This window comes from Lutra lutra, chromosome 7 (genome assembly GCF_902655055.1).
Source record: "Lutra lutra chromosome 7, mLutLut1.2, whole genome shotgun sequence".
In the NCBI taxonomy this organism is placed as follows: Eukaryota; Metazoa; Chordata; class Mammalia; order Carnivora; family Mustelidae; genus Lutra; species Lutra lutra.
The window spans coordinates 88,448,056-88,592,234 of record NC_062284.1 but is presented as its reverse complement, the minus strand read 5'-3'; the positions used below and the strand labels follow the sequence as shown (position 1 = coordinate 88,592,234).

General features: G+C 37.6%; 1 protein-coding gene and 1 long non-coding RNA gene across 2 annotated transcripts; one reads left to right on the top strand and one right to left on the bottom strand.

Moving 5' to 3' along the window:
• Positions 1-32,561: 32,561 nt before the first annotated feature.
• On the bottom strand, positions 32,562-109,623 carry LOC125104605 (uncharacterized). The gene is made up of 3 exons (XR_007128663.1): positions 109,473-109,623; positions 77,050-77,643; positions 32,562-32,658 (listed from the first exon to the last, which is right to left on the bottom strand). It is a non-coding gene; the product is annotated as an uncharacterized LOC125104605 (long non-coding RNA).
• Positions 109,624-109,741: 118 nt separating this feature from the next.
• Positions 109,742-140,260, top strand: FBXO33 (F-box protein 33). Its single transcript, XM_047737174.1, is given in 6 exon segments — positions 109,742-110,567; positions 135,336-135,449; positions 135,964-136,223; positions 136,226-136,648; positions 138,222-138,419; positions 138,422-140,260. Coding segments are annotated over 6 exon segments (1,674 nt in total). The 5' UTR covers positions 109,742-109,959; the 3' UTR covers positions 138,493-140,260.
• The last annotated feature ends 3,919 nt before the right edge of the window (positions 140,261-144,179 follow it).

Sequence of the window (144,179 nt, the reverse complement as noted above, 5' to 3'; positions counted from 1 at the left end):
AACAATTTTATTCAATAAAAATTCATAAAGCATCTACTATGTGCAAAAGGCATCATGCCAGTTGTGTAGAAAATACAATGATACAATCTTATTCGTTAATAAGAATATAGATTAATGAGATAACACAAAATTTGACATAACTATAATACCAGTGTAAGTGCCATATGAGGAAAAAACTGCTGTGGATATTTAATTATGTGCAAAACTCAGGGGAGAACCTCTAGAGCAGAGTCAGAAGCATATGGACTTGGAAGTCATTCAGGATGGTTTGGATTCTGGTTGACTTCTTGTAAGTGGGGCAACTGTTGGCAAAATATTTAACTGCTCTGGGTCTCAGATTTCTTATCTGTAAAATGGGAATAATATTCATATTTGGCTAATGTTCCTAAAACAGAGTAAGTGCTCAAAAAATGACATCTTCCCTCCTCAGCTTCCTACTGCTCTAAAAAGAGTCACAGCCTTCTTAACCCAACAGTTCTGGGTTGACTAGTGCAAAGTATCAAATTTGAAATGATTTGCAACCTCTCCCCACATTTCAAAATGGCATCGCTAAGAGAAGATAAAATAAAATCAGTAGTAATTAAAGCCAGAGCCCTGGGCTATAACATAGCTAGGGTTGAATTACTGAAAAGACTGCAAATCTCCTTTTGTAGATGATGATTTCAGCTTGGGGTAGTAAAATCAAGTGCCATTAATCTAGCATATCAGTCAGTTCTATTCAGTTTCTCATGATGATTAATAATTGAGGCCATATCTCACAGTTACAAATATGCTTCAACCCTGAAATGTTCCCAATAAATTTACCATCTTTCTCAAATGGATGTTTTACTGTCAGAACATAGTTTCTTATTCCTGCTATATTGGTATTGAGCAATACAGGCTTAAACAAGTCCAGTAAAAGCACCAAAATAGATGTTTTATAAGGCTTCAGCATGCCATCATTAGGAAAGTCCATTTTTAATAAGAAGCCTTCCTGCTTCCAGCTTCCAGCTCCTCTGGACCCCTTTACTGATACAAACTTCTCCAAGAGGAGGAAAACCAGGCATCCCCCAGACTACTAACATTACAAACACAAGTTGACATCAAATTCAATTACAAACTTAACTACCTTTTCAAGTCTGTTGTTTTTATCAATCCTCTGGCCTTAAGATCTACAGTAACCCTAAACCAGGCTGGATCCTGAGTGAGCATCAAAGAACTATTGGGATCCACTGTACCTTGGGGTGTGTGGGGGGGAGACAGGAAAACTGGATTCTAGATCTTAATTTGCTCTCAACTGCCTGATTACCCATTGCCAAAGTACCAACTCAGTTTGATTCTACATTCATTTATCAAACTCCTGTATATGCCAGGATTCTTCTAAGTATTGAGTACAAAAAAAAAAAAAAAAACAAATAAGATCAGGTATGAATTTAAATTGTTTTAAAACTGAATGTTTGCAAAACTAATAGAGAAGTTATGTTACAGACTTTCTTTTTAAAGTAAAATAAAATAAGACTTGACATCAAGGTGAAGAGTAGCTTCAGAGAGATGATCAAGGAAAAAGCCCTGAGAAAGGAGGCTTTTGCTCCCTGCCCTTGTCCAGACCGATGGGCCAGGTCACCCACTTGAGCTCATCACCATCTTTTATTATCTGGGCAGCGCTCTCCTATGCCCTTCTCCAAACAGAATATAACAATGTGGTCCCTGCCCTCCAGGCTAACAATTCAAACTCGAGAGACAGCTTGTTCTGACACACTTCTAAATAAGTTTCAAATGTACAAGAGAGAAGCCAGATCAAATCTAAGGAAACAGCATCGGTACATAGCAAATCTATGATAACTAACTGACCTAACTTATGACCTATAGAAATCATTTTTCTTCCAAAGATAACTAATGTACTTGTGGTAAGTCAATTTATTCCAAACTGATATATGGCTCAAACATAATGTGATTTTAAATAACTAAAAAATATTTCTAGTCTCTAAGAGAATTTACATTTTTAGATGGGACTTGCACACCATCTTAAAAATACTTTCATATAATGGTAGGAATGGTTCAACCTTATAATTTCACAATACTCAATGAGGTAGAATCAGTCTAAAGTGTTGCAGAAAAACAGGAAAGAACTTAAGTTGCTTGAGGACTTTATTTAAAGGCAGATAATACTACAGATTACACCCAGTGCTTATTACACACATATATTGAATTAAGTAACAAACTTGAACCAGGGAGAGACTCCTATGTTTGACTTCTAGTTTCCTAGTCTTCAATGTAAAACTTAATGCTTGTCGGTGTCTATTCATTTTCCAACCTGAAGTTAGATTTTAAGAAAAGCATTAATCCAAAATATAGAATCATACTTGTGTTATTGTATCATCATTACAAGTTGCTCAAAGGTGCTTCATGATCCACAAGCCCCATCCACAACTACGCACTGGGGGAAAAAAATTCTCTGGCTCTGAAAGCCTCCCATGGAAGTCACCTTTTCCATCCCACTTTCTTCTACCAATTTTAAAAAACAAAGCCAAACCTTTCTAGAAGTTTGGCAGCGTAAGTACCAAGAGTATGGACTCTATACCTAGAAGATGGAGGGGTAGCCCCAACTCTAACATTCCCTAGCTATGAGACCTGGGACAACAGATGGGACTAGCTAAAGGATTCTCTGTGCCTTAGTTTTCTCACCCTCCAAATAAGAATAATAATAGCATACAGCTACATTGTCATAATATATACATTGTTACATGTATATCACTTAAATCAGTGTTTAGTATAATCATAAATGCTCAGTAAATTTATGGGAAACATGAATATTGTGGTAGGGAGTGATTTGGAGGAATATTCACATATGTCAGCTGTCCCCTATCTCAACAAACACACATTACTTGATAATGACTTCACCTCCAGTTTAGGACTGCTACAAAATATTAAGACCATGAATTACTGTTTAGGAAGTTATTTGTATTAATAAGAATGTATTATAGACAACAAAGTACACATATATGGATATGTGATCATTTTGTTTCTGAATTCTATCTAAAAGGTTACCAGAGAGCATATTAGCTAAAATTGTGAAGCAGTTAGGAGGCAGAGAAAGTAGCCAAAAATAAATCATCTGTAATTCCATGAAGTACTGGGGCTCAGAGAATAAAGACGGGATGCCACAGGACTGATGAGGAACCTACCCACTCTGATTATAAAGTCTAATAGCTGAGATCCATATTCTCAACTTATGACTATTGATTTCCACGTCATAAAGTTACCTTTTTTATACATAAATAAAAGCTGTAAACAAGTCATGCCAAAAGGTACCAAGTGTACATTTCACTTTCTACCTTGGTTTTCGTGAGGGGAACCCCCATTATCCACTTACTTCACACCCCAACCAGGCTAACTCTGAAATCCCATCATATCCTCCATCATTTGAATGTCTACGCCTAAAGATGAAAAGCAAGTAGAACAGTAAAACTGGTAATTCAACTCCACTAGGCTGCTGTTAAACAGTAGGGACAGTCAGTGAGTTACCACTAAGAGAGAGTTTATAAGCCTTTGGAGAAAGAAGAGAAGAGGAGAGGAGAGGGGAGGGGAGGGAGATGCTGAGGGGAAAGGGGATGGGAGAAGAGGGAAGCAGGGTAGGGGTGAGGAGAGGAGAGAAGGGGGAGGGAGAGGAGAAAGAGGAGAGAGGGGAGGAAAGGGAAGGGGAGAGGAGTGGAGAAAAGGAAAAAACTAAAGCTTTGAAATTCAAATCTAATACAAATTCTAAAACAATTGTCAAAGGTAAAGACTTACTGTGACACAAAACAAACTGAGAGTTGCTGGGGGGTGGGGGGTAGGGATAGGGTGATTGGGTATGGACATTGGGAAGGGTACGTACTATGGTAAGTGCTGTGAAATGTGTAAGCCTGATGATTCACAGACCTGTACCCCTGGGGCAAATAATACATTATTGTTAATAAAATTTTTTTTAATTTCTAAAAAAAAGAATTACTGTGACAATTAGTAAATACATTACTTCAATATTATTTCTGAGTATGGAGACTACAAATCTTTCCCCTCCTTTTTTTTCCAGAACCAATACAAAGCCTTATACTCAACCAGCCATTGAGAAATTTGCTATATTCTGGTGATATACACATGTGAATAATTTATGTACACCTTACACTTACATTGGCACTGAGTACTTCAAATGCATCAACTCTAATTTTCACAACAACTCTGAGAAATGTAGGCAGCATTATTCTCTTTTTACGAGGAAACTATTTATGAGAGGCTAAATTTCTGGACCAAGGTAACACAGACTAAAAGTGGCAAGGCCAAACTTCAAACCAAGGTCAATACTGGAGATGCAACGTGTTCAAAACATACTATCCTGGAACAGGGCACAAAAAATAATGTATCTCTAAGCACCTAAGTTCCTACCAGAGAATAAAGTACCCAATTTCTAAATTCTTCTCCAGAACACTTGCTGAGTTAAATAAATAACTCATGAACCAGCTACCGAAAACCATATTCCAATTCACCCATGATGAAAATTCTTTATTCCAGAAGTTCTGAATATATGCCTTATAATTAATTTGACTATGGTACCAGTTTGAACTAAGAACATTAGAACTAAGAACAGTGTTCCAACAGCCCACCTCCTTCATTTTTTTTAATTATGTTTTGTGAGACACCATATAGTAGTACATCATTAGTTTTTGATGTAGTGTTCCATGATTCAACACCCAGTGCTCCAGGCAATACGTGCCCTCCTTCATACTCATCACTGGGCTAACACATTCTCCCATCTTTCTCCCTTCTAAAACCCCCAGTTTGTTTCCCAGAGTCCATAGTCTCTCATGATTCATCTCCCCTTCTGTTTCCCCCCGCTTCATTTTTTCCCTTCCTTCTCCTAATGTCCTCCATGCTATTTTTTTATCTTGATTATTTATTGAAAATATGATTAATGACAGTAGTGACACACAGCCTTGAAAGGAAGGAGATGGCATTCCATCATTTATTTTCAATAATCAAGATAAATTCTAAGACATAAGTTGTTCTTTATCATTTACTCTAACAGTTCCTATCTAATCATATACACATTTATATATGAGGCTTATCCTCATATTTTTAGATTGTCATTAAATTTCTTGAATTATTAATCAGTTATAGTAGATTCTATACATGAGTCACATTTTCATTACTGTTCTAGGATTATAAAAATCTTAATTTCTCAAAACATGCTCAATATATGCTTTCATTTCAGTTCTAGAAAACAGTAATATGATGCATTTTTATGAAAACAGGCAACATATATACAAACCATAAATGCTACCAAAATTACTTCCTGGTAAGATTTTTTTTTTAGGATTCTATTTATTTATTTGAGACAGAGAGAGAGAGAGAGATAACACCAGCAGGGGGAGAGCAGCCGAGGAAGAGGAAGGGTGAAAAGCACACTCCCCACTGAGTGGGGAGCCACCCAATGTGGGGCTCACTCCCAGGACGCTGGGATCATGACCCCAGCAGAAGGCAGACACCTAACCCTGAGCCATCCAGGCACCCCTCCTGATAAGATTTTTGTAAGAGAAATAAAAAGGAATATTCTCTGAGTATCTTATTTCAGTGCTTCCTATTGAATTGTAGAATTTTATCAATGGAAAGCACATTAGGAATAGTTTATCCAAGTTTCTTATTTTATAGATTAAGAAAAAATGGTCAACATGCTCAAGAATATAATGGTAAAGCTTCAGCTTTCTGAATAACAGATGACAATAAGATTAGATTCTGGAAAAAAAAAACTTTTTTTAAAAAATCTCTTAAAAAAGAGATTTTAATTGTACTATCACTATTTCTTGCTGCATTTCTACTTGAGTACAGGAAAGAACAAATGACATGAATGGTCTTTTAAAATAAAATCAGGACAAGTTTATCTTCAAGTTAGATAATACGTCATTCTGAATCAGAGATAATTATAGAAGTTATTGTTTTATCACTTATAACATTGAATTAATAAACCTAGGCATATAAAATGTAATTATCTTCTTTATAAACTATACATGGAAGATTTACAGTCATAACCTTAATAAATATAAAATTCAAAACAGAAGTTTAGCATATGTGAACTTATTTAACCTATTAGAGCTCTCGAATAAAATGAAAAGTGTCATTAACTAGGAACAAAACCCAAAAATGATGAGATTAAGGTAATGGAAAAGCAACAGTGACATCTGCTGTCTGTTTTTATAGTTTTCCTTTCACTTCAAATCTTCAATTTTCTTCTATATTTATCAGTGATATCTATAACATAAGAAATGCTTTGATGACCAAGTACGTTGTCTACTCTAGTGATTTGTTTCCAGAGAATCTGAAGAAAACTATTTTGAATATATGATCTATATCACAGATCTTTTAATACACACACTTTTCAATAATCTGATGAGAGTTTTCACCAAAATTTAGAATGTATAATGGTATCTACGAACTACTGACAGATTAACAGTATTATTGCTGCTGTTCTTTATGTTCCACCAGTAATGTTTTTCTAAAACACAAAATACCTTTAATTTCTATGACACCATACAAAGCACAGTGCCATTACCATGACATAACAGCATTTAGATTACTTCATGGGAGAACAGAAATGCACAATTTAGACCTGGAAATCCTTAGGTTGCTTTCACCAGCACCAGTAGCAGTCTTTCAAACAGGACAGGTAGGCAACAGTGTACGCATCCCTCTGAGATATGCAACTTCTCAGGCTCCCACCTCATGACTGCTAAAAACCCACAATCACAGTCTCTTGCTTGATTAATGATTTGTCATAAGTTCTTACCTGCTCTACAATATTCATTTTCACTCTACAAGATTAAGACATTGGGCCATTAATGACCAGCCACTCCCTGGAGGGAGGAAGCTCATCAGATAGATTTTCTACTTGACAGCCAACTAGTGAGCATTTTATGGAAAAGAAAAGAAAATGGTTTTGTCTTTGAGATGCTGGCCCAAGAAGGCAGGCAGGTTGTACAGAAAACTGAGTACTTGATCAAGGTCAGAAGGAAAGAAAACACAGAAAAGAGAAAATAACGCCACAGACAGAACTTTACAATTTGCCTAGTTCCCACAATGCCCATAAAACAATCTTTACATGGATATTGAGTTGAGTAGTGACTGAGCTATGAAATAGGAAGGAAAGAACCAAGAAGATTCTTTAACTCTCAAACCAGTGATGCAAGACCAGAAAATGACAGACAAAAATACATGTCCCAAGTATATTTATCTTATTTGGGTAGAGAGAAGCTGATTTTTCTTATTTGCTATTAGAAGGAAAAGGTACTACTCAGTCTAAGGTGTGACAAATGACATCCTTCCACTGACAGCACTCACCACAAAACATAATCTGTGGAAGCTGATCTCAAAGTTTCACATAAGTGAAAACAAAGGTTATTGGTTTGATAAAAGAAAATCCATTTTTAAGATGACAGTATAAAAAATCCTCTAATGGCAAGAAGCAGTTTTCATTCTAAAGAAAAGTGAAATTCAAGAGCTCATATGGGAAAAAGAGATCATTTGCTCTGTTTATTCTTGCCTGAACAGACACATTTTAAATTGATCATCAGTGAAGAATAGGATAAACATTTGGGAGCAAATGTGCCTCTGCTTTTAGTCCTGACATTTGAAGAAAATTGATAAAGAAACTTCATATAAAAATAAATCTTCTCAGATACCCAGTTAAATGCAGTGTAGTTCTGGAATCTAAGGTCATTATGAATGTTCCAAGCCAATGAAGTAATTTTTCAATGAAATTACAAAATTTGATCATTTAACCTCCAAAAACGGCATCAACAAACAGATGATCAAAATTGTCACTGGAAGGGTACACTGGATATATAGAGATGAGTAAGTCATGGATTCCACACCACTGAATTTTCAATACACAAGTAGGACATAAACATATGCAAAAGAAAAAATTATTATTTTCTGAGATATTCTGGTCCTGCATCACTGGTTTAAGAGTTAAGAAATCTTGGTTTTTTGCTCTTCATTGTTTCATTCTTTGTCACAATTTACTCATTATCCATGTAAGAATTGTTTTATGAGCATTTGGGGTCCAGGGTAAATACCAAAGTCAGTTTTCTAAAGGGATATTAAGAAGGCTCCATTCTGTAAGAAAATGGGCTCCATCTTTGAAAATGAGAAGGCATGCAAAATGTGAACAATGGGAGACTAGCATTTTGTGAAGAAAAAGAGGTGAGAGGAAGAGCTCTAAAACAACCGGACATGTTAGGGAAATACAGTTCAGTATGGCTGAGAATGGGCGTGAGGAAAAAAAGGATGAGAGATGGGGCTAAGGGAGAAGCAGGAGTCAGATCCTGGAAGGGTCAGTATGACATGGTTCAATTAAGCTCAACTTCAAACTTATACCTGTTTTGTTTTGTTTTGTTTCGTTTTGTATTGTTTTGTTTCTCAGATATGAGACTGGAGAAACCTTCTCAACCATGTCTACTCATAAGTAAAGGATTGTAGATTTCCTCCACTGATTTGGGAAAAAGAAGACAATAATAAGTAATTAAAAAATGCATCTGGATAAATCAGTCCAAACTATTTATTTATTTATTTAAGATTTTCTTTATTTGGGAGAGAGAGAGAGAGAGAGAGCATAAGCACGGGGAAGGGCAGAAGCAGCAGCAAACTCCCTGCTGTGCAGGGAGCTCAGACGTGGAGCTCTATCATGAGCTGGGCCTAAGGCAGATGCTTAACAGACAGAGCCACCCAGGCACCTCATATTCCAAACAATTTAACAGTAAAATAAATGAGAACATGAAAATGAGAATAGTATCCTCATAAATGATAGAGGCTTTATCATTTTAAATGCCTTCTTTGCATATGTAGTATATCAGAAGTGTACATCGATAAGTTATAACCTTAAGAACAACTGGGAAAATAAACCATTCAGAGACATCAGTTTAAATTAAACATTCTTTCTGGACACACAACTGGAAATTTCCATTCCCTCAGCACTTGTTCACTGGTAAAACAGTCTTAGCCCCTTCCCAAGAGCATTTGTGTCAAGACTTAATGGGTCTGGACAGACATCTGGTTATGACAGTCCTAGCCTTCTCTGTGAAAGCCACCTGGACTGCAGAAAGCTTTTCAGTTCCAAGAGGAAAACCTTATAGGTTTTTTTATCGCAACTGCATCTGTGACAGCAAGTGCCTCCTAAAATGAGGATTTAAGGGATCTTTGCAAGGAAAGCCCACATCTAGAGTCCCTTTAGATGAAGAGGAACAAAGAAGGTAAGATATTATTTCAAGTCAGTGATGGCTATGATTGAACTATCTCTTAGGTACCATGTATCTTGCAAGCTCTATAATACCATTTGGAATATCGAAACTTGGAAGAATAAAGGAAGAGCATAGTAAATATTAAAGAGACAACAGTGAGGAAACCTGGACTCATAGCTAGGTCCTTCAGTATCTGTTCGTATCTTTCACTTAAACAGGTATACATACATGTCATATAAAATAATTAAAAGGAGTGAACAAAAGGAAAATATATTAGAAAAAACTTAAGAGCACATCAAGCCTACATTGCACTCTTGCCTAGACATACAAATATTTCCATTAGGACACAAAACCTCTCCTATACAATAATATACAAGGCTTTAACCAGGAAGCTTCTCAACTTCCTTCATTTGCTATTCCTATTTCGTTCTTTCATAAACAAAGTCATTTATAACAAGCTCCCAGGTGATGCCAATGCTGCTGCTCCATGGACCACACCCGGAGTATCAAGGCTTTCAAGCATAATGAGCATAACTCACTTGCCTTAGGAAAATTTTCCTAATTCCTATATAGAAGAGATCCACCCAGGAGACTCATTAGCCTCTAGCCCTTGACTCCCCTGTGGAGCGCTCATATTGTTTCTCAGGCTTTCTTTGTTAAATATGCATCTTCCATCTTAACTTCCTCATCAAATGCTATGCAATTCTGAGTAGAGCAGGTAAATCTATATTCAGTGCTAAGAGGTAGTGTTTACTTAATGGCATAAATGAGGAATCCACATCAGACAGCTAGCTATAGGTCCAAATCACACTAATGCCTACCTAGCTGAGTGACCACAGGAAAGTATTTTAACCAGCTAACTTCAATGTCCTCATCTGTAGAATACAGACGTCAACAGCAAATACATCAAAGTTTATTCTAAGGATTACATGAAGTAATCCACGTGGCATACCCTCATGACCACTCAACAAATGCTACTTATTAGTATTATCACAATGCCACAGCACTTACAGTGCTTCTAAGGTATCCTCCCATCTCTGCTGATGATAGCATTTGAGATCTGAAATTTACAAGTTGATTTAGTCCCATAGAATACTTTGCTCTCATAACTACCAACCACATACATCCTCTAAGACAATTTTTTTCTTATAATACTGAGTAAAGATCAACACCTCCAATCTTTACATGTGTATTTTAACATAGAGGTTATTTATCATTCTTTTGGGCTACCCACTACCTTAAACTTTCTATTAGTCAGGGCTTTTACTTGGAAACAAGAGCACTGAGTCAAGCTAGTTTTACCAGAAATGGATTTATAGAAGAATATTAGCCAGCTCACAGAATCCCTGAGAGGGACGTAGAACAAGGCTTGGGGGCTCACAAGCAGAGTCAATGAGCCTATGACACAGTGAGAGGAAAGGCATAGGTACACTGTGGGTCAGTCCTAAGAAACTCCATTAACAATCCTACTCAAAGGTTAGTACACTGGGTTCTGAATGCCAGAAATGCCCCACAGCCACTCTTAAAAAAAAAAAAATCACCTTTACAACCATGCTTGTACACAGTTCAAAAGCCCCGAACGTAGCCATATGAGTTGGCTTTATATATAATCTTGTATATGTACTCCACAGTGGCAACAGAGCCTGGAAATCCATCACTTTCCAGACAAGGACTAATTAGAAAAGGGTTGGGCTGGGTGTTGAATAAGCCAACCTATTATAGTATTTACCAAAACCTACTCCCTATATTTTGGGAGTCTTGCAACTTACGATTACTAATAAGTGGCAGAGCCTACTACAGACTATAGGAAAGAAAATTACTTATACTCACCTACTTAGTGGACCTCACAACTGAAACATGAGCCCATGACCTAAGTTCCACCAGTCAGATGCATCTACTCAGTTATGAACCAGGAATGAAAAGAGGAAAATGTGAGGAACTTAGTCTGGCGATGACAAGAGATGGAACATGATAATATCCCTACAGCAGTTCTCATGGAACCAATCCAAGGTCCACTATGACTACTACAGGGTCAGCCTTGCAAAGTACAGCACCCAGTCTCAGCAGCAGCAGCAGCAGCAGCAATGGTGTGCTTATGGGACATGATCTGGAGTATTGTTCCTAGCTCTGAAGCCCTGAAGAGTCTATGCAAGTAAGTGTCCTCAAATTGAATGAATTAATTAAGAAATGAATTAATTAAGAAATGAATTCTTAATTCATTTTCTGCTTAGAGTATAGAGTTGCTTTAACTAAGAACACTAACATATAAATTGCTACTAGTTGCAGTTATAGGCAATAGTCCCTCCGAAAAATGGAACTGGGTATCTGACCTCATTGAAATAAAAACAGTGAAAATCCAGTCAGTATTAAGAGATGGGAATGGAAGCCTGTGGCACAAATGATCAAATTATCACCTTAAAGAAGCACTCACTGAGGACCACATAACCCCTGCCACGGAAGTATATGGCAGGCATGAGGAATTCAAGAACTGTGGGGCATGGAAGTTGCTTCTAATAGTGCTAGAATGCTTAAAGGGGAAGAATGACAAGCTGAAATCACAAATTCTTGGCTAGAGGCATAAAGTGAAATCCCGAGTTTCTCTGACTGCTAAAAGAATGTCTTATCGCTTTCAGCCGCAGGGCTGAGATAACTGGAAATCAAACTCAAACTTTGATCCTGGAGCTTTCTAAAAATTATAATGTCAGTTGAATTCACAGCCCACTGAGATCACTTACGTGAAAGTAAAAGCATTGATCATGATAGAAAAAAACTGAGATCTGGAATGGAAGAAAATGGATGAATTTGGATGTCATAAGTACCCCAAACCCACCAAATCCCATGACAGGCCCTCGCTGACCAAAGCATCATTCTCTTTGTCAGGTGAGAAACAGAAGGAATAAATTATTTATGGTTAATGGAGGTGGCTGTCACAAAAATCAAGTTCTTTAGGTAACCGGGGTAGCAGAGCTGATGGCAGGTTCCATAGTCCATTGCTAGGGATGTCAACAGCGCAGGCTGTAATTCTTAGGAGCAATGACAGCAGTGTCTCCACTGAGGTAGTTCTGCAGCTTGATTTGGAATGTTGTTCCTATCTGCATAGTCCCAAGGCTGGTTCTCTAGCCCAGTGTCCTCTGAATAAATAATTTTCTTCTCAAATCAACCAAATTTGTTTGCTTGCTAATAGCTAAGAACTATTACGCTTAAAAATTTCAATAATGGTTTTTTGTTTTACCCCTGACTCCCCTCCCACCCCAAAATATGATCAGGATATAACACATTTCAACTCTGTTTGACTGTTTTGGAACAACAAGTCCATAACTGGTCTAAATTTTCCTTACAATAAGAACTCATGCTTAGAGTGACAGGCTCCCTGCATGGAAAATTTAATAAGAGATTCATGGCTGTTTGCTACTTAGCGAGAAAATTTATTCCCTTACACCTTTATCCATCCTTGTCTCTTTTATATGCAATGTTATTATTCACAGTTTTCCAGTGAATTATCAAAGAAAAGTCAAACACAAATGGCTCCCTATGTCACAGCAGTCAACTAATTTATCGAATCATAACCTACCAATTCCAACATGAGCAAATGCCTGGTCAATCTAACACCATGACAAACCAAATGCCTGATAAACAGTCACAATCACTTAGAAAATTTACGGCAAAGACTTTCAAAACCTCCAGCAAAGGACATAATTGGTGTGATGGTGAAAACCACAGATCAAATATAGCTCATACACTGTTGATAAGGCTATTCCAGTCCCCAAAATAACACTACAAATCTACATATACATGTTTTTGTTTGGGGCTGTAAAGAATGAGAAATTGTTCTGCTGCATGACATCCATAACAGGTCACTATGATGATGGCTACCCAGTTGGGTTGTTGATATACCTTTCCAGATTTGTTCTACCTCGCCATCTCCTGGGCCTTGGCTATCTTGTTCAAGGAGAATCCTGTCACCCCACCAGTCCCATCTCCTCATCTCCTAACACTACTGCCTTGAAGTTTCCACAGGGCCTTCATCTAAGCTACCACAGCAACAGCCGCAGTGGCTCTTTTCATTGCTTCTAGGTTCAGATGAAGATGGCTGGCTCCTTTTTGTCATTCAAGTGTCAAAGCATTCTCTCTTCTCTCTCTCTCTTGTTCTCTCTTTCCCTTTGCCTTTTATGCTCTTCATAACACATATGAGTACTTGTTCATGTGAGCTCCATGACACCAGGAATTTTATGTCTTGTTCAATACTGTATCCCAGTACCTAGAACAGCACTCACAACACAAGAAGAGCTCTACAAATCTTTGGTGAACAAATAAAGATTGAAATTTTCCCCCTGGGTTTGGTCACAAAGAGGTGATGAGTGACCTCAGCAATTTTAATAGAAATCTGATGAAGAAGCCTAATTGAAGAAGGTGGGAAGTAAGAAAATGGACAGAGTATATGTCTACAGAGAAACATAACTGCATATGGAGGACTGCTACAAGGGTGAGGAGGATATAGAGATTCCCTTTAAAGATGAGCAGATAAGGATTTTTAAATGTTAATGGAAAGGGAAGAATTCAAGATTCAGACACTTTTCTACTGTTGTTCTTATCCAATCATTCATTCATTCTCTTGGCTTAGGAAATTAAGTGAAACTAATAAAATGACCAGCATGCACTCTTCAGGAAAAGCACATGCTGTGGAAAATAGTTTCAATAACCAACATATTTGTGTGACAGCGCCATTTTTTGAGCTCAGTGAAGTGAATAAAGAAGCTCAACTTTTTGTCATTAGCCTTCAATAGAATAGCAGTTTTCCAAATAAATTCAATCTTTTCTAACTCTCAAAGAGCAATTTTATGTTGAAAGGGTTCTATATTCAAGAGAGAGACTTTTAATATTAAGTCTGAGAACCAAGGAGACTGCAATGGCTAACATGATGAATAAAAAAAAATAATTATTATTTCCTCTTCTAAAATACTTACTTTTAGGTAGTAGAAGTAAAAGCAACTAAACATAAAAGCCTTTCAATGTTAACTATTTTCAAATCTTTCATCAACTCCACACAATAAGGTAATTTTTAAAGTAGTCAAATTTTGCCATTTTATTCTTCCAAAGGAAGCTCTACTGATTCAGATAAAATTTCTTAAATAAGATAAAATTTTCACAGTACAACACAATCATCTTAAGTGAGCCCTTTACATGGTCATTTCAGAGAAGACAGATGATATAAGTGATATATCAGTAAAAACACTTAGTTCAATACCTTAAATTTCTGATTCTGTTAATAAAAGTAATACAAATAAGAAGGCAAAGCAAGAACATGCCTGATTCCTATCCCTGCCTAAAATATACCTACATTTTTTTAGTATTTTATTAAAAAAAAATCCAAATGAGATCTAGAAAATAAGAACAAATACACTCAATATATCAGAAATAAAAAAGAAGTCTTAAAAGATAGAAGGAAGATGGCATTGGAAGTATGAAGGAAAGCATAGTCCCAACATAAAAAATACAAGCTGAAATAAGATGAAGAGATGCCACTGATAATCCAAATTCTGAAGTGGCAAGCACTGATGGGGAAGGTGGCCTGGGAAACTATTCAAGTTATTATTAGGAGAACCACATTTAGTGGAGCCAGGTGGATCGGCAACTCTGGGACAGATTCCTCTATGAGGGTCACAAATCTTTCCCTTCCCTGCATTCACACCCCTGCAATGTGATGTTGCAGCTCTTTCCATCAAGAAGTAGAACCCCTTGGGACGCCTGGGTGGCTCAGTGGGTTAAAGCCTCTGCCTTCAGCTCAGGTCGTGATCTCAGGGTCCTAGGATCGAGCCCCACATCGGGCTCTCTGCTTAGCAAGGAGACTGCTTCCCTTCTTCTCTCTCTCTCTGCCTGCCTCTCTGCCAACTTGTGATCTCAGTATGTCAAATAAATAAATAAAATCTTAAAAAAAAAAAAAAAAAAGAAGTACAATCTCTCATTCCTTGAATCTGGGTTGGCCATTTGACTTGCTTTGACCAATGGGTCATTAGCAAATACGATGCAGGCAAGGCTTGAAAGTCTTTTTCTGTTGTTTTACTTAGAACTGAGACAACCATGTGAACAAGCCCCAACTGGCTTGCTAAAGAAGGAGTGATTTCATAGAGGAGAACCAAGGAGTTCAACCTACTGTCGGACATATAAGTGAGACCATCTGAGACTAGCCAGCCTCAAGCCAACCTACAAATTGACAGTAGAACAGAATCACAGAACCATCTATTGGTCACAGATGCATAAACAAGAACAGAAGAGAAAGCAGAGCTAGCCAAGACCAGTTGAGCTACCTAGCAGAACCACAAAATGCTATTAAGTCACTAAGTTTTAGAGGGGTTTTTGATGTTGTTACAGCCATACATGACTGATATAAAGTCCCCTTCCAGTACTGCACCATATAACACACAGCAAAATCATCTGTCTCTAGAGAGGATAGTTAATGTGAATGCATACCTTGCCAAGAAAAGTCAAGGTACCTTGTGGCTGGCAACACCTACAAAAAAACAGGGAATGTTACAACCAGAATACTGGCCACTGGCTCACCCTTCTCCACAATAACTGAAGCAAGCATGGTAAACAGAAGCAGGGTTCACTGGTTATCCACAAGGACTCTTAAATACAAAGATAAACACACAATCAGGAATCATGAAAATATTTAAGGAAAGGGGCACCTGGGTGGCTAGTTGGTTAAGCATGTGCCTTCAGCTCAGATCATGGTCTCAGGGTCCTGGGATCGCACCCTGCATCAGGCTCCCTGCTCAGGAGGGAGTCTGCTGCTCCCTCTCCCTCTGTACCTCCCACCACTCCTGTTCCCTCTCTCTGGCTCTCTTGCTCAAATAAGTCAATGCAATCTTTTAAAAAATATTTAAGGAAAAACAACACAATAAAAGAAAAGCACTAAATAACAGAAGAAATAAGAACACATGAACTCTGGGTGTGGTGCAAAAACAATGAATACTGTTATGCTGAAAATAAAGTAAAAAATTTTAAAAAAAAGAACACATGAACTCAGTAAGGATAAATATTAGATGGAACATAAAGTAAATTTTAAAGAAATTTAATTAATAATTTTAGTGAAAAAAGACACACTATCCATGAAACAAGATCAGGCAATGAAAAAGAACCAGCTAGATCTGTGAAATAAAAAATATTGTCAAAATAAAAACTCAATAAATGGGCTGCAGATAGTAGCTATACTTGTGATGAGCATAGCATAATACAGAGCTGTTAAATCATTGATATCTACACCTGAGACTAATGTAACATTGTGTGTCAACTATTCTTCAACAAAAAACAACAACAAAAAATAATAAATGGGCTGGGAGAAAAATGAATGAACACAGCTAAAAATTAATGATTCCCAAACTGTACCCCCAAAAGAATCAAAAAGATGAAATGTATAAAAAATTTTAAATCAGATACTACTACTATCTAGTGTTAAATTTCCTGATTTTAATTCATTGTAATATGATTATAAATGAGGATATCTTTGCTCTCAGGAAATTTACACTGAAGGGGGTAATAGAGAAACAACTCTGTAATTCATTCTCAAATGCTTTCCAAAAAAATTTATATATATATAAAGAGAGAGAAAATGATAAAGCAAATGTGGCAAGAGGTTAACAGTTTCTAAATCTAATGTACAAGTTCCTTATCCTGTTCTTGCAGTGTTCCTATCAACTTGAAATTATTTCCAAGTAAATGATATAAAAATTGTAAACTACATGGAGAATAAATCCAGAAGATCCGGCCTCATCTATCAAAGCTCCATAAGAAATGACCAGAAAGAACAGAGAAAAGAACCAAAAAAGTAATGGAAGACACACTCTTGTAGCTAAGAAAGACCCTGACCTTAAAACTGAATGACCAAAAAGGATGAATGAAAATGGCCTCATACCTGGACACATTTTTGTATAATTTTAAGCTCCCAAGGATAAAGTCAAAAAGGTAAAAGGTTTGACAGGAAAGATGGAGGTGGGAAGTGGGGGGGGGGGGTGTTATTTACTGAAAAAAGGAATCAGACTAGTATCACATGTCACACCAACTCTAGATTCAAGAAGATACTGGAGGGGCACCTAGGTGGCTTAGTGGGTTAAGCCTCTGCCTTTGGTTCAGGTCATGATCTCAGGATCCTGGGATCAAGCCCAGCATCAGACTCTGCTCAGCAGTGAGCCTGCTTCCCCCCTCTCTCTCTCTGCCTGCCTCTCTGCCTACTTGTGATCTCTGTCAAATAAATAAATAAAACCTTTAAAATATATATATACTGGAAAAATATCTTCGAAGTTCTTGTGAAAATTATTTTGAACCCCCAAAATTTTTTCAATCAAAATATTATTCAAATATGAAGAAAAAAAATAAATTTATTTTCAGAGATAGCATTAAAAAAGTTATCTCCTATAAGCCATCTACAAAAAATATGTGATATATCAAAACATCATATTGTATACTTCAAATATACATAACTTTTATTTGTCCTCTGTAAGGCTGGGTGGGGGTCAATATGTGAATGCCAGAAAAACAAATTAACAAAAAATATCTAAGAAAGGGTAAAAACAAACAAACAAAAAAACAAATAAAACACAAAACAAAAAAACCTACACATATAATGATGAGCAATGAAATTGATAAAAGATTAGCTAAATAAATTTTATTATTAAAATAATAATGATCTGGAACTATTATCTCAGATGATCTCAGAATGGGAGGGAGATACCAGGAGGAGGACGTAGAATGAACCAGAATATTGAGATCCCTGCCTTGTTTATTTTTTTTTAAGAGAGAATCTTTTTTTTTTTTTAAGATTTTTTAAATTTATTTACTTGACAGAGATCACAGGTAGGCAGAGAGGCAAGCAGAGAGAGAGAGAGAGGAGGAAGCAGGCTCCCTGTGGAGCAGAGAGCCAGATGCGGGATTCGATCCCAGGACCCTAAGATCATGACCTGAGCCGAAGGCAGATGCCTAACCAACTGAGCCACCCAGGAGACCCCCTGCCTTGTTTAGAAAGGACTTACTTACTGGTTTATTTTAGATATTGATAAACAAAGAATGTTGAAATATATCCCTTAAAAGTAAAGGTTAATAACCTCTAGAGTCCAAAGGAATAGAACATATAATTTCCTAACCATAGCAAGGGAAAAACAAACACAAATATTCCAATCAAAACAAGAGCAGAAAATTGGGAAGATGAAAAAAATAATAATTTAGAAGTACATAAAACATACATTTCAAAGTAACATTGCAAGAATAATCCAAAACATATCAACAATGATAAGAAATGGCAAATTAAGTACTCTATTACTCTATTAAAAGTAGAAAGCGGGGCGCCTGGGTGGCTCAGCGGATTAAGCCGCTGCCTTCCGCTCAGGTCATGATCTCAGGGTCCTGGGATCGAGCCCCGCATCGGGCTCTCTGCTTGGCGGAGAACCTGCTTCCTCCTCCCTCTCTGCCTGCTTGTGATCTCTCTCTGTCAAATAAATAAATAAAAAGTCTTTAAAAAAAAAAAAAAAGTAGAAAGCTGGGGCACCTGGGTGGCTCAGTGGGTTAAAGCCTCTGCCTTCCGCTCAGGTCATGATCCCAGGGTCCTGGGATTGAGCCCCACATCGGGCTATCTGCTCAGCGGGGAGCCTGCTTCCCCCTCTCTCTTTGCCTGCCTCTCTGCCCAGTTGTGATCTCTGTCTGTCAAATAAATAAATAAAATCTTTAAAAAAAAAAAAAGTAGAAAGCCATATTGTATTATTAAACACAGCTATAGGCTCTCTATCCCAGACACATCCCAAACCAAATGACTCAGAACAAAACTAAGCAGATATTAAATGCTTTTTAAAAAGTAAAGTACACTCTATATGAATTCATCATATGTGGAATTTAAGAAACAAAACAGATGAACATATGGGAGGGGAAATAAAAATGGAGAGAGGAAAACAAACCAGACTTTGCTTTTTTTTTAATTCTTTACTTAAATTGAATTTAGTTAACATATACTGTATTATTAGTTTCAGGAGTAGAATTTAGTGATTCATCAGTTGCATACAACAGCACTCTTTAGATCCAGTGCCCTCCTTAATGCCCATCACCCAATTATCACCTCATCCCACCCCTCTCCCCTCCTGCAACACTCAGTTTGTTTCCTAGAGTTCAGCATCTCTTACGGTTTGCCTTCTGCTTTATTTTCATCTTAATTTTTCCTTCCCATCCTCTGAGCTCATCTATTTTGTTTCTTAAATTCCACATATGAGTGAAATCACATGGCATTTGTCTTTCTCTGACTGACTTATTTCACTTAATACCCTCTAGTTCCATCTATGTCATTGCAAAGTGCAAGACTTCATTCTTTTTAATGGTTGATAAATATTCCATAGTATATATATACCACCTCTTTTTTAATCCATTTATCTGTCGATGGACACCTGGGCTCTCCATATTTTGGCTATTGCGGATATTTCTGTTATAAACATTGGGGTGCATGTGCCCCTTTGCATCACTGTTTGTATACTTTGGATAAATACCTAGTAGTACAATTTCTGGGTCATAATGTAGCTCTATTTTTAACGTTTTGAGACTTAAGGATAGAGGACAAACAGAGGGTTGATGGAGGGAGGTGGGTGGGGGATGGGCTAGATGGGTGATAGGGATTAAGAAAGGCCCTTGCTATCATGAGCATTGGGTATTGTATGTAAGTGATGAACAACTGAATTCTACTCCTGAAATCAATATTGCACTGTATGTTAACTAACTAGAATTTAAATGAAAATTTGAAGAAAAAAAAGTGAAGTACACCTCAATTTATACCTCAATTTGAAAATTAAAAATTTAAAAAATAATTCAAAATAAAAAGAGTAATCAGACATAAAGTTCAAAATATCAAGTGAGTATGGATATATATATATAATATACATATTATATATATATAATCAGGATATTTCATATGATAAAGCACACAGACGAGATATATCAAGAAATAAGGTAGTCTTAAAACATAAAATCTGATAGAAATGCAAAAAATAAGTCTATAATCACAGTAGGAGACTATAACATTCTTCTCTCAATTCACAACAAATAAAGTACACAATAATATTAGAGATATAGAAATTTTTAATTTAACTTTGATTTGAACAAACAAGGCTTGATCAAATTGATATGCAGAAAAGGACTATAGCGTGATCTGCTTACAAAGTCATGCTGACCAGAATTTTAACAATGATCTTAGCATTCATATAATTCTACTCCAGATATATTTCTGGCATTGAAGGCTGTTCCAAATCAATCACTCATATCACTGTTGGACAAATATTATAAAGCTCCACATTGTGAGGTCTTGGTGATAGCACCTCCTGAAAGTTAACAAGCACATAAGGAAAGAGGAAAGGCTTGGGTTTGAAGGAATGTTATAAAACAGCAGCAGATGGTAAAGCCATCTTTTGACACAGAAAACTGGAAAATCAATCCATTTAAAGTAGGATGTATAGCACATGCCCTGTATTTATTACTGAGTTTAAAATGTATAAATATAAAATGGTATGACCTTTTAAAGTCGTGGGCTCATTGAAAACTCTGACATTTGTAAGCACAGCATCTGTTACAAGCCATTCACTCTTCTTCCCCTTACTATTACACACACAAATAACTGTATTATATCTTATATCTTGCTCAGCAAATTTGATTTACCCCAAAGTTGAATGAGTTAAAGTGATAGTAATCTATGTTGCAAAATAATTTCTAAAGGAAAAAGCCTGATTTGATGAGTAAAATCCTTGTAAGGAAAAAAAAATAATAAAAATAAATAAAAATAAAACCTGGAACTAGAACTAGATAGGTCCAAAGTGCTCATCTTTCTTCTTTGGCCACAACAATTCACACAATTCTTCACACAATTATGAAAGTGTCTGAGTCCTACCCAAACATCTCTTATGAGAAAAACAGAGACGATGGTGACTCTAAAAGATTTCACACAAAGTTATCAATTTATTCTACCAAATATTGCCCCCAAGATCATAAAAGAACCTTGTGTGTCTGCATACTAACACTATAAATGTTAAACCATTTGAGTGAGATAAGAGTAGAAAATTTTAGATTGAAAGGGAGACTCTAAAGCATTGACAAGTAATAACATAAACCTACATACACCCTAGGATATGTTTATAGTAATGGATATAGCACAAATTATGCAACATAATTTAAGAGGTTCTGTATTAGTTTCCTAGGACTCCTATACCACAAACTGAGTGGCTTACACAGAAATTTGTCGTCTCAAAGTCTGGAGGTTGGAACTCCAGTTCAAGCTTTCAGTGGGGTTGTTGCTATCTGAAGGCTGTGAGGAACAATTTGGTCTATGCCTGTCTCCTAGTTTTTAGTGATTGCCTGGAAATCTTTGTTGTCCCTTACCTTATAACATATCTCCCCAAAGTCTGCCTTTATAGTCACATGATGCCCCTCCCTGTGTGTCTATCTCTACGTCCAAATTTCCCCCTCCTTTTTTTAAAGATTTTATTTTTTTATTTGAAAGAAAGAGAATGAGAGAGACACTTAGAGAGTGCATGAAATGGGAGAGGGGCAAAGGTAGAAGCAGACTCCCCTATGAGCAGGGAGCCTGATGCGGGACTCATTCCCAGGACTCCAGAATCATGACCTGAGCCAAAGGCAGTTGCTTAACCAACTGAGCTACCCAGGTGCCCTAAATTTCCCCATTTTATAAGGACATCAGGCATATTGGATTAAAGCCTCCCCTAACCACATCATTTTAACTTAATTACCTCTGTAAAGACCTTATCTCCAAATAAGGTCACAGTCAGAGGTACTTGGGGACTCCAATGTATCTTTTTTGGAAATGACATAATTCAACCCATAACAGTTACCTTAAGGTAAGTAGTAAATACACATTTATTAGCAATATCACACAATGGCCTTGGCAGTGAGAAACAGTAGCAATAAATAACTATTCAGAGTTTACTAATTCCAAAAGACCATACCCTATAATCCGAACTCTTCCTTTTCAATGCATCCATAAATGAATTCCAAAACAAACACCCTATTTTCCACTAGTCTCAAATGCAGGTATCCTACTTGTAATAAATCTGGAGGAAAAACCCTACTCTTTCCTTGGCCTCCTCATTACGTACACATGTATACTCGCACATACACATTCTCATGCATACACCCATACACACAGTAAGCCTACGTGGTAGCTTATTATCTGAACACAAATAATTTCTTTTTTAAAAAAATTACGTATCAAAAAATATGATCTTTGTACTATGTAGGCAAATACTTCACTGTAATTTAAGGAACCCAAAGATGAGCCTGTCTTCCCCTAAAATAAAGTGATATACCAAAAATGCAGGTCAGGATAAACTAAACATGAAAACAAATGTATTTCAAAGCATGTTATTTCATAGCACAATAGAAGAAGAGATCATTATTAATAGACAATAGATCCTAATTCTAAATAATAATTTTGCTTTAAAAGGTTATTTCTAAGAATATGATAGAACTATAAAACTACTGGCTCTCCTTTTCTCATAGAAACACTGGCTTAACAATACGTGTACCAGAATACCTCTGTGAGAACTCAAGAGATTAAAAAAAAAGCTACAGCATCCAGGCCACTGGAAAACTAAGAAGAAATTCCAGTGAAAAGAGTAGGAAAATTTGTACCATTTGGCACACCTGCCCATGTCCCTTACCCTATGCAGCATAGCACAGAGCATCTAGGAGGAAACTTCATACCAGAGCTCCTTCCTCAGCATGGAAATATGAAGGACACTCTACATTCAAAATTCTGCCTCATATAAAGACTTCTGTCTTCGTGTCTGTCTTTGACTACTTTGAGTGCTGATAGGACCACACCAGAGTTCGGAAGCTGCTGAAAACATTTGAGCTACAGTTCCGCAGGCACATGCCAGGAAGAGCAAGAGATCAGAAAAAGTTTCAAAGGTCCTAGAACCTCTAACCAGGCTGATTGGTAAAGGTATTCCCCTGTATAAAGCTTGTACACAAGGACTGAGAGAGGTGATTGTTTTTTAAATGTCCAAATCCAATGAGAAACTACCAACAGATAATCATAGCCCAATCAAAGGTACAAAATAATATACCAGAAAACAATCCTAAAGAAATGCAAATCAAGAGCTGCCTGACAAAGAATTTAAAATATCAAAATAGGGGCGCCTGGGTGGCTCAGTGGGTTAAGCCGCTGCCTTCGGCTCAGGTCGTGATCTCAGGGTCCTGAGATCGAGCCCCGCATCGGGCTCTCTGCTCAGCGGGGAGCCTGCTTCCCTTCCTCTCTCTCTGCCTGCCTCTCTGCCTTCTTGTGATCTCTCTCTGTCAAATAAATAAATAAAATCTTAAAAAAAAATAAAATAAAATAAAATAAAATATCAAAATAGATGTTCTATTGACTAAAAAAGAACACAGATAACTAAATGAAATCAAGAAAATAATGCATGAACAAAATAAGAATATAAACAAAGAAACAGAAACCATGAAAAAAAGAACCAAACAGAAATTCTAGAGCTGGAAAATACAGTAACTAAGCTGAAAATTTAATTAGTGGACTTTAACAGCATACTTGATTGGGTGAAAGAATAAGAGAATTTAGACAAGCCATTTAAAATCATCAATTCCAAGAAACAAAAACAAAAAAGAACGGGGAAAAAAGGTGAAAAGAGCCTAACAAAGTTATAAAACACCAACAAGCAGATAAACATATACATTATGAAAATCTCTGAAGGAGAAAAAAAGAAAGAGGCAAATAGCGTATCTGAAAAAATAATGGGCCAAACCTCTCAAATCTGAGGAAAGAAATGGATGTACAAATTTTAAAATTTCAAAAGACTCTAACTAGAATAAATCCAAAAAGAGCCACACAAAGACACATTATAACGAAACTGTCAAAAGTAAAAGACCTTGGGGTGCCTGGGTGGCTCAGTGGGTTAAGCCTCTGCCTTCAGCTCAGGCCATGATCTCAGGGTCCTGGGATCAAGCCCTGCATCGGGCTCTCTGCTTAGCGGGGAGCCTGCTTCCCCCTCTCTCTCTCTGCCTGCCTCTCTGCCTACTTGTGATCTCTCTCTCTATCAAATAAATAAATAAAATCTTAAAAAAAAAAAGTAAAAGATCAAAAGATAATCTTTGAAGCTCCAAGAGAAGGTCCAAAAGAGAATCTTGGAAGCTGCTCACTCTCTCACTCTCTCTGTCAAGTAAATAAATGAAATATTAAAAAAAAAAAAAAAATGAAGGAAAGATGTTAACTAAACTTATGTGGTGATCATTTCACAATATATACAAATATTGGATCACAATACTGTATACCTAAAGCTAATACAATATCATATGGCAAATACATCTCAATTTTTTTTAAGATTTTATTTATTTCTTTGATAGAGAACACTAGCAGTGGGGAGAGGAAGAGAGAGAGGAAGGAGCAGACTTCCCCCTGAGCAGAGAGCCCAATGTGGGGCTCAAACCTAGGACATTGGGATCATAACCTGTGCTCTGGGCAGATGCTTAACTGACTGAGCCACCCAGGTGTCCCCCAAATACATCTCAATTTTAAAGAAATATATTAAGATGTTCCTAGATAAAAAAAAAAAATAGATAAAACCTAGATAAAAAATTTTTTTTTAATTCAAAAAAAGCTGAGGGAATTCATTACCAATAAAACTGCTTGACAAGAAATGCTAAAGGGAGTTATTCACGTTGAAACATAAGGACAATAGACAGTAACACAAAGCCATATGAAAAAATAAGATTCTCCAGTAAAGGTAAATACATGGACTAACACAGTACCCTGGCTTATTTAATTTTGCAGCATAGAATTTAAAGGACAGAAACACTTTTTTAAACCATAAGTCTATGTCAATGAGTATATAATAGACAAAGATGTTGTGACAATAACAAAAAAGGACGTTGGAACAGTAAAGGCTTTTTGTGTGTAACTGGTTGTTATCAGTTTAAAATAGAAGCTATAACTTTAAGATTATTTACACAATTGGAATGGTGACCACAAAGAAATTATCTATAAAATATACATCAAAGGAAATAAGAAAGAAATCAAACCACATCATTACCAAATTCAATGAAACACAGGAACACAGACAGAAAAGAAGAGAAAAAAAAAGTACAAGATATACCCAAAACAGGAACGCTTAGTTCCTTAGTTGACATAGTTAATTGTCTGACTAAGGAACTAAGCGTTCCTATTTTGGGTATATCTTGTACCTCTTTCTCCTCAGGTCATGATCTCAGCGTCCTGAGATCAAGCCTACTTATTCTCTTTCCCTCTCTGTCTCCCCTTCTCTCTCCCTACCCCTTGCCAAAAAAAATAATAATAATAATAAATAAAATAATAAAATAAAAAATATACAGAAAACAATTAACAAAATCAGCAATAATAAATCTTTATCAGTAATTAATGTAAATGTAAATGGATTAAATTCCCATCAAATGACATAAATTGGCTGAATGGGTTTTTTAAAAGATCCAATTATAGGGGCGCCTGGGTGGCTCAATGGGTTAAACCTCTGCCTTCAGCTCAGGTCGTGATCTCAGGGTCCTGGGATAGAGCCCCGCATTGGGCTCTCTGCTCAGTGAGGAGCCTGTTTCCCCCTCTTTCTCTCTACCTGCCTCTCTGCCTACTTGTGATCTATCTCTGTCAAATAAATAAATAAAATCTCTAGAAAAATAAATAAATAAATAAAAATAAAAGATCCAATTATATACTGATTACAAAGGACTCGTTTTATTTTTTTCATTTAATTTATTCATTTTTCATTTATTTCATTTCATTCAATTAGCCAACATATACCAGATCATTAGTTTCAAATGCAGAGTTCAATAACAAATCAGTTGCATACAACACCCAGTTGCATATAACACCCAACACATCATGTGCCCTCCTTAATGAGCATCACCCAGTTTCCCCATCCCCCCACCTACCTCTCCTCCAGCAACTCTCAGGTCGTTCCCTATAATTAAGAGTCTTTCGGGGCACCTGGGTGGCTCAGTGGGTTAAAGCCTTTGTCTTTGGCTCAGGTCATGATCCTGGGGTCCTGGGATCGAGCTCTGCATCAGGCTCTCTGCTCAGCAGGGAGCCTGCTTCCCCGTCTCTCTCTCTGCCTGCCTCTCTGCCTACTTGTGATCTCTGTCTGTCAAATAAATAAATAAAATCTTAAAAAAAAAAAAGAGTCTTTCAAGATTTGTTTCCCTCTCTGATTACTTCCCATTCAGTTCTCCCTCCCTTCCCCTATGATCCTCTTTGCACTGTTTGTTATATTCCACATATGAATGAAACCATATGATAATTGCCTTTCTGATTGGCTTATTTCACTCAGCATAATACCTTCAGTTCCATCCACATCAATGTAAATGGTAAGTATTCATTCTTTCTGATGGTTGAGTAATATTCCATTGTATATAAAAAACCATATCTTCTTTTTATTATTATTTTTTTTAAGATTTATTTATTTATTTGACAGAGAGAGACACAGAGAGAGAGAAAACACAAGCAGGGGGTGTGAGAGAGGGAGAAGGAGGTCTCCTGCCTAGCAAGGAGCCCGATACAGGGCTCAATCCCAGGATCTTGGGATCACGATCTGAGGTGAAGACAGAGGCCTAACGACTGAGCCACACAGGCACCCCTATAAACCAAATCTTCTTTACCCATTCATCTGTTAATGGAGATCTTGGCTCTTTGCATAGTTTGGCTATTGTGGATATTGCTGCTATAAACATCAGGGTGCATGTGTCACTTCAGATCATTACATTTTTAACAAGAGACTCATTTTAGATACAAAGACACACATAAGCTACAAGTGAAAGGATTAACAAAATCCATGCAAATGGCAACCAAAAGAAAGCAGGAGTGCTTATACTAAGATCAGACAAAATAGACTTTCAAATAAAAAACTGTTAACAAGAGACCAAGAATCACATTATATAAACGTTGAACAAGAACATATAATTCTAAACATTTATGCACCAAACGTCAGAGCTCCTAAATGTATACAGCAAAGACAGATTGAAGGGAGAATACACAGCAATGCCCTACTTTCAATAGTGTATAGAATCGCCAGACAGAAAATCAATAAGGAAACATTGAACTTATAGTACATGTTAGAACAGATAAATCTAGGATACATAAAGAACATTCCATCCAGCAGCAACAGAATACAGATTCTTCTCAAGTGAACACAGATCCTTCTCCAAAATAGACCATATTGGGCCACAAAACAAGTCTTACCAATTTCAAGAAGATTGTAATCATACAAGTATCTTTTCCAATCATAATGAAATTAAATTAGAAATCAATAGCACAGGGGCGCCTGGGTGGCTCAGTGGGTTAAAGCCTCTGCCTTTGACTCAGGTCATGGTCCCAGGGTCCTGGGATTGAGCCCCACATCAGGCTCTCTGCTCAGCGGGGAGCCTGCTTCCTCCTCTCTCTCTCTCTCTCCCTGCCTCTCTGCCTACTTGTGATCTCTGTCTGTCAAATAAATAAATAAAATCTTAAAAAAAAATCTGTAAAACAAAAATTTAAAAAAAAAGAAATCAATAGCACAAGGAAAATTGCAAAATCCACATTTATGGAAATTAACACATTCTTAAACAACCAATGGATCAAAGAAGAAATCATGAGGGGAATTAGAAAATACCTTCACACAAATGAAAAAGCAAAACTTACAAGATGCAGTGAAAGCAGTGATAGTTTATAGATATAAATGCATGCATTAAAAAAAGAAATACCTCAAATTGACAAACTAGTTTAAACTCCTCAAGAAACTAGAAAAAGAAGAACAAACTAAAACCAAAAGTAGCAGAAGGAAGAATAAAGTTTAGAGCAGAGATAAGCAAAATAAAAGAAGAGAAAAACAAATGACAAAATCAACAAAAGAGCTGGTTTTTAAAAGCAATTAACCAAACTGACAGACTATTAGCTAGATTAATTAAGAAAAAGAAGAACATTACCACAGATGCCACAGAAACAAAAAGGATTATAAGAGAATACTATGAAGAAACTGAATAACCTAGAACAAATTAATAAATTCTTAGAAATACAACCCACCAAAACCGAATCATGAAGAAACAGAAAATGTGAACAGATAAGCAAGGAGTAAGGAGATCAAACTGGTAATTAAGAAGTCCAAACAAAATATATTATATGTTAATAAAAAAAAATTTTTTTTTAAAGTCCAAACAAAGGAAAGTCAGATCAGATGACCAGATGACCAGATCAGATAACCAGACCAGATGACTTCACTGGAAGATTCTACCAAACATTTAAGAATTAACACCATTTTTATTCAACATGGTACTGGAAGTCCTAACCAGAGCAATTAGGAAAAAAAAAAAAAAAGAAATAAAAGACATCCAAATCAGAAGGAAAGAAGTAAAACTCTCACTTGCATTTGCAGAGGACATGATTATATATATAGAAAACCCTAAAGATTCCACTAAAAAGCTGTTAAAATGAACAAATGAATTCAGTAAAGTTTTGGATACAAAATTAATTTACAAAAAATCTGTTCATTTCTATACACTAGTAATGAATTATCAAAATAAAAAAAATTTAGAAAACAATCCCATTTATGATTGTAGCAAAAAGAATAAAATATCTAGAAATAAATGTAACCAAGGAGATTAAAAAAACCTCTACACTGAAAACTGTAAAACATTTAAGAAAAAAAAACTAAAGAAGACGTAAATAAATGAAAAGGCATTCTGTGCTCATGGACTGAAAAATTAATATTTTAAAATGTCCATACAACCCAAAGCAATCTACAGATTCAATACAATTCCTATCAAAATTCCAATGGCATTTTTCACAGAACTAGAACAAACAATCCTAAAATTTGTGTAGAACCATAAGAAACCCCAAATGGCCAAAGCAGTCTTGAAAAAGAACAATGCAGGGCTCCTGGGTGGCTCAGTGGGTTAAAGCCTCTGCCTTTGGCTCAGGTCATGATCTGAGGGTCCAGGGATCGAGCCCCACATCGGGCTCTCTGCTCAGCGAGGAGCCTGCTTCCTCCTCTCTCTCTCTCTCTGCCTGCCTCTCTGCCTACTTGTGATTACTGTCTGTCAAATTTAAAAAAAAAATTAAAAAAATAAAGAAGGGGGCGCCTGGGTGGCTCAGTGGGTTAATGCCTCTGCCTTCGGCTCAGGTCATGATCTCGGGGTCCTGGGATTGAGCCCCGCATCAGGCTCTTTGCTCCGCAGGGAGCCTGCTTCCTCCTCTCTCTCTGCCTGCCACTCTGCCTACTTGTGATCTCTCTGTCAAATAAATAAAATATTTAAAAAAAATAGAAGAAGAAGAACAACAACAACGCTGGAGGCATTATACTCACTGATTTCAAATAACATTGCAAAGCTATAATAACAAAACTTTATAGTATTGGCACGAAAACAGGCAAATAAATCAATAGAATAGAAAACAGAGCCTAGAAATAAACCCATGCATATATGGTCAACTAATTTATGACAAAAGCCAAGAATACACAATGGGAAATGAAAAGTCTCTTTAATAAATGGTGTTAGGAAAACAGGACAGCCACATGCAAAAGAATAAAATTGGAGCACTGTCTTATACCATACACAAAAATTAATTCAAAACAGATTAAAGACTTCAATCATAAAGTGAAATCATATTTATGATTTATGAAATCATAAGGCTCCAAGAAAGAAACATATGCAGCTGGTAAGTTCCTTGACATTGGTCTTGGCAATGATTTTTTTGGATTTGATACCTAATGGTCCAGTGTTGCTGGAACATGTGGGGATAGGAGTGGTTGGCAAGAAAGAAAACTGTGCAGAAGATAGAGCACTGAGGACCTTATGATCCTACGTCTGGGTTTTAATCCACAATTGAAAGAGAACTGCAGAAGGGTTTTAAGCAGGAGAGTTTTGCCTTTGAGGACAATAATTCTGGTGGCAATAGGAAAGGTGAACTGAGATGGAAGAAGTCAAGAATGGAAACTGTTGCATTGTCTCCAAAATAGATGATGCAAGTCTGAACTTGGGCAGTGGGAAAGGAGTGAATGAGATATTTTCCAGAGATATTTATGAGACAGAAGTTGATGGCTGTGGAAAATGAGACAGAAGGGGAAAAAACTAAGGAAGAATTTCAAGCTTCTCTAAAGGAAAAAGAAAAGAAAAATTGTCTCAAAAGAAAAAAGGTACTAAAGTGAAAGAAAGCTGCTAAAGAAGGAATAGATTCTCTTGTCCCATCCCCCAAAGAACATTTTCTTTTCCCTAAAATCATTGAAACAAATTTCTACACAGACACTTTGAATTTAATTATAAAGCTGAAAAACCTAGAATATTAAAATCTAATCAGGTATACCTTTACAAGTTTTTATTGACTTTTAAATAAGCAGTTAGATAAGACTACTAAGTCTTCCACATGTAGGCTTATATGTGCCTCAAGGAATCATACGGGCTTCATTTTTCTTGAGTAATTAGGAAAGGTTTCTACTTTTAAATGGGAAGAAAAATCTAATTTGATAATATTTTCTTTCCTCGAGTAGCAGTCAAGTACATAATTATTTTTTAAAGTGGTGATAGAAAAGTCAATCACATTATCTTCATGGTAACCATTTCTCAGGCTTACAACACAACCACATTCCAATTGGATGTTCACAACCTCTGAAAGGATGCTGCCCTCCTCAGCATCCAACTTCCTTCTAAAGAAACTTATGCAAAGGACCTGAGTGGCCAAGTGATGGGAAGAACAAATACAGCTATCCAAACTAGAGCAAAGTAATTCGCTTTTATGTAACTGAGGATTTCCTATTGAAGTATTAAGATAATTATCAAATCTCAGCTTAATTGTCCCAGTGAGGAACCAATCTAAAAAAAAAAAAAAAAAGAACAAGCTTTTAGAAATTCAGAAAGCAGTCTCCTGTACATTTTGTAACTTGAAGAGGACTTTGCAATCCAAGTAGCACTTTCTGTAACAGAATAGGAGAATTTTAGAAGGAATAATACAACAACAAACAAAGAAGGCCTGGTTATTACACAGGCAGAAGTAAAGAGAAATAATATTATAATAATATTCTGAACACTGAGTCTGAAATTAATTGGGCAACATGGAGAAACTTTGCAGGCAAGTAGAAACACTGAAATCCTCTCCCTTCACGACTTGGAATAGGACCATTTCAAAGCAGAAAGGTTTAAATTCCCAGATTTAGAGGTGCTTTTTTGATCTAGCTTAGTGAATGAGGACATTGCTTTTCTTAGTTTAGCTTAATGTTTGATGACATCCTTGCTTTCCCCCCCACATCCCTTTTCAGTTTAGCCTTTTGCAGCCCTAAAGAGGACCTAGATTTCCTTAAGGCTTGCAAATTCTAGACACCGTGTGATCCTCAGAACTTTTTTTCACTACCTGGCATCCAGACATCCTTGCCAACAATTCCTCCATCTCCTTTGGGAAACTTTCTCTTTCATGGGATACAGTGGAACTATAATCAAGGTGCCCTACCCTCAACCTTTGATGAAATTCAAAGAAGTCCCTCAAGAGTCCCTCTGAGAGATGAGATTCTTTTTCGACCTATCACCCCTGGTCTGGGGGTTCAGCCTTTCAGACTCCGTATCCTAGTTCTTCAATCTCCCATACATTTACTTTAGTTATAGCACTATGTGTCTGAGCCAGGTTCTCTATACTTTCCATCAATCCCAGGGACTGAGATCCTTCCCAACCAAAAAAAGTTCTTTTGCTTAAGGTAACTAAAATTGGTTTCTTCTACTCACAACTCAAACACAATGACGGGTTCATAACACTGGAAATACTGATTGTCATTTTTAAACTTTCCTGTTGAATCTAAACTAAACCCAGAACATAATTTGGGTTATAGAAGAGACTCTTCATGGTAATAACCTGGAATGCATACAGAGTAGTGTTGCAAGACATTACCACACTTCCAAAGACCTCTATAAAATCCATCTTCCTTAACAGCAAAGGATTCAAGCAGATTGAAGAGGATCAGGAAACCCAATGATACTGGGGGTCCCCAATTAGATGAAACTGTTGTTTATCCTCCCAGCATTAAATTATACCTAAGCCTCTTGACATCAGATAAACTTAAATTATCCTTTAGCTTCCTAGTCAGAGTTTCTACACTTAACTTAATTTCCCTTAGCCTTTTCCTGGAAGCTTTTACTTGTCTTCCCTGAGCATCTCAGGGGATAGTTTTAATAGGTAGGGCAGAGCATCCCTGAGAAACACAGCTGAGTTTTATCAACTGGCAAGAACATATACCCTTTTTCAATTAACTCACATTCCTTATAGATTAATAATAATTCACTCTGAGCAGGTGTACTGTTTTTATTACACAATATTTCCATCACTGTGCAGCTGTGTATCCTTAGATGCCCCAGAGTGGAGCCAGGTTTCTCCCACCAGCAGGCTTCATTATGTCTCACTCTAGGTGAAAGGCAGAAATCAGGAGGGAAAAAAGAGTATAATTGTTAATATCTTTCTTTCACACTAAGAGGAATCAAAATTCTGACTGAAATTTAAAAGAATAAGAAATCACAGTGAAACAAACAAAATAAACCATTTGAAGAACTAAAGTCATTTTAACATTTAAATAATGAGAGGGGAAATGAAGAAGAGATAAAGTAAATAAATTATATCTTTTCATTTGAAATTAAAATCTGTTATCAGTGTTCTATTTCTGCATGAGATAAAGTAAAAGAGATAAAGTAAATAAATTATATCTTTTCATTTGAAATTAAAATTTGTTATCAGTGTTCTATTTCTGCATGACAACTTCTTACAGATTTATCAGCTTAAAACAACACAAATTTATTATCTCACAGTTTTCTGTGGGTCAGGAGTCTGGGCACAGGTTAGCTGAATGCTCTGCTCTGGATCTCATTAGTCTGAAGGCAAGGTGTCAACTCGGGCTACAATCACATCTGAGGCTTGGAGCCCTTTTCCAAACTCTGTTGGCAGAATTCATCATCTTGCAGTTTGACTGAAGTCCCTGATTTCTTGCTACTGTCAGCCAGGGTTCGCTCTCCACAGCTAGGTCCTAGCCAGATGGCTCTCTTCTCTCAACATATGACAGCTTTCTTCTTCAAGTATGGTAGGAGAATCTTTTTTTTAAAGGCCTGGTCCCTTTTTTAATGACTCATCTGAATATGTTACCCAGGATAATCTTTGCATTAACTAAAAGTCAACTGACTAATAACCTAATCATTAGAGTAACAGCCCATATTCACAGGCACCACCAATTCCCAAGGCAAAAGGATTTATATAAGGCATGCAAACAATGGAGAGAATCTTTGGAGCCATGTTAGAATTCTGCCTAGCACAACAGTCACGATCTAAAGTAGGTAAATCAAAATACAGAAGAACAAGCATACTATCCAAGCTTATATTTAGACATTTTACAACTTAAAAAAAAAAAAACAGAGTTAAACATAGGCTGCTTTTGAGAAATGATCTGGGCAGGATGGAAATTATTGCTTTTTATCAAATGCTTTTATGTACTATTTGATTTTTTTTAACCCTATACATACATTATCCCAATAAAAGCAAAGTTCATTAACAGATTATATGGTTTATTTTTGTGTGTCATCTAAAACTATGAACATCCCTAACTTCTTGACATAACTCCCTCCTATTCTTCCTAAATTTCATACTAATTACTTCTTTTCATCTTATTTTATATTACACAAGAAATAATGCTATTGTTGAAAATTAGAAACCAAAGATGGAGCAGTGCAAATATCCCACCTTCACAGGCTCATTTTCCTCTACTCTTCTTAAGTGTTCAAGTTAGTCCGGATTGACTATAAATTTATTTTCTTAATCCTCCTCTTACTCTCCCTGGATGACTTCATCGATTCCTATGGTTTCAAGTATCTTCTCTGTGCTGATGATTCTCAAATATACACTTAGAGCTATGACCTCGCTACCTCCCTCTTGAGTTCCACACACATATTTTTAATTTTCCTAGATGTCTCCAACTACTTAATGCACTAGCATCTCAAATCTATTAAGTCCAAAATTTATTATTTGCTACTGCCAAGCTTCTCCTCATATTTCCTCTATCATTTGATAGTATAACCATTCACTCAGTCTTTCAAACTATATATTTGTCATCTGTCACACCTGCTTATTTCTCACCATTCATGGTCACCAAGTCCTCTTGACTATACATCAGACTTGTTCCACATCTGACACTATCTCACCATCACCACTGCCACCCCTTGGCCAACCCTCATTTTTCTTATTTTCATCTACCAATCTCCCACTTTCTAATCTATCCTCTATGTCCCAGGGGTCATTTTCCTAAAAGACAGATTTGATTATACAACTTGCTGATTGGAAACTTTCTTTCTCCTTAATTTCCTTCAAAATAAAGCCCAACACAACGTTCATCTTCATCTTCATTAGTTCATCATCTCTCCCCTGATGCTCCTCCTTCTCACCACTCTCCCATGCAAACCCAATCTATCTTCTAGTCATACTGAATTTCTTACCATTTGATAAACATGCCATGTTCCTTTATAATTACTTAATTCTACACATGTAATCTTCTCTGTCTAAAATGTTCTAGGCTCATCAACTCTTGTTCCTCTCTTGTCCTCCCCAATCTCACCTTCTTGCACACTGCTTCCTATAGCAAACTTCTCACCATTTTATGAACACACCTGCTCTTTGACAATCTTGTGTATTTTCACTATTTTTCTCTCTATATGGGATGCATTTATCAAAGACCTACTCATTTTTCAAGATCCAGCTCAAATTCTGCCTCCTCTAGCAAAGATTTCCTCATTACACACAGAACAACTTATTCTCTTAACAACATACAATTTTAATATGATTAGTGTGTTTTTTATTATTATCTCATTATCTTCCTGATTCAACCAAGACCATCTTCAGAATAGATAACCTTTATTATTTCTATATCATTAGAACCAAGTACAATTCCTAGCACATAAAAAATTTTATAAAACCAAATTAATTTGTGCACATAGGCCCATTGATTTATAAAAAAAGGAGAGAATATGGTATATACCCATCCGAAAAAGTGAATCTTGCCCTTCCCTCACACATATGCAAAAATTAATTCTAGATGAATTGTAAAGTTAAATGTGATTTATAAGTAAAAGTTCAGGATAATTTGGAATACATCTCTTTTTTAAGATTTTATTTTTAAGTAATTCTCACACCCAATGTGGGGCTTGATCTCACAACCCCGAGATCAAGAGTGACATGCTCTACTGACTGAACAAGACAGGCACCCCTGGAAGACATCTTCATGACCTTGGAGCAAGCAAAGATTTCCTAAACAGGATAAAGAATATATCAATCATAAAAGAAATGATTGTTAAATTAAACCACATAAAAATTAAGACCTTCTGGTCATCAAAAGACATAACTGAGAAAATGAAAAGGCAAGTCACAGAGTGGAAAAGATATTGGTAACAAATCCACCTAACAAGGAACTTGAACCAAGTACAAATCAATTTCTTATAAAAAGAAAACAGACAACCAATAGGAAAAAATATGAGCAAATGATTCATAGAAGATATAACAACCTATATAGATATGGAAATGTATTCAATTTCATTAGTCATCAGAGAAAAGCAAATCAAACTCACAAAAGAGCTATCAACTGGTACATGTTACTTTATAAGGAAAAAAGGTCATTGCAGATGTGATGAAGGTAAGGAGCTTGGGACGGACAGATCATCCTGGATTATTCAGGGGACCCTAAATGCCATAACATATATCCTTAAAAGAGGGAGACTTGACTACACACATAAGAGAAGGATATAAAGACAGAGCAGAGAGAGTTGAAGATTCTGGCCTTGAAGATTGGAGGGATACGGCTGCAAGCCAGAGTATCCTGACAGCCACCAGAAGCTGGAAGACACAAAGAACGTATTCTCTCCTATAATTTCCAGAGGAAATGTCACCCTGCCAACACATTAATTTCAGCCCAGTAATAAAGATTTTGGACTTCAGTCCTCCAGAATTGTAAGAGAATAAACTGATGTTTCAGGCCACCAAGCTTGTGTAATTTATTACAACAGCTGCAAGAAAATAATACAGGTACTAAATATCAACATCATCTCTATTTAGCAAAAGTGTTAAACATTGACAATTGTGTAATAGCTCTGGAAATAATACGCTTTTTTCAAATTTGTCCAGTAAGTGCATCTTCCCAATTTCCCAAATGATTGTGGCATCTTACATAACATAGAGATATTCACAGCAAGTAGCAAGATATGACAAATATGGAATATGATGCTACATGGTATATCACAAGGATCTTAAAAAATGTTTGTTGCAATGTTCCTAGCCCAAAGTACCTTTTGTCTGTTAAGGGTTTGGCTTTAATATTACTTAAAACTTCAAATGCTTTTAAATAAAAGATGTAAACCTTCTAGCTCAAAAACTCAAAGAGTGGGGCAGCTGGCTGACTCAGTGGGTTAGGCCTCTGCCTTCAGCTCAGGTCATGGTCTTGGGATCCTGGGATCAAGCCCTGCATCGGACTCTCTGCTCAGCAGGGAGTCTGCTTCCCCCTCACTCTCTGCCTGTTGCTCTGCCTACTTGTTATCTCTCTGTCAAATAAAACAAACAAACAAACAAAAAACTCAAAGAGTATAAAGGACAGTTATTTTAATTGATTAAGGATTATTTAAAATGCAAGTATATATGGACACACTGAGATTTCAGAAGGTTTTCAAATAAAACTTAAGTGCCTGACAGTAATTCATTAATCTACTTATCTTCATATGAATGCTTCAACTAATTACAGCATATTATATCCTCAATGAATATATTCCAATTCACCCAAAAGATTAATGTTTTATTCAATTCATACTTATTAGGTACAAATATATACAAAGCAATGTGCTCCTTGCTGAGGTTGGGAGGTAGAGGAGTGAGCCACACCTAACAAAAACTTTCCAGTGCTGACTTCTACTGTATAGAAGAAACTATAAGCAATAAAATAAACCCACAGGAAAATAAGAAAAATAACTATAACATTGTTTTTCTAAGTTCTATAAGAGTTTTAGGTAAAAAGGTTACAGTTTAGAAAAAGGAGAAATTTCTATATAGCTAGGATGGGAAGAGGAAGAAGGCAATGAAAATGGTTCACAGAAAAGGTAGCTCTTGAATGATCTATCATGCCAAGATGAACAATTCCAGTGGTGAGAACAGCATACACAAGTACAGAGTTGACAAAGTGCCATGTGTCCAAATTACTGTACAGAGATCACTCTGCCTGGGATATAACTTTGCAGGAACAAAAAAAAGATAGGTGGCTAGATTTTGTCTATTAGCCAGGAAAACCCACAAGAAGTTTTAAACCAAAGAAATAAGGAAGAGAAGACAGGGGAAAATGATTCAGATTCTAGCTCTGCCACTTAAACACTAATCTCAGGCAAAATTACTTGTCCTCCTGGAGCTGTCTTTGTTGCTATAAATGGAGATAACTAAAATAATGACCTTGTAGGATTGCTGCAAAGGTCAAAAATAAGTAAGGAATGTAATATACTGTATAAACTTTAAAACAGGTAAGTAAAACGTATACAATACAAAGTTCATGCTTGCATTGATAATGCAGGCAGAGTTAGTAAGGGCCTGAGTATCAGCTAGGAATCTAAGAACCAGTTGCATATCTCAGAGCCTGCCAAATTATTCAAACTATCCAATTCTAAATTTGCTCAGGTGCTTACTCTGTCTTTTCCATTTCTTCCCACCAAAAAAACACAATAATTGTTCTACCCCGTGCTTTCCCCTCACACCTTCTGTATCCTGACAGCCCCCCGCCAACCCACCCTTCCCCATACGGCCCTGAATAGCACTGAGTGCCTCTTTCTCTTGCAAACTGTAACAAACCATTTTTTCAGTGACAATCTTCTCTCATCTAGTAGCCTCACTACATTTGAATTAAAAAACCCTGGGTATATTTTTATACAGTCATGGAGGTTTTATGAGAAAAATAATCAGGGAAGGGGGTTAGGGAATGCTGGGTAGTCAGGATGGCCAGGAAAGGCCTTTCTGATAAGGAGGTATCTGCTCAGAAGCCTGAACAGGACTGAAGATACCAGCCCAAGCACATTACAGGTAGAAGAAACAAGTACAAAGGAACAGGGGAAAAATAAGGAAGTCAGAATGGTGGAATACTATGAGGAAGGAGGAAATAATACCAAAGAGGTAATGGGGGGAGGAAGCAGATTCTGTAGGGCTTGGGCAACATTAGTACGGATTTTGTCTTTTACTCTAAGAGACGAAAACTAAGGGTCTTCATAGAAGAGTGATATGATGTGATCATGTTTAAAAGCACCACTCTGGCTGCAGTATGGAGAATATATGGGCAAAGGAGGAAGCAGGGTATCTGTTAGGATGCTTTTGCAGTGATCCAGACAAAAAGTGGTAGTGACTTGTACCAAAGACTCCAAGCTGACTCCAGGTAAAAGAACTGGTGGTTGATGCAAAAGATTGAAGGATGGATTTTCACTCTGGATTTTTTTTTTTTTAATGTAAACCACGTGAATATTGTGCCTGTATGAAAAAAATTAATTAAAGTTTGTTTAAATTCCATATGTATTCCATGACACTGGTTTTCCATTACTTCAGCTTCAGCTCTTCAAAGCAAAAACATTGTCATGATTAAGGCATAAGCTATCATAGACATGTAAAAAGTTCTATTAACCAAAAGAAGATCTTGGGCGCCTGTGTGGCTCAGTGGGTTGAAGCCTCTGCCTTCGGCTCAGGTCATGATCCCAGGGTCCTGGGATTGAGCCCCGCATGGAGCTCTCTGCTCAGCAGGGAGCCTGCTTCCTCCTCTCTCTCTGCCTGCCTCTCTGCCTACTTGTGATCTCTGTCTATCAAATAAATAAATAAAATCTTAAAAAAAAAAAAGAATACATAAATGTCTGATAGTATTCCTCCAGGAAACCGTCTTGCCCAGGACTTTTGTTTGTTGGGTGATTTTGGAGTATTGATTCAATTTCTTTGGTTATGGGTCTGTTCAAATTTTCTATTTCTTCCTGTTTCAGATTGGGTAGCTTGTACGTTTCTAGGAATTTGTTCAGTTCTTTCACCTTGCCCAGTTTGTGGGCATATAATTTTTCATAATATTCTCTTATAATTGTATTTGTCTGGTGTTAGTTGTTATTTCTCCTCTCTTCATTTGTGATTTCTTCTATTTTATTCTTTCTCTTTTCTTTTGGTAAGTGGCTAGGGAGCTACTGTTTCAAATAGTTTTTGTTTTCGGGGAGTCTGTAAGGTCAAAACTGTTTCCATAGTAATACTAAGACTCTTTTTTCTGCTTTTCCAGAGGCTACATGATGTGATGGCATAATTGCTCTAATGTTAACATATGATGAGTTTATTATCATTTTTAAATAAGTAAATTGATGAATACTTCTATATTTTCTCAGTTTTAATTTCTAACATGTTAATAATTGGTTGATATGAACAAAAGCAGAGCACAAAAATCAGAACTTTTAGAAGTCTGCTCCACTGAGGGACATTGCTCCCGAGGCTAAGCAGGGGTGGAACCCTCATGGGGACAGTGTGGTCTCAGGTTCCGCGCAGGCACGGAAAGATGGGGGTGGCTGAGTGTGGCAGAACTCCCAGGTATTGGAGGGCAGAAGCCAACTACACAGAGAGAGCTGAGGAGTGAGCTCTCAGCTCAAGGTTACTTTAAATCGTGATCCGCAGCACAGTGAGGCCACTGCTCTTTCAGCTGGGACCCCACAAGTGGCAGATCCAAGGTTACTCATCTTCCTCCTCTGGACGAGAAGCATGGCAGGAATCTGCTGGGTTTGGAGACTCCAAATGGGGCTGTGAGCCAGAGACATAAAAGTTCAGTCACAGGCCGTGTTAGCTCAGAGCATGGCTGGAGACCAGGGAGATGGGATTGATTGACTGCTTTTTTCCAAGGGCGCATTGAGGAGTGGGGGACCCGGTCTTGGCTCCTCCAGGCTGCAGATTGAAGGCCGCCATTTTCATTCCTGTCTTCCAGAGCTCTATGGAAAAGCGTTTAGGGAGCAAAATTTCCCGAGAGCGAACCTGAGCAGATTTCTTAGCCTGGACCCTGGAAAGGGCGGTGCAATTCTGCCTCAGGCAGAGACATTTGAGAATCACAGCAACAGGCCCCTCCCCCAGATGATCAGCAAGAACATCCAGGCAAGACCAAGCTTACTGATCAAGGAGAACAGCTGAACTCCAGAGCTAGGGGAAAGCAATGCATGTAATTCATGGCTTTCTCCCATGATCCTTTAGTCTTGCAAAATTAAATTGAATTAAAAAAAATTTTTTTCTTATTCTAACTCTTTTTAACCTTTCAGCATTCCTCTTTTAACGTTTTAAACTAGTTTATCTTAACAATACCTTTCTAAAAAGTTTTTAAAAAATCTTCGTTACTATAGTCATATTTTATCCTTCATTGCATTTAACCTTATTTTTTGTATACATATAGAGTTTTTTTTTCTAAAAAATTTTCAGATACAATTTCTTCTAACAGATCAAAATATACCCTAAATCTAGTACAGGGCTTTGTTCTAGTCTCCAACCTAAGCATATTCTTCCTTCCTTCCTTCCTTCCTTCCTTCCTTCCTTCCTTTCTTTTCTTTTCTTTTTTTTTCCAAGCAACTTATCAATTCCTTTTTTTTGAACTTTTTTAAAAATTTTTCATCTTTACAGTCATATTCCACCCCTTCATTGTCTTTACCCTTACTTTTGTATATATATAACTTTTTCTCTTTTTAAAATTTTGGGAGGTAGTTGGGGACACCAGGTGGTGGGTATTGTAGAGGGCACGGATTGCATGGAGCACTGGGTGTGGTGCAAAAATAATGAATACTGTTATGCTGAAAAAAATAAAAAATTAAAAAAAAATAAAAAATAAAAAAATAAAAAAAAATTAAAAAAAAAGAGATCAAAATACACCCAAAATCAAGTGGGTGGCTCTGTTCTATTCATGAGTCTCATATATATATATATGTATATATATATTTTTTTATCCCCTTCTCCCCCCGGTTTGGGGTCTCTTCTGATCTGGTTAGCATACATTCTTCTGGGGGTCTTTGCCACCCTTTTAGTATTTTATTTTCTTGTTCATATATTCTTCTTTTTTTTTTAAAGATTTTTAATTTTTTATTTTACAGAGATCAAAAGTAGGCAGAGAGGTAGGCAGAGAGAGAGGGGGAAGCAGGCTCCCTGCTGAGCAGAGAGCCCGATGCAGGGCTCGATCTCAGGACCCCAGGAGCATGACCTGAGCCGAAGGCAGAGGCTTTAACCCACTGAGCCACCCAGGTGCCCCTCGTTCATATATTCTTAACTGGATAAAATGACAAGGTGAAAAAACTTACCACAAAAAAAAAAAAAAAAAAAAGAAGAGGCAGTACCAATGGCTAGGGATCTAATCAATATGGACATTGGTAATATGTCACATCTAGAGTTCAGAATGACAATTCTCAAGGTGCCCATTGGGCTTGAAAAAGGCATGGTGGTTATTAGAGAAACCCTGTCTGGAGAAATCAAATCTCTTTCTGGAGAAATAAAAGAACTAAAATCTAACCAAGTTGAAATTTTTAAAAAACTATTAATGAGGTGCAATTAAAAAATGGAGACTATTACTGCTAGGATAAGTGAGGCAAAAGAGAGAATTAGTGATATAGAAGACCAAATGACAGAGAATAAAGAAGCTGAGCAAAAGAGAGACAAACAAGTACTGGACCATGAGGGAAGAATTCGAGAGATAAGTGATACCATAAGACAAGACAATATAAGAATAATTGGGATCCCAGAAGAAGAAGAAAGTGAGGGGCAGAAGGTATATTGGAGCGAATTATAGTAGAGAATTTTCCTAATATGGAAAAGAGAACAAGCATCAAAATCCAGGAGGCATCTACCCTCTCAAAATCAATAAAAATAGCTCCACACCCCGTCATCTAATAGTAAAACTTAAAAGTCTTAGTGACAAAGAGAAAATCCTGAAAGCGGCTTGGGACAAGAAGTCTGTAACATACAATGGTGGAAATATTAGATTGGAAGCAGACTCATCCACAGAGACCTGGCAGGCCAGAAAGAACTGGCATGATATATTCAGAGCACTAAATGAGAAAAATATGCAGCCAAGAATACTATATCGAAGTAGACTATCACTGAAAATAGAAGGAAAGATAAAAAGCTTCCAGGACAAACAGAAATTTAAAAATTTGTAAATACCAAACCAGCCCTACAGGAAATATTGAAAGGAGTCCTCTAAGCAACGAGAGAGCCTAAAAGTCACAGACTGGAAAGGAACAGAGATAATAGTCACTGTACAGACGATACAATGGCACTAAATTCTTATCTTTCTATAGTTACCCTGAATGTAAATGGGCTAAATGCCCCTAATCAAAAGACACAGGGTATCAGAATGGATTAAAAAAAAAAAAAAAACCATCAATATGTTGTCTACAAGAAACTCATTTTAGACCCAAAGACACCTCCAGATTTAAAGTGGGGAGTGGGGGTGGAAAGCCATTTACCATGCTAATGGACATCAAAAGAAAGCTGGGGTGGCAATCCCTATGTCAGATAAATTAGATTTTAAGCCAAAGACTATAATAAGAGATGAGAAAGGACACTATATCATACTCAAAGGGTCTGTCCAACAAGAAGATCTAACAATTTTAAATATCTATGCCCCTAACATGGGAGCAGCCAACTATATAAGCCAATTAATAACAAAATCAAAGAAACACATAGACAATAATACAATAATAGTAAGGGACTTTAACACCCCCCTCACTGAAATGGACAGATCACCCAAGCAAAAGATCAACAAGGAAATAAAAGCCTTAAAGGACACACTGCACCAGATGGACATCACAGATATATTCAGAGCATTCCATTCCAAAGCAACAGAATACACATTCTTCTCTAGTGCACATGGAACATTCTCCAGAATAGATAACATCCTGGGTCACAAATCAGGTCTCAACTGGTCCCAAAGGTTGGGATCAGTCCCTGCATATTTTCAGACCACTATGCTTTGAAAGTAGAACTCAACCACAAGAGGAAAGTTGGAAAGAACTCAAAAACATGGAGGCTAAAGGGCATCCTACTAAAGACTCAATGGGACAACCAGGAAATTAAGGAACAATTAAAAAAAATTCATTTAAATGAATGATAATGAAAACACAACTGTTCAAAATATGTGGGACACAGCAAAGGCGGTCCTGAGAGGAAAGTATATAGCGATACAAGCCTTTCTCAAGAAACAAGAAAGATTTCAAGTACACAACCTAACTCGACACCTAAAGGAGCTGTAGAAAGAACAATAAAGAAACCCTAAACCCTGTAGGAGAAGAGAAATAATAAAGATCAGAGCAGAAAGCAATGAAATAGAAACCAAAAGAACAATAGAACAAATCAAAAAGAAGAGAAAGGACCCAAATTAATAAAATCATGAATGAAAGAGGAGATAGCACAACCAACACCAAAGAAATACAATTATAAGAACATATTATGAGCAACTGTATACCAGCCAATTTGACAATCTAGAAGAAATGGATGCATTCCTAGAGACATATAAACTACCAAAACGGAACCAGGAAGAAATAGAAAACCTGTACAGACCCATAATCAGTAAGGAGATTGAAGCAGTCGTCAAAAACCTCCCAACAAACAAGAGCCCAGGGCTAGATGACTTCCCAGGGGAATTCTACCAAACATTTAAAGAAAAGAGTTAATACCTATTCTCCTGAAACTGCCCTAAAAAATAGAAATGGAAGGAAAACTTCCAAATTCATCTTATGAGGCCAGCATTACCTTGATCCCCAAACCAGACAAAGACACCATCAAAAAGGAGAGTCACAGACCAATATCCTTGATTAACACAGATGCAAAGATTCTCACCAAAGTACTAGCTAGCCAATAGGATCCAACAGTACAATAGAAGGATTATTCACTATGACCAAGTGGGATTTACACCTGGGCTACAAGGATGGTTCAGCATCTGCAAATCAATCCATGTGATACAACACATTAATCAAAGGAAGAATAAGAACCATATGATACTTTCAATAGATGCTGAAAAAGCATTTGACAAAGTACAGCATCCTTTCTTGATCAAAACTCTTCAAAGTGTAGGGATAGAGGGTACATACCTCAATATCATCAAAGCCATCTGTCAAAAACCCACAGTGAATATTATTGCCAAGGCAGGGGGGAAAACAGAGCTTTTCCCCTAAGGTCAGGAACACGGCAGGGATGTCCGCTATCACCACTGCTATTCAACATAGTAGTAGAAGTCCTAGCGTCAGCAATCAGACATCAAAAAGAAATTAAAGGTATTTGATTTGGCAAAGAAGTCAAACTCTCACTCTTTGCAGATGGTATGGTACTTCATGTGGAAAACCCAAAAGTCTCCACTCCAAAACCCAAAAGTCTCCACTCCTGTATGCTAGAACTCATACAGGAATTAAGCAAAGTCTCAGGATGTAAAAGCAATGCACAGAAATCAGTTGCATTTCTATGCACCAACAAGAAAGAAGAAAGAGAAATTAAGGAGTCAATCCCATTTATAATTGCACCCCAAACCATAAGATACCTAGGAATAAACCTAACCTAGGGGACAAAGAACCTGTACTCAGAAAACAAAGTACTCATGAAAGAAACAGAGGAAGACCAAAGAAATGGAAAAATGTTCTATGCTCATGGATTGGAAGAACAAATATCATGAAAATGTCTATGCTACCTAAAGCAATCTATACATTTAATGCAATCCCTATCAGAATGCCATCAATTTTTTTCAAAGAAATGAAACAAATAATCCTAAAATCTATATGGAACTGGAAATGACCCCAAATAGCCAGAGGAATGTTGAAAAAGAAAGCCAAAGTTGGTGGCATCACAATTCCAGACTTCAAGCTCTATTACAAAGCTGTCATCATCAAGACAGTATGGTACTGGCACAAAAACAGGCACATAGATCAATGGAACAGAATAGAGAGCCCAGAAATAGACCCTTAACTCTATGGTCAACTAATCTTTGACAAAGCAGGTAAAAATGTCTAATGGAAAAAAGACACTCTCTTCAACAATTGGTGTTGGGAAAATTGGACAGCCACATGCAAAAGAATGAAACTAGACCATTTTCTTATACCACACATGAAAATAGAGTCAAATTGGATGAAGGACCTCAATGTGAGAAAGGAATCCATCGGGGCGCCTGGGTGGCTCAGTGGGTTAAGCCGCTGCCTTCGGCTCAGGTCATGATCTCAGGGTCCTGGGATCGAGCCCCACATCGGGCTCTCTGCTCAGTAGGGAGTCTGCTTCCTCCTCTCTCTCTGCCTGCCTCTCTGCCTGCTTGTGATCTCTCTCTGTCAAATAAATAAATAAAATCTTTAAAAAAAAAAAAAAAAAGAAAGGAATCCATCAAAATCCTTGAGAAGAACACAGGCAGCAACCTCTTCGACCTTAGCTGCAGCAACTTCTTCCTAGGAACATCATCAAAGGCAAGGGAAGCAAGGGCAAAAATGAACTATTGGGACTTCATCAAGACCAAAAGCTGTTGCACAGCAAAAGAAGAGTCAACAAAACCAAAAGGCAACTGACAGAATGGGAGAAGATATTTGCAAATGACATAGCAGATAAAGGGCTAGTATCCAAAATCTATGAAGAACTTATCAAACTCAACACCCAAAGAACAAATAATCCAATCAAGAAATGAGCAGAGGACATGAACTGACATTTCTGCAAAGTAGACATCCAGATGGCCAACAGACACATGAAAAAGTGCTCCACATCACTCACTATCAGAGAAATACAAATCAAAACCACAATGAGATATCACGTCACACCAGTCAGATGGCTAAAATTAACAAGTCAGGAAATGACAGATGCTGGTGAGGATGCAGAGAAAGGGGAACTCTCCTACACCGTTGGTGGGAATGCAAGCTGGTGCAACCACTCTGGGAAACAGCATGGAGGTTCCTCAAAAAGTTGAAAATAGAGCTACCCTACAACCCAGCAATCGCACTACTGGGTATTTACCTTAAAGATACAAATGTAGTGATCCAAAGGGGCACGTGCACCTGAATGTTTAATAACAGCAATGTCCACAATAGCCAAACTATGGAAAGAACCTAGATGTCCACCAACAGATGAATGGATAAAGAAGATGTGGTATATACACATGTGTGTGTGTGTGTGTGTGTATGTATGTGTGTATATATATATATATATATATATATATATATGCAATAGAATACTATGCAGTCATCAAAATAAATGAAATCTTGCCACTTGCAATGATGTGGGTGGAAGTAGAGGGTATTATGTTGAGTGAAATTAATCAATCAGAGAAAGACAATTATTAAATGATCTCCCTGATATGAGGAATTTGAGAGGCAGCGTGGAGGTTTTGGGGGGTAGGGAAGGAAAAGAAATAAGATGTGATTGGGACGGAGACAAAGCAGAAGAGACTCTTAATCTCACAAAACAAACTGAGAGTTGCTGGGTGGAGGGGGAGTATGGAGATGATGGTTTGGTTATGGACATTGGAGAGTGTGTATGATATGGTGAGTGCTGTGAGGTGTGTAAGCCTGGCTATTCACAGACACGTACCCCTGGGACAAATAATACAGTATATGTTAATAAAAATAATTTAAAAAGGAGTAAAAGCAACAGTTTAACCAATACAAAAAAAAAATTAAAACCTGGCCATTTGTAGTGATGTGGATGGAGTTAGAGTGTATTATGCTAAGTGAAATAAGTCAGTCAGAGACAGACAAATACCATATGATCTCATTCACACATAGAACTAGGAAACAGAACATATGCACTTATGGGGGGGTGGAAGAAGAGGGAAATGAGCCATAGGAAACTTTAAAAAAAAAGATTTTATTCATTTGAAAGAGAGACAGAGGTTGGGCAAAGGGAGGGGCAGAGGGAGAAAGAGAAGCAGACTCCCTGATGAGCAGGGAACACAATGTGGGTCTCACTCCCTGAGGTCAAGAGCTGAGCTGAAGGCAGATGCTTAACCAACTGAGCCACCCAAGTGCCCCAAGCCATAGGAAATTCTTAGGAAGAGAGAACAAACTGAGGGTGGATGGAGGAGGGGTTGAGGATGGGCTAGATGGGTGATGGGTACTAAAGAGGGCACTTGTGATGAGCACTGGGTGTTGTATGTAAGTGATGAATCATTAAATTCTACTCCAGAAACCAGTATTGCTCTGTATGTTAACTAAGTAAAATTTAAATTACCAACAACAACAAAAACTGCTGTTCTGTCTCTTGTTTATTGGTAGGAGAATTCAGTTTGTCTATTTATCAAGAAGAAAATGCAGTTTTCAGGAGAATGAACAGTAACCATGACAGTTCTTAGAGTTTTCACAAAGAGCCCAGGCCCAATGACTAAAACAAGGAAAGAAGCTTCCAACCTGACACACAGTTCAAGCCCACAGACTGAACCAGCAACAACACAGCATGGATACTCTCAAAAACAGAAGTAATGTTTGTGAAATGAAAATGGCCAACAGTAGTTAGTTAACTGTGACAATGGTCTTAGTTTAAGAATCAATTTAACAATTTCTTTATAACAGTTGAATTCACTAGAGTTAATCACATATTAGCACTGTAAGTTATAAAAATGATAAACTGTGCTTCTGTTCATCTTTTGTGTAAAATATCTATGTGCTAAAATTCCTAAGGATAGCTAAATAAGCCCGTGAGCTGAATCTGAGAAAACAGCTAATGAAGAACATTCATACAATACAGTAAGTGTATGTATGTGTGTGTGTGTATATATGTATGTGGTAAATGGGTATTTATTTGGCATATAAAAATATGCATATATATTCACGAATTTCCTAGTCTCCATGATTTGCCATACTAATTTCCTCTTTTTAACCAAAATCAAAATATGAACATTGTTCTACAACTCAATGAATTCTAACACAAAATAATAGACATTTTAAATGATTTTTGATATCTATATAGTGGTTGCTGTCCACTACCAGTCTCTCCCCCATACATTGCAAGTACCCTCAATAATCCTGATCGATACAATCTGAATGAGCTTTAAACTGGTGAAAAACCAACAGAAATATAGCTGAGTTAACAACAACAAAAAGTAAATCCATTCTAAAACTAGAATGTAAGCATCTCAAGAACATAGATCTTTTTTTTTTAACTGATGAATCTCAGACACTAGTATAGAGACTAACACATAATAGGCATATGATAAATAGTTATAGAATAAGTGAAGGAATGAATGAAGGTAAATAATTGTCTTAGCAACATATATAACCGAAATTTACCAAAGTGAATTATTTTTCCACATTTTCTGATTGAGACAAGAGTGTTCATATTTAACAGTTTGGAAAGCTAGGTGTTATGTGGGTCAAACATAGAGAACTATTTCCTGTAAGTAAGAACCATCTCCCCAAACCTAGATTGATATTACTCTGAAACACTCTGAAAGTATCTAAAGTTATTCCTCTCCCCTCTGGGAGACTGAAAGATTGTTTGTTTATAATACAGTTGCCAAATAAAATATGTTTCTTCTATTTTTCGAAGGTTAGAATAATCACAAATTGGACGAAAGTGTATTTTTTAGGTTAATGACATGCTGTCATTACAGGAACAAGCTGTTTAAATCAAAACAGAATAGTATTATCATTTACAAAAGAGTTTGTTAAAGGCAACATTTAAAGAATAAATTCCTCAAGCCCTAACAACCTAAGATTTTATTTTCAACCTAGTTTTAATCAGTATATTTCTACTTTCTAATTTCTGGGATTTTAAAAACACCCCTTTTCATTCAATGTTCATCTCCTTTTTCTTCCACTGGGGTGTTTTTGTTGCAAGAAACTACAGTCAATCCTGATTAGTCTAAACCAGAAGATACCCTTATTAATAGGATACTAGGATAACTCACAGAATTCAAGACTAATTTGAAAACACATACCAAGACAGGGCAAGAGCAAAGGAACTGGAGATCTCAAACACAGGAGTTCACAGACTGTGTTTAAGTTGCTATTGATCTGATCCAGTTTCTAAGACTTCTTCTCTTTATATGTCTCAATTCCAAATTTTAAATTCTTGAGAGAAAGAATCTGATTGAGCAAGGTCAAATCAGATAAACCATTCTGGATAAGTCAGTCAGATAGGAAGTCAGGATCAGTATATAGATGTAGTCACTAGGTACCCACTGCATGTACTGAAGATCATTCCTGGTAATGAGCAACTCTTCTGAGCTGGATGTTAGTAGTAGACACGTGAGGTGTCAACCACAGGTATCATTATAAAAGTTAACCACATTTGCTCATTTATTTGTTCTAAATTGATGGAACTTTCTAACTTTTGTTGACTTTTTTCATCATTAAGGATCATTAGTGATTTTTTTTCTGGCAAACATTCAAAAGGTTTTATAAATAAGTAAAAGGAATAGCTAAAAAAAAAGTATCTATTTGAGACAACCAAAATATGGCATGTTTCTAGAATCTCACTAAAGGTGAGATCAAACAAAGTTCAGAGAAAATTAATTATCTTTGGTTGAAATAAATGTAATTCAAAATGCTAAGTTCCAACAAAGAAAATGGTAATAAAAATTTTAAAGTATTATTTATATCATTTCCAAAAAAAGGAAAGTCAATGTAATTATGGTTTAACAAAATAAAACATCCCAGAAATTGGAAGACTTAACTGGATAATTTGAAGTAGTTTGATTTAAATATATTTTAGAATCATACTATTCCCCTACACTTAAAATCTAAGTCCACCAAAACAATTTTATGATCACTGAAGTGTTCCTATCTAGCCAGAAAAGATGTACTATGGAAATAAAAAAATAAAATAAAATCATACTGGCTCTCTCACTGTTACCACATACATGAAAAATTTAAATATTGGTGTTAATCCAAACATAATCCCTATCCAATAAATTAGGTTATTGTGAGGCCACACCCAGACTAGATAAACCCCCGAGACCATATAATTTAGCTTTTTATGAGGTAAATATTGTTACTTTAGAAGTTCAGAGATAAAAGCAAAATTACAGATACAGACTACAGAAAATAAGATGCTCTAGATCACTAAGATGTGTGATGAGAAAAAAGGAGGATAAGAATATATGAGCATTAGTAATGGAAATAAACTGGGTGGTACTCTGAGATGAGTTAGGCATGTAGAATGGAAAGACTAAGATAGAGGTTTTTTTTAATTCAGTATTTTACTCATTCTGACATTCTTTCAATTGATCAATTGAACAATTCCTTGACAGAGGCAAACTAATGAGTGATGTCATTGGCTACCAATAACTGATTTATTTTGATTTCATAGCTAAAATCAGAATCCCCAGCACAGGTTGAGTCCCAGGAAAGAGTAACAGTTCAGAACCTCCTTCCCAGAAGTCTTACATGTAGTAACTTATTCATCTTTAACTTTATGGGTTTTAAATGATAAAGGAAGAAAGCACATTATTGAGACCAAACTGAATATTTTTATCTTGAATTTAAGAGTTCTATAAGGATGGAAGATACCAAAGGAGAAAAGCTGATCTTAGAGATTTTCAAATTAACCACCTCAAACTGAATTTTTATGATTGGCATTTATATCCTATCTTTCAAAAGTAAATTTAGAACTTAATCTGGTCTTATTTGGAGCTCAGAAATGTCAATTATATCATCTAAATGTGTGAGTCTGGGCCAAAGTGAAACATTTTAATTTAAAACCTAATCCTTTGTACTAAGTAGGTAGCTCCCAAATGTCTGTCCACAGGCCAGTGAGGCTCTGATGAAATATTAGTCTGTAGTAAAATGAAAAAAAATAAGGGCAATGCAGTAAGTTTTTCATAAAACTAAACTTATTTGATTTTCATTTCTGTCTATAGTGTTTGTTACAATTAATTTTTGGAGAAATGTTATTTACACTAAATAAAATATAATAAATGCATGTTACATAAAATTAAGGTATAACCTTAAGTTGTCCAAAAATTTAAAAATCGGTAAGATCCGGTAAAATCCGTCTAGGTACAGTCAGGAGGCAGAAACCACACCAGCTATTTGAACAGACAGATTTTAAAACAAAGAACAGGCAACTAGAAGTGTAAACAAAGAACTAAAAGATACCACAGAAATAGCAACAGCAGGAAGCAGCTAGCACCACCCTTAGGGTTAGGGGAAGGAGGAAAGTGGTTGTTAAAATCCGGAAATGTAGAGGGGGGACCTTGTGGGGACTCCAACTTCTAAGGAGGGAATGCTGCTTGCCTGGTGCTAACACTGGGGGCTGGAGAGGTTGCCAGTGTTGGAAAGCATGCAAACCCTCTCAGTTATCACTGTAGAAGGGAACTGCAGCTGCCTAGTGAGGTGTCACTGGATTAATGCTCACAGGAACATAAAGAATGGGAAACTAGAAGCCTACAGGTTGGAGCAAGTCCCTTTCTTACTGCAATCTCCTGTTCTCCCTCTAATACCACCTACTGGCAGAGCCTAATAGGGAGCCAGGTAACAGCAGAAATGGAGTTCATAGAGTCCAAGCCTCAGCTTCACAAAGCAGAAGACAGAAGGGCTTAAGAACTTAAGAACTTAATAATTGGCACAATGTTGGTCTTTGTTTATTAAAATTGTACTTATCTATAAAATACAACTTAGTGACATCATTTGTAGAAATTAAGAGAATATCAGTTCTTATCCTATTTTTTTTTAATTTATTTGACAGACAGATTACAAGTAGGCAGAGAGGCAGGCAGAGAGAGACAGGAGGAGGAGGCAGGCTCCCTGCTGAGCAGAGAGCCCGATGCGGGACTCGATCCCAGGACCCTGGGATCATGACCTGAGCCGAAGGCAGAGGCTTTAACCACTGAGCCACCCAGGCGCCCTCTTATCCTATTTTTAATGTGATTTACAAAGATACAGATACTTGGAAGATTTAACCCTCTTCAAAACATTCTCAAATACACAGTTACATTTGGTTTTCACATAACAGATAACCTGAAATATCTCCAGATTTCTCTGTTATGTTGATAATTCCACTTACGTGGATAATTCCTCCACAGAGGAATCAATAATAAATTACTATTCTGAACCTAATTTAACAAAAAGAGACTGACTAAAGAAGGTGAAGTAAAGTGAAGGTGAAGGTGAAGTGACAGAGACCCTGGGAGAAAACAAACATACCACTTCTCACCTTTGTATCCATGCGGTCAGAAAGAAGGATGCTGGTGCACTCTCAGAGTATGGCTGCTCTCCAGGCTCCATACTCACACTTTAAACTTAGAACTTTTTTTTTTTAATATCCTTCAATAATGCCCTCTCATTTGAAGCCCCCACCATTATATTTAACCACTATTCTTATCCCATTCTTTTCACTATCATTACCAACCTCCAAAGCGCTCCCCCATGTTCGTTAAGATCTCTAGCATCTGGCTCAGGATACTTCTTCACACCCAAAGTCCTATCACATTCTACCTGATTTATCACTCATATGGAGGATCCACTAAATAGGAACTGCACAGTTACCTGACCTGGACTGCTATGACAAACTTGGCCTCTACTGCAGCCATTCTCTCTCAGGAAATAGTCAAAATTTTGTCGTCACTCAGAATCACTGCATTTCTCAAAACCTGAACTGTGAAAATAAACAACACCTAATTTCTCTAATCATCTCAAGGCTATTAGTGAGCCCACTGCTCTAACCACTTTCTCGGTCTATCAACCCTTTCCCTTTAATTATGTCTTTCCAAGTACTTACTCTACCAGGCACTATTCTAAGTGCTAGGGGAATATTACCTCATGTAATTCTTACAACACCCTGATGAAGAAGATACTGCTACAATCTCATAGTCAGTTATTTCTACCATTTTATAGCCATGCCTTCAGTTTCCTTTGACATCCCACAACACTTATTTATTTAGCCAGTTGTGGGCATATTTTATCCTCCCTGTTTTTCACACTACTAAAAAATAAATCACATAACCGTAGGAAAAAACTGCATCATCTAATTGCTTGGGTCACATTCCTAAGCTAGGATTCTAATAGTATTCAGTAGCCTTTGCATGCACCTCAAGTTAGATTCCTTTCCCACTTTCAGGGAAGAGTTTCAAAGCTTTAACCCTCTGTTCAAGCTGTATTTTCTATTCTACTACTCCTACTCTATTCTATTCTCACCCTCACTCTCAGCCTAGGCCTTGACTTTCTACTTCACTGAGAATATAGTTATCATTAGGTATTATTTTCCTCTCCCTTACCTCTAAATCTGTCTATATGTGCTATTTCTTATTTCTTGTCCCCAGCCCGAAAGGAAAGAGATCACCTTAATTCTATCCCCCATTTTCTCCTTCAGGATTTAATTTCATCAATCTCTCTTCTGCCTTCAATCTTTCATTGAATATTGAGCATAAACTATGTGCCAGGCACTGTTCTAGAGACATGAGATGCATAAGTGGACACTACAAAGATCCTTGGCCTTGACTAACCTACCTTTTAGCTTCTCTACTGCTTCATTTTTCTTAGATTTTCTTCAAATGATTAAACTCACCTCATCTACCCATCTACCCACCTCCCAAATATTGTGTCTGTTGCTACCTCCCTCTTCTCTTCATCATTAAATTACTGAAAAGAGTATTCTGTGTAAGTAAGGAGACAATACCTTAAGCATGAAATATATATTTAAAAAACCCCTAAGTATAAAGAAATATGCACTGTGATACCACCAAATAAAATGCCCATGGGCCACACAGCTTCACATTGGTCCCTTCACTTTCTGCAGCAACCTGCTTCTCTTGATGTGAGAGTACACCAACATTCAGAGAAAGCACTTCCAGAAATGATGTATGTTCAAGGGATGTGATTCAACACACTCAAACTTAAGAAACCAGGTGACAGCAACCTTTACTACAAAGTGGCTAAAGGCCAGAACAAAGATTAAAAGTCATATGTCTCCAGGGCTCCAGCTCAAATCCAGGTCAAATTCTAAGGGAGAAATTGCAAAAGCGCCAAGTTAAAATAGAATGGGAAGTCAAGTCAAGGAGAATATACCCATAATTTCTCTTAGGCAAAAAGCAGGCCTCTAAAGCTAAACAATAAATAGGAAAACTTGAATACCACGACTGTGTGAAACTATTACAGATGAATTAAATAAATGTGATATGAGCAAGACAAATGGAAAATACTTTGTTCAAAATGTACTTATAATGGAAAAAATGCAATTTCTGTTTTTTTTAGGATTTTATTTATTTATTTGACAGACAGAGATCACAAGTAGGCAGAGAGGCAGACAGAGAGAGAAGAGGAAGCAGGCTCCCTGCTGAGCAGAGAGCCCGATGTGGGGCTTGATCCCAGAACCCTGGGATCATGACTTGAGCCGAAGGCAGAGGCTTTAACCCATTGAGCCACCCAGGCGCCCAAAATGCAGTTTCAAATAAGGATCTTTACCTGTCATTTTGGTCAAGATTAGAGAATAATGATCTTGTATTGGAAAGAATAGAGGTTAAATATTACACACCATACATCATTGGTTGATTGGCATTGTACACTAAGAGACAGAAAGAACAAAAAATAACTTGGGGTGGCTTAAGCAAAAATGGTGACATTTATTAAAATGGTGTGGGGTGTCATACAGAAATAAGTGGCTACAATGGATCCAGGACACAAGAGGTTAGAACTAGGAACTGGAGAGCTATCAGAAACACAGGTATTATTAAGTATTCTCATAACCTCTCCATCAAATCTAAATATATATATATATCTACATGTATCTAAACTTAAATTCTGTGCATATATGTCATGAGTAAAAAGGAATAAAAATAGTATGTACAGTACAATATCACTTTTGTTCAATATTAAACAAAACTGGCTTTTTTTGCCGTCCAAGATTTGGTTTAAATTCAAGTTAGTTAACATTTGGTGTAGTATTGGTTTCAGGAGTAAAAATTCAGTGATTCATCACTTACACATAACACCTATAACATCATAACAAGTGCCGTCCTTAATACCCATCACCCATTTAGGACATCCCTCCATCAACCCTGTTTGCTCTCTATCCTCAAGAGTCTTTTATGGTTTTCTTCCCCTTCTCTCTCTCTCATCTCTTTTTTTTCCTTTCCATTTCTATATGTTCAGATGTTCTGTTTCCTAAATCCCACATATAAGTGAAATCATATGGTATTTGTCTTTCTCTGACTGACTTATTTCACTTAGCATAATACACTCTAGCTCCATCCACATCACTGCAAATGGCTAGGTTTCAATTTTTTGATGGCTTGTGTATATATCTTTTCCCATTGATCATTTGGTGGATGGACACTTGGGCTCTTCCCATAGTTTGGTTATTATTGATAATACTGCTATAAACATCCAGGTGCAGATACCCCTTCAAATCTGATCTTTGTATTCTTTGGGTGAATACCTCATAGTGCAATTGCTGGGTCATAAGATAATTCTATATTTAACTTGTAGAGGAACCTCCAAACTGTTTTCCGGAGTGGTTGCACCCATTTGCATTTCTACCAACAGTGTAAGAGTTCCTCTTTCTCTGCATCCTCACCAGCACCTGTTGTTCTCTGTGTGGTAAGTTTTAGTCATTATGACAGGGGTGAGGTAGTATCTCATTGTGATTCTGACTTGTATTTCCCTGCTAATGAGTGATGTTGAGCATCTTTTCACATGTCTGTAAGCCATTTGGATGTCTTCCTTGGAGAACTGTCTCTTCAGATCTTCTGCCCATTTCTTAACTGGATTATTTGGGTTTGGGGTGTTGAGTTGGATAAGTTCTTGATAGATTCTGGATACTAACCCTTTTCCAGTTGGATCATTTGCAAATATCTTCTCCCATCCCGTAGGGTGCCTTTTAGTGTTGCTGGCTTTTTCCCGTCACTGTGCAGAAGCTTTTATCTTGATAAAGTCCCAGTAGTTCATTTTTGCTTTTGTTTCCCTTGCCTCCAGAGAGAGTCTGGTAAGAAGTTGCTGTGGCCGAGGTCAAAGAGGTTGCTGCCTGTGTTCTCCTCTAGGATTTTGCTATGGTTTGCTGTTTCACCCGTAGGCCTTTCATCCATTTTGAATTTACTTTTGTGTCTGGTGTAAGAAAGTGGTCCAAGTTCCTTCTTCTGCATGTGGCTGTCCAGTGTTCCCAACACCAGTTGTTGTAGAGACTGTCTTTTTTCCATTGGATATTCCTTCCTGCTTTGTCAAAGATTATTTGACCATGGAGCTGTGGGTCCCTTTCTGGGTTCTCTATTCTGTTCCACTGATCTATGTGTCTGGATTTGTGCCAATACCGTACTGTCTTGATGACTGCAGCTTTGTACTCTAGTTTGAAGTCCAGAATTACGGTATCTCCAGCTTTGCTGCTTTTCTTTCTGAAGACTGCTTTGGCTATTTGGGGTCCGTTTTGGTTCCATGCAAATTGTAGGATTGTTGTAGCTCTCTGAAAAATGCTGTTTGGGTATAAATGGTATTTTGATAGGGATTGCATTAAACGTGTAGATTGTGTTGGGTAGTATAGACATTTTAATAATGTTTGTTCTTCCAGTTCACGAGTATGGAGTATGGAATCTTCCCCCCATTTCTTTGTGTCCTCTTTAGTTGCTTTCCTAAGTGTTCTATAGTTTTCAGAGCATAGCTCTTCTACCTGTTTCATTAGGTTTATTCTTAGGTATCTTATGTTCTTTAGTGCAACTGCAAATGGGACTGATTCCTTGATTTCCTTTTCTGCTGCTTTGTTATTGGTGTGTAGAAATGTAACAGATTTCTGCACGCTGATTTTATATCCTGCAACTTTGCTGAATTCGTGTATCAGTTCTAGCAATTTTTTGGTAGCATCTTTCGGGATTTCTACATAGAGTATCACGCTGTTTGGAAGTTGTGAAAGTTTGACTTCTTCCTTGCTGATTCGGATGCCTTTTATTTCTTTTTGTTGTCTGACTGCTGAGGCTAAGACTTCCAGAACTGTGTTAAATAGCGGTGGTGAGAGTGGACATCCCTGTCTTCTTCCTGGCCGTAGAGGAAAAGCTCACAGTTTTTCCCCACCGAGGATGAAATTAGCTGTGGGTCTTTCACATGTGGCCTTTATGATGTTGAGGTATGTTCCATCTACCCCTACTTTGGTGAGGGATTTTTAATCAAGAATGGATGCTGTGTTTTGTCAAATGCTTTTTCTGCATCTATTGGTAGGATCATATGGTTCTTATCCTTTCTTTTATTAACATGGTGTATTATGTATTATGCTGATTGATTTGCAAACATTGAACCATCCCTACAACCCAGGAAAAAATCTCACTTGATCATGGCAAATGATCCTTTAGCATACTGTTGGACTGGATTTGCTGATGTTATTGAGAAGTTTTGCATCCCTGTTCATCAGGGTTATTGGCTTGTAATTCTTGTTTCTCGTGGGGTCTTTGTGTGGCTTTGAAATTGAGGTAATGGGAGCCTCGTAGGAGGAGCTTGGAAGTTTTCCTTCCATTTCTATTTTTTGGAGCAGTTTGAGAAGCATAGGTATTAATTCTTCTTTAAATGTCTGATAGTATTCCTCCGGGAAACCGTCTTGCCCAGGACTTTTGTTTGTTGGGCGATTTTGGAGCATTGATTCAATTTCTTTGGTTATGGGTCTGTTCAAATTTTCTATTTCTTCCTGTTTCAGATTGGGTAGCTTGTACGTTTCTAGGAATTTGTTCAGTTCTTTCACCTTGCCCAGTTTGTGGGCATATAATTTTTCATAATATTCTCTTATAATTTTATTTGTCTGATGTTAGTTGTTATTTCTCCTCTCTTCATTTGTGATTTCTTCTATTTGGGTCCTTTCTCTTTTCTTTTTGGTTAGTTTGGCTAGGGATTTATCAATTTCATTAAATCTTTCAAAGAACCAGGTCTTGGTTTTGTTGATCTGTTCTACTGGATTTTTTTGTTTCTTTATCATTATTTTTCTGCTGTGATGTTCATTATTTCCCTTCTTCTTATGCCTTTAGAGCTTATTTGCTGTTTTCTAGCTTCTTTATGTGTAAAGTTAGGTTGTGTATCTGAGACTTTGCTTGCTTCTTGAGGTAGGTCTGTATTGCAACATACTTCCCTCTGACTGCCTCTGCTGCATCCCAAATGTTTTGGGACTATCATGTTTTCATTTTCATTTGCTTCCATGTATTTTATTTTTTAATTTCCTGGTTAATCCATCTCTCTTTAGTAGGATGTTCTTTAATATCCATGTATGTGAGGTCTCTCCAAATTTTTTTGTGGTTGACTTCAAGTTTTGTAGCATTATGGTCTAAAATTATGCATGGTATGATATCAATCTTTTTGTACTTGTTGATGGCTAATTTGTGACCAGTATGTGTTCTAATCTGGAGACTGTTCCATGTGTGCTGAAAGAGTATGTGTTCCACTGCTTTAGGATGTAATACTCTGAATATATCTGTTAAGTCCATCTGGTACAGTGCGCCATTCAAAGCCATCATTTCCCTATTGATTTTCTGCTTAGATGATCTATCCATTGCTGTAAGTAGGGTGTTAAAATGCCCTACTATTATTGTAATATTATTAATGAGGGGTTTTTTTTATTGGTTGATTTACATATTGGGGTACTCCCAAATTGGGAGCACAAATATTTACAATTGTTAGATCTTCTTGATGGATAGATCCCTTAATGATGATATAATGTCTTCCTTCATGTCTTGTTACAGTCTTAGCTTTTTTTTTTCCCTGAAGTATTTATTTATTTATTTGAGAGAGACACACACACAGAGAGAGGAGTTGGGGTGGGTGAGGTTCCAGAAGGAAAGAGAGAAGCACGCTCCCTGCTGAGTGGGGAGCCTGAAGCAGGGCTCAATCCTGGGACTCCAGGATCATAACCTGAGCGGAAGGCAGACACTTAACAGCAGATACCAACTGAGACACCCAGGTATAGTCTTGTTACAGTCTTTGGTTTAAAATCTAGTTTGTCTAATATAAGTATGGCTATTCCAATTCTCTTTTGGTATCCATCAGCATGATAGATGGTTGTCCAACCCCTCACTTTCAATCTGCAAGTGTGTTTAGGTCTACTATGAATCTCTTGGCGGGGGAAGGGGGGCTAGTTGGCTCAGTCAGTTAAGCATGGCTTAACTGCCTTTGGCTTGTCATGATCACAGAGACCCAGGATTGAGGCCATGTCAGGCTCCCCCTTCCATAGGGAGTCTGCTTCTCCCTCTCTCTCTGCCCCTTCCCACTTGTGTTCTCTCCCTCACTCAAAGAAATAAAATCTTTAAAATAATAAAATAAAATTAGTCTCTTGTAGGCAGCCTATAGCTTTTTTAAATCCATCCTAATACCCTATGTCTTTTTGTTGGCATATTTAGTCCAATTATATTCACAGTGATTAATGATAGATATGAATTTAGTGTCATTGTGTTACCTGTAAAGCTGGGGTCTCTGATGATGTTCTGTGTTCCTTTCTAGTCTTTGTTTCAAAGAGGCCCCTTTAATATTTTTTAGGGCTGGTTAAGTGGTCACAATCTCTTTTAGTTTTTGTTTGTCCTGGAAACTCTTTATCTCTCCTTCCATTCTGAATGACAGACAGCCTTGCGGGATAAAGTATTCTTGCCTGTGTATGTTCCCCATTCAGCACATTGAACATATCATGACACTGTCTCCTGGCCTGCCAACTTTCTGTGGACAAATCTGCCACAAACCTTATCTATCTTCCCTTTTCGGTTAAGGACTTTTGTTTTCCCTTCCTGGTTTCTTTCCCTGTCTGTGTATTTTGTAAATTTGACTGTGATATGTCTGGGTGATGGCTGGCTCTTGTTGAATTTAAAGGGAATTCTCTGTGCTTCTTGGATTCCAATGTCTGTTTCCTTCCCCAGATTAGAGAAGTTCCTTCCCCACATTAGCGAGGCTGTAATTTGCTCAAATAAGTTTCTGCTCCTTTTACTTCTTCTTCTGGGAGTCCTATGATAAAAATGTTATTGTACTTTAAGGAGTTGCTGAGTTCCCTCAATCTACATGTGGGATTGAATACCTTTCTTTATCTCTTTTTTTCAGCTTCATTATTTTCCATAATTTTGACTTCTGTATCACTGACTCCTTCCTATACTTCATCCATCCTGTCATGGAATCCCTTGTTTTGCATCTCAGTTACAGTATTTCTTTTTTTAATTTCAGCCTCACTAGTTTTTAGTTCTTTTATCTCTGTAGTAAGGGATTCTCTAATGTCTTCTATGCTTTTCTCAAGCTCAGCTAGTATTCCTATGACTACTGATTAAATTCTGGTTGAGACATCTTATTTGTGTCTGTATTGATTAAATCCCCGACTGTGACTTCTTCCTGTTCTTTCCTTTGGGGTGAATTCCTCCATCTTGTCATTTTGTCTGGGTCACTATTTTTTTGTGTGTGTGATTAAGAAAGCCTGTTGTATGCCTGCCCCTAAGAGTAATGGTTATATTAAAAAGATTTAAAAAAAAACAAAACAAAACAGGAAGTTAGATCCTTGGTCTGTTTTGGTCTGCTTGTTAAACAAAAGAACAAAAGAAAACAAACAAAAAAGCTAGATCTTATTTCCCTTAGAGCTGAAGCTTTGCAGCACTCTATGATAAGTAGAAGTAGTGCATGCAAGGGGTTTGTGCTGGTCTTCTGGGGGAGGAGCCTCCTGAGTCTCAGGCAGACTTGCTCTAGTGGAGATGCATCTGCAGGGTGCAATGGGGCGGGACTTGGGGGTGAGTGACTCCAGTCTTCCCTGGGAAGGCGCTGTGTTGCTCTCTGAGGCTCCCTGGTCATTGTTCATGGATGGTGGGGGAAATGGCATCACCCCGTTCTGTCCTCCCCAGAGCAAGGAATTTGTGTCCACCACTCTTCAGGAAGCCCTCAAAGAGGAAACAATCACGCCTCTTGTGTCCCAGGCTTCCATCAGATTCCTGGCATTACCCTATGTCCCAACTGTCTGCCTGCCACATGGCACAATACTCCTGTGTTTTATCTCAGGTGTGCAGTTGGGTTTCAAAACCAAATGTTATGGACCCATGCCACAAAGACCTGCACTGATACTCCAGGGGAAGGTCTTGCTGCAGTTTTGCCATTTATCAATTTGTCCCAGAAAAGCAAGCACACAGCCACGCAGGGGTTCAGTCTATGGCAAAGCACAGCAATAAGCTGACACCAAGGCTTGCTGCCCTCAGCTGGTATCTTTGTTCCTATGGTAGGCATGTTGGTGCTGCCAGTTCTTCTGTCCCCAGAGAGGTCATGCCACCACTCCCAAATGCACTCCAAGAAAGGGTACTTTTCTCCCCATGCAACCCAGGGCTTTCTCAGACCATGTTGCCTGCTCCCAAGTCTCTGTCCTCCTTTCCTGCAAAAGCACTACTTAGCTCACCAGGCACAAACCCATGGCTCAGACTTATAAAACTTCATACTTTGCACTCCACTGCTTATAATAACTTGCAGTAGAGGCAGCTCTTCTCTTTCTCCAAGTCAATGGTTTTGGGGAAATTTACTTGTGCAATCCCCGGCCTGCTGCTTCACTCTCTCTCTCACTCCTCTCTCTACAATCAAGGCTCCCTACCCTCCACAGCACCTGTAGTTTTCTCCCCCAAACCAACCCTTCACAACCTCCATCTTCCATGAAGTGGATGTTTTTCTACTTGTAGATGTGCAGTTTTGTTTTCTCAATCCTCAGATTGATTTCTTGGGTGTTCAAAATGATTTGATATTTATCTAGCTGGGTTCAAGGGACGAGTCAAATGCAGGGTTCACCTACTCCTCTGCCATCTTAACTCCTTACCAATCACCCCTTTCAACACATGTACTTCATTTACTAAGTACTTACTGTGTATCCCACAACACTAAGCACTGAGGATAGAGATATGCATAACACTGAACCCCAAAAATTCATAATCTAGTTATCAAAACAATAACAAATTGCTCAGTGCATGCAACAATAGAAGAATATATATAGTAATGAAATGGTCAGAAAGATATAAATAACTATCTTGGAAGGGTGAGAGTAGACAAAAGCTTCACAAGAAAGTGGAACTGATAGTTGTTAGTGTATAGAAAAGCAATTAAGTTCTGTATTTTGATTTTGTATCATGCACTTTATGGAATCTGTTTATTCTAATGGTTTCAGAATGGTATCTTTAGGTTTCCTATATATGTCATCTACAAAAAAAGTAATTTACTAGTCCCTTTTCAATTCGGATTATTTTATTTCTTTTTCTAGTCTTATTGCTCTAGCTACAAATTCCAGTACTATGTTGAATAAAAAGCAGCAAGAATGGGTACCTTTGTCTTGCTCCCAATCTTAGAGGAAAAATTTTCAGTTTTTTACTACTGAGTATAATGTTAGCTTTCAAGCTTGTAATATATGGTCTTTGTTATGCTGAGATATCTCCATGCTACACCCAAGGTGTTGAGTTTATATGGTGAAAGGATGTTGAATTTTATCAAAAGATTTTTCTGCATCTATTGAGATATGAGTTTCATCCTTCATTTTTTTTTTTAAGATTTTTTATTTATTTATTTGACAGAGAGAGATCACAAGCAGGCAGAGAGTCAGGCAGAGAGAGAGAGGGGGAAGCAGGCTCCCTGCTGAGCAGAGAGCCCGATGCGGGGCTCGATCCCAGGACCCTGAGATCATGACCTGAGCCGAAGGCAGAGGCTTAACCCACTGAGCCACCCAGGCGCCCCTCATCCTTCATTTTTAAAGTGGTGTCTAACATTAATTAATTTGTAGATGTGGAACTATCACTGCATCGACAGAGTAAGTCCCACATGATCACAATGTATAATAATTTTAATGTATTGTTTAATTTAGTGATTCAATGAAATGATAATGTTTCATTGAGGATTTTTTCCATCTATACTGATCAGAGAAAATAGTCTATAATATTCTTTTATTGTAGTATCATCATCCAGCTTTGATATCAGTTAATACTGACCTATTAAGACGAATTTTGAAGTGTTCCCCCTCCCCTAGTTTTTGAAAGAGTTTGAGAAGGATGGGTATTAATTCTTTAAATGTTTGGTAGAATTCACCAATAAGCCATCTGGTCCTGAACTTTTGTTTGTTGAGAGGTTTTGGATTACTGCCTCAATTTCCTTTCTGTAATCATTCTATTCAGATTTTCTATTTCTTCATGATTCAGTATTGATAAGTTGTATGTTTCTAGAAATTTATTTATCTGCTTCTTTCAGTTTGTTGGGGTAAAACTGTTGGTAGGGTTCTCTTATGATCCTTTATGTTTCTATGTATCAGTTGTTATGTCTCCTCTTTCATTGCTGATTCTTTTTTTCTTGATGAGTATAGACAAAGGCTTGTCTATTTTATCTTTTCAAAAATCAGCTCTTAGTTACATTGATCTCTTCTATGTTTTCAGTATTTATTTCACATATTTCTACTCTAATATTTACTATTTCCATCCTTCTAGTAACTTTGGGCTTAGTTTATTCCTTGGGTATTAAAGTAGGCTGTTTGAGAGCTCTTTCCTTCATGTTGGCATTTATCACTCTTAAAACTACTTTCAGTACTTCTTAGAACTACTCTCTTAGAAGTACTTTTGTGGCATCCCATGTTTTGGTATGTTGTTTCCTTTTTCATTGTCTTGGGTATTTTTTTTTTAATTTCTCCTTTGATTTCTTTCACCTATTCGTTCTTCAGAATCATACTGTAATATCCAAATACTTATAAATTTTCCAATCCTCTTATTATAATTGATTCCTACTTTCATACTACTGCGGCCAAAAAAGATGCTTGATATTATTTCAATCTTCTTAAATGTATTAAGATTTGTTTGTTGCCTAACGTGATCTATCATGGAGAGTGTTCCTAGTGCACTTGAAAAGAATGTGTATTCTGCTGCTTTGGATAAAATGTTCTGTATATGTCTGTTAGGTCCATCTTTTCTAATATGTCATTTATTTATTTATTTTTAAAGATTTTATTTATTTGACAGAGATCACAAGCAGGCAGAGAGGCAGGCAGAGAGAGAGGGAAGCAGGCTCCCTGCTGAGCAGAGAGCCTGATGCAGCGCTCAATCCCAGGACCCTGAGATCATGACCTGAGTTGAAGGCAGAGGCTTAACCCACTGAGCCACCCAGGCGCCCCTCTAATATGTCATTTAAATCCAAGTTTCCTTACTAATTTTTCTGTCTGGACAATATATCTATTGTTGAAAGTGGGATGTTGAAGTCCCCTTCTATTATTGTATTGCTATTTCTCCTTTCAAATCTGTTAATATTTCCTTCACATATTTAGGTACTCCTATAATGGGTGCATAGTATTTATAGATGTTATACATACTCTTGATGAATTGACTCCTTTATTATAATATTGACTTTTTGCTCCCAGTTTGACCGAGTGGTCTCACATAGAGGAAGCTTGTCAATCAATTCAGCCCAATCTCCTGTCAAACTCTTATGACTGCCCAAGCCATCATCTCTGTTCTTAGCAGCTCCCAGTAGGTGAATGTATGCAAGACCCATCTGTGTCACAAAGGAGAGGACTACAGTCAGCACTTTGATGCAGGCTGATTACAATCTTGACCTTCAGGTAGCAACTATACACGTATATAGCTCAGCCCCTTTCAGGGAGAACCTGGGTAATGGGCATTTTTTTCCTGCCCCCTATATGCCAAGCACAGGTTTACAGCCAGAGAGGGGGTGTTTCTGCACCCACGTAAAAACTGCTTGTTAGCTTTAATACTATGGGATTCATGCATGCAACCCTGTTGCCCATCAGAGCCAGGTGGCTTGGGGACCCATCCCTCAGGCTATAGCCACAAAAGCTGGGGGTCCATACATGTGTACAAGCTTCTTCCAGGGAGATCTTGGCAACCAAGTTTTACTGTTGTAGCAAATTGGATGGAGAAGGCCATGGAAATTTCCAATAGCCTCCCTAATCTTTCGAGGGTATCACAGCCAGCCACTAGATACATACTAAATGAATAAGCCAGACCCTCAGAACACCGGGGTGGCTCATTAAGCATCTGCCTTCCACTCAGATCATGATCCCAAGGTCCTGGGATCAGCCCTGTGTCAGGCTCCCTCCTCAGTGCAGAATCTGCTCCTCCCCCTCCCTCTGCCCCTACCCCCAGCACCATTACTGGTGCATGCTTTCTCTCAAATATATAAAATCTTAAAAAAAAAAAAAAAAAAAAAAAGCCAGGACCTCAAATAATATCATGTATAGCCAGACTCTTTTCAGGGAAAGACTAGAAGACAGGCACTTTTTCCTTGTCCCTCTACTCTGAGCCTAGGGAGGCAGTTGTGTCAAGTGGTCACACACCCACTAAGAACTTTTGTGTGCAATAGTTTTGTGGGTCTTGTAGATCCAAGTCCTGTTGGCTTTCAGATCCAGATGTCTTGACTCTGCTGGTTTCTGCACATTAGATATAAAAGCCACCTCTCTCAATTTGACAGAGTGGTCTCATGTAGATGAATTTCATCAATCAGTTTAGTCCAAGCTCCTGGTCATCATTCAAACCTTTAGGATTATCCAAGCCACCTTTGTTCTTAGTGGCTCCCAGTAAGCAAGGGTATGCAAGATCCATCTATGTCACAAAGAGGATGATTGCAGTCAAGTGTCTCACCTGGGAGTCATAAGTTGGTGTGCTAGATGTATAGTCCAAAATCTTAGTCCCCCAAAGAAAAACTGGAATTTGGAGTTTCCCTCTCAATTTTATGACACTCTACAGGGATATGGTTTATGGTGTGTCTCAACCTTTCCTACCCACTACGTATTTTCTCTTCTGCCCAATGTGGGGAGTTGGCTCAACTAGCTTTTGGATTTCTTTCAGAGGGTACTTCTCCCAGTATAGCTGCACATTCAATGCATCCATGAAAGGATGGACATTCAGCAGCCTCCTACATTGCCATCTTGGTCAAATCTCCAAATACTGGCTATTTCTACTAGACACAGTGGAATGGCTCACTCAGTACATGTTCTAACACGTTCTTCTAGTACTGGGGGTAAAAAGCTTAAAAACTATTGCCCAATCTCTTGCACCTAGAGCCCTAGATTTTATTTAAGTTCCTACAATAAGATGTTAACCTTAGACTCTGGCATCCACTTGCACTGGTGATTTGAAATAGCAGTGGCGTAGTCTGGGACGGCAGGTGTAAAGCAGCTTCCTAAGTTGGTGGCTATTTTTTGTTCATAGCAGAAACCCTGGGGCAGATAGTTGTAGTGGTGTCTTTCTGATATTATAGCATTCCAACTGTGGCAAAGGCAACAATCCCTCTTCACCCAATGTGGGTCTGGGAACCATTCCTGGAAGTTCAAACTACAATCTGTAAGCCACTTAATACTCTGTGATTAATCTCTTTCTGCTTAAACTACTTAGAGTAAATTTTTATTCTCCACAATGAACACCGACCAAAATACTATTGTTATTTCTTCTGGAGAAAATTTCCATCTGGGAAGAAAATGATTTGTAACCAATACAGCAATTCAGAGACAGAATTCATGGTGTATTTGACTTTACATCAGTGAAGTGGGAAACATACTCATTAACAAAGAATGGTGAGTCTGAATTCCTTGACTATAGCTTAGTTTTTTGTTTTTGTGTTTTTTTTAAGATTTTATTTATTTATTTGACAGACAGAGGTCACAGGTAGGCAGAGAGGCAGGCAGAGAGAGAGGAGGAAGCAGGCTCCCCACCGAGCAGGGAGCCTGATTCGGGGCTCAATCCCAGGACCCTGAGATCATGACCTGAGCTGAAGGCAGAGGCTTTAACCCATTGAGCCACCTAGGCGCCCCTATAGCTTAGTTTAATAAAATAACTTGCTACTGTTTTTTTGCTCTATATTTTTTTTTAAATATTTTATTTATTTATTTGACAGAGAGAGAGATGACAAGCAGGCAGAGAGGCAGGCAGAGAGGAAGGGAAGCAGACTCCCTGCTGATCAGAGTGCCTGATGTGGGGCTCGATCCCAGGACCCTGAGATCATCACCTGAGCTGAAGGCAGAGGCCTCAACCCACTGAGCCACCCAGGCGCCCCTCTATATTCTTTCCTATAAGCATGTATCAGGATTGTTCCATATAAGCACCTTCAAGGAGCAGTAACTACTCATCTGCATGAACCAGCAGAACCTGGAAAGGTCAAGCCCTGATTCTGAACTCCCAAAGGAACCATAAGAGAACTCAGAAACCAGGTCTCTTTATTGCTGGGACTTCAACGCTGTTCTGTCAGAATTTAGCTGCCCTTCTTTCTTCACCTCTGTGCCCCTGAAAAGCTCTCAGTATCACATCCTCTACCTTTAACCCTACTTCAGTAGTGAGGAAGATGTGTGACACTTTCTGTAGCTTTGGCTTCATGATCATTTTCCAGGTGAACAAGCTATAGCTATAAAATAGACCCAGTAAATTTTTGTAGCAGATACTTAGGAGACAGCAAATATTTATTGAGTGCCAAAGATATAAAGCATTCCAGGTAGTTGAGATAGATAGATAGAGAGACCTAGTTCTGGTTCTTAATTCACAGGCACTGCCCATTTTGCTTCTGTTTCTGCTTACTTATAATGTCACTGTGAGTGATCAAATTGAAACAAGAGGCAGAGATGCAGACCTTAATCTGAGATGTTTCTACAATGACAAAATAAAACTCAGCTAAAATCTCTTTTACTATAAGGAATTTCTTCCCAATAGTTTATGCAGGCCTAGAAAAGTCTAGAGTTTAACCATTTTATACTCCCTAATATGTAGAAAGACTAACAACCAAATAAATTCTCTACGGAAATTTTCTGCATCTTGACAGGCATTTGGGTAACCCTGGCTTTTGCATCAGTCAAAATATTTCTAATGGTATGCTTAAGATTTGGATATCACTGTGATGTAAATTTACCCCCCCCACACACACACAATTTGAAAATAAATAGTAAATTCCAGTTAATTACATGCATGCTGAAATGTCTAGGAATGAAGTATACTTATAGTCACCTCTTAACTTTGATATGCATCAAAAAATAAGATGGATGGGTAGAAGGCAAATGTAACACCATGTTAAGAATGATAGAATCCAGGTAAACAGATTCTTTCAAATATTATGTTGAAAATTTTCATGGAAGTTTGGTAGGGGGGAGGGAATGGTCCCCTACACCAAACCAATCACAATTTGTAAACTGGTACCAATCCCTGGACTACACTGAGTTGCACAGTTAAACCTATGGGGAAAAAAACCAGCAGAAAATAATACAAATATGACAGATCATGGAAAGACTGGATTTATTTTCTAGGCACATGGAAGATGGAGGGAGAAACTCATTTAATAACACCCTGCTAAGGAAAAACCTGCAACCACTAGCTGAAAACCCTGATGGAAGTTTTTACAAAAATATCTGCAGGGTGGTTTTTTGGTTTTGTTTTTTGTTTTGTTTTGTTTTCAGTATTTTTATTATACTTAAAGACAGAAAGACTGTTTGGCTTTCTATTTCAGGGTAATAAACTGCCACTACTGCCTTCAAAGGAGGGGGACCCCACAGAGTGAAGGGCCCTTTACTGTAGAGCACCTTGGTAGGTTTGGAGTAGCAGTAAGATAGGGAGAGAAAAGGTGAGAGAGGGAAGAGAAAAGGGACAGAGAAATATGAAGGATGAACATGTGAAAAGATGAAGGAGTCAGAGAAAAGAATTTGAAGTTCCAAAGCCAAGAAGGATAAAAGAGGAACCCACTAGATAAAGGCTGAAACAAATGAATCCAGTAAAACCCCATGGTGGTAGGTGGCCAAAGGACATTTTGAGACCTGAGAAGATGTCTGACTCATTTGAGGTTGTTTGCATTGCTGCTATATAAAGTCTGCTTGCTATCCTTTCTTCCAAATCTTCACTAAAGGCTCTTATACTCATGAATGTTTAATGTGAATAGGCTTTTAGGCAGGGAGCTCAGTTTTGTTTCTGGGTCAATGAAGTGCAGAAATCTTGAGGAGGGCTTCAGATTCCCACAAGCCTTGGAATGAGAAGTGTCTAAATCAATTTTACAGAAATCTCTAGGGCTCAGGATGAATGGGAAGAGGGGAGGGAAGACACTGCCTTATTAAGAAAAGCTGGCCTGCAGAGAAAAAAATTTCAAACTCACTTTTTCTCATCCATTTTTAACCCAGAATACCGTCATTACCAGGTTTGGAAATTCAGGAATAATTTTCAACTTTTGGTGATCAGCTTTTTTTATGGGGTAACACTGCCACCTACTGGTGACTAAAAAAAATCTTTTATAATAGTTATACACTTGCAAACAGAACTGGAGAACTTTTGTCTTCATTTACTGACAAATTCTTCCTTTGTGCTGGAACCCAAACTTGTATCAGTTCTTTGTCCTCAAAGATCTTATATCACCTACTGGAAACTTAATAAAAATACCTTCTTACCTTTCAGGATTCAGGCATCATGTCATCAGGAAATATTTCTTGACAGCAGGTTCCCATCCTTCTGAGGCAGAAATGGACTACTCCTTCCCTTGGGCTCTACTCCATCCTGTACACATTTCTTTCATAACACATACTATATACTACTGTACTTATTTTATTACAATTGTCTATCTTGCAGATCAGACCATAAGCTCCTTAAAATTCAGATACTGTATCCTTTCCACGTATATATTCCCAGCACCTGAAACAGAACCCGAACCTTATAGCTAATAAATATATGATAAATGAATAAATTAATGACAATCAAAAAGCACAGGCAAGACAAGCAGCACACTATAAAACTTTTATTAATTCAAAACAATTTTAAATAAATATTTTAACTCCGGATGTGCACATTCTGTACTTCTTTGTGTATGTGGTATCTTTTACCTTGTCCCAAAAAACCCTACATTTTACAGAATCCATATACATGAAATCAGTAGAATAAAGAATATAAAGTTAACAGATAATTTTCCCACCAGTCTATAATCCATAAACTCTTGATTATCATAGGATACTTTAAAACAAGATACCAGTGGGCTCTGTCATCAGCTCTTAAGAAAACCAAGTAAGGGGGCGCCTGGGTGGCTCAGTGGGTTAAGCCTCTGCCTTCGGCTCATGTCGTGATCCCAGGGTCCTGGGATCGAGCCCCACATCGGGCTCTCTGCTTGGCGGGGAGCCCGCTTCCCCCCTCTCTCTGCCTGCTCTCTGCCTACTTGTGATCTCTCTGTCAAATAAATAAATACAATCTTTAAAAAAAAAAGAAAGAAAACCAAGTAAGAAGAAACATTCAGAGTAAATAAATTTTATCTGATAAGGAGTCAGCACTGCTAAGGTATAAAGGAATCTGAAACGTATTCTACCTGAATTGTCTATATTAATTACATAGCCCAGGATCACAGAGTTGAGTTTGAGATCTAGTAGGATTCGCCTATCAATTCTAAGGAACTCCAGAGCACCCAGGTCTCTCTCTGGAAATTAATTTCCCTATGAGGAAAGATTTCTGGACCTCAACTAAGCCTCTTTCCTAAGGAGGAAGCACCACTTCCTATGAGCCAACATTTCAGGTCCGCTTTAACTGTATCCTACATAACATTACTTCACACCAAGGGATTCTCTTTATAGCAAAGGATATAAGCAAAGACCATGGGATCCACTGGTCCTTTCACATACTGCAGCATTCAGAAGCTGCCAGACTAAGAGCAATGGAAGAGCATTCTCAAGGTATGACTGAAGCACCCTTTTGGAAATACCATGTGGATACTATCTACTATCCTCCATGATAACAGTTACACTCTAAATCAATGACCATTATATGATGCTGCATCTGTAATAAGTAAAATACATACGGCCAGGAAACAAAGGGGGAAAGTAGGAATGGCCTCACTTGCCATCATTCCAGTGACCCATTTAGCAATTTGTAGTTCCCTTCCCAGCAATGTTAGGTTCTAAGAACCTATAGGTCCTGTTCTTACCAAGGGACATAGCCCATTAAGCTTTAAGTTACAACAGCCACCTGATCATTTCAAGCACCTTGGGCCAAAAGACCAGAGAGAAAGGAAAAAAGTCACCAATCTGGGAGGAGCACCTGACTTTCACCATCAGAAAGGCATAGGACTTCTGTATTTTTATCAGCCAGGGAAATATATTTTTATCACCCAGATGAGAAACGTGTTTGTCATATGAAGAATATATATGAAAGGTGTCTCTTTATACTCTTTTGCCTAATTTTGACAACAGACAAATAAAACAGCCACAAGTGAGCATGGTGACTAGGCTTCAGAACCTCTCAGATATGATGGACTCAGTGCCCTCAGGCAATCTGCCTAGATGAGCAGAGCCAAAGGTAAGAGGAAATCTAGAATAGCAAAAGGATATAATGAATTATTAGCTGTGGCCCCAAGACCAGTGGTCTCAACAAACACTAGAGTTAAGGAGTTAAGTCCTACTTACCTACCACTCCTATTTCCAGAAAAAGACCAACCATTAATTCTAGAGGAGCTATCCCCAGATGGGATAAACTTAAAATATGAAGCAAAAAGATAATAATGGAAATTGTCAGGATGCACTATCCAGGACTTTTTTTTTTTTTAAGATTTTATTTATTTGACAGAGAGAGACACAGTGAGAGAGGGAACACAAGCAGGAGGAGTGGGAGAGGGAGAAGCAGTCTTCTTGTCAAGCAGGGAGCCCAGTGTGGGGCTCAATCCCAGGACCCTGGGATCATCACCCAAGCCAAAGGCAGATGCTCAACAACTGAGCGACCCAGGTGCCCCTTTCCAGGACTTTCTCAAGGACCAAGGCACTCTTCCCCAGGTATGAAAATACTGTATGCAACAGCTCCTAACTAGCTTCTCCCCAGGATTGTTCTCAATTGAAGGGAGCTTCCTCACCCAAGGTTATGCACCCTTTCCAAAGGAAGCCCACAACAAATAAACTGACCATGAGAGGCATAAGGGTCAACCCCCTGTGCCTCAATTCAGAATTCTGAAGGCCATCTCAGGTCCAAAGTTTCACATTTAGAAGATGAACTGCATCACAGTTCAACTTCTCTCTCTTCCAGACCTGCCTTATTCACTCCCTTATGGGTATTTTTCCCTAAAGTACTCCCCCACAGATCTGCATGCACTCTTCCCTTTTGACAGGAGCAACTGACTTATGGCATGTTAAAACAATGCAGGCTCACCTTCTGCTTTTCCTGCCCTCGAATTAGTTATTTCTAAAGAAGTAGTATTCTTGAATTAGAAGAGAAAGAATGTAAGAGAAATTGGTGAATCTAGGTAAAAGCCTTTCAAATTTCTATCTGAAAAATCTTCAAGTTGAAAGCTAGAGAAATCTGAATACTTCTTTAGAACTTACAGTAAGCATTTTCCAACAGTCTGTCATTATTCAGTGAGATTGAACCATATACATATATATATATATATATATATATATATATATTTTGTCAACTTTGTTGCTTACCACTATTTCCTCTGTTTTTTATCTTCTCATATCCTACAGTTACTATTCACTTTTGTTAGGGTAACTCCTCAAGACTTCCCTAATTTCTGAATCCTTGCATATCTGTAAATATCTCTCTCCTTAACAAGTAACTGACAGTTTAGTCCACTATAGGATTCATGGGGTGTAGTTCCCTCACCACTCCTATCAGCCTCTAGTCTCCAAAGCTGCATACAGGAAACTCAATCTCAGTCTGAATTTTTTTCCTTTGCAAGTAACACGGTTTTGTGTTGCTGTTTTTTAAATCTAGAATCCAATTAAGAATTTATCATTATCCTTGGAGTTTGAAAATTTCCCAGGTATATAACTAATACCAGTTTTTCTTATTAACCCTAATTAAAACTCAGGTTGGCATGAGGAAATGGGGTACCCTCCAAGATGCAAACTTGGGTCTTTCTTCTGATACAAGGTCTTACTATTTTCTTTTTTTCTTTTCTTTTTTTTTTTTTAATTTTTGTGGAACTCCTAATATATCTTTTGGATCTATCAAGTCTGTTTTCTCTCATTATTTCCTTTTAATTTAGGTTTTTGGGGATTTTATTTTTTACAGAGTTACACATGTGCATCACTTAAAACTTTAAAAGACTTGTTATAAAAAACATCAGGCCCCATACATTTCAAATTGCTCACTCCTGAAGCAACTGCCTTCAACCCTTTCTGCTGGGCTTTGGTATTTAACCCCATTCTCTAAGTAACATTCTTATAATCTTACATTCTTACTGACTTCTAATTATAGGCATTAATATCTACTAATAATATTTATTACAAAAGATGAGAATTTAGCTCTCTTTCACATATAACCACCATTCTCACCACACACACACATGCACATAGTTCCTTGTCCTTCCAAAACCCTATCAGAATGATAGATAAAAATCCATCTTTTTTCTTATTCAATCTCTCCTCCTGCTGCCCCTGCCACTAACCAGCCACCATTCTTGAGGCCTGTGGTACCAGTATCAGATTCAATGCAATAGGATCCATAGCCATTGTTTAAATTAATATCCATTGTATATAATGACTACGTAAATACTTCTGATACAGTATTTAACAACTGTTTACTACATAAAGTTTACTACAATTATTTTCTCTGGTTAAGAATTATTTTTTTTTTCAAGTTTTGCTTTTCTGTATATTTAATATTTATCCATGATCTCCAAAACTTATGTAAATCTTTTCTCAATACACTCAAACCCATTAGGTATTTTATAAATTTCATCTTCTTAAAGAAGTCTCTCCTTGAGTCTTCTAACTTGTTTCAATCTAAATTGGTTTATCTGCAGGCCTGCTGCACAGCTGTCATTTGTTGTCTCTCTTCACCAACACTCAGTAAATTCCTTTGCCTCTCTTTCCTGTTAGATCCTATTTCTTATGTTTTGTTTTCTTCTCCCTTGGTTTATGCCATTATTTTGATAATGCACAAGTTCCAATAATTTCCATAGAAACAGTATGAGAAAATTGGAGTCTTTAACTCCATGTCTTTGTCCTAATTCATTTTTTTTTTTTTTTTTTTTGGTATGTATTTGTTCTTAGTTTCCAGATACTTCTTCCTCTTGATTTTTCCAACAGACTAATTCAGGCAGTTCTCCAGAGTAACTTTTCCTTAAATTCATCTACTGATGAGTTACTGATGGTTAGTTTTATATGTAAACTTGAGTGGCCATTGGGTGCCCACATTAAACATTATTTCTGAGTGCATCTGTGAGAGCTGTTTCCAGAGATTAGCATCTGAATTGGTGGACTCATGGGATTGCTTGCCTTTCTCAGTGTGAAAGGGGATCATCCAATCTGTTGAGGGCCTAAACAGAATAAAAGATGGAGGAAGGAGGAATTTGCCCCTTTTATCCTGCTTCATCATTTGAGCTGAGACCTCTCATCTTCTCCGGACCCTGGACTGGGATTTACACCACTGGCTCCTCTGGTTCTCAGGCCTTCGAATTTGGAATGGATTACTCCACTGGCTTTCCTGGGCCTCCAGCTTCAGACAGCAGATCGTGGGATTTCTCAGCCTCCACAGATTCTGTTTCTCTGGAGAACCTTGACTACAACAGATTTTTGGAACCAAGAGTGGGGTGCCGCTATAACAAATGCCTAAAAATAAGGAAGTGACTTTCGTACTGGATAATGAGTAGTGGCTGAAATGTTTAGAAGTACAATCTCAAAATATGAGCATTAAAGGGTAATTCTGGTAAGGACCCAGAAAGAAAAGAGGAGAGCTGGAGATAAAACCTCAGTCATCTTAGAAAATATTTAAATAATCCTGAATGGAATGCTGGTAAAAATATGGACCACAAAGCCCACTATGATTAGGTTTCAGATGGGAATGAGGAGTGTATTATTGGAAACTGAAGAAAATATGGTCCTTATTATAAAGTGAAAAGAACTTGGCTGAACTGTGTTCATGTTTTAGTGTTCTGTGGAAGGCAGAACTTGCAAGCAATGAAATTAGATATCTAGCTGAGGAGATCTCTAAGCAAAGTACTGAAGGAGTGGCCTGGCTCCTGACCACTTATGGTAAAATGTGAGAAGAAAAAAATGATTGGAAGACAGAATCATTAAGCAAAATGGAAAAAAAAAAAAAAAGGAACTAGAACTTCAAGATTTGGAAAATTTTCAGCCTATCCATACTGCAAAAAATGAAAAAGTATTTTTGGAAGAGGACACTAACAGTACAGCAAAATGACCATTTGATAAGGAGATTAATACCTAAGCCACAGACCTAAAGCATCCATCTCAACAGAAGCCAGGTGCTATTCTTCAAGACATGGAAAGAATAACACTACCACCACCACTACTACCCTCTACCAGGGTAAATTAGAAATCATCAGAGCTGTCACTGCCATCATAGTTTCAGAGTGCAAGAACTCGGGGGACAGAATGGTTTTGAAGGGTGAGGCTGCCTCTTTCCTATAGCAGTCTAAAGTAAGACAATACAGGATCTTACTTCACTCAATGACAGAATCTACATTTTAATTTGTTCATAGTTTTATAAAAATTTCCATAAAGCAAACTATAACAAATATTTTAAAGTACGTATATTACAGGCCATAGACACTGATCGTAATTCATTATTAGAGATAATTTTTAAATGGTCTGAAACATCTTAAGACTTGAAAATTAACTGATCAAAGAGGAAAAATCACAAACTCCACAGAAATTAATAAAAAAGTAAATACATAAAAATGTACAAAACACAGCAAAAGCCATACTTAAGATAAAAATTAATGTCCTTAAATCCTTTCATTATGAAGACAAATGACTACAACTGCAGAAATGTTGTATTTATCTTAAGGGTTTTTTGGGGGGGTTATTTTTAAGATTTTATTTATTTATTTGACAGAGAGAGAGATCACAAGTAGGCAGAGAGGCAGGCAGAGAGAGAGGGGGAAGCAGGTTCCCCGCTGAGCAGAGAGCTGGATGTGATGTGGGGCTCAATCCCAGGACCCTGAGATCATGACCTGAGCCGAAGGCAAAGGCTTAACCCACTGAGCCACCCAGGCGTCCCGTGTTTTGTTTTTTTAAAGCACAAAGTTAACCAAAAGAAAATATAAAGAGTGAATGAATAAAAATAACAGATATAATTGGTGATACAGAGAAAAAGTAGGAGAATTGATAATTCTAAAAGATGTTGTTTTAACTGCTTAAGAATATAAAACAAATATTAACAAGACTGGGAACAGAAGAAATGTATGACTTCCTAGAAAATACAAACAGCCCAAACTAAACCAAGTATAAAACCCAAACTGACAAATTACCAAAGAAAAGACTGGAAAGGTGACTATTTTTTTTGAAGATTTCATTTACTTATTTGAGAGAGACAGAGATCACAGGTAGGCAGAGAGGCAGGCAGAGAGAGAGGGGGAAGGAGGTTCCCCGCAGAGCAGGGAGCCGGATACGGGGCTGGATTCCAGGACCCTGAGACCATGACCTGAGCCGAGGGTCGAGGCTTAACCCACTGAGCCACGCAGGAGCCCCAAGGTGACTATTTATTTATTTATTTATTTATTTTATTTTATTTATTTATTTATTTATTTATTTGAGAGCGAGAGAGTGAGAAGACAGGTGGAACACATCCCCAAGCTATAGGAAGAGCGGAGGGAGAGGGACAAGCAGACTCTGCACAGAGCCTGACTCGAGATCATGAGCTGAGCCAAAATCAAGAGTCTGACGCTCAAATGACTAAGCCACCCAGGTGCCCCAGGTGACCATTATCTTAAATAATACACCCAAAAAAACCTTTAAAACTGAGTTCTAATAGTTAAGGAACAAGTAATTACAATCTTATTTAAATTATTTCATACCAAATAAAAGATGAAATGTTTCCCAATTGATTTCATGAAACCAGCAAAACTTTATTACCAAAACTTAATTAAAAAACAAACGCTGAAACTATATACCTTTCTAATTATTTCAGTTACTATGGCTATATTAAAAATAAATAAATAAATAACACTGGTACTTCCTGACCAAGACACCAGTTACTTTGCCCATGAATGTGCAATTTAAACAGGTTTCAGAGGAGATAGCTTGTCTCTGCTCCACTCAGTATCAACTGGGGTGGCTCAAAGGCTGGGGGCTGAAATTAAAAAAGGCTAATTCACTAACACATTTGGTGGCTGATGCAGTCAGATGAAACCCTGGCTAGTTTCAAATAGCTTCTGTATGGTGGCTAGGTTCCAAAGGTAAGCGTCCTGAGTCAGCCAAAAACAGTACCACCTATTATGATCCAGCCTAAGTCATACAGTATCAGCTCCTCCACATTCTATTAATCAGTTCAAAGGCCAGCCCAAGTTCAAGAGGAGGAAATACTCAGTCTCTAAGTGGCATGGTTCTAGCAGAACATGGACGACCACAAATACTGTTGAAACCAGTATGCAAAAATACCATATGCTACAGTCCACCTTCTGGTCACAGGAGTCCACATGCCTCCACATGCAAAAAATATATATACTTATTCCCTCCCCCAATACCCACAAAACTATCAGGCTCAGGCTTGAGGTCCAGGTATGGATGAACTTCTTGGGTACAGTTCCTTAAATACAGCCCCTTGAGTACAGTTCCTCTTGATCTGAAAAGCTGTAAAAAAGAAAGTTAAGTTATCTATCTCCACAAACATGAATACACAATGATGGAGCAGGCATACAAGTTTAAAACCATAACAAGTTTAAAACCCAGTTGGGGGGCACCTGGGTGGCTCAGTGGGTTGAGCCTCTGCCTTCAGCTCAGGTCATGATCTTGGGGTCCTGAGATCGAGCCCCACATTGGGCTCTCTGCTCAACGGGGAGCCTGCTTCCCCACCCCCACCCCCGCCTACTTGTGATCTCTCTCTCTCTCTCTGTCAAATAAATAACTAAATAGGAAGATTAAAAATAATAATAATAATAATAATAAATAAAACCCAGTTGGGCATATGCTTCTAGTTCCTCAACTAAGGAATGATCCATGTGGCTCATGTCTCCCCACTCTGGGTTGTAGGTTTCATGGTAACTAGCCATGTTCTTGGCATGCTTCTTGACTGTACAACTTTGAGATCCAACGGTCTTTTTTCATTTTGTATTGTCTCTGTGCCTTTCAGTCTAAATTGATATAATCCTTTTAAAAAACTATGTGGATCATGAGAATGAGAAAACAAGCCACAAACTCAGAGAAAATATCTGCAGAAGACTCATCTGATAGAGGACTATTACCTAGCATACACAAAGAATTCTTAAAACTCAACAATAAGAAAATGGAACAACCAGATTTAAAACTGGCAAAAGACCTGCATAAACATCTACCAAAGAAGATATACAGATGGCAAATAAGCATATAAAAAGATGCTCAATGTCGTATGTTATTAGTAAAATGCAACTACTATGCACCTACTAGAATGGCCAAAATCCAGAAAACTAACAACACTGCATGCTGGTGAGGATATGGAGTAACAGGAAATCTCATTCATTGCTGGTGGAAATAGAAAATGGTACAGAAACTTCGGAAGACAGTTTCCTATAAAACTAAACATGCTCTTGTAATACAATACAGCCCTTGGTATTAACCCAAAAGAGTAGGTTTATGTCCACACAAAAACCTACACAAAACCTTTATAGAAGCTTAATTCATAACTGCCAAAACTTAGAAACAACCAAGATGTCCTTCAGTAGGTGAATGGATAAGCCATGTACACAACAGAATATTAGTATTTAAAAGAAATGAGCTATCAAACCATGAGAAGACAGGAAAGAAGTTTAAATGCATATTCTTACTAAATGAAAGAAGCCAATCTGACAAGGCTATAATACTGTAGGACTACAGCTGTATGACACTCTAAAAAAGGCAAAACGATGTAAATAATAAAGATTAGTTTGTCAGGGGCTGGGGGGAGGACTGGATGAATTAGCAGAGCACAGAAGATCTTTAGGGCAATAAGAATATTCTGTATAATACTATAATGGTGGATATGTGTCATTATACATTTGTCCAAGCCCACACAGAACATACACCAAGAGTGAATCCTATTGTAAACTACAGGCCAGGAGTGATAATGATGTGTCGATGCAGCCTCACTGATTTTAACAAATGTACCACACCAGTGTATGAGAGGGACAGTATTTGGGAACTCTGTGCTTTCTGCTTAATTTTGTTCTGAACCTAAAACTGCCCTTATAAAGTCTTCTTTAAACTGTATGGACTTCTTATCAATCAATTCATAATCCACTCCATTAGAAAAAAGCCGCACCCATAAATTCCAAATTAACTCCTTGAGATTCCTATAATGTCCAAAGGGATACTGCTCTTAAAATTCTTAGAGAATCTTTTGCTTAATAAAGATCTATGAAGCACTGCAGATCCTCAGGTCCTTAAAGAGACTACTGTGTCTTTGTGAAGCATGACATTAAATTTCCTGAGGCCTCAAAAAAGAGTTTATAATCAGTCCCTTGGCTTCATTGTTAAGTGACAATACTCTAGATTTGATCTCTTTTCATTAGACGTTTTTCTTTTTTTTTCTTTTTTTAAGTTTTTATTTTTAAGGTTTTTTCCCATTAGAATTTTTTTAATTTGAGAAATGTCTGCCATCTGGAGAAACTAGAAAAGAGTTTTATTTTTGAACTCAGAAAGTTCTGGTTCCTTCATATTTAACAATTCTTTCCTTAGTTTATCTCTCTTACTCCGATCAGACTACTTTAACAAAATGTCAGAGTGGCTTATAAACAACAAAAATTTATTTCTCACAGTTCCAAAGGGATACTAGAACCCCAAGATTAGGGTGCCAACATAGGTGGGTTCTGGGGAAGACCCTCTTCTACACTGAAAACTGCCAACCTGTCACTGTATTCTCTCATGGTGGAAGGGGCTAGTCAGCTCTGTGGGGTCTCTTTTTTATAAAAGCACTACTCCAATGTATGAGGGCTCCAGTCTCATGACCCTAAGCACCTCCCCAAAGGCCCCAACTGCAAATAAAATCGCATGAGCATTAAGATTTAACCTAAGAACTCTGGGCGACATAATAAGCATTCATACCATAATACTCTCTCCTATCATATTTTATTACAAGCAGCAAGAAATAGCCAGAAAATACCTCCTGGAAATACCTTTATCATACAATTCATCATTATCATGGAAGCTATTTCCTACTTTCCACATTACCATAGGTGACAATGTCGCTGAACTTTCTGGTTACATATCAAGGATATTTTCACTAATTCCAAATGATATTTCTTCACTTTTTTTAAAAACTTCACAGACTTCCTCAAGGGCTATGAGGTTTCTACCAACAATCTTTTCAAAACCCTCCCATCTCCTGCTCACTGTCTAGTCCTAGTTTGGCTTTAGCTATTGCTACATTTTTAGATTTCTGTTACATGGCACCCCACTTCCAAATGACAGAAATCTATTTGTTTCTATAACTGCATAACAAATTACCCCAAAATTTAGTGGCTTAAAAGAATATTATTTATTTCATTCAAGAATCTGCAATTTGGGCAAGGCTTTCTACTCCACTCAAAGAAGATACAAACAATAACAAAGAAGTATAGATGCTTATAACAGATATTAGCGTATATATGAGGGTCACAAAGGAGTTAGTGATTAATTCCATCTGGGAAATAATAGAAAAAGTAATCCTGAGCCAAAGCTGGGTGCTGACATGAGGAGGAGAAGGAATTTCAAAACAGGGGGTCATATTAAATAACTGCAAGTGTATTGATATAAATAAGTCCACTGAGGAAGAACAGAAAGAAAAGAACTAGTTAAGAGTTGAGGCTAAAAAGGAAGGCTGGAAACAGACAATGTTTCTATAGAAGCAAGAGGCCTGGGATCAAATCAGCTCAAACCACGGGGAGTAGATCAAACCATGGGGAGTAGCGGCTACTGGAAACTACTGGGAACTGCGAAGAACTACAACTACTTAAGAAAGGCCCCTAAATTGTAAGAAAGCATGTCAAGATGTGCTCTCATAGAAGCAGGCTGTCAAAAGATAACACTTTAGTGGTAGCTGATAGAAAAGCCGCCAGTAAGAAAAGCAAGAAATGTCTTCAGCTGAACAGCCAGGTCAGGCTGGAGTTCCCTAGGCATCCTGTATCTCTAATTCAAACACCCAACCTTTTCCTTAGAGAGAAAGAAGGTTGTTCCCACTATCTACTTAACAGGCAGAGGTAGTAGTAACTATGAGAATTTCAACACAATTTATCTCCAAATAGTCAACAGAAACTCATGAGGCTTGCAGTTACTTATATAGACTGGATTATTCTCTCAGGTTCATGATGAAAAGCATAAAACCTGGAAAAGAAGGTGGTATTTCTCTCTCTTCCCCTGTCTATGTGCACATACGAATCTCTCTCTTTAACCTACCAGATTTCTATATAACCACAGATTAATAGCTTACTTCAAAGCCACCAGAAGCCAAGAGCATGAACCTTAAACTAAATCCTGACTAAATCTAGTACATGAATTCTCCTTAAAAGTGAAGTTTTTATTTGGCAGTGGCACTTTTTGGAATTGAAGTGAGAACAACATTTAAGAAAAGATAATTACTCTATAAAATAAACACTATCTTAGTGAGCCTTCCTTTCCAGACAGATACAAAATCTAACTGCACTCCCTGTCCCTAAAGGAGTCATGATAGCAACAGAAGATCCTGTCAGTTCTTATAGCTCAAGTGGACAAGAATTATAGTGGAAACTTCAAACAGAATCACTGGTGCAACAACTGTAGCCACTAAGATAAGGATTTCAAGTAGATATGTATAGAGAATGGAAGCAGGAAAAATTGTCTCACGTTAAACTGACAAACCAGAGCACTACTCCCTGTAACCTAAACCTCACTTATACTTAAAAACAACCTTATATAAAACTTACATAGAATCTAATCAGATTAAAAAAAAAATTTTTTTTAAATCTGGATTCAGGCAGGTCTAGCAGAAGTTGGTAGGTCTCTATTTTACTGTTTCAACACAGATATGACTCAGTTATTTATCTGCGTTTTTCTGATTTCCGCTCCTGTAACCAACAGCCTATACTGTTGTACTTCTGTTAAAAAAAAAAAAAAAATCATCCTCAACAAAGTAGAGACAGAGGAAACAGCTCAACTTCATAAAGGCCATACATGAAAGACCCACAGCTCCACAGCTAATATCATCCTCAACAGGGGAAAACCTGAGAGCTTTTCCTCTACAGTCAACAAAACAGGGACATCCACTCTCACCACTGCAATCTTACATGGTACTGGAACTGGAAGTCCCTAACCTCAATAATCAGACAACAAAAAGAAATTAAAAAGGCATCCAAATCAGCAATGAAAAGTCAAACTTTCAATATTCACAGATGACATGATACTCTGTGTAGAAAATCCAGAAGAGTCTGCCAAAAAATTGCTAGAACTGATACACAAATTTAGCAGAATCACAGGATATAAAGTCAATGTACAGAAATCTGTTGCATTTCTATACACCATTAATGAAGCAGCAGAAAAAGAAATCAAGGAATCAATGCCATTTACAATTTCACCAAAAACAATAAGATACCTAGAAATAAGCCCAATTAGAGATGTAAAAGATCTGTACTCTGAAAACTATAAACACTTATGAAAGAAACTAAAGAGGACACAAGAAAATGGGAAAAATTCCATGCTCGTAGACTGGAAGAGCAAACACCGTTAAAATGCCTAAACCACCAAAGCAATCAAGCCTTTAATGCAGTCCCTATCAAAATATCACCAGCATTTTTCGCAGTTACAGCAATCCTAAAATTTGTACGGAACCACAAAAGACCCTGAATAGTCAAAGCAATCTTGAAAAACAAAGCTGGAGGCATCACAATTCCGGACTTCAGGCTCTGCCGGTACAAACACAGACACACAGATAAATGGAAGAGAATAGAGAACTGAGAAATGGACCCACAACTATATGGTCAACTAATCTTCCACAAAGCAGGAAAGAATATCCAATGGAAAAAAGAGTTTCTTCAACAAATGGTGTTCAGAAAAGTGGACAGCGACATGCAGAAGAATGAATGGAAACCACTCCACTTTCTTACACAAAAAGAAATTCTTACACAAAAAGAAAGTCTTACACAAAAAGAAATACACAAAAAGAAATTCAAAACGGATGAAAGACTGGATGCCTGGGTGACTCAGTCAGTTAAGCATCTGCCTTTGACTCAGGTCATGATCCCAGGGTCCTGGGATCAAGTTCCACATCTGGCTCCTTGCTCAGCAAAGAGCCTGCTTCTCTCTGCCTGACGCTCCCTCTGCTTGTGTGCACTCGCGCTCTCTCTGACAAATAAATAAAAGCTTAAAAAAAAAAATAGGTGAAAGACCTAAATGTGAGACAGGAAACCACGGAAATCCTAGAGGAGAACACAGGCAACAACTTCTTTGACTTAGCTGAAGCAACTTCTTACTAGAACTAAAAGACAGACTATGAAATGGGAGAAAATATTTGCAAATGACATATCTGATAAAGGGTTAGTATCTAAAATCTATAATAAACTTATCAAACACAACATCCAGAAAACAAATAATCCAGTTAAGAAATGGGCAGAAGACATGAACAGACATTTCTCCAAAGAAGACAACCAGATGGCTAACAGACACAAGAAAAAATGCTCAACATCACTTATCATCAGGGCAATACAAATCAAAACCACGATGAGATACTACCTCACACCTGTTAGAATGGCTAAAATTAACAACACAGGAAACAACAGGTGTTGACGAGGATACACAGAAAGGGGAACCTTCTTACACTGTTGGTGGGAATGCAAACTAGTGCAGCCACTCTGGAGAACATTTTGGAGGTTCCTCTAAAAGTTAAACGCAGAACTACCTTATGACCCAGCAATTGCACTACTAGGTATTTACCCCAAAATAAGGATATAAAAATACGGAAAGAGTCCAAATGTCCATCAACTGATGAAGCAATAAAGAAGACGTGCTATATATGTGTGTGTGTATATACATATATAACGGAATATTACTTATCCATCCAAAAGAATGAAATCTTGCCATCTGCAACAACGTGGATGGAGGCAGACAGTAAGCAAAATAAGTCAGTCAGAGAAAGACAAATACCATATGATTTCACTCCTATGTGCAATTTAGGAACAATACAGATGAACATGGGGAAAGAAATAAAAAAAGAGAGGAAAGCAAACCCTAAGAGACTCTTAATTACAGAGAACAAATTGAAGGTTACTGGAAGGGAGGTGGCTGGGGGGATATGCTAAATGTATGATGGGTATTAAGGAGGGCACTAGTTGTGTTGAGCACCAGGTGTTATATGTAAGTGATTAATCACTAAATTCTACTCCTGAAACCAATATTACACTATACTTTAACTAACTAGAATTTAAGTAAAAATTTGGGGAAAAAAAAAATCAAAGAAAGAATGAATCTCACTGACCAGCAACTGGTCAGGTCCCTATGAGGGCAGTGCCTTCATGGCAGCATCTTGTAGGCTCCTGACCTGGCTGCAGCTAGAGTGAGGAACACTGGATCCAACAATCACCAATCAACTGTAAATGAGTTGGCAGAGTATATGGAACTGCACAGAGCCACAATATACCAGGAACTGCCTAGAACTGCTTCCTTGGCAGGGGCTGTAACCATAATGAGTTCTACAAAGAGAGTACAGAGTAGAGTATACTCTATATAGAGAGAAGTATAGTATCTTCTCAGCTCTTAAGACCTCAGCTCCAAATCAGAGGGAACAGAAAAGTCCCACTTACCAACTTACTCCATTAGTCTACTCTGAAATCTACATTAAATTATCTTTTAATTGGGCTGTCTGGGTAGCTCAGTTGGTTAAGCAACTGCCTTTGGCTCAGGTCATGATCCCTGAGTCCCAGAATTGAGTCCCACATTGGGCTCCCAGCTCCATGGGGAGTCTGCTTCTCCCTCTGACCTTCTCCCTTCTCATTCTCTCTCTCACGCTCTCTCTCAAATAAATAAAATCGTTGAAAAATTTAAAAAAAAATAAATTATCTTTTAACTATTTATATAGTAGTTCTATTTAATACCCTCTTCAAAATGGAAATCTTTGGATAAAATCTTGTAGACTGTTTCACAGCACAAATCCTTATATTCTTTTGATATATGCAGTAGTTTCTTTACCCCAAAATTGTCCCTGGAAAAATCCTAATATACCTAAAAAGACTCAAAATCCACTCCAAAATAAATAAACAAGAAGTGCCCCCTTCTATCCAAAGGAAAATAAACAACTGAAAGTCTTTTGAAAGTCTTCTAGCTACAATAGAGTTACAATAGTTACCATTTGCACAAGATGATTAGAATCTTGTGTAATTTATTCTCAGGAGTGAACAATATATTTTGGCTATTGACAAAACAATTCAATTTAAAAAATGGGCAGAGGAGGGGCGCCTGGGTGGCTCAGCGGGTTAAGCCGCTGCCTTCGGCTCAGGTCATGATCTCAGGGTCCTGGGATCGAGCCCCGCATCGGGCTCTCTGCTCAGAAGCCTGCTTCTTCCTCTCTCTCTGCCTGCCTCTCTGCCTACTTGTGATCTCTCTCTGTCAAATGAATAAATAAAATCTTTAAAAAAAAAAAAAAAAGGGCAGAGGACCTTAACAGAAATTTTTCTAAAAGACGTAACAAATGGCCAACAGGTATATGAAAAGATGCTCAACATCACTAATCACTAGGGAAATGCAAATGAAAACCACAAGGAGATAACACCTCATACCTGTTAGAATGGCTAGTTAACAAAAAGACAAATAACAATTTTGGCAAGAATACAGCACAAAGGGAAATCCTGCACACTGTGTGATAATGTAAACTGCTGTGGCCACCCTGGAAAAATGTATGAAGGCTCCTCAAAAAATTTAAAATAGAAATATCATACAATCTAGCAACTCCACTTCTGGCTGTTTATCTGAAGAAAACAAAACATCAATTTGAAAAAATATATACACAACTATCTTTACTGAGGCATTGTTTACAACAGTAAAAATATGGAAGCAACCTAAGTGTCCATGAAAACATAAATGGTTAAAGAAGATGTGGTAAATATACATATACAATGGAATATTACTCGGGCTATAAAAAGAACAAAACCTTGCCATTTGTGACAACATGGATGGGCACAGAGGGTATTACACCAAATGAAATAAGTCAGAGAAAGGCAAATACCATATGATTTCACCTTTTGTGGAATCTTGAAAAGTGTATATGTATACATTTTTGTTATATACATATATGTATATATATTCATACATATATATGCATGTATATACGCACATATGCATATTTACATGCATATATATACACATGTGGGAAGGCAAACAAACAAAACAGAAACAGACTCATATATATAGAGAACAAATGGGGTTGCCAAACTGAGCGGCTATAAGGAGTTGGCAAACAGGTGAAGGAGATCAAGAGATACAAACTTCCAGTTAAAAAATAAGTCACAGAGTACAGCATACAGAGTATAGTCAATATTTTAATAATGTTGTATGTTAACAGATAGTGACTATACTTATTGTGGGCATTGAATAACATATATAAATGTTGAATCACTACTGCTTCCTGAAACTACTACTGTGTGTCAGTTACACATATAAAACACAAGTATATGTATATACATATACATATATAATTACATATGTATGTGTGTGTATATGCAGACACACACGTATACACAACATAGTATTATTCAGCCATGAGAAGGATATCCTGTCACTTATTCCAACATGGATAGATCTTGATGGCATTATATACTAAATGACATAAGTCAGACAAAGAAAGACAAATACTACATAATCTCATTTATATATAGGGTATCTGAAAAAAGCCAAGCTAACAGAAACAATAGAACAGTGGTTGGCAAGTGCTGTAAGGTGCTGCAAAGGGCTGCAAGTTGGGGGAAATGGGAAGATGTTAGTCAAAGGTACAAACTTCAGTTATAAGATGAGTAAGTTCTGACGATCTAATGTACAGTATGGTGACTGTAGTTTAGAAAGGGTATTATGTATTTGAAAACCACTACAAGAATAGACCTTAAGGGGTACGTGGGTGGCTCAGTTGGTTAAGCATCTGCCTTCAGCTCAGGTCATGATCTTGGGGACCTGGGATTGACCCCCACTGGGCTCCCTGTTTGGGGGAGAGTGGGGAGTCTGCTTCTCCTTCTTCCTCTGCTCCTCCCCTCCGCTCACGCGCACACGCACAGTCTCTCAAATAAATAAATAAAATCTTAAAAAAAAAAAAGAATGTATCTTAAATGTTCTCACCACACAGACACAAAAATAGTGACTATGTGAGGTGATAAAGGTGTTAACTAACCCTACATGGTAGTCATTTCACAATATATATGTACCAAATCATTACACTGTACACCTTAACCTTACACAATATTATCTGTCAATTGTATCTCAATAAAGTGGGGGGAAAAAAGAAAATGATTAACAGAAAAACAGGTGTCTATAACACACAAATAATGAGCAATTAAAAATGTCCATTAATGGGGCGCCTGGGTGGCTCAGTGGGTTAAGCCGCTGCCTTCGGCTCAGGTCATGATCTCAGGGTCCTGGGATCGAGTCCCGCATCGGGCTCTCTGCTCAGCAGGGAGCCTGCTTCTCTTCCTCTCTCTCTGCCTGCCTCTCTGCCTACTTGTGATCTCTGTCAAATAAATAAATAAAATCTTTAAAAAAATCCATTAATTTTATAAATGTATCCATCTGTGTTAAATCTGTTTGCCTTCACTAACTAAACATTAATTTAGATTATCTTCTTGACTGTAGGTTCTTAAATGTATACATTCAAAACCATGCCATACTAGAAACTGTCTGGCTATCCCACACATTTATACATTTCTCAGATCTCAATAATAATAGCATTTTCTTGTAAGCTTCTTTCACCTTCACCTGTCACAAAAAGTTATTGATACTTTTTAAAGAGAAGAGGATGTGACTAGATTTGCAATATAAAAAGAAGACCCCCAGCTGTAGTGCAGAGGATAAATTTCTGGTTGGGGGGGGGCTACAAGGGGTAGATGAATGATGCTTATGTAAAAATTGGGTAAAATATTATTGCCATGGTACATGAGTAGAATCTTGGATAATAATCTATGTCCAGATTATTATTATGTTAGTGTGGTAGCAGCAGGAAAAAAAAAGGATGAATTGCAGAGTAAATAGTAAAACTGACAGGACTTGGCTTTGCATAGCATACAGGGAATGAGGGTGAGAGAGCTCTCAAAGACAGACAGCTGACCCTTAAACAAGGTGGCTTGAATTGCAAGAGTCCACCTACATGTGGATTTATTTACAGTACAGTAATGTAAATGTATTTTCTCTTCCTTATGATTTTTTTTTAAGATTTTATTTATTTGACAGAGAGATCACAAGTAGGCAGAGAGGCAGGCAGAAAGAGAGGGCAAAACAGGCTCCCCACTGAGCAGAGAGCCCGATGCAGGGCTTGATCCCAGGACCCAGAGATCATAACCTGAGCCGAAGGCAGAGGCTTAACCCAGTGAGCCACCCAGGTGTCCTTTCCTTATGATTTTCTTAATAACATTTTCTCTACCTTTCTGTATTGTAAGAATACAGTATATAATACATGTGACATACAAAATATGTGTTAATCAACTGTTTATATTACCAGTAAGGCTTCCAGTCAAGAGTAGGCTATTACGAGTTTTGGGAGAGTCAAAAGTTGCATGCAAATTTTCAACTGCTCAGGGTCAGCACCTCTAACCCCCACATTGTTCAAGGGTCAACTGTATACAGTTTATACAGATACATACATACACACATACACACACACACACACACACACACACACACATAAAGGAAACTATAAAACTTTATTTTCAAAAGTAAAAAAAATTTAAATATATAATGTAATATATCAATTCCCTGGAAAGGATGGCTAAACTTAATTCTCTACCTCTGAACTAATACCCTTTGCAATATGACTTCATAGCTCTTCCCATCAAAAGGTATTGTCTATTCCCTTATTCCCCGAATCTGAGCTGGCTTTTTCACTTGTTTTGCCAAGAGTCCAACAAAAGTGACACTGTAAGTTCTAAGCCAGTTTTAAGTCTGTACTTCAGAAGTCCTTCCAATTCTGCTGCCTTGCTTAGATCCCTGAAACTGTCACATGAATCAGTCCAGGTCAGCCTGCTGCAGGATGAGAGAGCACACTAGGCCCAACTGCCCCCAATGCCTCAGCCAAAAGCTCATCACCCTCCTAACACAGCCATTTAGTTAAACAGCTGAACACAAATACATGAGGGAGCCAAGCTGAGACCCAAACCATCCAGCTGATCCCAGCCTGATCTCATCCACAAGATGGTGAGCTAAGTAAATGGGTGCTGTTTTAAGCCACTATGCTTTGCCAAACCTTAGGGAAAGTTTCCTACACAACAAAAGACAACGAATAAATCTATCTAAGCCTTTCAGAGATTTATACTGGCCAGCTAGCTAGATTTAGTCACTGACAGAGTGATAACAACCAGAGTAAAGTCAAAGAGCAACAAAGGAACACCAGAGATCAACCAGGCCTCTGCCTATATATTCTAAACTAAAGCTTTCCAGTTGATATAACTCACCCACAGAGACAGAGCTTTCAGTCAGGCTCCCATTCAGAAAGGAAACCCACCAGAAGTATATTTATTTATTCAGTAACAGAGAAAACTCATGTCAGCTTCCAGTAATCATCAATGTATCATTTACTCTTAAAAACAAGTTTGAAGAATTTCCAAACATATGAAGAAAACTAGGAGTAGGTAAGAGGGGGAAAAAAAAAAAAAAAGAAGAAAAAGAAACTATTTTCAGAGCTCGTTCCCAAAGATTATTAGTCCCAAAGAATATTCAGGGAGAAGACAATGTAAAAAAATAAATTCTAACTAGTATCTTTACAGAATTTTAAGATAATGTATCTATAAAACATGAACAGGATACCATAGAAACAAAGAACACTAAAGGAACAGACTTTTATGAAAATAAATGACTGCTAAAAACATTTTTCAAAAGAAGGACTGAAAAATAAAGACAAGGACATAGAACATACAGCAAAAAGAGAGAAAAATATAGAACAAATGACACAAGAAATGGAGAATAAATCTAAGAGATGCAGCATCAGACTAAGAGAAGTTCAAAAGAAAGAAAGGCAAGAAAATACACAGAAATAATCAAGGTGAAACAGGAATCCATCAAAACCCTAAAGGAAAAAAAAAAAAAAAAAAAAAAAAAAAAAACACCCTAGAGGAGAACACAGGCAGCGTTCTCTGACCTTGGCCACAGCAGCTTCTTACTAGATACATCTCCAGAGCCAAAGGAAACAAAAGCAAAACTGAACTATTGGGACCTAATCAAGATTAAAAGCTTCTGCACAGCAAAGGAAACAATCAACAAAACTAAAAGGCAATCCACGGAATGGGAGAAAATGTTTGCGAATGACATATCAAATAAAGGGCTGGTATCCAAAATCTATAAAGAACTTATCAAACTCAACATCCAAAAAAACAAAAAATCTAGTCAAGAAATGGGCAGAAGACATGAACAGACATTTCTCCAAAGAAGATATACAAATGGCTAACAGACACAGGACAAAAATAAGATCAATATCTAGACATATTCTTTAGATTACTGAGCATGAGTTGTATAAGGAAAATAACTTAAAACATCCCAGGAAGGCAAGAAATAAGCAGGCATCAAGCTTCTCAATAACAACACAAAATTCTAGAAGGCAATATGGAAGGTCTTCAAAATTCTGAAGGAAAAATGTTTTGAACTTAAATTCTATATGCACAGGTCCGTCAAGTATAAGGATCAAACAAAAACATGTTCAGACACTTAGAACCATAAAGTTTGTTATCAGGCAATGTTCTGAAGATACTGAAAATGTTATTCACTAAAATGAAGTGAGAAACAAAGAAAATACTGGATCTAAGAAACAGAAGATCTACCCCAAGATCATAGCAAAGAAAAAAAAAAAAAAATTCAGAATGACAACTATGCAGCCAACCTAGAGAATAACAGATCCCAAGTGGATCAGACAGATAAAAGGCTCTAAAAGGACTATCACGGGGCGCCTGGGTGGCTCAGTGGGTTAAAGCCTCTGCCTTCGGCTCAGGTCATGATCCCAGGGTCCTGGGATAGAGCCCCACATCGGGCTCTCTGCTCAGCAGGGAGCCTGCTTCCTTCTCTCTCTGCCTCTCTGCCTACTTGTAATCTCTGTCTGTCAAATAAATAAATAAAATCTTTTAAAATAAATAAATAAATAAAAGGACTATCACCCAGAAGAAAGTGGATTTTTATAACCCAGTATGACAGAGAAGGCAAATAATTTTCAGAATGAAGCTATCTTATTCTTTTGTGAATCAGAAGGGAAAAACGGGTCTTAATGCTAAAAGGAAAAATAATACACAAGAAAGTCAAGGTTTAATCATAAAGAAAATTAAAATATTACATAATTTTGAGAAATTTATGTAGTATAAGAAAAAATCCATTTTATCTTGATCCCAGAGGCATTATCCTTAGGGTGATGACTCTGGACACAGACAAAGAAATATAATCATAATTTACACTATCTGGTTCTGTATTATATAATCATAATAAGCTAAATAATAGTTAAATGTTGTTTACTGGTTTCAACTTTTAGAATAAACTGAAAGCATGCAGAGTTAACTACAATTACAGAAAAATTATAACAGTAATAGAAATTATTCATATAATACTTATTATGTACCAAGTCCTGTTTTAAATGCTTTACACATATTAAATTATTTAAGCATCATAATAATCTTGTGAAATAAGTACCATTATTATCCCCATTTTACAGCTGAGGAAAGTGAGACACAAAGAGATTGAATAACCTGCCAGTTCATACAGCTAGGATGTTCTATGGCCTGGATTTGAAACCAGGCATCCTGGCTCTAATGTCTATATTCTTTTTTTTTTTTTTTTTTAAGATTTTATTTATTTATTTGACAGAGAGAGAGAGGTTGCAAGTAGTCAGAGAGGCAGGCAGAGAGAGAGGGTTCGGAAGCAGGCTTCCCACCCAGCAGAGAACCCGATGTGGGGCTCAATCCCAGGACCCTGAGATCATGACCTGAGCTGAAGGCAAAGGTTTTAACCCATTGAGCCACCCAGGTGCCCCTAATGTCTACATTCTTAACAACAATGTTCTACTGCCTTCTTTAAACAGAATGTAACTATTACCAACTGATACTTTTAAAGTAAATAGATATCTGACAGAAGTTAAAAGGCAGAAAGGAGGTGAAAGAGTTGAAGTAAAGGGTATAAGTGATATCCGCACTTTTAGAAGAGATAGTGCTAAAAGTTAATGGAACATGAAATAGAGGTTTAGGTATACTGGAATTACAAAGATAAAGGAAATAACATCAATAATATATAACCATATAAAATTCAAAGCAGCACAAGGGTAGCATAAATGAACTAAACCCTCATCAGGTCATCAATAGTTCTTGCCTTAGATGATGAATCAAGAAACAGTAATTTAAGTATACTATTTTAAATTATAGAGACATCCATTAGAGGACAAAAATAATTAAAATTTGCTTGCAGCATTTCAGATAGGCTAGTATAGTACAGCATTTAAAAGTGTAAGTTCGGGGTGCCTGGGTGGCTTAGTAGGTTAAGCATCTGCCTTTGGCTCAGTCATGATCCCAGTATCCTGGGATCAAGCCCCACATCAAGCACCCTGCCCAGGGGGCAGTCTGCCTCTCCCTCTCCCTCTGCCCTTGCTCATACTCACACATGCTCTCTCTCTCTCTCTCAAATAAATAGAAAAACAAATAAAATCTTAAAAATACATATATATAAGCTCTGGATCACAATTTCCTGGGATCAAAACTCAACTCCTCTACTTAGTATTAATAGCATTACCAAAGAAGCGGCTCAGTTGTTAAGCGCCTGCCTTCGGCTAAGGTCATGATGCCAGGGTCCTGGGATAGAGCCCCACTTCAGGCTCCCTGCTTCGAGGGAAGCCCACTTCTCCCCCTCCCACTCCTCCTGCTTGCGTTCCTGCTCTCGTGGTGTCTCTGTCAAATAAATAAATAAAATCTTTAAAAAAAAAAAAAAAAGTTAGGGGCGCCTGGGTGGCTCAGGGGGTTAAAGCTTCTTGCCTTCAGCTCAGGTCATGATCCCAGGGTCCTGGGATCGAGTCCTGTATCGGGCTCTCTGCTCAGCAGGGAGCCTACTTCTCTGTCTCTTCTCTTCCTGCCTCTCTGCCTACTTGTGATCTCTCTCTGTCAAATAAATAAATAAAATCTTAAAAAAAAAAAAAAAGTTGCTCACTCTTCTCGATTTCCTTATCTGAAAATGGTTAGTTCATTTGGATATTATGATTAAAAGTTAATACCTGGAGAGCATTAGAACTGTGGCTAGCCCATGTAAGTAAGCCCTTATGGTTAGGTATCAGCTATGAATTAGAGGAAAGGACACATGAACAAACATATACACGCACACAAGTTTACAATTAGTTCCAAATTTACTCAGCCAAGTATCCAAAATCTTATCAGCAGGGATACAGACAGAGCAGGAATACTGGTAGAGCATCTCAGCACTGCTTCTACTGGCCTATGGAGTCCAGCACTACCAGCAAGAGAGAAGCAGAGGGTCTAGCAATATTCAACAAGCTGAACTGTTATGGTTCTACTCTTCTTTTATGCTCAGGGCTTACATCACCATTTTAGGAAAAACCACACCTAAAACAAGCCATATCCTTTAATGGGAAGAAATTACAAACATCTGGGTTCTTGTTGGTTCTTGAGCCAAATCCAGTGCCAATAAGGCACTGGATTTATCCAAGTGGAGAAAATAGAATCAATATCCAGATATCCTGGAATATCCTTCCTTCCTACAAGTTTGTAGTGTTTGGAAAAACTGTTTCTCCATAGATTGCCTCTAAGGAGTAGAACTGGGGTTCTGATCTCTGTAAAAAAAAACACTAAAAATCATGGCCCCTATATCTCATTAGCTCATTAGGAAAAAAAGACACATAAAAATATGACGAACTTTACAACACAGACGAGATAAAGGGAATGGAATAAAAGATACAGAATTTTGCAAAATGAAACAGTAAAGAGAAGTCAAAGAATTCCAAGGAAAAGGAATACAATGAGCAAAAATATGGAAAGCAACAATGCAAAGGGAGAGCTTGTCAACATAAGTACTTCAGTTTGACTGAAAGAAAAGACTTATATGAAACTACACTGCGAAAGGCCAGGGAGAACCTGCAGCCTTTGGGGGTATACAATAAGCAGAAATAATCAAGGAGCACAGTATTTCAAAGTTTAATCTTTCTTTCTACATTTATCTCTCTAGATGACTCAATGGTCTCATACTCTTAAATATTATCTCTATGCTGATGACTTCCAGACCTCCTTCCTAAACTTCAGTCTAATACACCCACATGAACCTAGGCAGTCTTGCTCAGCATGGATGTCAAGGAGGTTTCACAAACTTAGCACATGCCAAGCTTAACTCCTGAAAATCCCCTGTCAAACCTGCTCCTCTCAGAGTCACCTACATTCCCAATTAATGGCAATTCCAGCCTTTAGTTCCTTGGGCCAAAGACCTTCAAATTATCTTTGACTCTTCTTTTCCTTTCACACCTCACATCCAATCCATCAGAAAATTCTGTTGGCTCTACTTCAAATATTCCCAAATCAGAATACCTCTCACTACTCCTACTGCTATCACTGAGGTCTGAGCCACCATTATCTCTGACCAGAATTGGTATCAACGATCCTAACTTAACTCCCTACTTCCCCGTGCTCCTCAATATGGGTACCACAGTGATTCTGTCAACGTGTAAGTCAGATCATTTCACTTGTTTCATTCAGAGTGAAACCACACTCCTAATTGTGACCTACAATCTGTGTCTTCCCACTCAAATCTCTCCTCTTGTTTCCTATTACTAATCTTCCAGCTCACTCTGTTCCTCCCCAGCATTCAAACATGCCAGGCACGCCTGCACCTTGAGGTCCTTTGCACCTGCTGTCCCCTTTGCCTGAAACACTCCTTCCCCAAATATTCCTTCCCACTCAAGTCTTTATTTGAGTGCCACTTTTACAGAAGGGCTTTCCTGGCCATTTGATGTAAAATGTCACACTTTCACCCTTGATAATCCTTTCATACTCCCATCATTTATTTGTTTTTCTCCTTTGCAGTTATCACCATTTAACACACTATTATTTTGCTTGTCATTCTTATATTCTTACTAGACCAGGAGTCATACATATCTCTTTGTTTGTTGATTACCAAATCCTTAGCACCTGAAAGTCCTTGATACATAATAAGCACTCAAAAAATATTTGTTAAATGAATGAAAGAACGTGACAATACTGTATAAAATCCATTAGAAGGAGAAGTTATAGTTAGAATACCATATTCCCCAAAAACTTTTGTTGACTACCAACCATGATGCAAATCTTTTGCGGGATACAAAAATGAAAAAGACAATGATGAGAAAGAGACACAATTAACTATAATCCAAAATAGCTGTTCATAACTTTCATGTGAAAGTTACAGAGAAAGTGGAATAAAAACTCAAGAGAAAATTCTATTGCTAAGAGACTACTGCACTAACACAGGCATCAGGTGATCAGGCACTAGATAGAGTGCAGTAACAATGGAAAGGGTCAGATGTGATAATGATCATAATAATGGACAGAAATAGTAGGATTTGGTGACTAGCTGAACAGGCAAAGACATGACCACTAAGTGTCAAACTTAGATAACAAGAATAGAAGTACCATTTAGAAAGGAAGGAAGGGAGGGAGGGAGAGAAGAAAAAAGAAAGAAAAGAAGAAAAGAAAAGGAGGAAAGGGGGAGGGGGGAGGAAGGAAGGGGGAGAGAAAGGAAAGGAAAGAAAAAGAGAAAAAAGAAAAGAGGAGGTTTAAAGTGGATGGGAAAAAAAATGGTAAGTCCAACATTAGACACATTTTGTCTGAGGTAACAGCAGACCATATAAGAGAAAATTTCAGGACACAATTCTAGATTCAGAGCTGTGACTCAGGGTTAAGAAATACAGACTTAAAAGTTATTTTCCCACAGAGAGATAACTGAACTGGAAAAGGTAGGATTTTTAAGCAAAAGACTAAAGGCAAAAGCCATGGGAAATAGGCAAACTTATAGACAGGGGAAGGAAGAGGTACAAATGAAGATGACAGAGAAAAACTTGAAAGGAAGAAATAAAACCAGGACACCTCACTATTTATAGATAGATAGATAGATAGATATACCTATACAGATATATAGGTATATAGTAGCCACGGCTATAAAAATTTATCCTGGCTTTTAAAAAAATAACAAGTTACCATCTATTTTCATATTTAATAATGTTCATTAGGTACTCAAAATCCCAGATGAAATCAAAGCAATATTTCCGTTCAGTCTTATCTTAGAATTGTCAGACTGGTACAATAAGACATTTTCCTGGTAACCTCTGAAACAAACAAACAAACAAACAAACAAAACAGCTGTACTTTTGCACATAAATGGAGTGTGGATGTAAGATAAAGATAAAGATAAGATAAAGAATATGATACAAGACTGTCACCTAGGAAACCACTTCATATCATGGCAAACTGCTCAGCTTTATAATGTAATTTAACCTTGCTCTGCATCTGCCCAGTTCTATATATAAGAAGTATTCCATATATATTCATTTATATTGATAGCAAACAGGACAAGTAACAAAACGTAGAAATAGGTAAATTTTAAATAATTGGCTGACGGCAGAGAAGGGAAATGGGAAGCCACTGTTTAATGGATACAGAGTTCCAGTTTGGAAAAATGAAAAAGTTCTAGAGACGGGTGGTGGTGACAGTTGTACAATGTGAATATACTTACTGCCACTAAATTATACATTTAAAATGGTAAATTTTATGTTATGTATTATTTTTCTACAATTAAAGAAACAGCAAGTTCACCTCATATTTTGTGCTACAAGTACAATGTTAATTCTCCAGAATATTGTTTTATCAGTTTTTATTGTTTTAAATCCTGCATCTCTGAATTCATAACTATAATTCAGTAATGAGAAAATTGTGATCCAAGATGAAACTGACAAAGGAAAATAGAGAACAAGATGAAAACAGGTTTCTTTTTAGCATTTTTACTTTTTTTTTTAACTTTTTATATTTTAAGTAAGTCTATGTACAAGTGGGGCTCAAATTCAAAACCCCAAGATCAGAAGTTGCACACTCCACTGAATGTGCCAGCCAGGCACCCCCCAAAAGCAGGTTTTTTAAATTCAAAATAATTTTTATGATTTATTCTTCCTTAGTTTATTTTGCTTACTTAGCTTCATATTAAAGCTAGAATAAATTTAGCAACAATATACCAATAAGCCAACCATCTAAGTTTTTAAAGGCTGAATTAAAAAGAAATGTTTCAGAGGCAAAATTTAAAATGTACTCACTACTACTAGTGCCAAGAGAAATCAGCAACAGACATATGGGAATGAACGATCGTTAGCATACAACAGCTCAAGCAGTCACTAAATAAACAGGAAATACCCATGTTATGTAGTATCTGGTCAGCTCTCTGTGCCCATGATTTTTAACTCTGTCAGGGCTCTTCTCACTGGCACTTCCTCTGTGGTACAAAACATATTAACAAATCTCCTCCATTTATAGTCCAAAACCTTGTTATCCCTCCTGAAAATGATGCAATGCTTTACAACCATCCAAATCCTATTCACCCTTCAAGAAGAGATCTCATCCTCTTGAAATCTTTTACCAGCCCATACACTGATCTCTTCATTGCTCAATTCTCATATCCTCTGTAGTCTAAATTAGTGCTTAGTGCTTCCTGAACTATCTGTAGTGAGATGCCGTTTTTAAAAATTTTCTAATCCATTTTGGACTAATAGTTTCATAAAATGAAATTACCACGAATTTTTTAAACATGCAAAGTAGAAGTAACATTTTTAATTATAAATTCCACAGATAAAAAATTACGGTCAATTTTCTTTTTTTAAAGATTTTATTTATTTAGCAAGCTAGAGAGAGTGCACATACACAAAAGTGGGGGGATGGGCGGAGGGAGGGAGGGAAACAAAGAATCTAAAACAAACTCCACACTGAGTGTGGAACCAGACGCAGGGCTCAATCCCAGGACCCTGAGATCATGACCTGGGCAGAACTCAAGAGTCAGACACTTAACCAACTGAGCCACCCAAGCTCCCACTATCAAATTTCTGTAAAAGTTTCTAAAGCTAATTCTCAATTTCCAAACTTATATTCCAGCACAGTGGTAAGAGTCAGTGCGCCAGCATCAGCCTGCAGTCTGCACTTCAAGTAGCACTGATTTAAACAACTCAAGGCTTCAATGAATCTTTATTACATACGTGGCAAGACCTCTTCACTATACTAGATACTGGAGGGTAATCAAGGAGGTACATACCATAGACTTTTTCTTTAAAACCACAAGATCACCTCTATTTTGTGGGAAAGAACAAGTATGAATCAATGATAAATAATACAGATAAATAAGCTTTGTTTCTGTTCAAAGGAAAAAGATCACTTAAGTCTGGAGTAGTAAAGACAGTACACTTAAAAAAAAGTGAAATCTTAAATCACCTTCTGTATTTAAATAGGACTCAGATATGAAAAAGATGGTAACTCTAGAGAGTGTAGATTACATGTACAAAGGCAGAGAAGTGAGAATCAACACTGTATGTTGATAACACAATGAACTGTACAGCTCTCACTAGATAGTCAAGCACTGATAGGCAGGAACTGAAAGCCTGGCAGAGTTACACAGGGAAAAACAAGCAATGCATCAAAGTTTCTCAAGAAGTGCCACAACAGAATTAGTGTTCTAGAAAGGTAAGCCAGTACTGGTATCAAAGTTGGAGTGGAGCAGGTAGAAATTCTTCACTGGCAGGGATCATACATTATACTTTTTTACAAATCCTATAGAACCTAGAGAAGTGCTCAGCCATGGTGGATAGTAAATGCATCTTCCTTAAGCAGCACATATTAAAAAATAATTAAAATTCTATTAGAAGTACTAATTGAAAATATTCTATCTTTACTTCACCTAACTCCTGAAGATTAAAATAAAAAACAATGTATAGATACTTAAGCCGGTATAACAGTAAAGAGAACTCAGCTTGGAAAGAGTTGGTCATTGGCCAGCAAGAGATTTCAACAAGTTTCTCAAAGACAAAAAGTAGATAGGAGAATACTGACAGCTTAAACAGAACATGATATATTAGAAGGAAGTTGCAACAGAGGTGACAGGTGACCTGCTCACTGGAAGCCCAGTGAGATTCTAAGTTCAGAGTCACTTTGTTCCCTAAGGAATATAAGGAAAGGGGTGAGAAGAGTAGCTAACAGAGATTAATTGAAGACCTCAGTAGAGAAAAACTGTGCCTATCAAATACACCACCTACCGTCCTCCTCCAACTACACCCACAAAGAATACAAGGAGCCTAATATTTACCCCCAGCTAAAACCAGTAAGAGTATAATTCTCCTTTGCAGCAAAGATGGCCAACTGTTGACCAGAATTCATACAACTCCTCCTACAGTATAAAGTTGTCCCTGAGAAGTAACTGCTTAGCCAAAAATAGCATCTCTCAGACCCTCCTGCAAGTAGGTAGGTACATGTGATTAGTTTTAGCTGATGGAATATAAGAAGAAATAATGCCACTTATTTACCAAGGCAATCAAGTGCCTTCTCCATTCTTTGCCCCTTCTAGTAGGAGAAGACAAAGAATCACAGGCATTTTAAAGATCACAGAACCTCAAGACAGAAGGAATTCTCAGCAGGCAGAGAAAAGCTGCCTGCTGAAAGGAAGGTCCTCACTGAACCATTAAATAAGTAAAAAACTATTTTATTAAAAATGGAAATTTTCAGGTTTATTTGTTTCAGCAACTTGTAGCTTATTAATTAGAGGCCTTCTCTTAAAAGGAAAAAAGAGAGGGAGGAAAAAACATCATCATAAAAATTAACGTTACACTATGGTTTTAGTGACTGAGAGACAGGCGTTCCTCTTTGTGGCATTTGGAAGACCAGCAGCCTCATAGCTTTCTGTCCACCAACACTAAAGGAAAGACTGCCAAATGGCATGGTCCACCATACATACATATTAAGATGACAAATCAGGCAAATGGAATAGAAATGATATGAATAATCAGGACCAAGAGGTCAAATACGGTAGACTGAACTGTTCTTATACCTTATCCTGTAAGGTTAAAGGCAACCAGTTCATGTTCTCAGTATTCTGCCTTGAAATTTCGTTGCCCAATACAAACTTCATTAGTCACATCTGCTGTCTTCTATGTTACTACAGACAACAGTTTTATCAAATTTTTTGCTACTACATAATACAGTTTACCATTTTTTCCAGCCTTCTATAATAGTTTTCTTGTTGACCACCCAGTCCCAAAACAAATGACACATATTTTAAATTTCTGTTACAGCAACACTCTACTTCTAGGTACCCATTTTATATCAATCAGTTTTTAATGCAAAATAAGCAAGCACAAAATCTCAGTAGCATACATAAAATAAGCATATATTTCTCACTTAGAAATAAATTCTTTACGTGAATTGAGGAAGCTCTGTTTCACACTGTAGGTCAAGTTGACATCTTCTCCATGTCTCTCTACCAAGGGCTCAATGGGGGCCAAAAATGACTGGGACATGTTTTATTATACAAAGGCTAGAAACTCCCTGGGTGACAAATTAGAAACATTTAATACCTCTTAAGGCCTACACTTAAAACTGGTGCAAAGTCACTTCCTACATTCTCTTAGCCAAACAAGTTGTGAGACCAAGCCTAAAATCATTATTGGGGGTAGAAGGGAAATTATACTCTTCCCTTGACAGTGGATGAGAGAGAAGTGAGTAAGTGCTGAACAGTTATCTAATCTGCCATAATCTACCCTCCTGTACACAAAAGAATGTGACACTATGCACCAAAAGCTGATTAATCTAAGAACCAAGAGAAAAACTAAACTCATAATTAATTATCAAATATTAGTCAAAAGATTGGGAAAAATGGAGGAGTAATTAATTGAACTAAGTCTTCATCTTTTGTAAGAGGAAGTAGACAGACGATGTTTAATCAATCAAGGAATGCAGGAAAAGCATGTCACTTAAAGTTACCTGAAGAACAAAACACCCAAATAGTTTAAAACGTTTGTTTCTGGGAGTAGGCCTGACAGCGGCAGGCAAGGAATGAGAAACTGTTTCTCATTAAAAGTATTTTGTTGTTGTTGTTACCATGTTCATGCATTACTTCAGTTAAACAAACAAAAAAAAATTATGAACTTTCTACTAGAAACTTCTTGCATAAAGACTAGATTTTAGAAATGTTAAAATCTTCCCGTTTATAAAGTAAATATCATGAAAGAAACTGTATCCTTCAAGCGAATGGAAAATTTACTGTATTTTCTTTGTGGTATAAAAGTATGAGTTTCCCTCACCCCACCACTCCCCTACTAATATTCAATATAAGTAGTAGTTCATATTCCTAAAGAATCCAGTTAAGAGCCAACCAATTTTTATATTGAAAAATTTATTTGATATCACTGTGGCTTTTAAAAATTCTTAATTTGAGAAAAGTTACTTATAAAATTTAATACTTACAGGATATGCCACTACTCACGATATAAAGAATTGGCACAAATACAATCCACTGAAGAATGTATTATACAAATAACAAAAGGAAAGCAGAAAACAAGCACTAATATATTGTATCATTTAGACAATTAACTCAGACTGGGGACAGAAAATATAGGTCACTCAGGTCAAGAACTGCAGCCATGACAGACATCACAATCAAACATGGCACTCTTCCCAGTAGAACAAGAGAACAATCTCAAAATCCAAAATCCTCAACATAGTACTCCTCAGCCTCTAAAACTGATTACAGTCGGCCTGGCAAATGAAACCCCTTTGCCCTGGAGCAAAGTAACATTCCAATTAATGTTACTGTATGAAAATATTCACTTCATTTCTCCTTTTCAGCACCTAATAGGCTTAAGAGATTTTCCCAAAGGATTAAATATTAAATTCTGCAATGAGAATACTGCAGTAACTGACCATGAAGTATACAGGTCTTCATGACAAAGTCTTACAGCTATTCAACCTGGAATGACCTGGAAAAGTCTAGTGGGTATTCCAGCGCTAGGAAAACCAAAGAAACTATTTGAAGCCTAGTCAATAACTATCTAAAAGGTCAGTTATCAACATAGGGCATTTTTGTTCAATACAGAGTGCAAGGCTTCTCTGCATTAAAATTCACTGAGCCATGGTACCCACTCTACTGGATAGATTTCAGAGTGGTTGCTGGCCCACACCCTGAAGAAAGCTTCCCCCCTTCATCAGTAATTCCCATATCCACCTGTACAAAGAATCAGCACATTACTCCATCCTCCTAAATTCAGCTAATTGGACTAGGGCAATGTGAAAATTAATTAATGGAAACCTCACTAAAATAGAGTCCGAGGTTCCACACAGGAGTTCTCATGCCCTACCACTCAAAATCAATTGCAAATCCAACAGGAAGAGATGGACCCCACAGGTGGATACTACTCCACTGCCCTAGAAAGAGTTTGAAGAAAACCCTTCCTCCTCCACTGGTAACAGCCCAGCCAGTGAGAGACAGGTACAGCTTAGCCAATGAAAAGCCACTATACTTCAAACTCCCAGGTTACTACTTTTTGTTTTAACAGTGGACTTTTTGTTTTAGCAGTCTTCCCAACTTCCCCCTTTCGTCTGCAGAAGAGTGTTCCTCTCCCTTTTCAGGTCCTGCCAATACAGTTTTGCCATAATTTGCTTGTCCGAGGTTGTAATTCTCTGCTATTCCTGAATAAACCTATTGTTTGCTCATAAAATAACTGGCAATTTTAAAGGTTAACAGCAGGAACACTTCATTTTAATCAATAAGAATACCACCAACTTCTTTAGTATTCTAGACCCAGATAACCCAAAGTCTCTCAAGAATTTCAGGTGGAGACAAAGGACAAATTTGCAAATGAAAGTAGATACTTGAGATAGAAGACCTTGTAGACCAGAAAGAGTCAGCAGTTTGGGGCCCTGGGCAAAAGAAAAAGCGAAGAAACCCTACTGAAAAAAGAGACTACTGAACTCGGAGATGAAGAGAGTAAGCTTAGTTCCTGTTTTTATTTCCCCCTTCGAGTCCCTGGGAGGCTCAGGTATGCTCTGATATGTGTTTATGGATGTCCTCTAAACTCCCTATAGTTTCCATGAGAAAAGAAAGGAAAGAGAGAAAGAAAGAGTTCCCTGATTAAACTACTTAAGCAACCAAAGGAATCCAATTAAGATGATTAATTAGAGACGATGCCCTTTGAGTAAAAGTCCTATGTACCCCACTGTATCCCCACTGGGATACTACAAAGCTGTGTAACTCCAACTAAAACCATTAATATCAAACAGTTACCGATTTTAACAAGAAGCCAAGGAACTCTATTGGTTGAATCTACTGCATCAAAAACAGCAATACTTAGTATTTATTAGAAACTAAGTATTGCTTAGTTTTAAATTTTAGCAACACAAGGTACCTCTGAAAACACCCATCCTGCTCTTGAATAAAGGCAAGAAATCAGCATTATTTTAATGCTATAAAATAAACATGTTAAACCTTTTTTTTTTTCCTTTAAATTCTAAAAGGTATAAATGGGGGGAAAAACAGCTCTGGAAGTGGACCTAAAAGCACAGGAATTACCTAGTAGGCCTGCTATTAGAAGACAAAGTGGCTCCAGCCCACATGTATGAGAGCTCTTAGGTAAATAAGTTGTAACCTGGTATCCTACAGGAAATCTGGTTTGGTTTAGTCCACAGAATGTTTCTAATGTGAATGAGCTAACAATCAGGACATTTCATCTTTTTAAAAAATTAGTATTTTAGTTTCTTCTGAAAATCTAGAAACTTTCAACTTCCCCAGTGGGGTAAGTATCCTCTGGTAAGTTCCAGTCCTCCTCACTATCACATGGCTCAGGACCCAATTCTTCTCTCACTGCCTCTGTCTCATTTAGACTATGACCTATCAATTCCTGCTTTATGAATACAGATCTTCCAATTCAAAAACCTGTACAACAAATTTGTGAGTGGCTCGGTTAGAGTAAGTTCTGCTATCAGCAACATGGTGTACCTAGAGGGGGAAAAAATTGATCCTTTGTCCTGCAGGCAGCTCACCAGGGCAGACTTTCCCTACCCTAAAGATAAATTCCCTTCAATCCTTCATTTCTTTTTCCTGTAATATGACCTCACTAGGAACCATTCCAATCCAGCAGACAAGGATGGAGAGAAAGAAATCAGGTTCCCAATTCTATTTTCCCAGGATGCTCCTGTGCCTCTAAGTAAATTTATGGATGCATGATAAGAGATAATTCGAAGGAAGTTATGTCATCTCTATTTGCCAACAGTATCTGAAACCCAAACCTTGTTCAGAAAAAAATTTTTTTTTCAAAAGATGTCTCCATTTCGGCAGTTTGCACATTCACTGATAGTCTTGAGCATCTTTTCATGATGTAGCTAAAATAAAATCTGTCATGTGTTATTTTTTTCTGTTATAATATTGCAAATGATTCAGCATAAAAAAAGTTATATATTTTTAACTACTGTTTGACAACTTGCCAAACAATGGAAAAAAGGCTACAGTACAAATATATTTAATATCCTAATAACCTAACAGAAAAAGCACTCAGTGTGGCATGTTAGAAAAGAATATAAGAATACTAAATGTTCCATTTCTTTCCAAAAAAATACATTAATACAAATTAAGATAACTTGGATAAAACTTTAATCAATCATAATAAACATAGTAAGAAAAATGGAACAAACACTTTGCCAACAACAGATCAAACCACATCAACCCACCAGGGCACATATCTATCTCGATGTTATAGTCTTATCCACCATTCGTTGCCTGGGTTTCAGATCCAAATAAGTATGGGTAGTTGCTATAGTGACAATATGCCACTTTTGGAACCAGGAGCTTAGTACTACTGAGTATTTATGAGCTTTGTAACGTCAGTACTTCCTCCCACACTTTGAATCTGAATTCAGACATTATAACTTCACAATATGCAATTTCATTCTGCTGTTTAGAAGTCAATTTTGTTGGTTTATCAAAAAGTTTATACTTTAGTATACATAAATGTCAAGAGAAATAATCTAACTTGTTAAATTAACATGGTAAGAATATACATTCCCAATAAATATTTGATTAATGTTAAAGATGTTGGCTTAATAAAATAAATAAATTGTATCCCATCACTGGAATTTACCGTTTTATTATAGTAACTAGGCAAGAACCATATCTTATTAATTCATGTCTTAGCTTATTTTCATGAATAATAGTATTACTACCATTCTTCATTTAACATGAAAGTAAAAATAATTTTAAGAAAATGAAAAGCTTTTCAGGGCACCTGGGTGGCTCAGTGGATTAAAGCCTCTGCCTTCCGCTCAGGTCATGATCCCAGGGTCCTGGGATCAACCCCCACATCGGGTTCTTGGCTCAGCAGGGAGCCTGCTTCCCTTCCTCTCTCTCTGCCTGTCTCTCTGCCTACCTGTGATCTCTGTCAAATAAATAAATAAAATCTTTTTAAAATAATAATTAATAAATAAATAAATAATAAAAAATGAAAAGCTCTGGAGCACCTGGGTGGCTCAGTGGGTTGGGCCTCTGCCTTCGGCTCAAGTCATGATCTCAGGGTTCTGGGATGGAGCCCCGCATCGGGCTCGCTGCTCAGTGGGGAGCCTGCTTCACCCCTCTCACTGCCTGCCTCTCTGCCCACTTGTGATCTCTGTCAAATAAATAAATACAATCTTTAAAAAAAATGAAAAGCTTTTATTTTATAGCAGATTGATATATTTTTATTTCCTTTAGAAACAATTTCTAATAATTAAAAACTAAGTATCAATGGTATCCGAGAAAAATGCAGTTTCTAGCAAAATGCTAAGAATAAGGAAAAATAATCTCAATCAGAGGATATCTCAAGATCATCAAAAAGTCAGAGCCCAGAAACCCTCATACATTGATTCTGGGAAGGAAAATGATACATCCACTTTGGAAAACAGTTTGACAGTGTCTCAGAAAGTTTTACGTAGGACTACCATACAACCTACCATGCACTTTCCTAGGTATCTACCCAAGAGAAATGAAAACCCATGTCCACAAAAGACGTTCAGAGAAATGTTATTCATAACAGCCGAAATCTAGGAACTATAAATGTCCATCAACTGGTGGGTGGACAGATTTTTTTTTTTAAGATTTTTTATTTATTGGACAGACAGAGATCACAAGTAGGCAGAGAGGCAGGCAGAGAGAGAGAGGAAGCAGGCTCCCCGCTGAGCAGAGAGCCCAACACGGGGCTCGATCCCAGCACCCTGGGATCATGACCTGAGCCGAAGGCAGAGGCTTAACCCACTAGCCACCCAGGTGCCCCCAGATTTTTATTTTTTTTAAAGCAGCAGGGAGGGACGCCCGGGGGGCTCTGTTGATTAAGCGGCTGCCTTCAGCTCAGGTCATGATCCCAGCATCCTGGGATCGAGTCCCGCATCAGGCTCCTTGCTCAGCAGGGAGCCTTCTTCTCCCTCTGCCTCTGCCTGCCTGTGCTCACTCTCTCTGACAAATGAAATCAAAACAAAACAAAAACAAAAAAAAGGGGGGGGGGATACTATTCAGCAATAAAAAAGAGTGAATTAATGACACTTGCTACATCATGAATGAACCTCAAAAACATTATGCTAAGTGAAAGAAGACACAAATCATATCTTGTATGATTCTATCAATAAGAAATGATCAGAAAAGGCAAATCTATAGAGACAAAGTGCATTTGTAGCTGTCTGAGGGTAAGAGTGGGAATTAGCTGTAAATGGGCACAAGGTATCTTATTAAAGGATGGAAATGTTCTAAAACTGTCTTACAGTGATGGCTGCACCATTTGTTAAAATTACTAAAAATCACCACCTTGTATACTTCAAATGGGTGAATTTTATGATATGTAAAATATGTCTAAATAAGTTTTGTCTTCTTCTTAAGTCAGAGAATATCAGAGCTGCAGGGAACCTTATCCAAACTCTATAGAGATGGACAAAATAAGGCCCAAAGAGGTTAAGCAAATTGTTTAAATGTCACCTAGCTAGATCATAGCAAAACCAAAAAATGATAAAAATCTAGCCTCACTCTCCAACCCAGTCCAGTGTAACATCTATTAAAAATGCTCAAGGAGTTTTATAATAATAATAATAATAATAATCACATAGAATTATTTGAAAGGCACTCTAAAAGCATCAAATTTGTGAATCAAAAATAACTAGGGGCACTTGGGTAGATCAGTGGACTAAGCTTCTGACTGCACGTTGGCTCAGGTACCGATGTCAGGGTTGAAATCAAGCCTCACAATGGGCTCGCACTTAGCATGGAATCTGCTTGAGACTCCTTCCCTTTCCTTCAGCCCCTCCCCCTGCTCACACTATCTCTCTTTAAGTAAATAAATAACCAATTAAAATATACCAAAAATCAATGAGTACACGATGTTCAAAAAATAAGTAAATAAAAGCTAGAGAAACTCATTTGTTGCTCCTTCAGGTCCTAAAACTTACTTTCAAAATTGGTAATAAAAGAAAACGAACTAAGCATTTTTTTTTCTAACTCTCCAACAGAAGCTGTATTTTGGAGTAACTAAATGTTGCCAGTTTATAAAAGAAAGCTTCTACTATCCAGAAAAATGAAAATTAATAAAGATAGATGAAATTAAAGAATTAGAAACTACCATTTTGCAACCCATAATAAAATTGTGATTCAGGCAAGAATTATCAATTATTATTAAGGGCATTAAGTGAATGGTTGATGGGAGAGTTAGACATTTTTAGGAAGCCAAATAACACCTTAGAGATTAGTTTTAATGAGAAAAACAAAACATAAATTTAGGAGGGAGCTCAAGATGTCACCAACTTAATCAAACCTGTACCATTAATGTTCAGGTTTATTAGAAATTTAAGGACCAGAGAGGTAAGCTAAACACCAAGAGAAAATAGACAATTATAAAAGAGAAGATATTTTTTGCGATAGTAAGTCCCCTCTCTTCAGTTAATCAGAGAGGAAAAAAAAATGTGTTGGGTGATGACTATTCTAGATTAAGAGACTTGAAATACATAAACAAAAACAAATGTGGTCTTTAACTGGATTCTGGCTTGGATAAAACAGCTGTGAAGGTCATTTGGGAGATAAACGGATAAATACGAAGACTTATAGTATTAGACATTAGAATACTAGATAACATTAAGGTTATCACACTTATTTAAAGTGTGATAGTATTTTTGTTATATAGTTAAGTACGGTTTTATGGAGATGCATACTGAAGGTCTACTAGTATATCTAGAGGTCTATGGTTCATTTCAAAATACTTCAGTGAGTTTAAGAAATAAAATTAAAATCCAGGTCTCAAATTCCTACATTCACTGCTTCCATAAGTGCTCATTATTCATAAAGTGTAATAATAATTACACAGAACAACCGCAGGCAGAGGTTCAGAGAACTGACCTACCATGAATGATGGCTTTTTTTTTTCTTACAGGTACTTCGCTGATGAGAACTTACAGGTAACAACACGATATCGTTTGGTACATGCACACAGGCACCGAAAGCCATCTTAAGCAGCATGAATGGAGAGTTTTAACCCCAAAGAGCTAAAACTATCTAGAACCGCTTCTTGGTATTTACTAAAAGAAGAAGGCTTTTCCAAGATCATAGTGAAGCCTCTGAAGCGGCAGCTTCACTAAAGCAATCCTCAATTATTACATAAAAATCACTTATTCCTTTCTGACTTCACCGTCCTTTACCATCAGTTTACTACTTCCCAAGTTGTGATCAAGTTAAGGGACATTGTTTTAAAAATCCTTCTCTGAAATTACGGGCGCCAAACTGAAGAAAACGTATACCATAACCATCAGCTTCTTTTCAACTAGTGCCTTTAAATCTCAGAACCCGGCACTCCGAGCCTCCCTCAAATCACGGAGAAGAGGTTGATAGTCAACCGAAGATAGAACTCATTTGCCTTCACTTCCCTCTCCCTCAAAATCCAAAGGGTGGCGCTGTCCTCACTCCTTCCCCACAGACCAGGTGCGTGCAGAGGTCATTCGCACGAGCGGACCAGTGAGGTGGTCTGCCTGCGGCCTCAGTCTGTGCTCTCGGCCGCCCAGCGCCGCGCTTCTCATTTCCCCACAGAGCCGGTCCAAGTTAGTCCGCCCGCTCCCTCTCCTTAGTGGCGCTCCCTCTCATAAACTCTTAACAGTACTCTGGGCGGGTGGGTCAGCTCAGAAACACCGCGCACGCCGACACTTTGGCTCTGAATCCTCGGCCCAGCAACTGAGAAACTTCGAGACCCCTCGCACTGACCCGAGTTCCGCCACTGCCACCGTCTGAACGTTCAAATTAACTAACTGACTTACACACTTGATGGGACCCAGCCGCCACTAAGAGATGGGAAGAGCCGCCTAGCGCCGGCACTAAGCGCACTTCCCGCCCCGCCCCGCCGGCCTGCGTGCGTCCCAAGTCACGTGCCGCGTCTTCCTTCCCTACCGGCAACTGGGCGCTCCTCTCTTCCGGAAGTCGCACTCCTTCTCGCAGGGCTCCTCCCTCCACCGGTGACGTCAAATTCAGCTTCTACCACTGCTCTGCCTCCGCCTCTAAGCGCGGGGAGGTCTGCCGTTTCTTGACGAAAAGTTCTGCCACTTTCTGGGCTCTAAACATTACAAGCGAGGGTTTTGAAGTTATTGAGTATGTAGGCCTTGGACTCGCGTGAGTACAGCTTAGGGGACCAGAAGCTGGCTATCTGGAAGCTACCCTTTCAGAGACCATCCCCCCTCATGACAACTTCTGCTGCACTTGGTTCCGCCAAGACCCACGACGGTTCCGCCCCCTTCTTCCTTGTCATTGATGTTGTTGTTCTTGTCAGTGCCGCAGCCCCGACCGCCGGGAGCTCGAACCCAAGCGGGGGCCGCCCGGGTGGCGCGGTGGCGGCGGCAGCGGCTGCGGCTGCAGCAGCTGCGACGGCTGCGGGGGCTGCTCCGGGGACTGCGGGGGCGGCCGGGGGCTGGCAGCCGGCGGCGGGGCCGGATGGCTCTGTGCGGGCAGGCGGCAGGCGCCGCGTCGCTGCCCAGCGAGCTGATCGTGCACATCTTCTCCTTCCTGCCCGCGCCGGACCGGCTGCGGGCCTCAGCTTCCTGCTCGCACTGGCGGGAGTGCCTCTTCTACCCTGCTCTCTGGCCCCAGCTCCGCATCTGTCTCCGCGTCTCCCCTACTGAGCAGCCTCGGCTCGAATTCCTCATGCGTAAGTGCGGCTGGTTCGTGCGAGAGCTGCGTGTTGAGTTCGCGGCTGAGAATTACCTGAGCGGTGGCGGCGGCCCGGGCGACGGAGGCGGCGCGGACCCCGGGACTGGCGGGGAAGAAGTCGAGGCCCTGCAGCTCTCAGCCCGTTGGCTGGAAGTGCTGCGCACCTACTTAGAGCTGGTGTTGTGTGTGCTGGTCAGCATCCGGAACAACAGGTAGGCTTATCATGGACCTTCCATCCATCCTCCTTTCCCCTGTGCCTTCTTCCGGTCCCTCTTATCGCTTCCTACCTCGCACCCCGAAATAGATTCAGTGCAGATACGCCCGGCCGGATTTAGCGTTGCTTTCTTCAGTGACTGCGGGTGTCAGTTCCAACCCGGCGATTTCCTTGAGGTGGGAGGGCATAACGGGACTCATAATACTTTATAATCAGTGATGGACTTGGTGTTTGCCAGACACCACTCCTGGTGCCTTTCAAGCACTGTCTCGTTCATCCTCTCTGTGGCCATGGGATGGAGCTGACAGGTGCCGTCATTCTTTATCTTACAGATGAGAGAGCTAAAGCTTGGGGCGGGAGCGGGGGTGGGGGTTGAGCCCTCCGAGTCTTGAGAGAAACAAAATATAACCTGGTTTTACTGACTCTGAACCTGTCCACTCAGAATAGTTCGTGATGCGGGGAAGAAGTAGGTATGCCACTAGTGTCTCATAGTTACAAGACTCTCCCTAAAAGAAATCTTTGACAGCCATTTTCTTCCCAGGAATAGTTTTCAATAACTGGGCCAGGCACAAAGAGTAGGAGGAGTGTTTGTTAAAGGGATGGGGGAAGAGCCTGATCATCGGGGTTGGAAGTCCCTCCCCTTGCACCTCCAGACTCAACTTATCTCCAGTGATTCACCTAAAAGTAGCACAGTACAGCTTAGTGTTTGTGTGTGCTGGGGGAACTGCCCAGTGTCTGCGAAGAGTAAGCACGTAACTGTCCTGGTTTTGCATCAGGACTTCATTGTAATTCTGGGACTAACGTCCTATGTTCTGACCTGTTATCTTTATCAATATTGTCCTTTATTTGTCATCCTCTTCAAAATCCTATTAATTTAATTTTTTTGTATCTGGATGTTCTAACTAGTCTTACAATTGAACTGTTCGTCGGGGAAAAGTTCTAAAAGGAGCAACTTTTAATAATAGTTATTATTATATAGTAATTATTATATAGTAATAATAATTGAGCAGTTTACAAGTACACTATCTTATTTGATCCTTTCAGTGACCCTGTGAGTTAGGCAAGGCAGCTATTATCCCTATTTTATAGAAAGGAAACTGACACTTAACAGGGTCAAGTGATGTGCACATTGTCATACAGCATCATTTTTGTACAAGAGCAGTGTTCTTCCTTTTGCAATAAATACATTGTGTTGAACATCATGCATTATATTGGACAGGGTTTAGAGAAGGTACAGATTTAATATAAATTCTGTTTCTGAATCAAAAGAGTGAGATAAGCGCGTAGCTCCAAGTTGTACCTGGAGCACAGCTCCATCATTCCAGTGGCCTGTGTATTTCCCCAGCTTTTCACACCAAGCCGTTCTATTTTCTTACTTTGCTTGTATGTAGCAAGAGAGGCTGTTTGAAGCTGTAAATTGGAGAATCTCAGAGTTGAAAATATGACTAGAGGGCCAAATGACCCAGAGTTTGAAAGATTAAGAGTCACTGAGCCCTTAAACTACTGATGAGACCAAGAGTGGGAGTGAATTCAGTGAGTACTGATTAGATTTTTCTGTTCTGAGATCAGATGATCCTTCTGAGCAACCATCCAAAAAAAAAAAAAAAGAGAGCATGACTTTGGTCCAGTTCCTTGTATGTGTTTTAATAACTGGTTGGTTGGATGGATAACGTTCTATAGGCAAAATAGTGGTATATCACCTCTTTCCTTTGTGTATAATTCTTCTCTTCCTCCTTTCCTTACCCCTACCACTTTTTTTTTTTAGCTTTATTGAGGTATAAATAACAAAAGTGTACCTACCACTTTTATTAGCATCCCAATCTACCTGTCTATAATGTCACCTTATGCCTGCTCATTTGGGTCAGCTCTTACTTCTATACAAATACAACACACTGTTATCTCTGATTTTGAGGTTTTCTTGTCTCTTATAGTAGAGGTGGTACTGTGTGTTGTGCTGCTTTGGTAGCACATTCGTTGTGTGTGTCTGAAATTAAAGTGTAGTATTATTACATGTGTTATCTGTACTAGTGATACTTCAAAGGGTTTTTAAAAATAGATTATAAGTTTGGAAATAAGTTAATTTAGCCTTTATTTTTGAAAATGTCTTGAGATATTCTAATAATGTTGAAAGTGCTACCATGAATATTAAAAACATAAGCGGGAGTAGTTTTCTTTCAATTTTAACAAATTTGAAATGTTTTAGATCAAATGGTTTATTTGGTAATTTTGTTAAAGCCTATACCGGTTACCTTCCATAATCACTTAAACTATAGACTCAGGTTCAGTGAAGAAAAAAACAATTTCATTTAGTGTTTTTTGGGTTTTCCAAAACCACTAAATTTACTGAGAAAAATGAACATTAGATACTGTTTTTTTCACTTCCAAGTTAAATTTACAGTAATTTTAGTTTATGATTTCTGCCATTATTTCTAACTATTAAGGAGGATATGAAACCTAACAGTTCACAAGCCTGATGCTTCCAGGCTTTGTGGTAATTTCCTTTATATAATCTATACAACTCAAGACTATTACTTTGTTGTGTTCCAAATATTTCATGTCCCCCAGGAAAAGAACTAAAACTATAACCTTGGATTGTGGGAACTCTCCAAGGGTACTCTTCCAAGAGAATAATCTTTAGTTTTTGCTTGATTCCTGGGTTTCATATGCACATGTCCTCTCAGAATGACTGTAGCTTCTTTACAGATATGCTAGATGTTAGGAACAACTGATGAAGATCAAAGAGGTGCAGAAATGCCTCTCAAAGGACAAAACACAGTCCTCTAGGTTTCAGAGTTCCCTTCCTTACAGGAGGCTACAATATCTGCCAGTATTATAAGAAACAGAAAGTAAGAACTGAAATGCAATAGATATTTCTCATTCAACTGTATTATAAATTAAATAGGCTGAATTTCTTCTGCAGTTGTCCCATAAGAAATTGTTCTTAAAAGTTCAAAACAACACATGTTAATATTCATTTTTAGGATTTAATTTGGTTGTTGAGTACTGCCTGTTGAAATGCTGTATTTGACTATTTAAGAAAAATGAATTTGTGGATAAGATTTATGATAATAGTTAATAGACTCAATCACTAAAAATACTTATTTTTTTTCAAAGATTTTATATATTTTATATATATATAAATATATATATATTTTATTTGTTTTATTTTTTATTTATATATATAAATATATGTGTATATATATATAAATATATGTGTATATATATATAAATATATATATATATATTTTTTTTTTTTGGTCAGAGAAATAAAAAATGAGCAGGGAGAGTGGCAGGCAGAGGGAAAAGCAGGCTCCCCACTGAGCAAGGAACCCAAGGTGGGACTCAATCCCAGGACACTGGGATCATGACCTGAGTCAAGGCAGACCCTTAACGGACTGAGCCCCCAGGCATCCCTTAAAATACTTATTTTTAAACAGCAGACATAGGTACATTGTCATCATCCAGTTTATGCTTTTCTGGACTGTGTAAGTATTTTTACATTGAGCTTTATTGGATGAAATTCGAATTTGGGGGGCTGTATTTTTCTTTTTTAAGATTTTATTTATTTGGCAGAGAGAGACACAGCGAGAAAGGGAACACAAGCAGTAGGAGAGGGAGAGGGAGAATGAGGCTTCCTGCTGAGCAGGGAGCCCAATGCAGGGCTGAATCCCAGGACCCTGGAATCATGACCTGAGCTGAAAGCAAACGCTTAACTCACTGAACCACCTCGGCACCCTGGGGGCTGTATTTTTATTAAAGAAAAATACTACCATAGGCCAGAGAGATTTTGTACAAGGGAGATTTTCTTGTTAAAAATCTAGGCTACAGCTCCCAGCTACATATATGTACATTGACTATTTCGTGGCTATGCCTGCTTACATAACCTCTTAGTAGTGTAAGTTATATTAGTAATTCTTAGATTTTGTCTTATTGATTGGCACGTGCAATGAAGAAAAGTCTTACCTTTTTATTATTTTCTCCGCATCAGTCTACCAAGATCCAAAAACAGGTAAGGCCATTTAAAAATGCATCTTAAAATAGATTAAAAATTCTTTGGACTTTTCATATTATTATCTAAGATGGTAGGAGGTGCCTGGAAGGTGTTGTATTCAACAACCCGCAGCCTTATTTTTCTTGAAATATCTTCCTCTCTCATAATGTAGTCAGTACATGTAATAATAGCATCTTTTTTTTTTTTTAAAGATCTTATTTATTTATTTATTTATTTGACAGACAGAGATCACAGGTAGGCAGAGAGGCAGGCAGAGAGAGGAAGGGAAGCAGGCTCCCTGCTGAGCAGAGAGCCCGATGCGGGGCTCGATCCCAGGACCCGGGGATCATGACCCGAGCCGAAGGCAGAGGCTTTAACCCACCGAGCCACCCAGGTGCCCCTAATAGCATCTTTTGAGAGCTTTCATTATTTGTGTAAAAAGCCCATTTGCAGAATAAATATTAAAATATATTTGGGCTCTGAGATGTGTGGGTGGCTCAGTTGGTTAAGTGGCTGCCTTCGGCTCAGGTCATGATCTCAGGGTCCTGGGATCAAGCCCTGCATCAGGCTCCCTGCTGAACAGGTACTCTGCTTTTCCCTCTCCCTCTGCCCCTCTCTCTGATCATGTGCGCTCTGTCTCTCTCAAATAATATAATCTTAAAAAAAAAAAAAAAAATCTACCGGGTCTCTGACCAGTGTATACTGTCCAAGAGGTGATTGCCCATAGAGAAGAAAGGTGAGATCATGCATATCCAACAGACTCCTTACCTTAAATCTGACAATATAAAGTGGTTCCATAGGCCATTGAGAAAGGAGGAGATCTAACCTGTTAAAGAAACTAACCTCCTGGGAGGGCTGATGAGAAGAATTAGGGTTCTCTGTAGTCCATAGGTACATTCTTACAATGACTGAGAACTGATAGATGAAGAATATGAAATAAAACTCAGCAAAAGATTGGTAAAGTAAAATGTTATTTTTTCTGTGTTAAATGAAGCTGTGAAGTAGCTTTTGAGTGAAGTTATTAAATTATTTCCATTTTACTATGCTAGTTCTAAGGCAGCCTTGAAAGAGCTCACCCAACTTGATTGATTTACTTAGGGCCTAAAATGATAGTTATAAAAAAAAAATCTGGTTTTTTTTCCTCCAAATATTAAGAGCCTACTATCTGCCAAACAGTGAAGACAAACTTCCCATTCTCATGGAGTCAGCATTCTAGAGGGGAAGGAAAGAAACAAGTAAATAAATGAAAGAAAGATTATTTCAGTTGTGAAATAAAAGAGGACTATGTAATAGTGACTGGGTGGCAACATTAGAGTAGCAAGGGAAAACATGTATGAGAAGGACACTTGAACTGCAATGTGAATGATACAAGTCACCCACCTAAAGATCTGGGCAAAGAGCATTTTAAGCAGGAAAACAAAACAAAACACTAAGCACCAAGGCCTTGGGCCAGACAAATTTTTGCCCCGTTGGAGCAGTAGGAAAGAAGGTATGGCAGGACCATGAGAATGAAAGTGGGAGGAGTGTCATGATGCTTTCTGAAATGTAGAAGGAGGAAGGAATGGGATTAGTTACGTGGGCTTATGGAATAAAGTTTAAGCTATATTCTAAGAATAAAAGAAATCACTGAAAAATAATTAAGGGCGAGAGTAATTTAATTTGCATTTTAAGACACTCATTGTGGTTGCTGTGTAAAAAAATGAATTATAAGGGAAGAACAGAGGACACAGGGAAATTTGGGAAGCTTTCAATAATCTAGACAGAGATGATAGTAGCTTAGAGTATGATGGAAACAGTGGAGATGAAGAAAAGTGGATAGATTCAGAATATATTTTGGAAGTAGAGACAAGAGGACTTGCTGCTTAGATGTAGAGAAAAGGGAAAATCAAATATTTTTTCTCATTACTCCATAAGAATCCCTCAGTTTTCTTGCCATTAGTAATGTTAAGCATGTTCAATAAAAATCTTAAATGTCAGTCTTATTTAAATTTTTTTGTGTAATCTCTGGGATTGGAGAGGATAATGGTGTTTCTTAGAAGGTAATTAAGTAAGTGAATTGTAAACCAAATGCTAGGAGATTGCTTTTAGTTACCAGATCCTAATAAAACTAAAAAGGAATACTATGAGAAGCTGATGACTTATTTCTGATCCCAAAAAATCTGCTGTACAGTTTGGTAGCCACTAGTCATGCATAGTTTTTGAATTTTTAATTTCTTAAATAAAATTAAAGATGTTAGTCACACTAGCCACATTTCAAGTACTTAATATCCGAATGTGGCTAGTGGCTTCCGTTAATAAACAGCATGGAACAGAGTATTGCTGTCATGGCACAGAGTTCTATTGGACAATATTTCTGTAAAGTGTTTGTTTTTATTTGTTTCATTTGGCTGTGGTAATTCATTAGCATTTGTGAGAGTAAATATGTTATCAAAAGTGTTACATAGATGTAGACACACTTGGTATTGAACATGGACTGAGAATAGAATTTACCTGAAAGAATTTCTTGCAGTGATGTAGATTATTTTAGCTTTTCTCAGTTTAGAAAGTGAAAACATTAGATTTTATGAGCTTCTTTACAGTACTGGGAAAGGTTTTAACCTTTTTCGGAACATTCTTTTGAAGTACCAAGTTTTCGTGTATGTACTTTTCCATAGGTAATTAGACTTGGCTGTATTAATGTTAGTTCAGGATGTCTATGTTTTGCATTTTTCCCCTGATACTACCTTATTACATCAACGAAATAATTTGGGGTCATCTGAAATATAAGGAAACATGCCAGAGTTACTGCCACAGATAAAGTTCCCCAATTCTGAACCACAAAAGAGAGAACAAGGTCATTATGACCAAGATACCGAACTTTTGGGTCCCAGTTGTACTAAATAGTCCAGCAGAATCCCAGAAAAAGATGAAAGGTCTTTAGCCTTCTGTAGTTAGAACTTAAAGCATATTTCTTAGGTTCATAGGTGGTTGGTATTTTTTCAAAGAACTACCAAACTAACCCAATGAATACCACAGGCATACTTTGTTTTATTGTGCTCTGCTTTAGTGCACTTGGCAGATAGCTTTATTTGAGAATTAACGTTTTGTGGCAACCCTGCATCGAGCAAGTCTGTCAACACCGTTTTTCCGACAGCACTTGCTCACTTTGTATCTCTGTATTGTGTCTCATATTTTGGTAATTCCCACAGTATTTTAAACTTTTTCATTATTATTAGATTTGTTATGGTGATCTGCAGCCAGTGATCTTTGATGTTACTACTATAATTATTTTGGGGTGCCACAAACCATTTCCACATAGGATAAGAAATTTAATCAGTAAGTGTTGTGTTCTGACTGCTCCAATGACCAGCCATTCCTTCATTTCTTTCCTTCTCCTCAGGCCTCTCTTAATCTCTGAGATACAACAATACTGAAATTAGGACAGTTAATAACTTTGAAATGGTCTCAAGTAACAGGAAGAGTCACACATCTCTCACTTTAAATCAGAAGCTAAAAATGATGAACCTTAGTGAGGAAGGCATGTCAAAGGCCAAGACAGGCCGAAAGCTAGACCTCTTGTGCCAAATAGCAAGCTGTGAATGCAAAAGAAATGTTCTCAAAGGAAATTAAAATTGCTGGGAACCTGGTGGCTCAGTCAGTTAAGCAGTTCCCTTTAGCTTAGGTCATGGTCCAGGGGTCCTGGGATCAAGCTCCAGAGTTGGTCTCTCTGCTCAGTGGGGAGTCTGCTTCCACCTCTCCCTTAGCTCATTCTCTCTCTCTCTCTCTCTCTCTCTCAAAAAATTAAATTAAATTAAATTAAAAAGTGCTACCCCAGAAAACACACAAATGATAACTGGAACAGCCTTATTGCTAATATGGAGAAAGTTTTAATGGTCTGGATAGAAGATCAAACCAGCCACAACATTCCATTAAGCCAAAGCCTAATCCAGAGCAAGGCCCTAACTCTCTTCAGTTCTTTGAAGGCTGAAAGAGGTGAGAAAGCTACAGAAAAAAAGTTTGAAGTTAGCAGAAGTTGGTTCATGAGGTTTAAGGAAAGAAATTGTCTCCATAACATCAAGATACATGGTGAAGCAGCAGTTGCTGATGCAGAAGCAGTAGCAAAATATCCAGAAGATCTAGCTAAGATAATTAATGAAGATGGCTGAACTAAGCAAAAGATTTTCAATATAGACAAAACAGCCTACTGTTGGAAGAAGATACTATCTAGGACCTTCAAAGCTAGGGAGGAGAAATCAGTGCTTCACTTCAAAGCTACAAAAGACAGGTGGACTCTCTTATTAAGAGCTAATGCAACTGGTGACTCTAAGTTGAAAACTGCTCAGAGGTGCTTGGGTGGCTCAGTCGTTGGGTGTCTGCCTTTAGCTTGGGTCATGATTCCAGAGTCCTGGGATCAAGCCCTGCGTTGGGCTCCCTGCTTGGGGGGAAGCCTGCTTCTCCCTCCCCCTGCTTGTATTCCTTCTCCCGCTGTCTCTCTCTGTGTCAAATAAATAAATCTTGAAAAAAAAAAAAAAAGAAAAAAGAGAGAAAGAAAACTGTTCATTGACCATTCCCAAAATCATAGGGCCCTTAAGAATTAGGTTAAATCTACTCTGCCTGTGCTCTATAAATGAAACAACAAAGCCTGGATGACAGCACATCTGTTTACAGCATGGTAATATTTTGAATATTTTGAGCCCACTGTTTAGACCTATTGCTCAGAAAAAAAAAAATCCTTTTAAAATATTGTAGCTTATGACAATGCACCTTTTCACCCAAGAGCTCTGATGGAGCTATACAATAAAATCAATGTTGTTTTCATGACTGCTAGCACAATATCGATTCTGTAGCCCATGGATCAAAGAGCAATTTTGACTTCTAAGTATTATTATTGAAGAATACATATTATAAGGCTATCGCTGTCATAAATCATGATTCCTCTGATAATGTGGGCAAAGTAAATTGAAAACTTTCTGGAAAAGAATCACCATTCTAGAAGTCATTAAGAACAGTCATAATTCACTTGAAAAAGTCAAAATACCAACACCAGAGGAGTTTGGAAGAAGATTCCAATCCTCCTGGATGATTTTAAGGGGTTCAGGATTTCAGTAGTAACTGCAGAGGTGGTGGAAAAATAGCAAAAGAACTAGAAATAGAAGTGGAGCCTGAATATGTGACTGAATCACTGCAGTCTAGTGATAAAACTTTAATGAATGAGGAGGTGCTTCTTACCGATGGGCAAAGAGAGGAGTTTCTTGAAATGGAATCTATTTCTGGTGAAGATGCTGTGATGATTATTGAAATGACAACAAAGGATTTAGAATATTACATAAACTTAGTTGATAAAGCAGCAGGCTGGTTTGAGAGGATTGACTCCATTATGGCTAAAATGCTATCAAACAGCCTTGCATGCTACAGAAAAATAATTTGTAAAACGAAGAGTCAATTGATGTGGCAAACTTTATTTTCTTATTTTAAGAAACTGCCAAATCCACCCCATCTTTCAGCAACCACAGTCCTGATCAGTCAGCAGCCATCAACATGGAGGTAAGACCCTCCACCAATTTTAAAAAAATAAAATAAAAAGATAAATGCTCAGTTGATGGGTTTTTAGCAATAAAGTATATTTTAATTGAGTTATGTACACTTAGATGTGATGCTATTGTACACCTGACAGACTACAATATAGTGTAAAACTAACTTGCATATGCACTGACTGGGAAACCAAAAACTTCATTTTGACTTGGCTTTATTATAATATTTGCTTTATTGTGGTGATCTAGAACAAGACCCAGATAGTCTCAGAGGTATGCTTATATGTGTTTAGGTTTTTATAAAAGGCTACTAAAAGTTGTGATGGTTGTTTAATTCACAGGGGAATTTTTATGCTAAAAAGCAAAAAGATAACTCTTTTTAGTGGAATTTTAATATACATATTTACAGTATACATGCTACAAAACACACAACTTAAATATGTCTATGAAAATTATATGTATATCAAAACTGTTGTTGAAAAGATCAGTGCACAGAATCAGTTTGAGAAAAAGAAGGGAGGGAGCAGCCTTCTGTGTCTCTCTGGAAAGTGATTCCTAGAGTAAGTAGCAGCTCTACTATGGGACTTTGACCAGGGGCATGCTTAAGTAAAATAGCAGGAAATGCCTTGGGTTATAGAACACTGCCTACCACATAAAGGGGAAGATGAAGTAGTAATCAGTTGTAAGGACTTTGACTTTTACTGTGAGTGAGATGAGGAGCCATGAAAAAGTTTTGAACCAAGGAGTGACAGTTTCTAATATTGCAAAAGGAACATTCTAACAGAACAAACTGATGGTTTCCAGAGGGAAGGAGGATGGAAGGATGGGCAAAATGGGTAAAGGGGAATAGGAGATACAGGCTTCCAGTTATGAAACAAATAAGTCATAATAATAGGCACAGCATAGGGAATATAGTCAGTGATACTGCAATAGCACTGTGTGGTGACAGATGGTAGCTACACTTGCGGCGAGCATAGCATGATGTATAGGGAAGTTGAATCTGTTTTGTACACTGGGAACTAACGTAACATTGTATGTCAACTGTACTCAGAGGATTAAAATAAAAGGAACATTCCAGATGCTGTGTTGGGAATAGTTTGTAGGGAATAGTTGTAGGACACGGGAAGAAGCAACAGGCTGGGTCAGGAGGCCTTTGCAGCAATCCAGGCAAGGGATGATGTTGCTGTTGACCAGTATGGGAGCAATGAAAGTGATGAGTAGTCTGATTCTGTATTTTTATCTGGAGACCTTCTAGAAATAGAATGTAAGTATAAAAAATTAGACATAATTATTTAACTGATATTACAGTGCCCTTTTAATTACTCCCTAAATATGTCTAAAAGTATTTTTTCCATTGGCTATTTCTATTCATTTTGTTTTCCTTTTGTGTAAAAGATTTATACTTTTTTTTAAAGATTTTATTTATTTATTCGGCAGAGAGAGAGAGCACAAGTAAGCAGAGAAGTAGGTAGAGGGAGAAGAAGAAGCAGGCTCTCCGCTGAGCAAGGAGCCCAATGCAGGGCTGTATCCCAGGACCCTGGGATCATGACCTGAGCCGAAGTCAGCTGCTTAACCAAATGGGCCACACAGGAGCCCCGATTTATACTTTTTTTAAAAAAGAAAATAACTAGGGTTTGAACAGTTTGTTTTCTGAAAACATGGCTTATCTTTGCTATTTAGTGCTTTGTATCACAAAGTACTTTCAAACAGTGCCCTGTTCACATAGGCCTTATGTAAATTTGGATCAGTTTGTTAAATAGCCCCAGAAACTTCCTGGTCTTCCTTTCTGCAGACACTTGGAATTTTCCTTTCACTCTTTTCTCCTTCACTTCCTGCTTCATATAAACCCTTTACTTCTTTGAATATGCTTCAGTCTGGCCCACATATGAATTAAACAGCCTCAAAATGGTAGGACTAAATGGAAAGGAAGAAGCTCTAAGCAAGTAGTACTCTGCACAAGGATTCTTTGCTGCATATCATTGGTCTCATCACTTGTAACTGTAAGCCCGGATAAATCTGTTTTCCTACCCAGACATTCATCATGTGTACTCTTCTATTACATCTCTTCAGTGGACAAGGAATAGGGGAAGAAACAAGGGCAGAATTGAGCTACCTTTTATTTAGGTGTTGCTAGTTACTTCAAAAACGACTCAGACTCTCACTCTTAGAAACCTCAAAAGGACAGTCTTGATTCAAGGCTAAAAAGAAAGGTAGTCACCTGAGGCAAGAGACTTTGATCTTCCATGGCTTAGACCCACCTTTTCAAGCCCATCACCCTTCTGATACCAAACTCCAGTTAGCATCACCACAAGAGTCATGGGGCTGGGTAAGGTCCAGGCATATTGCCAGCACTGCAGAGAGCTAAGTAGATGTGTTCTTAACAATTCCTAAAATGCTAAACTAGTTTTCCCAGAGAAATAGCAGTATTAACCATAAGGGTAAGTAACATTATTATTGCTATTTTACAGATGCTAAAACTGAACCACAGAATAGTTAAGTTAACTTGCCAGTTATACAGAGAAATGACTGCCTGGTTTTCTTATTTGTTTAATGAAATTTTCTAACACACACAAAAAATAGTTAAAATGGACAACCCAGATTCAGTAATTTAAGGAATTTGTCACATATGCGTTATTTTATCTTTACTGAAGTATTTTAAAACAAATCCAAGATACCAGAATCATTTTATACTATACACTTAAGTATAAAGCTCTGAAAATTATGTACTTTTTTTATATAAACACAGTGCTATTAATATACATTAACAAAGTTATTAATAATTCCTTCTTCTCGGGGGGAGGGGGTTGGGAGGGGGGGTGGGGTTATGGATATTGGGGAGGGTATGTGCTATGGTGAGTGCTGTGAAGTGTGTAAACCTGGCGATTCGCAGACCTGTACCCCTGGGGATAAAAATAAATGTTTATAAAATAAAAATAAAAAAAAATAATAATTCCTTCTTCTCATCTATTTTTTTTTTAAATGAGTCCTTTTAAAACCTTTATTTCTATGCCAAGATACTAAACCCATGGACTCTGGGAGCTTAACTGCCATAACTTTTCACATCATTGACACATAATACATATTTTAATATTTGAATGAACAAAGAGTAGGAGAGCAGTCTATAGGCTGAGTTTCTAAGTTGTAAGTACTTAATAATCTGACAGCTCTAGATCTAAAACTGATGGCTTTTTGAAATAGGATTAAAGAAGAATGCAATGAGGTTGAAGAAATTAATTCTCTTTTGGCAGTAGTATGGCCTATTACATGGTTCAGGAGATTGATTATCAAACATTGTTTATGATTTTGTGCTTTCACAACATATGTAGGTGTGTTTCAGAGGCACCTGGGTGGTTTAGTTAGTTAAGCATTTGCCTTCAGCTCAGGTTATAATTCCAGGGTCCTGGGATCAAGCCCTGCATCATGCTTCCTGCTCAGTGGGGAGTCTGCTTCTCCATCTTCCCTGCCCCTCCCCAACTCATACACATACTCATATGTGCCCTCTTTCCATCTCTTTCTCTCAAATAAACAAAAAATCTTAAAAGAAAAAGAGCTAAGGTGTGTTGCAAAGGGACTAGTAATAGTAAGTAGGTTGTATTCTATTAATATTACCTTAGGAACAGAGCTAAACTAATTTGAAGAATTGAGATGACAGAAAACTTTGTAACCAACTGTAATGTTTTCCCAGTATGTTTTTATTACATACCTTTTGAGCAAGTACATGTTATGGACATTGTGCAGGAAAGAACCCTGTTTATTTCTTTAGTTCACTTGAAAAAGTAGGTCACAGATTTCATATTTAAGTGAAAGGATTTGGGCACAATTCCCTTGTTACTGGTATTATCTCATGGCCTCAAAATGAGGCATCTGTTTATTGTTATGGTTCAGTATATTCTATTCTAGTGTTATTGCCAGATGTTCTTTTCAGTCCCATTTTTATCATCTGAAACAATGGTGAGTCACCTGGAGGCTATATGCAGTTTTCTTGGCTTCACTATATTATCTATAATCCTATTTCAACACAATATATTTGAAAGCTGCCATTGAGTTGTCAGTGTTCCCCCTTCCCCCAGAGGGAATCAACAGTAATTTAGAGGTTGCAGAAGAAAATATCAGCAATCTGGAAGACAGGATAATCGAAAGCACACAAGCCAAACATCAAAAAAGAGGGAAAAAAAATTTTTTTTAATTAAAAAAATTTTTGAAACAAGGATCGATAGATCTCTTACACAAAATCAAGTCAATGAATTTTCGCATTATAGGGATCGCAGAGGAAGAAGAGAGAGAAAGATGTAGAAAAACATATTTGAAGAAACAGTATCTGAAAACTTTCCTAACCTAGGGAGAGAAATAGACATCCAAGTCCAAGAAGCAGAGTTCCAAACAAGATGAACCCAAGGAGTTCCACACCACAGCACATAATAATTAAAAAGTCAAAGGTTAAAGATAGAGAGGGGCGCCTAGGTGGCTCAGTGGGTTAAAGCCTCTGCCTTCGGCTCAGGTCATGATCCCAGGGTCCTGGGATCGAGCCCCACATCTGGCTCTCTGCTCAGAGAGGAGCCTGCTTCCCTTCCTCTCTCTGCCTGTCTCTCTGCCTGCTTGTGATCACTGTCTATCAAATAAATTAAAAAAAAAAAAAAGATAAAGAGAGAATCTAAAAACCCGCTAGAGAGAAACATAGTTACCTAGAAAGGACAACCTGTAAGAATACCAGCTGATTTTTCAGCAGAAACTTTGCAAGCCAGAAGAGAGTGGCAAGTGCTAAAAAGAAAAACCTTCAACCAAGAATACTCTACCTAGCAAGATTAGCATTCATATTTGAAGGAGAAAGTTTCCCAGAAAAGAAAAGATAAAGGAATTTATCACAACTAAACCAGCCTTGCAAGAAGTATTAAAGTGACTTCTTTAGGTGGAAAAGAAATGGCCATAATTAAACATAGGAAAAATGAATAAAAACACACAAAATATGACAATATATACATAAAAGTGGAGAAGGGAGTAAAAAGAGAAAAGAGGGGGAAAAATCTTTTTTTTTTCTTTTTAAGAAAAATAAATAAATAAAATCTTTAAAAAAAAAAAAGAGAGCAAGAGAAGAACAAAGACGAACTACAAAAACAGCCAATAAACAAAGTTTTTAAGTGGCAATAAGTACATACCTATCAGTAATTACTTTAAATATAAATGGCCCAAATGCTCCAATCCAGGGACATAGAGTAGTGGAATGGATTAAAAAACAAACAAACAAAAGACCTATCTATATGCTACCTACAAGAGACTCACCTCAGACCTAATGATGCCTAAAGACTAAATAAAAGTGAAGGGATGGAAAACATTGACCGTGTAAATAAAGTGTAAAAAGGCTGGAGTAGCAACACTTATGTCAGACAAAACAGACTTCTTTTTTTTTAAGATTTTATTTATTTATTTGACAGAGATCACAGGTAGGCAGAGAGGCAGGCAGAAAGAAGAAGCAGTCTCCCCACTGAGCAGAGAGGCTCGATCCCTGGGGCTCGATCCCAAGACCCTGGGATCATGACCTGAGCCGAAGGCAGAGGCTTTAACCCACTGAGCCACCCAGGCACTTCCAAAACAGACTTTAAAATAAAGATTGTGGTGAGAAACAAAGAAGGGCATTACATAGTAATGAAGGAATCAATCCATCAAGAATCTTTAACAACTATAAATATCTGTGCACCTGATACTGGAGCACCTATATAAAGCAAATACTAATGGACGTAAAGAGAGAAATCAATGTGATACAGTAACAGTAGATAGAGAACATTTATACTCTACTTACATCAATGGATGGATCATTCAGACAAAAAAAATAAGGAAATATCTTTGTTTTTGTTTTGTTTTAAAGATTTTATGTATTTATTATAGAGAGTGTGCCTGAGTGGGAGGGGCAGAGGGAAAGGAAAAGAGAATCTCAAGCAGACTTTGAGCTGAGCACAGATTTCATCTCATCTTATATGGAGTTTGATCTTACAACCCTGAGATCATGACCTGAGCTGAAACCAAGAATTGAACACTTAGCCAACTGCACCACCCAGGCACCCCTAAGGAAGTAAGGTCTTTGAACGACATGTTGGGCCAGCTGGACATAACAAATATATACAGAACATTTCATCCAAAAACAACAGAGTACACATTCTTTTCTTTTTTCTTTTTTTTTTTTTTTAAGATTTTATTTATTTATTTGACAGAGAGAGATCACAAGTAGGCAGACAGGCAGGCAGAGAGAGAGGAAGGGAAGCAGGCTTCCTGCTGAGCAGCGAGCCCGATGCGGGACTCGATCTCCAGACTCTGGGATCATGACCTGAGCCGAAGGCAGCGGCTTAACCCACTGAGCCACCCAGATGCCCCTACACATTCTTTTCAAGTGCAAATGGAACATTCTCAAGAATAGATCACATATTGGGCCATAAAATAAGTCTCAATAAATTTAAGAAAATTGATATCATACCATACCTCTTTTCCAACACATCAGTATAAACCTAGAAATGAATCACAAGGAAAAAAAAAAAAAAACAGGAAAACCACAAACACATGAAGACTAAACAACCAATGGGTCAATGAAACAATCAAAGAAGAAATCAAAAAAATACATGATTACAAATGAAGATGAAAACACAATGATCCAAAATTTTTGAGACACATCAAAAACAGTTCTGTAGCAATACAGGCCTAAGAAATAAGAAACAAGAAAAAACTCAAAAGATCAATCTTACACCTAAAGGAACTAGAAAGAGGTGAACAAAACCCAAGGTGAATAGAAGAAAGGAAAAGGAAATAATAAAGGTCAGAGCAGATGTAAATGGCATAGAGACTTCAAAAAAAAAAAAAAAAGGAAAGAAAAAACTCAATGAAACCAAGAGCTGGTTCTTTGAAAAAATAAACCAGATTGACAGACCCCTAACCAGATTCATTAAGAAACAAAGAGAAAAGACCCAAATAAATAAAATCAAAAGTAAGAGAAAAATTAAAATAAAGAAATGAGAGAGGAAAAGTAACAACTCATATAACAGAAATATAAAAGATTATAAGTGAATACTATAAACAATTATATGCCAGCAAACCAGACAACCTGAAAGAAATGGATAAATTCCTAGAAACATAATCTTCCAATACGGAACCAGAAAGAAATAAAAAATCTGAGCAGACTGATCACAAATAATGAAATTTAATCAGTATTCAAAAACAACCAAAGAATAAAAGTCCAATACCACATGGATTCACAGACAAATTCTACCAGACATTTTAAAAAGAGTTAATACCTATTCTCAAAGTAGTTCCAAAAAAATAAATAAATAAAAGGAAAACTTCTAAATATATTCTATAAAGCCAGCATTACTCTAATACCAAACCTGTACAGACACCACAGAAAAAGAAAACTATAGCCCAGTATCCCTGACAAACCTAGGTGCAGATATTCTCAGCAAAATGTTAGCAAACTGCATACAATGATACATTAAAAAGATCATTCAGCACAATCAGGTGAGATTTATTCTCAGGATACAAAGATGGTTCAGTATTCACAATCAATCACCATGATAAACCACATCGCAGAATGAAGGATAAAAGTCATATGGTCATTTCAGTAGAAAAAGACATTTGACAAGATTCAACGTCCATTCGTGATTAAAAAAAAAAAAAAACTTTCAACAAAACAGTGTTAGAGGGAACATACCTCAACATAATTAAGGCCATATATGAAAAGCCCTAGCTAACATCATCCTCAGTGGTGAAAAACTGAGAGCTTTCCCTCCAAGGTCAGGAACAAGATAAAGGGTGTCCACTCTCACTGCTTTCTCCAACATAGTACTAAAAATCCTAGCCATAGCAATCAGAAAAAAAAAGGAAATGAGGCATCCATATTGGTAAAGAACAAATTAAACTGTCAGTACTTGCAAGCAACATGACACTATGCATAGAAAATCCTAAAGATTCCATCAAAAAACTACTAGAAGTACTAAATGAATTGAGTAAAGTGGCAGGATATAAAAGTTAATACCCCAAAATTGGTAGGATTTCTATATACTAACAATGAAGTTGCAGAAAGAGAAATTTTTTTTAAAAACAGCACCATTTATAGTTGCACCAGAAAGAATAAAATACATAGGAATTAACCAAAGAGGTGAAAGACCTATACTCTAAAAACTATAAAACAGTGATGAAAGAAATTGAAAATGACTCAAAGAAATGGAAAGATACTCCAAGCTCATGGATTAGAAGAATGTCAATATGTTTTTACCCCAAAACAATCTACAAAGTTAATGCAACCCCTATCAAAACACCAACAGAATTTTCCCAGAACTAGAATAATACCAAAATCTGTATCAAACCACAAAAGACCCTGAGTAGCCAAAGCAGTCCTGAGAAAGAATAACAAAGCTGGAGGTATCACAATTCCAGATTTAAGTTATAATACAAAGCTGTAGTAATTAAAACAGTATGGTACTGGCACAAAAATAGATACCCATGAAAAACCCATAAATAAACCCACAATTATATGCTCAGTTAACCTTCAGGAAAGCAGGAAAGAATATCGAATGGGAAAAAGGTAGTCTTTTCAACAAGCAATGTTGGGAAAACTGGTCATCTACATGCAAAAGAATGAAACTGGACTACTTTCTTACACCATTCACAAAAATAAACTCAAAATGAATTAAAAGACCTAAATGTGAGACCTGAAACCATAAAAATCCTAGAAAAGAACACAAGCAGTAATTTCTCTGACATTAGCCACAGCAATGTTTTTCTAGATGTGTCTCCTAAGGCAAGGGAATAAAGGCAAAAATAAACTTTTGGGACTACATCAAAATAAAAAGCTATTGCACGGCTAGGGAAGCCATCAAGAAAACAAAAAGACAACCTACTGAATGGGAGAAGGTATTTCTAAATGATATATCTGATAAGGGGTTAATATCCAAGATATATAAAGAACTTAATAAAACTCAGCACACACACACACAAAAAAAAATCCAATTAAAAAATGGGCAGAGGACCTGAATAGAGATTTTTCCAAAGATATACAGATAGCCAACAGACACATGAAAAGATGTTCAACATCACTAATCATTAGGGAAATGCAAATCAGAACTGCAATGAGATATTACCTCATACCTGTAAGAATGGCTAAAATCAAGACAAGAATGATAAGTGTTGGCGAGGATGTGGAGAAGAAGGAATCCTCTTGCACAATTGATGGGAATGTAAATTGGTACAGCCACTGTGGAATACAGTGTGGAGGTTCCTCAAAATACTAAAAAAACAAATATCATATGATCAAATAATTGTTGGGTGTTTACCTTAGGAAGATATTTTTTTTTCTATTCATTCCCCTTTGTTTATTTCAGCATTATTTACAATAGCCAAGAATTTGAGGCAACAGAAGTGTCCAGCAATAAACAAATGGATAAGGAAAATGTGATGTGTGTGTGTGTGTGTGTGCATACACAGTGTGTGTGTACACAGTGAAGTATTACACAGCCATAAAAAAGGAAGAGATCATACCATTTGAGACAACATGGATGAACCTAGGGATATTATGCTAAGTGAAATAAGTCAGACTGAGAAAAACAATATCATATGATTCTACTCATAAATAGAATCTAAAAGAAGTCTATGAAGAAACAAAAAGCAAAATCAGAACTGTAAATACAGATGGTTGCCAAAGGGGTTTGGATAAAATGGGTAAAGGGGGAGAGAGAGATACAAGTTTACATTTATGGAATGAGTAAGTCACAAGGATAAAAAGTAGAGCATAAGGAATATAGTCCAATGATATTTTAATAGTGATGTAATGGGACAGATGGTAGCTATACTGTGGTAAACATAGCATAATGTATAACTGGTCAAATCACTAAGTTGTACACCTGAAACTAATGTAACACTGTGTGTCACCTATACTCAGATAAGTACATTTCTTTTGTGAATTCCAAGTAATATTTGTTTGTAAAATAGGATATTTGAAATATACAAGAAAAATAAAAAATTCACCAGAGATGATCACCGGCAAACATGATGTACTTTTTGCAAAACTGGAATAATAATCCATGTGTGGTTTTGTACCTTTTTCCTTTAATATTTCCTTAAGCTGAACATTTTTGTTGTGGTGGTGGTGATTGATAACTGGGACATGGGTTGATTGAAAAGTGGCATTTCTGATAGAAAAGTCCTTTTATTGGAATTTGAAGACTTACAAACAAAATTGACAAACACTCAGCACTTTAGGTTCAAAATAAATTAGGTATTCGTTCTAACATAAATGTACTTAATTTTTCTTCTTCTTTTACCTACTTTTGTGGGCAAGATTTCAAATATGACTAAAGTATCACCATGTTTAGAAGAATTAGGTGTTGCTAATGTAATAGGATTTTGTCTTTTTAAATAACTTAAAAACTCTTATTTCACACATAAGAAAACTCCAGTCAGTGGATTTTTTGCATTTTGGACACTTGATTTCTCACTTAGTGCTCTATCAACACTACTTTTATTTCTCCTGACCAACCCTTTAAAAATTTGGATAACATTATTCTTGCTGATTATAATGTGGTTTATGTTGATTGTCTCAATAAGTGACACTAAGTATTTCATTCAGACCAGTGTGGATAGTATATGAAAAAAAAGAATTATAAATACTTAAATATATGAGCCAAGCAAATGTAATATTTAACATTTTTGAGCATCATTACTTAATACTATGAGCTTCACAATGAGCATTATTTGGTAAATAGATTCCAGCTAGGGAAAGCTATTGGGCTGGGAAGGGATAAGTGTGATACGGGACTTAAAATGAATGGATAAAATCTTTCATATACAATTTTGTAGTGGAATTGTCAAGTTCATTTTCGGGTAATATTATCTAATTATTTGATTACATACGGAAGCACGGAGTTGTGGTCTGAATGATAAGGAATTTTAAATTGCTGGGTACCTGAGGAAATTCAGTGCTGCTTGTCAATAAAATTTAAGTGCTTAAGAAAATGACATTGCAAGAATATCTTAGTCACAATTGGAAAGGAAAGCTGAGATAGAGAAAACTTTTATGTTCTAGATTCAGTAAATCTAAGTACCAGCTGTGAAATTAATTGGGGCAATATTTTATTAAACTCTACTTTTAATTTTAAATGCTAATAGCTATAATGAAGATATCATCACCATTATGCCAAGAATTGTCAAAATGTCAAACTTTTGTTAATAGTCTTGGCTATTAGCCATGATTGTGAAAGACCATTCTTCTGCTTTTGTTTTTTTAATTTATGAGGACTTTAGTATTCCATGACTAGGAGATAGGTGCATTTTATTTACCACATGTAGTTCAGCAAAATTAAAATCACAGTTCATTAAATGAACTCTGTTCCATTGTGGCACCTTGATAAGTAGAAGTCTTTGATATTACACTTAAGGAAGTCTGGGGACTAAATGGTTGAAGGAGTAGAAAAAGAAGAGATTAGAAGACAAAGAGAGGACAGATGTCTTGGAGAATGTGGATAATCTCCCTCCACTGTAGCAGAGACAGCACAATGCAGGAAAAAAAGAGTTACCCAGACCTTGATGTCAGTGATGTAGTTTGAAATGTTTGGGAAAATTTAAAAACAAAACAAAACAAAAAAAGCACCAGCATAGTCATCTTAAATTCTGAGGGCCTAACTATAGTAAATATGTGGAGAAAACTCGCCATTTAGAGGAAATATATAATCCATGGTTAATTTCATTTCCCCTGCCCATATGTTTTTCCATTCCTATTTCTCTCAAGAGAATGAGAAATGAAGATTCCTTCCTCCTAGGGGAGGACTTGGTTTGAATCAGTCATAGCTGGCAGTCTGCATTTTTCTAGGTCTGAGATAGAAACAGTGGGGATTAAATATGATGTCTTCAAAAGAAATGAGTTACAGTAAATAGAAAGAAATGACATCACGGGTGGAGAAAGGTGGCTTATATGCTCTATTCATTTAAAATGGTTGTCCTCTTGATCATTTGTACTTTTTTTCAGGTTGTTGGCTTTGGTTTGTATTTGAGTTAATGGGAGAAATGGGGGAAGACCGTGGGTTTGACTATGTCTACTTTATATCTGTAACATATATTAGCAGTATAACCACGATGTGTTGGAGTTGTAGGATTTTTGCTTAATTATGGATAACATTTTCTTAAGTCAACTCCTGCTTTTTTATAGTTAAAAACTAGTCATTGGTCTTAGAGTTAGAAAGAAAGAAAGCTGAAAAATGGTGTGGACCTTCTATTAAATATTTTAACCATAAGAGCAGTAGTATTAGCTGTATACCCTTCATTATATTTCTGCTGATGACAATATGTTTTTAAATGAAACTAACCAGAAAACTAGAATATGCACATTATAGTCTTTAGAGCAGTACTGTCCAATAAAAATATAATATAGATTACACATGTAATTTAAATTTTTCTAGTAGTCACATTAAAAATTAAAAAGAAATTATAAAATTAGTCTTACTATATTTAACCCAATATATCCAAATATTATATAACCAATATAAAAAATTTAATGAGATTTTATATTTTTATACTGTATTCCAAATAATTTTTTAAACTGAGAACACATCTCAGTTCTGACTACCCAAGTATCAGTAGCTATATTTCCTATATTGAATGATGCAGATTTAGAATATGACAAGAAGAATATTACTACTATGATAATAATAATTCAGGTTGGTTCCCATCTATCATGGGTCCCTTAAAAAGTCTTTTTTATATGTGAAAATTTTTTATCAATATCTTTTCATAAATAATAAATTTAAATACTTTTATGGTAGTATCTTGGTAGTAAATTTAGTGAAATATTTTCTGCTCACCTGGTATTTATCGTCTTACTAGACTGTGGAAATCTATGAAGAAGTGATTCTGAGCCCTTTGAGGTACTAACCTTTTACTTAGTCTTTTTTTCCCTTTAAGGCAGATTTGGTTCTCTGTTTCATAAAAAAACTCCTAACAGGAAAAACAAAGTATTGGAGGACATAATTACTTGGAATAGCTGTCAATATCATAAACTCATCTTTAATTTCCCTTTGCATAGAAGATCTATCCAGAAGATAACTGTGTTACTTTTTTTAAATTGATTGAAAACATTACCCTTAAAATAATCCTCCACATGATGTGATTATCTTTCCAAAATCTATCCCAGGCCCACCTCCCCTTATGTATCTATGTCCCATTATTCTCATTTAATTATGGTCTTGATTACAATTTCTATCTAGGTAACTCTTGAAATTAACCTTCTCAAAGTATTCATTTGTTTAAAAAATACTCATTGAACATGTATCTTGTGCCACAAAGTATTGCCAGGTTCTTATAAGAAACAGGAGTTTACCCTATATAAAACCTCTCATGAGAAAGGTAAGAAATCACAGTAAAGCATGTTAGTTTAATAAAAGCATTTTACAAGGTGCCTGGGTGCCTCAGTCACTAAGCCTCTGCCTTCGGCTCAGGTCATGATCCCAGGGTCCTGGGATCTAGGCCCACATCGGGTTCTCTCCTTGGTGGGAAGCCTGCTTTTCCCTCTCCCACTCCCCCTGCTGTGTTTCCTCTTTCTCTGTGTCTCTCTCTGTCAAATACATAAATCTAAAAAAAGAAAAGAAAAGAAACAAACAAAGGGGAAAAAAGCATTTTACAAAGTCCCATGGGATGGCTAAATCCACAGAGGCTGAAAGAATTGACTCAGAAAAGGCTTTAATAGAGTAGGTGGCATTCAGGATAGAAGGCTCAATAGTGGCTTACAGACAGACCTGAGAGGGAATAATATTACATTTAAAAAATAGTAAGTAAGGGTGCCTTGGTGGCTCAGTTGGTTAAGCGTCTACATTGGGCTTGGGTCATGATCTCAGGGTCCTGGGATCGGGCCCCGCATCGGGCTCCTCTGCTCGCAGGGATCCTGCTTCTCCCTCTCCCACTCCCCCTGCTTGTGTTCTCTCTGTCAAATAAATAAAAATAAAGTCTTAATTAAAAATAGTAAGTACCCAGTATAACTTTTTTGAACCACATTTTGAAGAATCTCATTGTACCAAGCTAGCCATTTGCCTTTTTCTTGGAGCCAATAGGGTGTGATTCTTAAGGATTTTTAATCAAGGCAATACTCAAGTTTGTGTACAGCTATGATCCAGGAGCATTTCTACCTGCCTAGGAACCTTTGGGAGATACCTGTTTGTACCCCAGGGCAGACCCGTTAACATTGGTCTAAATGGATCCTGAAGCAGCCCTGTGAACCACCTCCATCCCCACTCAGCCATGTTCTAGGGCAGTCTCACCTAGAAACCCAGCAGTTGGCATATCTGTCAGTGCCCCTGGAGACAGACCTGCAGAATCTGGGCCCAGCTCTGGACCCTGAAACAAGCCTGACACTCAGTTCTAGCCCCTCTCAGCTGCAATCCTGGGCACTCCTGCCCTTCCTGGGATCCACCCAGGAGTAGCAGAACAGTAGCCTTCCCAGGGATCTGACAAAAACCACTCTTGCCCACACACCTAGTAATAGGCCAGCTGTCCACGGACCTAATGACATTGTCCCAGCACCAGCCCTACTGACCAAGGACTCAGAGGCAATCCTTTCCACCAGGAGACCAGACAGGATCCATGCCTGCCCAGATGAATGGTAATGAGGTCCACAAACCATAGACCCCATTGGAGGCCCAGTAGCAGCCATGTGACCCAGCCTCAGTCACCCTAGAGGTGATCTCATCAGTCTGGAGACCCAGTAGGAGGAGATCGTTAGCAGCAGAAACCTATCTATAAAAACTCGAAGATGTATTTTGTTCCTCCAAATATAAACACCAATTCAAAGCTACAAAGATCATTGAAAATCAGGCACACGTGGACCCACCAAAGGAAACTAATAAAGCTCTAGTAACCAACCCCAAGAAAATAGAGATCTATGAATTGCCTGCCAAATCATCAAAGTAATCATCTCAAAAGAAGCTCAGTTACATGCAAGAGAACACAGACGGACTAAATAAAATCAGGAAAACAATGCATGAACGTCTTCCATGGTCATTGAAATACTGAGTTTCTGAACTGAGCATACAGCTTAGTGTAAAACCTCAGTACTCATTCCGTAAAGCTTTACTACTTCTCCTGTATTATGTTGCTTTCATTGTATGTAAAAAGCAATCGAAAGTACTTAATTGGATTTTAAATGAGTTATAAGGTGGAACTTTTATAAATATCCCTTATACATTTCTATTTTTAATATTTATATTTGTATACATTAGACAGTCATTTTAAAATTGCTTTTTTTTTGTAGGAACCTCCAGAAGTTTAGCCTTTTTGGAGACATAAGTGTTCTACAACAGCAAGGAAGTTTGTCAAATACATACCTCAGCAAGGTGGATCCTGATGGCAAAAAAATAAACAGTAAGTTATATGGCTAGTGGAAGAGGGCTTATATTAATAATAATTTTAGGTTTTTTTGAGAAATTGTAAGATACAATCAGGAGAGTAATGATATTTTTCCCCAAAAATGTGTCCTATAAACTGAAAGTGTTTTAACTATGAAATATCCTATTCCACATCATATATCTTTAAGATATATCAAAGACTTTGCTGGGTAATTATTGCTATTTAACAGTGTTACTTCTCTCCTTGCCTTCGTCTGTAACATAAATTGTATATCATCACTCTTTTCTACCATACTGGTACAAAATGCTGTTTTCATTGGTTGAAGAACTTATTTTTGGATGTTTAATACAGTTTATTCATTATATTTTTATGTGAATTTTAGTAGTATTTATGATAATGTTACTTGTGGGTTGGATTGAGAGAAAATGGATCTCAACATTGCATGCCATTTCATTGCCCAGTTTCAGAATTAAATGTTAAAAGATTAGCACTAAATGTTAACAGGATCATTGTGGCATGTGTTTTCCATACAGAATTCAGCAGCTTTTTGAAGAAATACTGAGTAATAGTAGGCAACTGAAATGGCTGTCCTGTGGGTTTATGCTGGAACTAGTAACCCCAACATCACTGTCATCTCTCTCAAACTCTATTGCCAACACCATGGAGCACCTGAGCTTGCTAGACAACAATATTCCTGGTAACAGCACCCTTATCACCACAGTCGAACTGGAGCGATTCGTGAATCTGCGCTCACTTGCCCTGGATTTCTGTGACTTTACAGCTGAGATGGCAAGAGTCTAACTGATAGCAACCATGTGCCTTTGCAGCGACTATCTCTCCTGGTCCACAATGTTTCCGTGATGCACAAGTCTCTGGACAACATGCCAAATGATGAGCATTGGAAAGCCTTGTCACGAAAAAGCACCAGCCTTCGGGTCTACATAATGGCCTTTGATATCAAGAGTGAAGATATGCTAAAGATTCTGAAACCCAGTATACCACTAGAGAGGATTCATTTTGACAGCTACATCACTTGTGTTTCAGGAGCTATTGTTGATCTTATATCCAGGCAGTATGATAAGTTCCTCACTCATTTTATACTAATGAATGATGTGATTGACACGTCTGGTTTTCCAGATCTTAGTGACAACCGAAATGAAGATCCATTGGTTTTATTAGCATGGAGGTGCACAAAGCTTCCTCTTCTGGCAATTCACGGTAGGTGATTTTTGTTCAGTTTGTTATTTATATCCTAAAACATCTTAAACCAGCAAAAAGCACTGACATTGTAGTGTTGAGTAATCTTCTAACAAGTTGAAATGCAGGCTTTTATACTTTTTTTAAAAAAAAATTTTATTTATTTATTGAACAGACAGAGAGAGAGATCACAAGTAGGCAGAGAGGCAGGCAGAGAGAGAGAGGAGGAAGCAGGCTCCCTGCTGAGCAGAGAGCCCGAAGCGGGGCTCCATCCCTGGACCCTGGGATCATGACCTGAGCCGAAGGCAGAGGCTTTAACCCACTGAGCCACCAGGCGCCCCGGCTTTTATACTTTTAAACTTGTAAGATACACCACTTACAAGTAGAAGGTCATATTTCCACTCTAAGTGTTTTGTTCCAGCTTCCGTGTTGCTTTTTTCTTCCACCATGGGATTGATGGTATTTCGTGAGAGTGGCCTTTGAAATTAATTTATCCAAGAAAAGTTACATATCTACTTGCAGCAGATACATTTCTTCCTCTTATCACAAGATCTCTTAAAAACATAATACAGAAGGAAGAGAAAGTATGATTTCTTGCTTGCTTGCTGCCTCATCTTCTAGGTTCTAGATATCAACATGTTAATTTGTATATTTTTTTAAATGATGATTCCATGATTGGCTATATGCCTTTTTCTTACTGGTGCCTTTCATCTTAATATTAACTATCCTCATTTAGAGAGAGTTGCTATTCTGCCAGAAGAACATTTTACTTCCTTTTCTGGAACATGTAAGAAATTTACAGCATACAAAATGGACTATTAGTTGTGTTTCCTATTTTTTAAATATCTTTTAGCCTGCATTAGTGCAGGAAAGTATGTGTCTTGCTCTTCAAGTTTTGCTTTTTAATATGGCCAGTCATCAGAGATAGCAGCAGAGAAATGCATTTCAACTTGTTATACGATTACTCAACACTATATATTAAAGATTAATTTCAGCCAATCTAAGCTCTTTTTTTCTTACAAGAAATACGAAATAAAATGTTAGTTACAGCTAAAGCTCCTATACCCATTCCCCTTTATTCCTTCTCAAAGTTTATCCGTGACTCTTCAATACTTTACATATTTTCTATTGGCAATTAACAGTTTAAAGTTTCGCTTCTTAACTTCAGGCTGTGAAGCATCATAGGAGAGGATTTTTTACTCACTAAAATGTTTTCCATGTACTGTTAATGGATACATATATATGAAATAAAAGTTTGGTTTTTTATGATACAGCACTATCCAAAGCTGTAAAGTTTTACTTTACATGTCTTCAATCTTACTAAATGTACTGATATCGGAATAGCATTACAGCATCTACCAATTCACCAGTCACAGTGATGTTGTTGGAAACAATATCAAACTTAGTCTTTTTTTTTTTTTTTTTTGGAACTAAACAATCATACTTTCCTTTTCCAATCATTCTTCCTTTTCCTTTAAAAGGAAAAGGACCAAAGTGGTCAGTGAGATACAAGTTTGTGGAAAAGCCTAACTTATCAAATAGAAAAAATAAATTACAAGGAAATGACAGTGCTTGTCTTTTGTTTATATTGAAGGTTACACAGTGTGGGCGCACAACCTCATTGCCATTGCTCGTCTTCGTGGCTCTGACCTAAAAGTACTTGAAGTCACTGAAGAAAGCATTGATTTTGACCAAGGTGAACTGGCCGACCAGGATGTGGATCCAGTGCATAACCTTATTGAGCAGGTATCCCTGGGCCTGGGTCAACCTTGGCATGCGGTCATGGACATCGAACACTCAGTGTCTTCACTGAACCGAATCGTCATTTTTACAGAGAGATACAAAGCTTCAGTGAAGACATTTAGTTTTTTTTTTAAATGTACAATTCCTGTGGTTACATATGCAAGTAGGGTCCTATTATGTTTTTTTTCAGTAGTGTGAATTAATCCCTTTGTGCTGTGTTTAATCAGTATTAGCTTTATAGAATTATATACATATATTCTACTTCTTGATCAAAGAACGTAGTCGGGTATTGGTTTAGAAGTTCAAAGTGACAATGTGTAGGGCTTTCACGGTTAATGGACTTGTTATCAAACCTTAAGGATATACAACCGAAGGTTGTCTGAGGTTGCTGGCTAACTTTATTTTCACTGAGTTACTCTGCCTTTTGATGTTTTTATTCTTTGTGTGTCAGAGTTCAGAGCTCAGGAGCCAAAATATTTTTATACATAAAAAGATATATATCCATAGCCTGGTGGATTTGTATGCAATGCACTGCATTCATGCTTGATAGCATTTCATTAATTTTTTTTTGAAATGGAAGAAGGGAGGATAGTATGATCCCAAATGAGTGATCTTTAACAGAGAAGCCAAGACTTTTATTACATACATATATAATAGTTGATATCACCAATTACCATTCTGAATTTTGTGTATTAGGTTAGAATACTGCTTAATCCTTTTTTTAAAAAATGCATTTACATAAACATGAATACTCAAACTGTTAGACTTTTTTTTAAGCTGTATGTGACATAATTTTATTCATCAATTACATTATACATTCAAGTTAGCTTTTTAGCCCAGATTTCAAATAGTGGAGGAAGAAACTGTATTCCAGGGTAAAACCTCCTTAAAAGAAAATCAAAAAACAGAGCCGTAAACACACATGCTTGCAAACAAACATTAGTCGTGAAATCCCTAGCAACGAGTCACTGGATTTTTCTCTGTCAGCGCGCGTGTCAGCTGCCAAAGAATAGACTTAACTGAAGAAGTGCCCACATGCTGGCAGGGGCTGGCCCACTCTGGCCAGCCAGATACTGCTAGATTGTAATATTTAAGGTCGAATTTCGACCTGTGGTACACAGCTGTGCTGTGGCTCAGTCAGCAACCTCAGAACTCTGAAAAAACAAAACAAAAAAAAAGAAAAAAAAACCATGCACCTGTTTCACTGTGAATAGTGAATGTAAAGGAAAGAAAGGAAGAACTGAAAGCTTGTTCTATCACAGGTATGAGCTGCTATGATACATGAAGAACATTCCATGAAGTATGTTTTAAAACCTTGTTATATCTGAGAGGCTTTAAAAGCCGACTTAACTGTTTCAGGGCAACCGCGGTACAGACGTGGTCTCTGTGAGACTTCCACCTGACCCCAGTTTTAAGTGGTACGAATGTTGTGCATTTAATGTTAAAGGACAGTCTGCAATAATAAAGTAAGTAGCCAACGTGGGTGCCCAGCAGTGCTGAGACCTGGCTGCTCTATTGTAAGCTTTGGAAACACAATTTATGCAACAGATGTCCAGATATGATTCTATTTATGGAAAAAGTTTATATGTATTTTACAAATGGTTTTACCATCTTATATTAAAATGACCTTTTGACAGGTGTGCACTGTTTTGTCTCCAGTGAGCACATACCATGAGGATTTTATATGTACATCAGTAGTGTGAATCCACTGGCACAGTGTGTGTAAATGCCAGATGTGGTGAGATTTTATCTTACAAATGTGATCAGATAAAATAAATCCTGACAGAAACTGTAAGGAAACCAGCTGAATGTTTGACCTGATGACTGATGTTGTATGGTTTATGTTAAATGTATATTCTTTTAATCAATGAATAAAGCATTAAAAAGTGACCATTCTAATGTTTTATTGTATATAAAGCATGAAAAATTTTAGCGTTAAACTGTAATAATCCTTTATAATCATGTTAGCTACTATTTTAGTCTGGTGCAGCAAAGCTTAAATTGGGAATATTTCATAAAAGGTCCTAGGTTAGGGGCACCTGGGTGGTACAGTCAGTTAAGCATCTGACTCGATTTCAGCTGAGGTCATAATCTCACGGTCCTGGGATGGAGCCCCGAATTGGGCTCCATGTTCAGCAAGGAGTCTGCTTGAGATTCTCTCTCCCTCTCCCTATGCCCTTCCTCCCCCTGTTCACTCACTTTCTCTCTCTCTCAAATAAATTTTTTTTTTCAAAAAAGTCTCAGTTTAAATAGTTTGAAGGGTTTTAATTTTTTAACTAACTTTGGCAAAATACAAGCTTAAAAGCAAACAATAGACTGGTTATCACAAACTCAAGTGTACTATGCATTAGAACATTATTGATATAGTAAAACATAATTTATAGGCTATAGAACTTTATACAATTCCTATACTGGATGCAAAAATACTTTAGTATGCCAGTATTAAATAGTTCATAAAATCCTATATTGCTTTAGTTTGGCTTTGTAATCTCTATTCTTGGTTGGTGAGACAAACAGCTATCAATAAGATAGAAAATGGCTCTTTTCCTTCATCTGTCTTTCCCTAATCATTGCAGACACTGACTCTTCTTCCAGACACTGCCTCCTCACCTTGGAATAATCTGGTATTCATCAGCTTCCTTGTTTCCTAGGCATATCTAACTCTTTTGGGTGAATCAACATGTTTATTATGTAAACACAAAAATAGTACCCAAAATGTATGAAAAAAGAAAGCCTATTAATATATGTGAATAGTATACAAATGACGGTTGGTATAGTAAAGCACTAAACTGGGAGCCTCAGCATCTGTTACACTCTAAGCTCTGACTCTAATGCTACAGAGCTTTAGCATTAGAGTCATCTGTAAAATGAGGAATTGGACTTGATTATCTAAAACTCTATTTAGATTCAGTTTCCTCATCTATAAAATGAGATCTTGGACTTGATTATCTAAAACTCTGATTCTTCTCTAAAAGTTTTAACTGTTGGCCCAACGGCTCAGAGACATACATAAGATCATCTTTGAAGAAATGTATTAAATAAAACATTTTCAAAACATAGCTCACTAACTGTATGAGATTTACATAGCTAAAACTGCTTTCCCATTTCCCCCACCACTCTAGGAATAAAGAAGATAGGGAGTCAGTTGGGTGGGTCTTGGGAAGGACAGACAGACAGTGTGCTTATGGCTAAACACAGATTCAGAAACTAACTTGCTAGGGTCTTATGGCATGCATCGGATGGGACCTTTATGAAGCCAGTAACATAAAGTGGTCCTAATGGAGTAACACACAAGCAGGGATGAATAATATACAACCATCAAACTTACATCATCTATATCAAGGCTTCCCAACCTTTTCCATCCTCTGACATATACCGAAAATATTGTACAGCACACTGGTATAAACTGGAAAAAAAAAAACTGTGCAGGGAGAAAAATCATTGTTTTGTTTATTATATAATTGATACAAAATGCAGAGAATTGGGGAAAATACTAAATTTATATAGAACTTTCAAATAAAATCTTGTCAGTTTTAACTGATAACCTCTTCAAATTTTAACATTGCCACCAATGAGAAACACCCCACAAATAGGTGATAATTTTTAAATTTTTTCACAGCCATTCAAAAATTTATGCTGCTGAAATTATACTTAAGAAGTCTTAAAAAAAAAAAAAAAGTTTAACAGCTCTAGAGCCGCCTGCGTGGTTTTTGTTGGTAAAGCATCTGACTTCAGCTCAGGTCATGATATCAGGGTCCTGGGATCAAGTCCTATGTTAGGCTCCCTGCTCCGTGGGGAGCCTGCTTCTCCCTCTGCCTGTCTCTCCCCTTGCTTGTGCTTTTTTTTTTTTTTTTTTAAGATTTTATTTATTTGTCAGAGAGGAGAGCGAGCGAGCACAGGCAGACAGAATGGCAGGCAGAGGCAGAGGGAGAAGCAGGCTCCCCGCCAAACAAGGAGCCCATGTGGGACTCGATCCCAGGACGCTGGGATCAAGACCTGAGCCGAAGGCAGCTGCTTAACCAACTGAGCCACCCAGGCGTCCCGCTTGTGCTCTTTTTTAAAGTTAAAAAAAGTTAACATCTCTGAACAAAATGGTAAATGTAATGTTGAGATTTCTTATGATGTGAATTAATTTCAAATTCAAGTGATTTTCATTAAGGTATTTCAAATCATGATGAAGCTCCCCCACATAACCCTGCTGCTAGTTTAGCCACCACTCAGAGCACACATCAGTCACCAACAGACAGAAATACCTGATTTCTGTGAAAGTAGTTAGAAGCCTGCAGGGTGCCCTCCTCCTGCCCCTCAGGTCCAAGCCCCTCACAGCCAAGCAGCTACATCTGGAGATTGACACCTGGGCTTTCTACCTGCTTCTTGGACATCTGGGACATACTTCTCTAACAGCTTCATAGACATTCCTTGCCTGTGATAGACAATGGAGTGTCTGCCTCTCACAGGTGAGTAGTGAGTGCCCACAGACGCTGTGTGTGCAAAGCACACAGTCAGACCAGGGTCCAATCTATCTGCGCTCCAAGAAGAAAATGAAAGCATCAGGAGGCACCCAACTAGGGCTCTTAGCCACCCCAGATTTTACTTGTCAGAGAGAGAGAGAAAGAGAGCATGAGCAGGGGGAGCAGCAGGCAGAGGGAAAGGGAGAAGTGGACTCCCCGCTCACCAGATGCAGGACTCCCATCCCATGACCCTGGGATCATGACCTGAGCCAAAGGCAGATGCTTAACCAATAGAGCCACCCAGGTATCCCTGTAATTTTTTTATTTTAGAAAGTTGTGTTCAAATTTTTTTTCTCCTACGTTTAGTTTTTACACATGATAAATATATAACTGATCAAAGATATGTCATTGGTCATAACCCTGCATCAACAGGAAAATACATTATCTTCAGAACATCTGTATACTCTAATGGAACATTTAATATATTTTAGAAAGGTTTTCACAAAAGTTGGTTAAAAGAAGTCTGTGTTTAAAAGAATGGACTTTAGGGGTGCCTGGGTGGACCACTCAGTTGAGTGGCCAACTCTTGGTTTCAGCTCAGGTCATTATCTCAGGGTATTGAGGATGAGCCCCACATCAGGCTCCACTTTCAGTGCAGAGTCTGCTTGAGATTCTCTCCCTCCCACTCCCTCTGCCCCTCCCCACCATGCTCTCTCTCTCTAATAAAAATAAAAAAGAGGGACGCCTGGGTGGCTCAGTTGGTTAAGCAGCTGCCTTCGGCTCAGGTCATGATCCCAGCGTCCTGGGATCGAGTCCCACATCGGGCTCCTTGTTCTGTGGGGAGCCTGCTTCTCCCTCTGCCTCTGCCTGCCACTCTGTCTGCCTGTGCTCGCTCTCTCTCTCTCTCTCTGACAAATAAATAAATAAAATCTTTAAAAATAAAAAAAAAAGAATGAGCTTTAATCAGAAACACCTACTTCAGTGAAATTTTCTGAGAAAACACTAAGTAAATTAGCTAGGAAATACTATGATTGGCATGTGCTGAATTGTGTGCCAACCATTATTTTAATCATTTCATTAGAAAGTACTCTATTTAATCCTCACAGCAACCGTGTAGTACGTATCACCCCCATTTCACATTGAGGAAATGGAGGCACAGAAAGGTTAAGAATCTTGTCTAAGATCATAAAACTAATCAATGGTAGAGCAAAATTTAAACCTAGGTGAAGGGACCCCAATATTATACGACTCCTACCACTCTTAAATACTACAACTATACTATTATTTGACAGATAATGTTACCTATTTTTTGATAATGGATAACAGATGTGAGGTGATATCTCATTGTGGTTTTGATT